The sequence below is a fragment of the Asterias rubens genome, chromosome 19 (assembly GCF_902459465.1).
Source record: "Asterias rubens chromosome 19, eAstRub1.3, whole genome shotgun sequence".
Taxonomy (NCBI): domain Eukaryota; kingdom Metazoa; phylum Echinodermata; class Asteroidea; order Forcipulatida; family Asteriidae; genus Asterias; species Asterias rubens.
This window is the reverse complement of record NC_047080.1, coordinates 9,937,499-10,059,394: the sequence shown is the minus strand read 5'-3', so window position 1 is coordinate 10,059,394 and position 121,896 is coordinate 9,937,499. Positions and strand designations below refer to the sequence as shown.

Here is a 121,896-nt window from a genome sequence, read left to right as displayed (position 1 = left end):
GCTTACATCCCTACGGAGTGTGAAGCGGGTAACCCTGTTTCTGCCCCAGGAGTATGTGGCTCCTAATGGATGATACCCATGCTTACATCCCTACGGAGTGTGAAGGGGGTAACCCTGTTTCAGCCCCAGGAGTAGATGGCTCCTAGTGGATGATACCCATGCTTACATCCCTACGGAGTGTGAAGGGGGTAACCCTGTTTCAGCCCCAGGAGTATGTGGCTCCTAGTGGATGATACCCATGCTTACATCCCTACGGAGTGTGAAGCGGGTAACCCTGTTTCAGCCCCAGGAGTATGTGGCTCCTAATGGATGATACCCATGCTTACATCCCTACGGAGTGTGAAGGGGGTAACCCTGTTTCAGCCCCAGGAGTAGATGGCTCCTAGTGGATGATACCCATGCTTACATCCCTACGGAGTATGAAGCGGGTAACCCTGTTTCAGCCCTAGGAGTATGTGGCTCCTAGTGGATGATACCCATGCTTACATCCCTACGGAGTGTGAAGCGGGTAACCCTGTTTCAGCCCCAGGAGTATGTGGCTCCTAATGGATGATACCCATGCTTACATCCCTACGGAGTGTGAAGGGGGTAACCCTGTTTCAGCCCCAGGAGTAGATGGCTCCTAGTGGATGATACCCATGCTTACATCCCTACGTAGTATGAAGCGGGTAACCCTGTTTCAGCCCTAGGAGTAGGTGGCTCCTAGTGGATGATACCCTTGCCTGCATCCTTATGGACTGTGAAGGGGGTAACCCTGTTTCAGCCCCAGGAGTAGGTGGCTTCTAGTGGATGATACCCATGCTTACATCCCTACGGAGTATGAAGCGGGTAACCCTGTTTCAGCCCTAGGAGTAGGTGGCTCCTAGTGGTTGATACCCATGCTTACATCCCTACGGAGTATGAAGCGGGTAACCCTGTTTCAGCCCCAGGAGTAGGTGGCTCCTAGTGGATGGTACCCTTGCCTGCATCCTTACAGACTGTGAAGGGGGTAACCCTGGTTCAGCCCCAAGGAGTAGGTGCTCCTAGTGGCAGTTACTTTGGTGCGACAGCCCATAGCGATCAAGTGTAGCCCTAACCTAAAAATTGCTGTCCGATTTGTTATATTTTTTTTTTAAGGTACTCCAGAATGGCAGATCTCCAGCTGTACTAATTAAATGCAATGTCAATGAAGAGGCTCTATTTAATAAACAATTATTATGTTTCAGTAGTTTTGGACAAAAGAACGGCAAAACATGCATACATTTTAAAAGCTGGTACATCAATCACTTAGTCTGATACCAGTCTGTTAACAGCTATGGCAGCTCAATCAATTACATTGGCTTGACATGACTTTTTGTTTTTTCATTGACGAGCAAATTATGTAAATTTGTACCCAAATAAGTATCTTGTTCTAAAAAACAGGATTGGTTTTAATTACAGTTAAAATCGCGTGTTTTCCACTTTTCTTAAAACCAACAGTGTCGTAAAACTTTCATCGAGGCAAAAAATATAAACGTAATACAATTTTTTTTTATAAAGCATTAATTTTGACCTCCCAGTGAACTTTAAAGTCTTTGAATGAGTAAAATAATAAATATTCTACTGTGAAAAACTTAAATAATGCCCGGAGAACTTAAAAAAAGGAGTTTAGAATGGTTAAGATCAATTCTCAATTATCATTGATTAAGCCATTGATAAACCCAAGTCTCCCCCCAAAAAATGTTTAAGTTATAATTTAAATATCTTTTCAACATGTTTTTGCAACAATACCTAATATCAACCAATAACTGTTATTGTATGAGCAATAAAAAAAACCTAAACTAATCATCTTTTAAATATTGGATTAACTCGGCCTGTTAATTGTGTATGCACAAATGGACTTCATATGAGCGCAACGTTTATCAACAATAAGTACAACTTTGACCAAATTTCAACAACGAAATTATCGATCAAATATGTTTAAAATATTGGGAAAAATAACAATATCGCGCTATTTTTCTCACTGAATGGTCTAGAATTTTTAAGTTCTAACAATGAAAAAGCAAAGGCTTCTGCATTTTCGTTTAGCTATCAAGTCAAACTTACATCTTCAGTTTGCCCCCATCCTTCAGTACTGCAGAACAAAATCTTGGCGTGATTTTTAAAAAAACAAAATTTTTTTTTACATTATTTTTTTTTTGTCATCAGTTGCAGTTACATATAATTGTAGAAGTATTTAATGAACATGATGCGTGTCAACGGACGTCATTTCGGCTCCTTTGGAGCCAGCAGACAAAACTTGGAAAAAATCCACATGCTCAGAATTTCCCAAATAATGGCGTCACGCTAAGGTGCACAGCCACAATCATGAGTAGTACACTTTTTGTTACAGACACCAAATAAACAACAGATAAATATTGAGTAACTCTTTGACGATCTTGTATTCGTTAAACTCAAGCACTTTTCAATCATCATTGACACAGCACTTTTTAAAGGATTTGGGTACTTTTTCAAAATTTCCACAGATTTACACTAAACTTACACGGTTTGAAGATAATGATAGTGGAAAGCTTCCCTTCAAATATTACTTACTGAGGTTCTGTACTTTTCGAGAAATGAGAAACTGTCGTCTTAGTGAGACGATAATTATTTTAGCAGATAATCCAATTAACCAGTTATGATATTATACCATAATCATAGCATAACTGGTTAATACGTTTTTACATGCTAAAAATGAGACAAAAAATTATTTGTTTTACTAATTTCTCAAAAACTACAGCACCTTAAGTAAGTCAAATTTCAAGGGAAACTTTCTACTATCATAATCTTCAAACTGTTAAAGTTTAATGTAAATCTGTGGACATTGTGTTTTGTGTTAGGAAAAAGTACATAGACCCTTTAATTGATGTATAATTAACATTGAGATAACTGCTACGTCAGTGGTTTTCAAACTGTTGTTCATAAAATGGACGCGAACAAATTGTGTACTCACGATTGTAGCTGTGCACAAAGGCATTAGGCCTTATCTGAATTGGTGGCCACAGCTACGGCTCTGGCTGTTGCAAAGGGTGTTCCCAATGCATGATGACGCAGAAATCTAGTCGTAGCCCCGGCTGTAGCCGCCAAATCGCAGACCCGTCCTAAGCTCCTCTTCATGGCTGACGTGTTTACAAATGGCGGACGTTCAGTTTAACGAAATCGTATCTAGAAACGATATCCCAGATACGATCATCATCTTACGAGGTCTAGCGCCCTCGTTGTCATGAGTCGAATTCTAGGTACGTTGTTGGCACAAATCCCTCATTATCTCCTTTGCGGACTCGCGTCCAGCCGTCGCCGGTGTCCTCCTCCATGATATCTAGTACATCACCAACCTCCATACTAAGTGAGTTCACATCCCCACCTGTAATAAACAAGAAGTAATAATAACAATAACTAGACATTCATGATATCTAGTACATCACCAACCTCCATACTAAGTGAGTTCACATCCCCACCTGTAATAAACAAGAAGTAATAATAACAATAACTAGACATTCATGATATCTAGTACATCACCAACCTCCATACTAAGTGAGTTCACATCCCCACCTGTAATAAACAAGAAGTAATAATAACAATAACTAGACATTCATGATATCTAGTACATCACCAACCTAAGTTGTCATGAGACCAGGGCCCAATTTTATAGAGCTGCTAAGCCCCAAAAATTGCTTAGCATGAAATTTCTTCCGTGATAAAAACAGGATTACCAACCATATTTCCATTTGTTGCATATTGCTTGTTACTTGTATCCAGCTGTTGTTTGCTTATCCTCCAAATCATGTGGAAATTTGGTTGGTAATCCTGTTTTTATCAAGGAAGAAATGTCATGCTAAGCAGGTTTTGTGCTAAGCATCTCTATAAATTGGGCCCTACTCCTTTTTCATAACAACCATGCAACGGTTTACAAGGTGCTGTGACGCAATACATGTATGCTGCCAATCAAACCAGGAACACCGGAATCGAACCCCCTTCTCTTTTTGATAAGTGCACTGGGTTCTTTTACGTGTGTTACGCTCCACACGGGACCAATGGCTTTACGTCCCATCCAATGGACAAAGCATCATGGTTAAGTGTCACGACTGAGAGTGTCATGGCCGAGTGGTTAAGAGCATCAAATTCAAGTTCTGGTGCTGATTCACCGGAGTGTGGGTTCAAATCCCGGTCGTGACACTTGTGTTCTGGAGCAAGATACTTTACTATAATTGCTTCTCTTCACCCAGGGGTATAAATGGGTACCTGCGAGGGTAGAGGTTGATATTGTGTATGAAAAAGCCACAAGCGCCTTACAGGCAGCTCAGGGCTGTATACTCCCCAGGGAGCTGAGAAACATTACAGAGATGTAATTGGCTCTATGACCAGGGCACTAATGCAAAGCACATTGATACGGTTATTGTGAAATGCGCTATATAAGAACCTGGTATTATTATGACTCGGACTCGAACCCACACTCTGCTGATCAGAGTTTCAGTCCACAAGTCTCTACCTACTTACTTTGAAATGCAAATTTGGCCTTGGCCTGTGGATGGTCCTCGAAATCATCATCGACATCTTCATAGAAACTTTCTTGCCTGGAAGAGACGGGGCTAGGTAAAGAAGAAAAAGAAAAGAATCAGAACTGCTCAGTGTGCTATCGGTGTGTTACACAATGTACATGTACGTTATTATTATATTCTTTATCCCGATGCAAATTTAAAATCTAATAAATCGTTGAGGTACCCACAGCATTCCAACTGCCTCTAGCTACCGGGCAATCTCGGTGGTCTAGTCGGTAAGACACTGCTCTAGCTTTGCAAAGGTCGTGGGTTCGAATCCCAACTCAGGCAAGTGCCGACCAGCACGGTTTGTTATTCAAACAACCATCTGTGTTGGTTCCCGGTATACCAGTTCAGCCATTACACACTAAATAATCAACACAGGAGGGTGACCAGACTAATAAATCAGAAAAAGAAAACCTGAACTATAAGCAAAAAGCAAGAAAGCTTGCCAGCACAAAAGATTCAGAGTTTGAAGCGTGCTGACATACTTTTATCTTTGATTTTGCAAGCCCTACTCTACTGCAATCTGTTTTTTTTTCATTCTTGGGGTAAGGGGTCTGAAAGAAACAGACTTCCAAGTGAAAACGGAGAAATCACACATCCCTGAGTAATGTATAGCACCCTCACCTAGTAATGCTATCACCGCCCGGGGTCAACGCATCCGTATCGTCAAGCTCCGCGTTGTCATTATGGGGCAACGGCGGGACAGGTACCCTGACCGGGCTCGACTGATTGGATCCGTGCAAAGGGTCATCGGAGGCTGCCTCTTGCTTCACGCTGCTGTACCGGTCCGACACTGGTGTGCTGTGCTGTGAACTCGGCTGCGAGCTCGGTGGTGTGCTGACGGGGGTCCCTGTTTTACCTTCGGCTTTGTCTTTATAGTTCTGGTTTGGGTAATGGAGGGAATCCAAAAAAACATTCAAAGTTAATAATTGTTGCCTTTGATGAAATTACGCCTGTGTTTTATACTCCACATGGATGCGAAAACTGTCATAGCATTACGGGCAGAACAAATCATCACATGCATTGCGTCTCAACCTAACTTTCTTGCGTACCTTTCGGATCAAATTCAAAAACAACTTGTTTAGCGACCTGCCTTTTTGAAAACAGGAAGGGGTAAAAATGTGCATTAGAAAAAACAACCATGTAGCATGAGCCGAATCCAAAGCCGAATCCAAAGCCGAAGCCATGGTTTCGCAAAGGGCCAATGAACTCAGGGTAGAGCGTCATTACTAAAACAAAATAATTATAAGAAATTTTGATGCAAATACTGTTGGTGTGTTGAAATGATGGCATTTCCACCTTTTGGTAGCCCCTGGGATGGATTTCACAAAGAGTTAAGACTAGTCTTGTCTCGAGTTAGCACCAGTTACTCGTCCTAACTTAGGACTAGCCATACGTTTTTAATATCTCCAAGGACTAGTCCTAAGTTAGGACCAGTCCTAATAACTATTTGTGAAATCGACCCCTGGAGTTATAGATTCCAAGGATCTTTTTGGAACAGTGCCCACGGCACTAGAGAAGTAGACCAAAGATGCTGCCCTGATGATGCAGTGATCGCGTGAGTGGCGGGTTATTCGTCGATTTGTCGGATGTCGATTTTTCGTATTATTTCGTTATTTTGTAATAATTTAAGCAAAAGTGACGTCATAAGTGTACAGTGCTATTTTCTGTCAACACAACTCAACTCAAGCTTAAACAAATCCACAAACTTCAAATACAAAAAAACTCATGCATATAACAATGCATTATCAAACAATTCACCTACAATCCACGGCGTTACATTGGACAAGTTGCACAAAAAATGGTGTCCAGCCGTCGATTTCACCAAACTCTCCCTAACTTAGGATTCATCTTAGGACTTAGGACGGGTTCAGTTCCGTGTCCAAATACGTAGGACGCATTGAACCCATCCTAAGTTAGGATGGGTTACTCGTCCTAACTTGAGATAGGATTGATTCTAGCGTTTCGTGAAATCGGCTGCAGGTCATATAAGCATAAGGATCAGTTTTAAAGCTTCGTTTTCAGAGTAACGTTAAGAATTAACACCAACAAAAAGTCAGCGGACAAACGTTTTGGGAAAAAATGTTTCAACAAATTAGTCTTGATCTGCAAAAAAGAAATGTTATTTAAAGAATCAACAAAAATGATGAAATGAAACTCCAGAATGTTAGCAAAAAGCAAGAGTTTGGAAAAAAAAGGTAAAAGTGGTTATAAATGATGTCTGCTTGTTGGTGTTATTGGCTCTAAAAGTAAAATGTGGCTCATTCATCAGAGTAGGAATAGGAAGCTTAACCATAATTGCTTCTTTCCACCCAGGAATAGACTGTATTGAATAATCCCTTTTTTGGTATGAAAGCAGCCATCTTGTAGGGCAGGCTGTATACGCGTCTTAATGCTAAATCAATGAAGCACGCAGCACGCACTGCAAAGCATTCCCGGTTGGATTTGTATGGCATACGTACGCACACATACACGGACACACTCACAGACACCATGTTGTAGTGCGGATATTTGAGTGGTGTCGTCATATTCAACATGGTCTATACACATGTAAGTAGAAACCTGCTTCACAACTCTTACAATAAGTAAACTGGAGTCTCAATGCTACATGCACTCATGCACATCACAACATTTTGACTCTTGCATGGTAGAAAAACAAAAACAAATGCTGCATACAAATTAACAAGGAAAGAATATTAAGTATAAAAACTGGCAAAAGAAAAAAAATCAGCAAGTGCAAGGGGAAAAACAAGAACGCTAACGGGTCCAACGGGCACAAACCATACAACACAATTGCTGATGCAATCTCCGCAGATGTTTTCTTGCACAGACTGGAACAAACTCAGTTCCCATGGCAACCATTTCCTCAACAAATACCAGTTCAATTTGGGCAATCATTTTTTAGTATAAATGTTTTTTTAAATATATTTTAATAAACAAATATTAGTGTTTAGAAGTACACCCTTCAGAAAGCAAAATTATGAAAAAGCGATGATGCTCATTACACACGATGTGAATGACAAATGAAAGGTAAGCTGATGCTAGAACCCCCCCCCCCTTCCCCCGACCTGTTTAATTTGCTTAAATTTAAGAAACTATTTGTTTTATATTGTTACTTGTGTTTGAACTAAACAATTAAACAAAAAAGCAAAATTTTAAAAATTATTCAAAAACATATGAAGTTAATTGCTGTGAAAAAAAAATTGTACAATATTGTCAAATGCTTTGAAAATTGTTTTTATTATCTTGGCTTGGTATGTATGAATGGCAGAATATTTATACAAAACCCAGCAAGAATAAGAAGAGCTTTGAAAATGCCATAATCTTGAGAAATAAAGTAGCGTGAGTAATCGTTTATGTAGGTTTACGGATTTATAGATTTTACAAACAGAATAAGGAAGCTTCAGATTCTTTCAAGTCAAATTTTGTTTTCGCAAAAGCAAATGTTGTTAAATAGGAGAGCAGGTCTATTAATGCCAACGGCAGAGTGAATAAAAGGGAATTCTTAAAGATAATATTATACGTTTTTTTTTTGGGGGGGGGGGGTGCGAAAAAAATAAAATAAAAATAAAAAATTAATGAAAATGCTGGTGTGAGATGAGGGGAAAATAGTTGCCATGGAAAACCATGCACTCAAAATGTGTTTTCAGCCAACCGCGGAAAAATAAATACTTACACTATCGGATGATTCAGAGTTATTCGTCTTATTACTATACGCTGAATAGCCCATGTATTTCTGCGTGAAACACAGAACGGAAGAAGAATTGGATGGATTAGCACACGGAGGGATTTGGAGACGTCATGAAGCGTCATGAAGCCGTGGGATGTTGATCTTGTTTTGTCTTAATCCATGAATAGTTGAGTTTTTTTGGTATTCATGGGAACGCTATTTGCTAATTATTTGCTGTGGCAGTGGACACTGTTGGTAATTACTCAAAATAATTGTTAGCATAACAACTTACTTGGTAGTAAGCAATGGAGAGCTGTTGATAGTATAAAACATTGTGAGAATTAGCTCCCTCTGAAGTAATGTAGTTTTCGAGAAAGAAGTTATTTTCCACGAATTCGATTTTGAGGTCCCGAAATCAAGCATCTGAAAGCACACAACTTCTTGTGAAAAGGGTGTTTTTTCTTCCATATCTTGAAGCTTCAACGATCAACTGAGTTCAAATTTTCACAGGTTTGTTATTTTGTGTATTTGTTTAAAGATACACCAAGAGAGAAGACTAGTCTTTGACAATTACCAAACGTGTCCAGTGTCTTTAAGAGGATGTTTTCTGCGATTTTTGCTCAAAAAGCGAAGGCAACTTCAAAACACTACGGTCGGAATTGCTCCAAGGTGACGTAAACCTACAAAACACTTTGATGAGGAAAAGTCAGAGTGGATCAATGTCTTCAGTCGTCATAGAAGCAAAAGAACACATGCTATGATCAAAGGATGATCAATCTTAAAAGATGACATGTCAGACACAGAGACTGTTCAAATCAAATGACAAAGTTAAGGCCCGGTCCCACTGCAGCGATAACGAGAACGATAACAATAACGACGCAAAGAGACACAGTCCATTGGTTGAATGAGCGTGTGCGTATTCTGCGTGGAGCAATTCAACCAGTAGAATGCGTTCTCTCTGCGTCGTGATCACTATCGTTTTCGTTATCGCTGCAGTGTGACTCGGCCTTTACTTGCTTTTAGCAAGTCTACATTCTGAATTCATGCAGTTTTTCCCAAAAGAGTTCATTCATCCAGATTGATAAGCCACACTGTGAAGAAAGACCACAGGGAAACATCCCATGCTCAAACGGCGAGCTTTGTGTTGAAACCAATTACCCGCTGTCAAAACATACGATTCAAACTGCCTCTAGCTACCGGGCAACCTCGGCAGTCTAGTTGGTAAGACACTGCTCTAGAATTGCACGGGTCGTGGGTTCAAATCCCACCCGAGTAACATGCCTGTGATATTTGTTCACAGGACTTGGGAAAGTACCGAGTATACAGTGCTAACACACATCGGTGTATGGGTAAAAACCAAAAATTAATTATTCTTTATCCCCGATGCAAATTTAACATCTCTTATATCGTTGCGGTACCCGCTGTCAAAACATACGATTCAAACTGCCTCTAGCTACCGGGCAACCTCGGCAGTCTAGTTGGTAAGACACTGCTCTCAAATTGCACGGGTCGTGGGTTCAAATCCCACCCGAGTAACATGCCTGTGATATTTGTTCACAGGACTCGGGAAAGTACTGAGTATACAGTGCTAACACACATCGGTGTATGGGTAAAAACCAAAAATTAATTATTCTTTATCCCCGATGCAAATTTAACATCTCTTATATCGTTGCGGTACCCGCTGTCAAAACATAGGATTCAAACTGCCTCTAGCTACCGGGCAACCTCGATAGTCTAGTTGGTAAGACACTGCTCTCAAATTGCAAGGGTCATGGGTTCGAATCCCTACCGAGTAACACTGCCTGTGATATTTTTTCACAGGACTCGGTAAAGTACCGAGTATACAGTGCTAACACACAGCTGTGTATGGGTAAAAACCCAAAATAAATAAAATGTTCAAGTTGAAAAGAACTTGTAGGCCTGGAATAACACATAAGCCACAGAGCCATGGTCTGTTGCCCTGGTCTTGGGTCTTAATGGCCCTTCAAATGTTTCCCACAGACTTTAAGATTTATAATGGGAATGCCCATTCCAAAATGAAAATGCCCTTGCCCTCTCAGGGATTAAATTTCAGGCCTGAACTCGGGCGGAATAAGGCTCAAAGACTGCTCCAAAAATATGTACACTGTTTATAAGCACTCCTAATTTCCCACTCAAGTTCCCACATGACTTCAAGCATGATATTAGGCATCTGAAAGCATACAAATTTGTGCAACAAGGGTTTTTTTTTTTTTCTTTCATTTTTTACTTGCAACTTCATAGACCCATTGAGCCCAAGTTTTCACAGGTTTGTTAAATATATGCATATGTTGGGACACACAGAGTGATAATACTGGTCTTAAAAAAAAAAGCAAAACAACACCGTTAAGTCTTCATGCTAAGCCAAGATGTGACCTGTAGAGAAATGATGACCGGGCGAAACAAAACATACTTAAAGCTGATGATGAAGGACCATAAAAAATCAACTTAGAAAATTAGTGATCCTGGAGTGAATAGTGAATGATTCAAAAATGATATAAAAATGGTGTATTATAGACCCTAAGCACAACGCGCAGTGCACATACACGGGCGTCTCCTGTCCTCCATTTTGTGTGTCTAAACACGCATAAAAGGACGGATTACGTGTTAAAGGGTGTATGTAACTTTTGTAGGACAAAAAACACAATGTCCACAGATTTACACTAAACTTACACAATTTGAAGATAATGATAGTAGAAAGCTTCCCTGAAAATACTATGTGCTGAGGTGCTGTAGTTTGGGGGAAATGAGTAAAACAACGTCATGAAAATAATTTTCGTCTCATGAGACCAAAATTATTTTAGCATGTAAAATCCCCTTAACCAGTTATGATATTATACTAAAACCATAGCATAACTGGTTAATACGTTTTTACATGCTAAAAACCGAGACGAAAATGATTACTTTTACTCATTTCTCAAAAACTACAGCACCTCAGTATATAAGTAAAATTTCAAGGGAAGCTTTCTACTATCATTATCTTCAAACTGTGTAAGTTTAATGTAAATCTGTGGACATTGTGTTTTTTGTTAGGAAAAATACATATACCCTTTAATGCACCTTCGAACAATGTGCGTCTACCATATCTGCCTTTTTGGGGAGTCCATTCCTACGCTTTTGACACACAATAGGGCGGACAGGAGACGCGCATGTATGTGCGCTGTGCCTTGGGTCTATTATGATACTTGAAGAGGGGTAGATGTATTTTTTTATTGGATTGTTCAGGGAGTGCGTGGGGGGGGGGGGTGTCTTACTTGGTATTTTTGCAGCTCTAGTCTCAGGGAATCCACTTTCTTGCCGATGATGGTTAGCTGGCTCTCTACCGACGCTGGATCACCAAGGGTTGGGTTCTTGGTGTAGACTTCTCGCATCTTGATCAACGCTTCCCTGGAGGAATGAGGCAAGGAGAATGGCGAGAATCATTCAATCAATCAATCAATCAATCAATCAATCAATCAATCAATCAGGCAATCAATCAATCAATCAATCAATCAATCAATCAATCAATCAATCAATCAATCAATCAATCAATCAATCAATCAATCAATCAATCAATCAATCAATCAATCAATCAATCAATCACTTGTAAACCAAGTAAGTTTTTATGCTAAAAACTATTTTGAGTACGTGTAATTACCAATAGTGTCCACTGCCTTTAAGTCAACTACTTACTTGGACTTAATTTCTTGGTCAACTTGTAATTGGACCTCATCTATTTTCTTCTGGAGTTCCCTCCGTTGCTGATGGGGTTGCAAATGGCTAAAATCTTCTGCTGGCTCGGGCTGGATACAAAAAAATAACCGAGATGCAACGATTATCATGAGCTGAATCAAATAACAATGGTAGAAGAAAAAACTTAAAAGAGGAAATAGCTTGAGAAGAAGGAAGGAAACATTAAGAAGAAAGAGTTACAAGGTTAAAGGAACGCGCTGCCTTAGATCAGTCAAGTTGGTTTTTGAAAAGCGTTACTAACAGTTTGTTATAAAATGCATATGGTTAGAAAGATGTTTTAAAAGTAGAATACAATGATCCACATTAATTTGCCTCGAAATAGCGTGGTTTTCCTTTTACTTTGCGAACTAACATGGTTGGCCATCAGTCAAAAATTCGACTCCCATAAATGGCTGACCGTGTTAGTCTACGAGGTAAAAGAAAAAAACATGCAATTTCGAGTGATACTTGTGTGGACCATTATATTCTACTTTTAAAATATCTTTCTAATCATATGCATTTTATAACAAACGGTTACAAACGCTTTTCAAAGACCAACTCGACCAAACCAAGGCAACGTGTTCCTTAAAGGGTAACACCGCAAATGGGTTGTCATTAATTAGGTACAAAGGTGACAGTACTACCCACTAATGGGATATGGGTGCACGGTTAAGGTTAACACCACAAATGGGCTATCATTAAATTGGTATGAAGGCGAGGGTAACCCTCATAAATGGGATATATTATGAAATAGGTATCACGATAGTTGGAACTGGAAAGTAGTTCATGGTTGGATATGGTTCATAAAGTGAATTGGAACCGCTAGAAAAACAATGAACCAAGAAAGGAAAGAGAGGGGAAAGTTAAGATTCACCAGAGGAAGAAAGATACTGTGAAAGAAAGAGAATTAGAGACACAAATAAAGAAACAGAATATATCTGGCTAATAAACAAACAGTCAAACTATTGCTCAAGGAAAATGGATTTCTACCCCCTTCCCTTGACAGAAAAATTATGAAAAAATACTGGTAAACATAACAGTTGTGAAGCGCTGTTAGTTGTTGATGTTGTTGCTGATGTTAATAAATAAAAGCGGTTAGCAGGCAAAGCAACCCATGCAATACATTTATGAAAGAGATTTGAAGTAAACGTTGAAACAATACTGGTAAACATAACAGTTGTGAAGCGCTGTTAGTTGTTGATGTTGTTGCTGATGTTAATAAATAAAAGCGGTTAGCAGGCAAAGCAACCCATGCAATACATTTATGAAAGAGATTTGAAGTGAACGTTGAAACAACTTGACAACATGCCAGAATGTCCGATAAGGAAACAAGTCCTCATGTAAAGGCAAAGCGTACATTTGGTTTTGTGAAATTGTGGAATTGTGGAATTGTTTCATTCCTACACAAAACAAAGATATAAACAACAAAACTAACTTGTGACAGTTTCATTTCAAAAGGTGGTTGCATTTTATAGATATTGCCAACATTCTGGAGCGAAGTTATATCCACAAAAGCAGAATAATCCATATTGGAATACACTTTCTGAGAAACGTTTCATGCAGAAGTTTTCTCAGGTTATAATGTTTTTAATCCCTCTCTCTAAAACCACATTTCTCTGAAGGGAATCGTTTCTCAAAATGCTAAACATTATCAACAGCTGCAGTGCTCTAACTAAGTAAGTTTTTATGGTCATTAATTTTTTGAGTAATAACCAAATGTATGAACCCTCCCTTCAACTCATATATAATCTAAACTATGGACTGAAAATGGTTTCATTTCAAAAAGTGCTTTTTATGTTCATGCAATTTATGTGCACTATAAGCAAACTTAGTCACCAAATGATGAAGTTTATGATTAACATGCAAGGTTGTTTTCATGGCACATGCACAATTTTCTCTAAATGGCGCTTTTATTACAGCACTTGGATAAAAAAAAAAACATGGGAAAATCGACTGAGTAAATTTTAAATAATTTGGGTTTGAACAAGGACTACTTCAGCAAGCTACAACTGGCAATAATTTGGTTACATAATGCAGTTGTATGGCCCAGTTTGATGTTGTACACATTTTTATGGTGACCCATCTAACTAAACACACATTAGATCGCACTTGCACAGAATATGAGTGGGCATTTTATGATTGGGTCTTTATTATAGACCATGACAGCAATGAAATAACTTGAGACGGTCTCGAGACCGAGACCAGGTCTTGAGACATAACAACACTGTTGTTATTTATAATGCTTCGCTTGATTGATTCTTGTTTCTGATTTAAAAAAGGACTTCTGCTTTATGCCAGAGTAAAATTTTGAGCAATGCAAACAGGTGCACATTCACACTTTCTTCAAGAGCTCTGGCAAAACAGTAAGAAGGCAGGGTACAATACTGGTTTAAAAAAAAAAGTGCCATTGATTAGGAAACCCCATTTTTAGCCTTCGAGAAATACTCTTCTAGAGTCGTTACATCAAGCCATTAACTATGTCTTGTGGTTATACAATAGGTCTTTGTGGTTTATAAGCAGGTAATTATACATTTTTTCAGTTTAATAACACTTAGTTTATATCCTCATTGGTAATGGTGAATATAAACAGAGAATATCGTCAATGATGAAAAATGATCTGTTTGATTGCTGACACTAAAACATCTCAAATTTGGACGCTAAGAAGTCTTTAATGAGTATCAAATTGCCAACAAACAAATGGTTGGACTGCAGTGCACTTTGATAATCTAACTAAATGAACCTAAGAATAAATTGTGTGAATTGAAAACAAACGTAGCATAAGATTCACACCCCATGTCAACCAATCAGTTGAAAATCACATGCGAAACCATCTCAAACTAAAGCAATGCAGGTCTTGAACTCCAACTTTGAAGAGGCAATGCAATTTGTTGGGCATAGAGTTATATAAAAGAACTAGAGGGCGCACTGGCCTATATACGGTCCCATCGCGTTTGTGCAAGAAGCATCACCAGTGCGCCCTCTAGTTCTTATATATAACTCTATGGGTAGGGGGCACATGAGGAAAATGTAAATTTCTGTTGGGAATTTGAAAAGGGCACCCCAGCAAAAGCAGGCCTGGAATTACACGGAAGCCACGGCTTCCGTTGCCCCAGGTCTTGACTTTGGTGCCCCTCAAAAGAGTTTCCTGTTATCTTTTAACTTTCCAATGGAAGTGCCCTTTGCAGGATGAAAATGGCCTTGCCCTCTCAAAAGATAAGAGTCCACGCCTGCAAAACCAAAGGGCACTGCAGAAATTGCCGTGAGTACTTGAGATAATACAAGACCAGCAATGGATTTAAATAATTTGTAACTTTTACATCAAATCTTCTACAAAACTGTGCATGATCTAAGAATCACATTTCGGAATAACTTTTACCAGTAGTATACCCGCCTTAACAGACACCAAGACACACACAAGATGGAGAGTGAAAAACAAATATCAAATTTATATGAAACTTTTCAAGATACAGCACAGCATTGGTTTCTAGTTCAAAATAGAACACCACGAATAAACTTATCGAATGTCTAAGGGTTTTTTTCCTGATATGCTTTTTTTTTTTTGTCAGGTCAACTTTGAAAAAAAATAAAAGAGTAGACTTTGTGAAGAAGTTCAAAAAAACACCAAGTAAATAGATTTTCACTTTTTTTTTTTTTGTAAGTGACACAAAATGAACCAGCAGAATATTATTAAACGCCTTGAAGTGAACTTTAGTGAAGCAGATATTTTACCCACAAACCACCACCTCTATGGCCCTTTTTCGAATTCACTGCTTCGGCTTTAGGTTCGGCTTCAGGCTCCTATCTTTCGTCTGAAGGCCTGAGGCGTACACCAAGCACATGCAATTGTCAAGATAATCACTTGACAGGGGCCAAGCTAGCCTGAGCCGGGTCTGGAGCTGAAGCTGTGGATTCGAGAAGGGCCTATGATGTCAGACGCTAAAACAGCGCCCTCAACGTGGTTAAAAGGGCAGCTGGTCGTTGAGCACATTTTCAGTTGTCAGCAAAGCGTGAGAGATGATTACCAATGCTGTACCATATCTTTAAAAAGGCCAAAATGCAATGTGCAACAAGAGAAATGCAGGATGATGCAGAGAACGCGGGTAATACCTTTCGTCTAAATGAGGGCGTGTGGGGGATTTTTAATCTGCGTATACTTCCACCCCGTTCGTCGTCCTGGTTGGGGGAAACAAACCGAAGGGGGCAAAATGAGAGCAAAATGAAACCCCGGATGAGGATTTTGTCAAACGGCAAAAACAGAAAGGGAGAGAAGAAAAGAGAGAGAAGAAAACAAAATCATGACTTTCGGGGATGAAAATAAATCAAGAGATTTGGGGATGAGGTGGATGGATGGATAAAAGGAGTCATGGGAAGGAGGTTGATGAAAGGGTTGATGAAGGAATGTAACCATGGAGATGTTTAACAACAACATCTTAATAATGGCGTCATGTTTTCAGTCCTTGAATTTTCCGTTTTTGAAAAGGCACAGCAATTATTTTGCTCTGGTGAAGGGGCACTTCTATGAGGACGACTTTAATTCGGTATTGAAACTTTGCAAAGGGCACCACAGCAAACGCACAGGGCAATTGCTGGTGCTATGGGTTGCTTTGAGGCCTGTGTGTTGAGGCTACTGTGTCTAGGGTGGGTTGAACACGACCCAAGTTTCTTTTTTTTTTTTTGAGGAATTCTGAGAAAAATGAACAAGCTACTGGGAAAATTTGTTTTTTTCCTCTTCACTTTGCAAACACTTTGAGGTACTGCACTTTCAGTTGGTTGAGTCTAGTGTCATATTGGTCAAGAGAAAGAAAGTAGCAAGAAGAAATATTTAATTTTGTTTCTTAGCGAACAACTCTGATAACCTATCATGGCTAGCCCAAACAAAATCACTTCTCATTGTAAAATTCCCCCCCCCCCAAATCCTACCAATGATCCTGATGATCATGTTGGGTTTGGCAAATTTGAATGATTCCATCAAAATCCCTCAAAATTAATCCCAGTTTGTTTGAACCTGTTCGGTGTCAATCACCTTCAACATAAAAGAAATTTGATTAGTGACAGTCAACACCGACATTTAAATAAATATACAAAAAATCAACATTTTTAACATGTTTTTAGTTTGTTTTGGTAAGTCCGTGTTGTTAGTTTAGATCAACAAGAGTAGTTTTTGTTTTTCAAACATGCAACTTCAACACCATGCAAACAACTTTCACAGTCATCACAAACAACAATTAGATTGTTTTGATACATATTGATAGGATAGTTGTATAGTACATGAATCAGTCAATGATATGGTGTTTCATATGTGCTACCTTTATTCAGTTTTATTCGTCCGTCACATTTCATTTAAAAAAACAAATTTCCCCTGGATGCCGCTTCCGAGGTTGTATTGTAAACTTGGGTGTGATCCCTGGCTACAAGGTTGTATGGCTTCTGACTGGAACCCCCCGAATAAAGATATCGACAAAGCAGGGAGACTGTCAAGATAGGGCTAGATAGCTCAATTGCTAGAGCGCCGGCACGTTATCCTGCTCTAGGAAATTTATCTTTGTTCAACCCAAAATTGTGTTTTGTTTCCTGTTTTTTTTTTTTTTTTTTTTTCCTTGCTGCATTTCCTTTTTTTTTTATAAAGGGAAGAGTGAAATCTTCTTACAAATGTTTTTAGTTAAAATGAATAAAAATTCCACAGAAAAGTTCTGGTACAACCCTCGCCTTTTGCCTTTTCCAAAGACCGCGAAACGTCGTCTCCCACAAAAACATCATCCAAACAGTGATGGGATGGTTAATTACCAGGGATCACACTCAAGCCATAGATAGTAAAGTAGAGACATATACACGGTAATACCGCAAACTGAATGTAAAGGGAATAAAAATGTGACAGGGAAAAAAATTAAACATTATCAAAAATATGCGACGAGAAAAAAAATACAAAAAAAAAAGAAAATTGGGGGAAAAAAAACTCAAAAAAAGTGGCACATATAGAACACCATACACATGTACTATGAAGAAGAGGATGCCTTCCATCACAATGCAAGATTGCAAAAAAATGGTTCTTAATTAGAAGTAACAATCTACATGTGTGAAACCTGATTATTAATTGAATCCTGAGCATTGTATGACCATCTTTGCTATGTTGCCAATGGGCTTGATGCCTGGTCATACTTCCTGCGAATGCGAATGCAATATGAATTGAGGCGTCACCAATTCGTAACAAACAATTTCGGAACAGTTGCGCTGTGGGCAACTTTTCCCGAAACATTTGCAGCAAAAACAGAGCTGTGTGTTTATAAAATATGCTTTGCACGAAGCATTTGCAGGAAATATTTCTCACATTGAGCCTGGTTCATAATTTTTGACGTCACAGAGCTTCCTACGCCGGGAATGTTTCGCAGGAGTTCAGCACGAGTCAACAGAGACGTAAATTATTCTTTGTGACGTCAAAATTCAAATCGCATTACAATTCGCAGGAAGTTTGAGCCGGGCTCAAGCCTTTCATCGTGACATATGGAATCAACTACAGACTTGACGCAAATCAAAGCTTCATACATTGTCACAAAACAACGATTTACAAAAGTTGAGCCTGTTTTGGTTTTCAAAATAGCGTCGTGACTGCCCCAAATTCTTTTTGTTAATACAATGCCTTGGATTAAGTTACAAAAAACAATCAACAGACACACTTCATGAAAGTCGTGTCCTTCAAGGTTATCAGAGTTGTTTTTAAAGATGGTCGCCGTGTATGACTTGGTTATTGTTTTACCTTTGTGATGTGAGAAACGCTGGGTGCCCGCTTTTTGAATACGATGGTGGCATGAATGAGTGAATGATATAAATTGGATGGATGGGTTGGTTGGTTGGTTGGTTGGGAATCAACAACGGAAAGGAATATGCAATCAAACAAACAAAAAAGAAAAAACAAATGTGAATTCTTCAGGAAGAAAACACTGGTACTCTGTAAAAGTGTAAATAATTGATTAATTTACAAAAATCATCAGAAAAACGGAAAAAGTTAAAAGAGAAAAGACCTTTTGTTTTTTTTGTTTTTTTTTACAGAATCCCAATACCTTAGTTTTTTTTTTTAAGCAAAGAAAATTAATTAGTTCACTCAATTAATTAAGCGATTGCAAACTTGTGTATTAAAAACAAAGAACAAACAATTCAGAAAACACCATAAAGTAGCTGAATGACAAAGAAATCAAAATGATCTTAACAAAATCAATCGGATTAAAGATTACTTACAACCCGTGCCAGTAAACATATAGCAAAACAAATGCAGATTTTGTTTCCCCCACTAGTGATTTGTGTTTAATCAATGTGGGTTTTATTGTTTTTTACACAAACAATATTTTAAAATTAAGTTGGCAGTCAATTAGAGCGGTGATGCTAACTAAGTAGCTGAATGCTGTACACTTTAAATATGCGTGTTGTTAAAATATAAAAATCAGGGATACTTATATGCATTCCGTGAAAATATAAAAAACAGGGAAATATTTGAGTTTGGCGACAGCAAAAAGTTACTGTTACCTTTGGCCCCTGACCTTCCATAAGCAATGACCCCTGTTTCGGTAAAGTACATGTACATGCATTTTAATGACTTTTAATATAGTTTTTTGAAAGTTTTGAAAAATGGCTAGCAAGTTCTAATGTTTACTCTTATTGGATAGACTTCCAAAGAATCCATACCTTTGCCCAAATTGATCTGAGACCACCCTTTTTGGTTTTTTTGTTCTTTCCTGACACTGTTCCACCGCTGTTGTTGGTCGTTATGCTGTTCCCGGACACCGAGTCCGGTTCTTTCGTCTCGGTAGCGTCTCTGGGTTCGTCGAGATCCAACATCCGGAAGTCGTCTGGTGGAACTAGCCCTGATTTGTACTTTGTTGTTACCTTTTTAGAATCCTGCAAAGAGTGAACAAACACAATGGGAGACTTATGAGTGGCTGGTGGCAGCAGACATAACGAGCCTTTTTGCAGCTGTGCACGGGCGCACATGCTCAGTATTGCGCCTGTAGGTCGGAGCCTGCAAAGAACTGTGCAAAAAGGACCATCCAAAAAGTCTCCAACTGATTGCAATATGGAGGTATTTGTTTGTATTGCGTTTGATCATTTTAGTCATAGTGGCTTCCTGTATAGCGCACATATCCATCACTCATTGACGCTCAAGGCGCTTTAACATTCAGTATTTTCCTGCAAGGTATGTGGGACTACGTTTGAATTATGAGACCTACAAAAAAACAAAAGTAATGACTTTTGAAGCAATATAATCAAGTTGCAATAGATGCCATCTTTTGGCTTACAGGCCATCAAGCGCTCAGTTTACTTACGCAACCACGCGGTTGTTTACTAACCAATCAGGCAACGAGTTTTGTGAAATGTGCACGCGCTGCACGCCATTCTCGCGCAAAACGCATGGCTGTGTGTTCCTAACTGCCCATAAAGATGGCCGATTTACGTCATGTGGTAACTCATCTATTGCGTTACTTACCTCAGCAGGGCTAATTTTCTCCGCTTCCATCGTGATATCATCCAGGCATTTACTGACGATTGGGAGTACGCTGCGGTGACAGTCCGCATACTGCTTGTACAACTCGCTCGTCTTTGTTATCCGCCGTTCGTCCATCTCTTGGATTTTCTGGAACGAAGAGTGAATGTAGAAAACAAAAATAAATGAAAAGGAAATTTCAGATGAGGTGTGGAATTGAGAATCAATGATATTCCAATTATTATAACAAGGGGCAAATTATAATAACTAGTTCTGCGCATTTTACAATAATAATAAAAAATAATAAGCAGTTTTTATATAGCCCTTTTCACACCCGAAGCGCTTCCAACACTATTACCTCTGGTAACTTGGCCATAATTCGTTCCTTAAACCATCTCTACAACATGTGCAACATTAATATGCGCTAGTCGGCTAAATCAATCACAAGAACCATCTCTGCCCACACAGGTACCCATTCACACCCCTCGGTGAAGATCAGCAATCATAGCGAAGCATCTTGCTCAAGGACACAAGTGCCATGACCGGGATTCAAACCCAAACCCCGATGACTAAACCACCAGGACTTGAATCCTCTGCTCTAAGCCACTCGGCCACAACCTCGTCCCCAGGGTATGTCGAGAGGTTACAAGGTTGACCGCTCTCTCACCATGGATCATTTGCATATCAACAATTTGTGGATAGTAAGGCAAATTAAAAAATAGTCTGGCTACTTTTTGAAATTCACATCTTCCACATAATCTTGTAGTACGGTACCAGATTTAATAGCTTGTTTGTACATTGTTGGTTACCGGCGGCTGCCTGTACCTATGAATATGGAACATATTCTAATATTGTAAAGTCACTGTCCAATCAGGGTCCTAGTAAGGAGTTTCCATCCCAGGGTTTACTATTGTGAACATGGTTGGAAATAAAGTAAACCATGGGGACGAGGTTGACTCGGCCATGACACCCTGTCCGACTTATGACTTGCATTAAAGACATCAGGTACGGTGTAACACAATGAATATGGAACATATTCTAATAATTGTAAAGTCGTTGTCCAATCAGGGGCCAAGTCAGGAGTTTCCATCCCAGGGTTTACTATTATAATCATGGTTGGAAATAAAGTAAACCATGGGGACGAGGTTTGACTCTGCCATGACACGCTGTCCGACTTTTGACTTACATTAAAGACATCGGGTAGTATGGTGTAGTAATGTTCATGTTGGTCTTTGTTAGTTTGAGTCAGCTGCAGGATGTACTCATTCTTGCTGTCTTCTCGAGACTGGTCCTTGGATATCATATTCTGTCGACTCTGTCAAATCCAAGCAGAAGAAAATAGAATAGTCACAATAATACTAGGTTCTTATAATAATAGCACTTGATCACATGGCTAGGGGTGTATCAGAGTGCTCAGTATTGTTAAAATAATTATTTTAGCATGTACATGCACAACAAATTCACGCAACACTACCAAAACTGGGCCCAATTTCATGGCTCTGCTTACCGTACGCAAAGAATCGGCGCTTACGGAAGCAGGGAATTCTGTGCTTACGGCAAGCATAATTCACGGGTTAGCAAAGAATTGGGGCTTGTGTGTGTGCGTACTCCACATTACTAGCCATTCTACGCTTACACAGCTAATTCGACGCTTGCACGTAAGCGGAGAATGGTGATCGCAGCACAGAATTTGGCGATAAGCAGAGCCATGAAATTAGGGCCACACAAAATACGTAGTACATGCTAAAATCATTTTTGTGACATTGTTTTATTACTTTCTCAAAAACTACAGCTCCCAAGCAAGTAATATTTTAAAGGAAGCTTTCAACCATCGTTACCGTCAAACTGGGTAAGTTAAATGCTTATCTGCGTGTGTTTTGTGTCTTACAAAAAGTACCATAACCGTACAACGCATTTGAGTGTTTTAAAGTCTGAAGTAAACAAAGGTAGAGGAGTTACCCAAGTGTCAATTTTGTGGACATTGTGTTTTGCGTCCTACACAAAAGTACCTAAGCCCTTTGCATTTAAGTGTTTTAAAGACACTGGACACTATTGATAATTGTCAAAGACCAGTCTTCTCACTTGATGTCTCTCAACATACGCATAAAATAACAAACCTGGGATAATTTGGGCTCAATTGGTCGTGGACTTTGCGAGATAATACTGAAAGCAAAAACACCCATGTTCCACGTAGTTGGGTGCTTTTAGATGCTTGACTTCGTGACCTCAAATTCTAAATCTGAGGTCTTGAAATCAAATTCGTGGAAAATTACTTCTTTCTCGAAAATTGCGTTACTTCAGAGGGAGCCTATTCTCACAATGTTTTATACCATCAACATCTCCCCATTACTCGTCACCAAGAAAGGTATTTTGAGTAATTACCAATAGTGTCCACTGCCATTAAACCTTTAAACCCTGGTTGCATTGTGTGCTTTCAGATGCCCAAGAAAGACTGAAGCACAGGAACGTAGAGGAGTTACCTTTTCAACCTGCGCCCTGCTTTGGGAGAGATCACTGTCTACCTTCTCAAACTGCTGCTTAGCTGAGATGTAATTACCGTGAGCTGCCCTGTAAGTGTCCTTAGTCTGCATTCAACAAAATGACGAAGAGATCACAAACACCATCAGTAAAACAAACTTTCACATCCTGTACAATCATTTTTAAAGGGAAGGTACACGTTTGGTACTTGTCAAAGACCAGTCTTCTCACTTGGTGTGTCCCATCATGTGCATAAAATAACAAGCCCGTGAAAATTTGGGCTCAATCGGTCATCGAAGTTGCGAGAAAATTATGAAAGAAAAAACACCCTTGTTGGATGAATTTGCGTGCTTTCAGATAGGAATAAAAGACTTCTAGCTAGAAGTCTTTTATTTTTTCAGTGAGAAATTACCTCTTTCTCAAAAACTACATTACTTCAGAGGGAGTTGTTTCCCCCCAATGTTTTATACTATTAACAGCTCTCCAATGCTAGTTACCAAGTCAGGTTTTAAGTTAATATTTGTTTCGAGTAATTACCAAACGTGTACCTTCCCTTTAAAGGCAAAGTATAACTTTGGTTTTTGGAACTGTTTGATTGTCGTCATCCAGGCATGCAACTGCCCTTTGAAGAAAAAAAAGGAACATTTTCAAAGGCACAACGCAAGTGCAGAGCGAGGCAGCCAACACGGGACACGAGACCCACAATGGTACTCTAGAAAATGTTGAGGTTTATTACGCTCTGAGGTGCTTTGTTAGCATGTACATAATGTAAATTCTCCAAAAACAAAAGACACAAGAGTTTCATCGCTGACCTGTTCCATCTTCTTGATAGATTTGTCTTTGGCCGCCTCCTTGCTCCGCGCATCTTGGAGGAGCTTCTTCCTCTCTTGTTTCACCTCCGCTATGACCGTCTGCACTTCCTTGGTGACCTTAGTCGCAAGTCCGTCCGCGATGAGGTCATGCTGGTTCGCGATGCCTTGGAGCTCCTTCAAGATGTTCTTGAACGACGTCACCGTGGAAAATCTACAAGAAAGAAGAGAAAATAATCAAGAGTGTTATGAGATAAATGCATCATATCACTTTCATGTTATTTAATTGTAAAATTAAAGGGTAGGCTGGGGTCGATTTCACAAACTAGCAAGTCTTTCTCGAAGGCTAAATGACAACATAACAAACATGAACATTGTTTATTATTGTTAGATATTTCTGGTATTGAAACCAAGGATGCCTCATAACTGAACTTAATCACTGTAGCTCGAAAGCCTGTAAATAAGGAAACCTTTAAACAAGGATGCTTGATGTGTGAACCAGAAACACAAGGGTTATCACCTACTCTTCCATGTTCTACGTTCGTGCACTATCAATCCTGGTACACAGGAGAAACGACTTCCTCTGAAGTGCCATAGTTTTCGAGAAAGAAGTAATTTTCCACGAATTTGATTTCGAGACCTCAAGTTTAGAACTTGAGATCTCGAAATCAACCATCTAAACGCACACAACTTCGTGTGACAAGGGTGTTTTTTCTTTCATTATTATCTCGCAACTACGATGACCGATTGAGCTCAAATTTTCACAGGTTGGTTATTTTATGCATATGTTGAGATACATGTACACCAACTGTGAAGGCTAGTCTTTGACAATTACCAATAGTGTCCACTGCCTTTACGCATTTTGCTCAAGGATACAAGTGTCATGACTGGGACTCGAACCCAAACTCTGCTGATCAAAAACACCAGAGCTTGAGTCCGGTTTCCTTAACTGCTCGGCCGTGGTCCAGTGGTTAGACCGCTGAACTTGTAATCACAAGGTTGTGGGTGTGAATCCTACCAAGCTAACCGCTGATTTCAAAATGACTAGAATAGGTTCTGTCTTCTAGCTACTGAATCACAACTTCTCTCGATTTGTGTAATTCATAATCATAGACGTTAAACCAATGCTTATGGGAGAGATTGGCTGTTGCTTTCTCTGTGTTTATATCCCCTTGTGGGAGTTTGCAGAGTTCCCTTGATGGGAAGATCATCTAAATAAACAAACAAAAACAGACAACCCACACAATGACTAGAATAAATATTGTACTCTAGTTACTCAATCACAATTTCTTGATTTGTGGCAATTTATAATCATAGATGTAAAACCAATATGAGAGAGACTGGCTGTTGCCAGCTTGGTGTTTATATCCCCTTGTGGGGGCTTGCCGAGTTCCCTTGACGGGAAGACCATCTAAACAAACAAACAAACAAACAAACAAACAGATGAAGTAAATATGTATTTAGTTTCTTACGGGACATCGTCATTTTTCTTCTCCTTTGGTTGAGAGCTCTTGATAAGCCTCCTGGAATAAAAAGAACCAAAAACAGAAATGAACATTTAGAGAAATGTGTAAACGGCAGAACAGAAAATATGCCTGCTAAAAAAGAGAAAAAGATACAGGCCTTAAAAGGCACTGGACATTTTTGGGAATTACTCAAAACAATTGTTAGCAGTGACAAGCAATGGAGAGATGTTGATAGTAAACAAATATTGACTGCTTCGAGTGCTACGGTTAAACTACGACTCCCGAGGTGATCCCCAGAGCGTTCTAATTTCGGAGTTTTAACCATAGCACGAGTTAAAGCAGTCAATATTTGTTTTATAACACCCCAACAGACTATTTATCATCTTCGTACACGTAACGTTCGTTGGCCGTTTCAGATACACAGATGCACAACGGATTGGGTTTGAGGTGGGTAAAAAGACGTCTTGGTACTGCACGCAATGTGATAGTCGTCAAACTATCACATGGCAAACGATGCACTATCACACGGCAAATGATGCACTATCACACGGCCGCCGTATACATGTAGTAAAACTAAGACATACATGTATCATGTGATGTGCTCTAAACCAATGAAAAGGCAGAATATTTGTAAGGGTGTAATAATGTAAAACACTGTGAGAAACAGCTTCCTCTGAAGAATTGTAGTTTTTGAGAAAGAAGTAATTTTCCATTAAAACATTTGAATTTGATTTTGAGACCTCAGAATTAGAATTTTAGGTCACGAAATAAAGCATCTGCAAGCACACAACTTCGTGTGACAAGGGTGTTTTTTCTCTCATTATTATCTGGGAACTTCAACGACCAATTGAGTTCAAATTTTCACAGGTTTGTTATTATGTGCATACTATGTATATGTTGAGATACACCAAGTGAGAAGACTGATCTTTGACAATTACCAAAGGTGTCCAGTGTCTTTAAAGTACATGGAAGACGATGCTTTTAAGGAAAGTAACTTTCACTCTTTCTTTCTTTCAACTCTTTCAGTTTTACTTTCTTTTTTGACACAGTAGCCCACTATCAAAACATGTCAGTAATAATTTGCCACAATATAGAATCAGGAAATAACTTCTCACTGCTAAAATAATAACTACATTTTCAGAACAAATATTTAGTATATGCATGCTACATGGAAAAGCTCAGTGGGCAAAACTCAGTCGACATGCTTAGTACATGTAATGTAGGCCTACATGCACAGTGACATGAAAATTTGTTTTCTTATTACATATTTTTATCAATATAAACCACACGGGAAACTGACTGGGTAAATTTTGACTGGCACCCCGAACAAAGATATTGACAAAACAGGGACCACGCCAACATAGGGCTAGATAGCTCAGTTGGTAGAGCGCCGGCACATTAATCCGGAGATCGTTGGTTGGAATCCCACTCTAGTCAATTCTTTGTTCAAATTATATCTTTAAGAGATGTATTCGCCTAACATCATGATGCCGGACGGCCACTTCAAGGTTAGGATTATTCATGTATTCACAAGGTTTGTATTCTGAGTTCAGTTGGGAATCGATTTAAACTGAATGAGAATAGGAATACAAGAGTACAATGTAGTCACTCAGTCTTGTTTGTAAGACAGGCCATTTAAAACCTACAAAAGGCCATAAAGTTATAAGGACCCTCACCTTCGTCTTGGTCCCACAAACCTGCTGGTATTTTAATGGCCAGATAAGACCTTGTCCTCACTCTTTTATTCCCTTTAATGTCTGTTGTACCATAAAGCAAGGATGTACATGTACAAGTACGACACACGTACATGGCTGTACCATTGCTGTACCAACCCATGGAGGAAGATCTGTCATTAGGCCAACTTTAAACAAAAACATGTTTAGTGTCCTGCCTTTTTAAAAAAAAGGAAGGACAGCCCTTTTTTTTTTTGGCTAGTGGCCAGTGTCTTTTTTTTTAAAAGACAACCGCATGTGCTATTTTTCCAAAATCTATTTAATGTGTCTGAGATCGAATAGATGGAAATTTGCATCATGGATAAAGTGTATTAAATTTTGGTTTTTAGCCATGTGTTACACCGATGTGTGTTAGCAATGTCTGAGATTGTTAAAATGTATTTTTTGATTTTTGATTTTTATTTTTGGAAAAAAAAAGGAGGGAGGCGGCCACTAAAAGGGAAGAGGGGAGGGATGCTAAACATGTTTTTTTGTTATTTATGGCCCTAGCCACTGATCTACATGAACATGTTATGGACATTGTACATGCTGCATGTTGAGGCAATTTCTATCATCTTCACGCATGTGGATCCACACTGAGATCATATTCCTAATAACCCACAGCGGGCTGAACTTTGCAGCGGGATCGATTCTTAGCTAATCAAAGAATGATGTGCACTTTACTGAGTCTGGTAAATGAAGGTCTACAGTCTTCATGATACATCGCAGGTTCAAAATTCTGTCCGTCACCTTTCCATTTGTACTGATTCATTGTCAAAGGTTCTGTCACGTACCGACACGAACAAGGATCAAGTTTATCGTTCACAGGATCAAGTTTATCATTCAGGGGAGACTGGGGGTAATTGTGGCCCCCTTTTTCAACATTTCCCCGAGTCTGGTAAATGCAGGACGAGGCCTTCATGTACATTACAGGATCAAAATTTTGTCCGTCATCTTTCCATTTGTACTGATTCATTGTCAAAGGGTCTGTCGCCTACCGACACCGACTTAATGTACAATACCAATCAGCTGTTTCTTTACTAATTGTTAAAGCCATTGGACACTTTCGGTACAGAAAAAATAAATAAAAGTTCACAGATTTACAAACAATTTACAGGGTTTAAAGAAGGTAATGGTGAAAGACTTCTCTTGAAAGTTTATTCCATGAAATGCTTTACTTTTTGAGAAAACATTGAAACAATATCAATTCTCGATAGCGAGAATTACGGATTTATTTATAAAACACATGTCATGACACGGCGAAACGTTCGGAAACCAAGGGTGGGTTTCCCGTTATTTTCTCCCGACTCCGATGACCGGTTGAGCCTAAATTTTCACAGGTTTGTTATTTTATATATAAGTTGTGATCACGAAGTGTGGGACTTGGACAATACTGTTTACCGAAAGTGTCCAATGGCTTTAAAATGGTCAACCAAAACTAACGGCAGTATTTTTTTTTTTTTTACATTGATTTTCATAGTCATAACCAAACGCATACACCCTTAAATCAGCAGGATTTCAACTCAAGGGTTTTATTATTGATCACAAACTATGATTGTATTTTTATAGTAAAGACAACAGCTCCAATCAGATGTGCACGTAATTTCGCTCAGATTAAAACAATACACCAGTGTGTCAGTCAGTGCAATATACTGACCATATGTTACCAGCCAATTTAATTATATGCACAACAGTTTTTCGTGGGAAACAAAAGAGTGCAAACTGTATGACCCAACATGCCCAATGAGGCTTATCGTAATATAGAAATAAAACCAAAGCACTAGGTCCCCGAATTAGAGAAAAAGACTGCACAAATGGAAATCCAAGTACATGTATACTGAAATGATTCATTTATAAATGGAAATCTGATGATGAATAATCCAAGACAATTTAAAGGCAGTGGACACTACTGGTAATTACTCAAAATAATTATTAGCATAAAAACAAACTTGGTAACGAGTAATGGAGACCTGTTGATAGTATAAAACATTGTGAGAAACGGCTCCCTCTGAAGTAACGTAGTTTTCGAGAACGAAGAAAATTTCCACGAATTTGATTTCAAGACCTCAGATTTAGAATTTGAGTTTTCGAAACCAAGCTGCTTGATTTCGAGACCTCAAATTCTAAATCTGAGTTCTTGAAATCAAATTCGTGAAATTGTCTTCTTTCTCGAAAATTACGTGTCTGAAAGCACACAACTTCGTGTGACAAGGGTATTTTTTTTGTTTTCATTATTATCTCACAACCGATTGAGCTCACAATGTTTTATACTATCAACAGCTCTCTCCATTGCTCGTTACCAAGTAAGGTTTTATGCTAAAAATAATTTTGAGTAATTACCAATAGTGTCCAGTGCCTTTAACCACACACTGTAGGTGTAACATAGTAATTGTATGCACATTTTATGTTCATTTGATTGCCCCAAACAGCTGCACTTCCGCTATATCCTGTTACTAAATAAATATGCAAGGGTACCGTGCATTTTTTTATATATGTGTAACTAAGAAGGGATATTATTAGGGTTACCGTTTTATCTTCCACTAACCTAATTAAAGGCTGGTGTAGATTTTCGCTACATTTTGATATGGGTGCGCGCCTCAGACTACCAGATGCAACCTCCGAATCTTAATCCAACATTCCGTTTGTATTTAGGTGAATATTGACTGTGGTTTTGTATGTCATTTAAAAAAAATAGTCTATTTCCTTGTACAGTATTCATGAGAAATGCGACTGTGGATGAATTTCATTTAGGAAATGCATAAAAGAACTAATGTAGTATTATCCAAACATGCATACATTTAATACACATGTAGTGAAACATCAGGGTTCTGCCCGCAGTGGTCGGTGCCAAACATCCGAACAATGCGCGTCTACCATTTCTGCCTTTTTGGGGAGTCCATTCCTTTTGTGCATATTTTGACACGCGTGTATGTGCACTGCGCATTGTGCATAAGGTCTATATCTTGCGTAATACACCCGCGTGGGTGTGTCAGCGACAGTATAAATGAACTACAGCACGAATTCATGAGTTTTGAGCAGGGGGCATGTAGTATACTATCAACACAACCTTTGAAGGACTGTACTGATTTGGCGACAACGACAGCCAAGCAAGAAGTGAGTTCCAGAGCCTTGCGCAGGTTATTGTTAACGCTACTTACTTCAATGATGTTGCATACTGAAGCTCAATCTGCTGTCGTTCTTTCACAAAATGGCAGTACTTATCAAGAAAATCTATTCCCTTTTCAGTGTGTTTTTCCAGCTGACTGTACTGGTCCTAAAAAGAAAAATACAGAAAAAATTTTATCAACAAAATATTTGGACAATCTCATCAACACCACTGGTACATTATCTTGTGCAATGTGTGCAAATTTATGTGCCAGACGTAATTTATGAAAAAAACAAGAGGCCAGGCACTAGACGTAACATGTGTATAATGCATTTAGCATTTCACTGCTGGTGCCCTACATCATAGCGCAAGTCTACCCTTGCTCTTTAGGACAAAATGTAGGCCAAGCTATTCTTTTTTATGTGTATATAAAAAAGTGTACAAATTACAGTAATTTGTTCCTGTAAAATTGCAAATGTTTATTTGCTGGGTAGAGCTGCTAGGGCTAGAATTTTACGGGGAAATTTACCCCTTTGTAGTAAATTTCAGAGAAAAAAGGTAATTTTCACCAGCAAATTTGAGTCTGAGAAAGCTTCAGGCATAAAGGCTTACTCAGACATCTGAAAGCAAAAAATTCTATGCAACAAAGGTGTGTTTTCCTTCATTAGGCCGAGTAAAAAAAGAAACATGTTTAGCGTCCCCGCCCGCTTCCTTTTTAGAGGCCGCCTCCTTTTTTATTTTATTTTGTATTTCATTTTTTTACGCACATTGTTTTTTTTTTTTTTATGATTTTTGTATTTATTATGAAAAAAGGGTTATTTTAAACGATCTAAGCTAAAACAATCTGAATGTCTTGTCTGAATGTCTTGACCAAAATGTTTCATTTATGTATTGTGTGTTTGAGCAGTAGAAAAAACAATGGATATTTGACATTTTAAAAAGAATGGCGGCCATCCTGAAATAAAAAATAAAAAATAAAAAGCCCCTCCTCCTTCCTTTTTTTTTGAGAAACCTGGACGCTAAACATGTTTCTTTTTTAACTCGGCCTTATGTTCTTGCACTTTTGATGACCAATTGAGCCCAAGTTTTCACAGGCTTGTTATGTTATGCATACAGTTTGTTGTGTTACACCAAGTGAGGAAACTGGTCTTTGACAAAAAATTACCAAAGAAATACCGTGCCTTTAAGCATTTTAGACAGCAAGAAATCTGCACAAAATATAGTCAGCTGTAAATTATAATATTCCAATGGCTGCACCAAACATGCAGACAAAATTCTCACGATCAAAGGGTCAAGTAAAATGTCATCGTAAAACTGTCCATAAATAACACTGCGGTGACATTCTTGCACAAATCAGAAAAATTTATGTGGATTTACCAGCACTGCCAGTGATGTGTGATTGGTACACAGATGTCTACTTCTACAAGTTCAAGATAAAGAATTGACAGTGAATGATTAAAGACATCAGCGAAACACTCAACTTCCAATTCTCAGAATCGCACTGGGAATGTTTGTCTTCAAGGAGACGAACCGACTTCCATTATCAATAATTTCATTTCATTTATTAATTCTGGTTGTGAAGCGCAATTAATCACTGTAAATGGACAAACTTCTTTTAGTTCTAGAGTTCTTTGAGTTAAACCCAAGTATGCGGGTTGTAAATAATGTTCACTCAACAGTACACGTTGACAGACGTACATGTGTACTCGAAATATGTCTTGATATCGTTATTCACATTTTTGACATTTACTGTCACACATCAAATGTACTGAACATTGTTTGTACGTGTGGACAGAGACCCATCCAGGCCTGATACTTCAAGGGGGCAACGAAGGCGATTGCCTCCGTGTCCCCTGGTCATTGCCTTGATGCCCCTTGAAATGCTCCAGTACAAATTTGCAATTTCATCATAGGGTGGCCTATACCAAGAAGAAAATGCCTTGGTGCCCTTGCCCTTTCAAAAGCGAAGCATACAGCCCTGCTCATCTAACATGTCTACTGTACAAATGTACGTTTCTGGTTCACATAGCAGGCACCCTTATATGGGTTTCCTCAATCTTGAGAAAGTTGCGAGAAACAGTGATTAAGTTCACTTATGAGACATCTTTCATTTCATCACCAGAAATTACTAATAACAAATAATGACTGATTTTATCTCAAACTACAACAGAATTAATCCAATTTTCCCACTTTTAAAAATTTAATACACAATTTACAGGAAATGATCTTGTCTACAATTTTTGCAAAGCAAAATATTTATATTGAACTTGTTTTGTGCACATTGAATGCTAATATTGGGTATCAAATTTGTGATTTTTGAGAAGCAACTGATAATTTTTGTGCCGGCATTTTTCTACAGAAATCGTTCACCGATTCAATAGATGTTTGTTTACACACAATGGAACCCTTGTATGGCAAAATATTTTTAAATACCGCTGACTGCTACTTGTAACAAAAACCTGTTTATCTACTCGGACTTGAGGAAGGAAATGGGAAAGTGAATAGTACAGCTGCAAATATTAGGGAGGAATTTCTCTTGAAGATCAGCTGCAGAGAGGGGAGCCTCTAGACAAGAACTGTGTTTCTTTCAGGCAATCCTTCGGGCTGCAGCTGTTTCTTTTTCCTTCTGGTATTTAAATTGCTCATTGCTGTATTTTAAAATATTTTTAAAACTTATTAATGTGCATTATTGTACTTTGTATCCACCCGAGAAATGAAATAAATATAAATAACTTAAAAAAATACAGAGCTCCTGCAAATATCAGGGAGGAATTTCTCTCAAGAAGCAACGAGGCAACAGACCAATCGATGGAGTTCGTGACCATGCTCTTTAGCATACTCCAAGTCCCCCTTTCAGGATTGACATTCAGGGGGAGACAGAGGGCAAACAAAAGGGTACATAATGCAGCGGCCCGAGGCCCGAGCCAGTGATCTCAGTGTCGAGGCCAGTAAACTCAAGACAGGACAAGTCTGGTGGTCTTGGGGTTGGGGTTTTTTCCACTTCAACATCTTTGTCTCAAAAGTGAGGATCAAATGTTGAGTTTGAGTCTCACAAATATCGTTCCAGACTGCTGAGTATACATTGTGTAACTCATAACAGAAGAGGAAAAGCTTTTCTTTGTGTTTTGTCCAAATGAAACAGTTTAGACGATAAAACTGTGTTCTCATTTTGATTCTAGTCTCTTCTCATTTTGACTCTGGTCATCTAACTACAATCCTGGTCCAGTAAAGATTCTGAGCTACAAGTCCGACCGTCTTGTGGATTTTCCACCAAAATTTGAGCCGAGGCCTGATAGTTACTTCACGGAGACAACGAAGGCAATTACCTCCGTGACCCCTGCTCAATGCCTTGGTGCCCTTGAAATGCTCCAGTAGAAATTTACAATTTCCTCATAGTCATACCCTTGCCTTTTAAAAAATTGAAGCATACAACCCTGTCATTACATGTATACAAAAAAATGCTACAGTGTAAATTTTCGAACACAGACGACAATACATCTACGGTACATTCATGTACACTGTTGCGAGTCTGAATGAGCTCCATGTACTCCCATGTCTTCATCACTCCGTTACTCCAAAGCATGCATGAAAACAAAGACTGTCCGTAGGGCCTATGGAATGAATCACTAGCAGGCATACATTAGGATGAGCTAGTGTACCATAGAGCTCTAAGGAGTGAACCCACTCAGACCACAGTATTAAATCACACAACATTGTGTGTCAGGAATAATGAACTTGGATTTAACACAATGGCGTAATTTAAAGGAACATGTTGCCTTGGATCGGACGAGTTGGTCTACAAAAAGCGCTGGAAACCGTTTGTTGTGAAATGCATATATGGTTAGAAAGATGTTTTAAAGTAGAATATAATGATCCACACAAGTATCGCTCAAAATTGCATGGTTTATCTTTTACGTCGCAAACTAACACAATCGGCCATTTATGGGAGTAAAAAATTTGACTCCCATAAATGGCCGACCGTGTTAGTTGATGAGGTAAAACCGCATGTTTGTGTGGATCATTGTATTCTACTTATACAACATCTTTCTACCCATATCCATTATATAGCAAACGGTTACAGAACGCTTTTCAAAGACCAACTCGACAGATCCAAGGCAACGTGTTCCTTTAAGAACTCAAAAGAAGACGGAGATTGTTTTTTCTACGTACACTGACGATGTTGGAGGTTTTTGCGAATCAAAATGTTCTCACTTATAATATTATGCCTACATTTATAATGAGGAAAACCTCAGATTTATGACAATTTAAATTATTTGATGTCCACAAATCCCAATTTCAGGTTGAATACAAACACATTCCAGTAAGTTTTAGGGGGATGAAGACACCTTTAAGCAACTGGAGGTTTGGACCCAATTTCATAAAGCTGTTAAGCAGAAAATAGCAAATCTAAGCATAAATGGGGTAGGGCACCAGTTGCAGCAGTGTAAACTTTATGCAATGTTGGCTGGTGAACAGCTTCTCTTATGCAAGATTTCACTGTGCTTACAGACAGTTATGAAATCCGGCCCGTGCAAGAAAATGTCATACATGTATGTATTATGAGGAACAAATGACAAAGAATTTGTTGGCATCATTGACACTTTTTCTTGGCAACAATATTGCTTGTCGGGTAAAAGACTTACTGTTTTGGCATAATTTAACAAGGAACTGGAAGGATAGTACACATTATCACAAATCTTGTTGGCAGAACTGAACATATGCTGTAACATTCAATGCATTGGTATCAATGGTGTGAAGAAAACCACAAGGAAAGTAAATTGAGAACATGATCTGCATTGCACTTGCATATAATGTAAATGTCTTGTTTCTTTCATGAAAACGTGTAGTTACATTTATCTGCCTGTTGAAACTACAGTCCAGTCTCTTTTCTTGCATGCTTGTGACCAGGGCCCAACTTCATGGCTCTGCTTAAGGCAGAATCCTGCGCTTACAGCGCGATCATCACTCTCCGCTTGCACGGCAAGCGCCAAAATTCTGCGCTAGCCTTGTGAGCTTAGAATGCCTCGTAACATGAAATACACACGGGCACACGCCAAAATTCCCTGCTAACCGGTGAAATAGGCTTGACGTAAGCGCAGAATTCCCTGCTTCCGTAAGCGCTGTTTTGGTAAGCGCGGGGCACCAGTCGCGACCTTGTGGAATTTTGGCTGGTGACCTGTTTCTGGTTCATGAACAAGATTTTTCTGTTCTTTTTGCAAGCTTTAGTGGTTACAGGCTTTATGAAGTTGAGTCATGAAATTGTGTGCTGGTTACATGTATGTGAAACTGTTTAAAGGGTCGCTCTGATAGCATATAAAACATAAGCTTGCACGTACAGCATGCACAGACTTCCACTTGTGGAAGTGACCTGAATACAAGAAACATCCACTGAGTGTTGAAAAAGGATATCCTGGTTTTCACCATGAAGTTAACCTAACGCACAGGTATTGTTTAAATACGCATGACCTACAGCACAGGAATTACTCAAAACCTGTACCAACTACCAAGGACATGGCAAATGGTCTGTACACCTTATTTATACAGTACATGTATGCTCACTTTGTGTATACTACAATAAATAATGAATGAATAGGTTGGTTCATATGATGCTATTTAGGTGTTTTGTAGCCTACATACATGGTTGTACATATTGTAAGGCATCAATACATAGCGTCACTAAATCAAGAAAGCAGTGCGCATTAGATTGGGTATACAAACAATTTGATACACTTCTTGAACTTGCATAATACCATTCAGATTCAGATTCTCTGATGGAGATTGTGAGTGTATGCCAGCACTGAATTTTTAAGGCATATCGGACTTGTTGCAGACTTATTGACCCCTTGCACGCGTGTCACACGCGGCGACTGATGCCACGGTCACCATGTTGGTGGGCAGTGAGAGTCACGTGTATTAACGCCGCGCGGCCTAAAACGACCACTTCACTGCATAACGCCCAGCATACTCAATGCATAGAGTTATATATGAAAACGCACAGTGAAATTGCCCACCAGTATGGCGCATTCAAGGCTTTTTCAAATGATGACGTCAGGTGAAATGGGTCCATAGCCCTATGCGCAAGACAGCAATTCAATAGGGGGTCCCTTGCTTGTTTTTTACACAAATTTTCGTCCTTTTTACACGAGGTACATTTTGTAAAATTTTACGACAAATTTAACAAGGGACACTTGCTTAATTGCTCTCGTGTGAAAGGGGCTTAATTTGTAAGGGGCAAAAAAGTACCGTTACGGTACATTGTACTCAGAAGATTAAAGCCATTCTGAATTACATTTATCAATGCATTGCAATTGTTAAGTTTTGTCCCCTACTATTTGTGACCCAGATTTGTTTTTTCCCATAAAGAAAATAATTTGTATGTTTTTTTTCTTTAACCTAAACTGAAACAAAATTTATGTTTATTTCTTTAACCCAACCAGCCAGAATTCAACTTATCTTTATAGTTTTGAATGACTCCCTAAATGAAATGAGTTTTTATATATCATAACGGAACAGAAACTGTGCAATGTAATAGTATGTAAAGTTAGTGGAATACTAAAACCACTTTTGTACTGAATGGAAACGGCATAAAAACTGTAACATCGATCTTTTTACAAAAACGCATACGCACATGTAGTATCTAGCTTTGGTATTGTAGGAAACTGCCCCCTCCCTGAATATAAAAATACGAACAATACGAGATTATTATTGATTAAACATCACATATATCTAATTATTTTCATGAATAAACAACACAGAAATAAAATTGTTAGTGAACAATTTGGACACTCTTTCCGAAAAGTTTGGCTCAAACCTTGCCTCAAGATCTTCCCTACTAGAAACTAGCCCTTGATTAAAAAGCCAAGTACCTTCTTATGTATGAGTTACCGGTACATTATAAATTGTATGTAGCATGACTAGTCTTCAGCCACAAGCTGATACTACGTCAATATTTTGAGGTAGTCCCTCAGTTACGGCATTCCTGTCCGGTAATTGATGGGTGACGCATCGTGTGCGATAATAATGGTCACACTACAAGCACTACGTAGAAACACAGGAAAGTCAGTCTCAGTCGCACCATATGAACCTGTGGGTGATGAGTCGCAGTGCATGATTCTGAGTGGGAGATTAAACATGTACTGCACTGCATGGGAAAAGGCATTTAAGTACTTATTGTTTGCCGTGATACAAATCATAATTTATTAGGTATGAATCCAGATACGGGATTGGTAATGACGATAAAAACAACAGTTTGTTCAGTTTAAAAGCTTACATCTATTTATAAACATTAATATTACATGTAATACATAATTACGTAAAACACTGTGCAGAAAAGTCAGTCGTCGTACCGTATTAACATGTAAGTAATGAGTCGTACCGTACGAACCTGTAATGAGTGTCACTAAACACGTATTGCATTGCATGGCAATATGCCTACATGTTTGCTGCATGTACAAATCATAATTTATTTAAAGGTACAATACAGTATTGGTAATTAAAAAAAATTATAATTGCTCTGTTTCAGTGTGAAAGCTTTTGTTTATAAAGTTAATTTTCCAAGGTGAAGCCGAACTACATGTAAAAAGCCAGACTTTACTAAATGTTTACATAAAATCGAGTGTAGGAATGCAATGTACAAAATATTCAACATTGTTTTATAATAATAATAATAATAATATCGAAGTCTTATATAGCGCACGTATCTACCAAACAAGGTACTCAAGGCGCTGAGTATATACAAACTTTCAGAAAGATAGGTTATTGCAGTGATGAATTCTGAGACCCAATTATTTAGCACCTTATAAGGGTTTACAAGGTGCTACGGCGCATTAAGCAGCCACAACCAGGAACACCGGGGCGAACCCCTTCTCTTTTTGATAAGTGCACTGGGTTCTTTTACATGCGTTACACAACACATGGGACCAATGGCTTTATGTCCCATCCGAAGGACGAAGCAATGGTTAAGTGTCTTGCTCAAGAACACAGTGTCACGGCTGGGGATTCGAACCCACACTCTGCTGATCAGAAACACCAGAGTTTGAATTCGGTGCTCTTAACCGCTCGGCCACGACACTTCCACGTATGTACGTGTGTATAAATGTACTCACACTAGATCCTTGCCATTTGAAATTTTGCCCACAATAAAAATTAGTCTACTGCACACTCTGAAAATTCTATTATCAAAACTTCTGAATAATGTGGACAATATCGCACCAAACTTGTCCCCCGTGACACTATACATTAAAAGTGCGTATTTGTGTACCTTGATTCTTTTTGAAAATTGGCATGCAGGAAACGATAAATTTGGAAACAACGCTACAAAGCGTCCAATAGTTATCCATACTGGACGGGTCTACCCAATGTTCATTTTTAAGAATTGAAAGCAGTCTATACATACATGTACATGGCAAGACAAAGGAGGTCACGTGAGGTGGGTTCCACCAATTATTAGGGATCTGCGTTTTGAAAATTTGTTTGTAGTATCCCTCAAATCAAATCACACTATTTATTGTGATTTGATTGTTTGTGGTGTCTATAGCCATCTTTTTTCCTTTTCCCTATAATGTGGTTGGACAATTTGACCGCAGCAAACAACCGCTGGGTAAAAACCGCCCACCAAACTTCCTTCCTAAAAGCGTGGACAATTTCCCCTTAAAACCAACATAACGACCACATTATTTGCAATCAGTGTAGACAAAGTTAAAATATAGATTACTTTACCATGGGTAGTGCACCGTATCAATACCTCTCGTCACTAACCCATGGTATGGATGTACTGAAAACCAACGCTGCTTGGCTCACTAACAGTGATCGCTCTGTCCGCACTCTTCTTAAAACCTTTCAGGCTTGTGTGCTTCATTTTTAAAAGGGCACCAAGGCATTTTCTCTTTGGTAAAGGGCACTCTATGAGGAAATTGTGAATTTCTACTGGAGCATTTCAAGGGCACCTAGGCAATGACCAGGGGACATGGAGGCAATCGCCTTTGTTGCCTCCGTGCAGAATCAGGGCCCAATTTCATGGCTCTGCTTACCATAAGCACGGAATCGGCGATACCAGAAGCAGGAAATTCTGTGCTTACGGCAAGCGTATTTCACGGGTTAGCAGCGAAATTTTGACTTCTGCGCGTGCGTACTCCACGTTACAAGGCATTCTACGCTTACAAGGCTAGCGCAGAAATTTGGCGCTTGCATGTAAGCGGGGAATCGTGATCGTAAGCACAGAATTCGGCGGTAAGCAGAGCCATGAAATTGGGCCCAGGCCTGACCTTTCAATGCTTGTAGGATGCTCTCCGGGACCGTATACATGTAGCATGCCCCGTGTTCAAATGAATCGCGTTATTGCATGGTAACCCTAAACTGCATTATGTACAGTAAGACCTATCTCTTTCAAGATAAAAAAAAAAATGAGAAGGAACAAATTGGAACAGATTTGATGGGTCTCTTAACAGCATGATCTGCGTAGTCTGTAACACAGAATAGATCAACCACAGGACTAATTAACATATCCAAATATTTATAGATCTTTCAAAGTAACACTTCCAGGGGTTAGGATCGACCAAGGCAGTCTGGGAAAGAACACAAAATGCCGAACAAGCTTATAAACATCTGTAAATGAGGTTGAACTGACATAAACAAACTTTCTCAGATTTTGTTAACCTCAGTTATCCTAGCATAAATTTTATAAACATCCTTGAAAAAAACACAGAGATTCATTGGGAACTTCCGTGTGCTATAATCAATTAAACACTGATATGTGTACGCGTACTTGAAGAACGTTGGTTTCTCTTAACAAGACATGAAACCACAATAAGAGGAAATGACTAATTATTAATTGTCTTTCTTCCTCTAAGATAAGTTTTGTATTCCACATTGAAACTACTGTTTCGCATTGAGTTTCAAACATATCATGAATTTAGTATGTGTGCAGAACATAAAACGGACTGTACAATTGTATAGGTTTTTAGATTGTACAATGTATAGACGATGTGACCTATGTTTGCATTCAAACCGCCCTCTTTTGACAATACACTATTACGTCATGTTTGGCCGGGCACTGAGTTGCGTAGTCATAGTAAGATTGCGTACACTTTCTAGCTGGCTGCAAAAAACAAAAGGTTTTGCCCGGCGGTATGCGCGCGAATCATGTTATGGTTTTCGTGTGACGTCAGAGGTCACATCGTCTATACGTAGAATGTTGTACAACTACCATTGTGTAGAATGCAGAGATGCCACATTCAGAGACCAGCTAGGCGTGAGATTTATCAAAACCTGGGGTCGTAATTAAGTGTATTTTCATGGTAGTCAGCAGGGCTAGTAACCAAGAATTTATAGTAGCCCTGATGAGATTTTGGTAGCCCGAAAGACACATTATGTATGTCTCGTGTCACGGCTCAAACTTCACAATACACCATAGCACAGCTCTTTATTGTTTGTAATGATGATTTTTGCATTATTTTTTTCCACTAGCCCGTCGGGCTATCAAACTGGAAAAACGAGTTAGCCCGGCTGTAAATCTGGTAGTCCCGGGCTAGCGGGCTAGTGGTAATTACGACCCCTGAAAACTCACAACCAACAAGTACAGGTTTACATTAGAGCAATCTTTCACTGTAATTAGGGTAGGGTGTCCAACTTTGCTTTAGTGTAAGTTAAAAAAAACTGAGTGTCCTACTTTTCCACTCACATTACATTTACACTGAAGTAAATGAAAGGTACAACAGGGTGTCCACAAGGCACCCAGACACCCCTCTGGCTAACAATATGGCTTATTGAATGATAGCGAAAATGAAAGTAGGAGATACAAATATCAAAGTGATGGTTCCCTGTATAAAAGTGATGGTTCCTTTGACAAATTTAAAACAAGTTGTAGAGTTTTATTGACATTTTGTTGGGTTTTACTCGATACCACAAACAGAGCATCTTCACCAATCCATGCAGAAACATACCTCAAATTTAAAATCAGTGGTTTCATTTTTGGGCGGTTTCCGCCCGATGGTTATCGGCCGAGGAAGCCTTGGCTTCGGAAGTCTCGGTCTACTAGGAGTTTTCACTGGCGTTTCCACTGGAGTTTCTTCGATAACTTCAGGCGGTGGTGATGGATCAAGTAGGATACTAGGAGTTTTCACTGGAGTTTCTTCGATAACTTCAGGCGGTGGTGATGGATCGTCTTCGGCTCCTTCATCCACGATTGACGTCTCAGGTTTCTCTTCCTGATTCGACATTATCCAACAACGGAAAATCTTATCCGGTAAAGTGGAAACGTCCAAACAAACCTCGAGTATTACTAACTTTTTCCAACTTTCGATACTCTTATCCAGGAAAAGCGAACTTACAGAGTACAGACAAACGTTGAGTTACTAACTTATTACAACTTGGGAGAATCTTTTCCAGGAAAGGCGAACTAACAGACAAGCGTTGAGTTTTACTAACTTTTTCTAACTTTGGAGAACCTTTTCCAGGAAAAGCGAATGTATAGACAAATGCCAAGTGTTCACTTTAGCAACTGTTTAATTGTCCTGTTAATCCAGCGAAACTCTGCTTTATTCCACAAAATCTTACGGCGACAGCGAAGACTTTACAATACTTAAGGTGTAGACTGTGGGACGTCTGACCGGCAAATCACAAGACTCAACACACCCACAATGTAGTCTCTATAGACTGACTAAAAAAAGTGAGGGTTCACCAGTAGACCCTTATGAGGAGCGTTACCATGAAGCGGTGGAAATCGCCAATTAGGAGTCTTCGTGATTAGATAAAAATACACTCCACTGAACTTTCTTTTATAAGTGCATGAATTAGGGACCATTCACAATTATCAACATTTTCACATTCAAAATACATTTTGTTTTGAACACTTTTAGTGTTAGGGGTGAGGGGGTATTGAAAAAATGTACGGTTTATTCGCTTGTGATATTGTAAACGACCCCTTACCAGCCCCTAACACTGTTCACTACAAACAAGATTACTACCTTGTTAATGATAACATACCTTTAACATAGTGTAGATAAGCATGGTGGTTGTTTGTATGGGGGGATGGGAAATTAATTATGCACACAGATAGATATGCCCCGCCCACTTTAATCCCCTATGATTTCTTTTAATACACATGAGGTTTTATTATTCAAATCATAGAGTAAGGACAGCTTACTCTATGTTCAAATGAAAAGCAGAAGATTGCTGGACTTGACCAGTCCTGAGTGAAACACCCAAAAGTTAAAATTACTGCCCTCTGGCTAGACAAATCAGACAGAGTTTAAAGGCACTGGACACTATTGGTAACTACTCAAGCATTAAATAACTACTCAAGCATAACAATTACTTGGTTAAGAGCAGCAGGGAGCTGCTGAAAGTATAAACAAACTTGTGAGAAACGGCTCCCTCTGAAGTAACGTAGTTTTTTAGCAAGAAGTAATTCTTACTTAAATGTTCAATCTTGATGAAAGCATTCAGGCCTGAAGGGTCGGGCATCTGCAAGCAAACACATTTATGTAGCAAGGGTGTTTTTTCTTTTGTTATTTTCTTGCAACTTCTCTGACCAATTGAGCCCAAATTGTCACAGATAATTGTATGCATACAATGTTGGGATGCACCAGGTGAGAATACTGGTCTTCGACAATTACCACAGGTGTCCAGTGTCTTTAAGAGCAAACCAAGTCCGCATTTTCCAGACAGTTAAGACACACCAAACTGATTTCCTCTCCAGAGATTTAAACAACTTCCTCTTATCTTGAGGTAAAAAACACAGAATTAGAAACTTCAGGATGTAAAACATTACTAATATTGATTGACATTGATGTAAATATTGTGGGTGTGGCTTGAGTTATCTATCAGCGTCTTGGAGTCTTCCTTGGGTCAAGGTTCAATCAACATTGCATAGCAACCACAGTTGGGGTGACTCAGTGTCAGATACAGTGGAAAGCATGCATTATGAGGATATAAAGATCAAAAATGATTTATGGATCTACAACTGAAAAATCATGTTTATGACCCTTGACCTACATTAAGTCATGCATTAAATGTATTTCATGTACAGACCAATTTAAAAATGTATACAAAATATCAAAATAAGTTGCTTAGCTCCTAAACACCATGTTCAAGAAGGTGCTCTCTACTCCCAAATATAGCATTTTCATTCTTAAACAAATGTTAAGAAGCGTTATTTGCTATCAAAATCCATTGACAATGCTGATCACTACACTCCATTTTAGTTCCCTTGTTCCGCATCATGGGCATGGGCATGTGTGCAGGAGAGAGTTCCAACGGCGCAATTAAATATTCACTATGTAAAGATTAAAGTACATGTATAGGGATTTCCTCTGAGAGGAATGTAAAAGTCCAAAAAGGAAAGGGAAATAAAGTCCAAAATCCATTAAAAGGTCAAATAAACTTCTTTATGCGGAAATCTTTCCTTTCTTTTGTTTTTACTATAAATTATTTAATACAAAAATACTCAACCATTTAGCTGCTTAGTGTTTTGTTATGTAGCTGTCATTACTTCATTTTATTTTAGAGAACCACTGTTCATGAACAAACTGTGTCTTACCAGATTATTAACTGTAAGTTGTAACCTTATAATTAATTTAGGTTGAAAAAAGGTTAATCATATCATGTCCCTTTCAATCTGTTGTCGATCAGTCATATATTGTCAATGTACTCAAGCCCGGTTCATACTTGCTGCGAATGCGAAGCGAATTTGACGTGAACTTGACATCACACCCTCCTTTCTCGCTGCGATTATTCGCAAGGGAGTAGAGCAGAGTTCAACTGCTGCGAAATGTTCGTTGCGAATTTGTGACATCAAGATTCGCTTCGCATTCGCATTCGCAGGAAGTATGAACCGGGCTTAAGGCCTGTCCTTCTCTTGGATGACACCCCCATTCAGGGCTGTATGCTTCGTTTTTGAAAGGGCAAGGGCACCAAGGCATTTTCTCTTTGGCAAAGGGCACCCTATGAGGAAATTGTAAACTTCTACAGGAGCATTTCAAGGGCACCAAGGCAATGGCAAGGGGCAGTGGAGGCAATCGCCTCCGTTGCCTCCGTGAAGTATCAGGCCTGCCCATTCCTACAGTACATGTATTCAATATTTGACTCAACATAAAACATGTGTATAACTCACTGGATTAGTTACATGTAGTCTATTACTTAGGTTTAGTTTATCACATTGTAAGTTGTATTTTTCTCTGTATTAATAGCGCCATGGAGCATTGTTTTCGATGGATATGGCGCTAGTAATAAATTTTTACTATTATTATTATTTTTGATAGTATATATTATTATTAAAATGTTGTTGTATAAAAGGAAATAAAACAAACAAACTAACAAACAAACAATCAAACAGACTTAACTGACACTGTATTCCTGTTATTTAACTGTAATTTAACTGTAGTTTAAGTTTATAAAAAGTTAACAATGTCGACTGTCGTCGATCCTTCAATCGAATCAATCATAGATTGTCAATAAATGTCATTTTTGTTAGACAGCTCTTCTTACGCAGTCAGATCGACACAGTCACAGCAGTGGGAAGGTAGTCTCACTCTCAGTCTCAGAAGTCTGTCACTCAATTTGAATTTGATGCTAATAAAACAACAACTAGACGTCAAATTTCAAAACATGAAGCTTTCATCAACATAAAATATCTCTAAACTCATAAGAGTAATATGAAATGGGCACACATCCTGCAAATTAAAGACCGGAACTGGTATTGTCCGGATATCGGGCAGTTACTCTAATTAAAATGTCATTTTGCTCTGTGTGTGGTGAAATGGCCGTGGCATGGATCAATTTTATCAGCACGCCCAGTATCCATCCAAAAAACTCACCCATAACTCCTCTCCCCAATTCATTTTTTGTGACGGTCCAAGCTGCAGCTAATATTTCCCGTTCATGTAACTGACAACAGAATAATAGGCGTTACATCGGTGTCCTAAAAATCAGTCTTTTTCACGGCATAAAAATATGTCAACATTACATTTCCAGTTTCTCGTCGAGCATCTTTTCCGCTGGTTGGTATTATTTTACACTCCCATCCGATTTCGTGTGTGGTGGAGCTCATTGGTACTCTGATAGCAAAATGAACACAAAAGCTGACTAGAGTTACCAGCGAAGAATGACTCTAGGCGTATCGTTCCCACATTTAATTTGTGATTGCGTTTTAATGATGCTACAGACACCTGGAAACAAGTGTGAGTTTTCAATTTAATTCATCATCAATGAATGGGCGTGGGATGAAAAGCGAATCATGCGTTTGGAATTTCTGATTTTATTTTCGATAAAAAATGATTTTGAAGGTTTATCCTGGTTGTGAAATATGTAAACGGAAACCTTTCAATATTTAACCAATAGCTAGTTCTGGAGTATATTTCAACTCATGGCCAAGACTCAAAGTTGTCAGTGACAGTGTTACAATTGAAGATTGTATCAAAAAAGGGTGCCTTAGTTTTACCAATCATAATATTATTCAAAGGATTCTGTTATTTGACATGTTTTTAGCCAAAACTGTCATTCCCACCCGCCGTCATCATTTAAGCCCCCCCCCCCGCCCATCCCACCATCCACCCCTCATGATAAAATAATGTAAACTTTTGTTTATCTGTTGAAAAACTTGTTCTTTTGCTTTGGCTAAAATTAGCTTCTCCCGTGTAAGAAAAATGTGAAGAGCGAAACCTTGCTTTAACTCTCAACTATTTTCCCACATAGGCCTCTTCGTGATTAACACACAAAACCCGTAATTTGGAGAGGGAAAACACATCAGATGAAAAGCAAAACAAAATAAATAGGCTAACGGACAAATCTTGCTTTGGCGGGGAAGAGGGTAGACCTGTTTACCAGCCACAATTCTATAAAGTTTACATTTGATGAAAGATTACTCTCGGGCCTGAAAGGTTTGTTAAAACAAATTAATTTGGGAGGGAGGGGAGTGTTTTGGAGCTTCTTTATTTTTTTCTGAAAGACCTGTTTTGTTTTATGGTTCATTTTATTGTATCAACTTACCACAAAGTTTCTTGAGCGTTTTGATATTGCGGAAATTGTTTTTGCCGTGCTGTTCTTGTAAAAGAAGCCCGAAGCGCCCTGCCCACAAACAGAAACGTAACTTATCTTCTTCGGCATGAGCATACACCTAGTCTTGATTCAAGTCCCATTCTCGTGTGAGAGGTCCCTAAGCATAGTACACCCAAACCAACTTACTATAAAACAACACGTAGCATACACAGTACAGTGCGCGCTCGCCGTCAAAATGGGGTCCCGGTTTTGGAATGCAGAGAAATCACAAAACAGTAGTTTCCTGGGGATGGCACGGGATTGGGACTTGAGTCAAGTCTAAAGCATACCCCGCCGTAAACTCACCCACCCGCCTTTGAAGTTTTTGTTTCATTCGATGTTCGATCCCAGAAACAGCGCCCCCACTCACTCAACGACCGCCATGCGCGCCGTGCACTAAACCCTTGTACAATTACTATTATTTTGTCAGTTGTCCCTTCCAATTCGCCCACTAATAACCCAATCAAGCAAACATTGCAAATTAATGTTTATCCCAAAAAAACTCAAAATATTTAGAATTCTGACAGCTTTTTACAGTCAGGGAACATTATCCCTTCAATTTGATTTGGTGAGTCCGCATCCGCATGCATATGCAGGTTGATCTCCCATCGTCTAAAAAAAAGGCTTACCCACAAATACCTAGTGTGTGTATAATTTCCAAACGTTTTGTTTGTTTGGGGGGGGGGTCCTTACACCCAGGCATGGCTCTCAAGCTTATAGTCAGTCGACAGGGCAAACGAAATGTTTACTATAACCATGGAGGAATAACAAAAAAAAATTGATAATAAGGCCGTCTTCCATTAGATAATGTTTCTTTTCTATGATTACTGGTGTGCTCCTTTATGGGTTTGTGTTGTTTTTCTCCCATTTCATGATAAGGTTTCATTTCTCATGTTGCGTAACCAAACTACCAGTCTGCTTATTGATACAATAATAAAAGTCCATTTATTTTATAGTGAATTAATTGTACTATGATAACTAGCGAGACACAGAAGGCATTCCACTTTGGAATAAAAAGCGCTTGGCAACAAAACAAATGGCCACCAGTACAGTGTCATAACGTGTTGTCCCCCCGTCCCCTCATTCGGTATAACCTGGGCCCAATATTATTTCATAAAGTTGTCACGCAGAAAAATTCTGCTTAGCAAATTCATTTGTTAAGACAAAGTAGTGGGGTAGGCCTAACACATTCCCATCGATGGTTTAGCTGGTGCCAACATTTATGTTTGGTCAGCAAGAGTTTTCCGTGTTAAGCAACCTGCAGCATGCTTTGTGCATGAAATATTGGGCCCTACCTAGCCTGGGCTGAAGGTTTGCTGATGGGAGATTCTGTCCCCCGGAGATTTTTGTCCCCAAAATCGGCGCCGAACTGTGTATAAATTTCTTCTGATGGCGCCTTTTTTTGAACAATCCCTCAGCCCATGTTAAAAACCAATATGGGGGACAGAATATCCGGCGGACAGATTTCAATTGCCTTGGACACCTGTCCTGCAAAGTAGCTCTATTCCGGTTCCCTTGGCAGCCTTTTAAAAGTGCGCCCTCTGTTGGTGTATGAAAAACGTTTCCGCCCCCTTTCTCTTATGACGTACATGCTCTATTTATATTGTCCACTCACAGTTCGGTTAACATGAATGGTCGAGCCGATCAAATACTAAAGACTGTTTCTATTGGCCAAACTAAGTATGACGCATAAATTTGCCGGGAAATTATCCCGTGCCATAGGAATCGCATGTGGTGTGATTTTTCAATGCGACGTCGAAATCTCGCGCGGATGCGGTGTTTGAATATGAATGGACGCAGACAGATGTAGTTGTGTGCACGTTGGATACTGCCGACAAAATCTCGGAAGAAAACCACAATCCGTAAGTGAAAGTTTCTTGTCTAAAATATCAACTGATTTCAGAGAGTGTTTGTTATTTTCCTTGTTGATAAGAAGGGATGAATATTGGGCCCGATTATTGTGTATAATGTGTTTTTATACTTATAGGATGTGAAATGCTGTCTTTCGCAAGAGCATGCAAGAGGTACAAAATGACAATGTACATTGTATTTGTACACACATTCAGACACATGTACATGTATGATGTACATACAAATGTACATTATATCGAGGCATACAGTACATGTACAGTAGTTAGTACATGATGTGACAGTAACACACTAACTAGTGTTTGTGCGAGTTGCACTGTTGGTGCTTCTGCTGTCACTGCAGTGTCACTGTCTGTGTGTATGTCATGTGTGTGCCCATCTCAGTTTGTCACAATCATCAATGTTGTTTCCGAGGATCCAAAAAGGACATTGTATCTGCACAGATTATTCTGTTGCATATTCTGTCTGCAAAGTGCAAGAATAAGATCATCAAGACAGCATAATTATCGCAAATAGCAAAATATCAAGAGAGGGCGCTGTTGAACCCACATAAAGATATAGGCCATGCGTGCGCACGTCGTGCATGACAACATACACCACAGTAGCAAATGCCCCATCTGTCTACCCATGCATGATGCATTGGGATAACTTTCCGTATGGCGCCACCACTTTTTCACTCATTTTTACAAAAAGGGATATATCAATCAGGTAAATTAGATACTATTATTATTTTATTTCGAATGAAAAAGTGGTGGCGCCATACGGAAACCTTTCCATGCATTGCGGTTCTGAATTGCGATTTATTAAACATTTTCGATCAGCAGAGCTAGATTCTTATTAATTTTATAAACTTAGACTTTTTTACCTTTGCCACTTTGTGCCTGGACACTTCGTACCTTCGAGACACTTCGTACCGTAATTAAATTGGTCGACCATGGGCAGGGTACGAAGTGACCATCAGCTAAATCACTTTGTACACTCTGCCGCGTCACCTCGTACCTTCGGTAAAATGTGTATTCCTCAATAATTTAATGTTCATTGAGATAAACATTAATAATACATAATGAATTATAATTTTTGTTTGAATATGTGAATGTCATTTTTAATGTGAAATTAATATTTTGTATTTAGTTAATTACCGCCAAGGACAACATCTTCCGCCAAACAGTCAAACAATCACGCAATCGTCAAAATGGCTCCTTGGTCACAACAAAATAGTAACAGTTGTTTAATTTGCTTTTATTTCATAATCATCCGATCACAAAGCATAAAATAATCATAATAATGCAGAAATCCCGAATTAGTACGAAGGTATGAAGTGTCTCGTGAGAAGGTAAGAAGTGTCTCGTGAGAAGGTAAGAAGTGACTCTTGAGAAGGTACGAAGTGTCTTATAAGAAGGTACGAAGTGTCCAAAGTCACTGCGTACCTTGAAAAGGTACGAAGTGTCCAGGGTACGAAGTGGCAAAGGTACGAAGTGTCCTGACACCGTTCAAAACAGAGCATATGTCGTGTTGTTATTCAGCTACTTGCTTGTCAAAGCCTGCTCAGCATAACCATGTATTATAACAAAACAAGGGTTTTTTTCTTTAAAAATTAAAGAAAATTACTGAAATAAAAACTAAAAAGAAGAGGGAGTCAGTGTAGTCCTCTGTTTGAAATGTAGATAGGACTTGTGATGAACAAATGTTTGATCAGGGTATTTCCAGACAAGATCTGAATTGTTAACAAATTTGTAAGTTTTTGAACTGAAGGGTAATTTTCAGTGGAGTAATGACAGAAAAGAGAAAAAAAAGTTTTAATAGATACACAATAAAAAAACACCAGTCATTGACTGTCACTGCGCATTTGTCAGACATTTTCCAAGCAACAACAACTCTCAGTCAGCGTTAGAATGAGAGAATAAACGACCCTGCACTTGCTTACTTGACCTTTTACGATTGTTCGTTTTAATTATTCGACCTTGCCTGGGGGTACGGTCTGCAGTTAGTTTCAGTCATAGACTTAACCCCAGTTTGACCTCATGGTTCACATGCATTAAATATTACAACAAGCACAATGCCATGTCTGGGTACATATCTAGGTGTACATTTTTACTGTGGTGTTGTGGAGACTGTTGAATACAAGACTAGTACTGTAGACGAGACTAAATTAATTTTTTAATACTGTTTGATGAAAACCCTAGAAATCTTCAATCGTCTTGATGTGCAGTTACTGAGTTTAAATTTTGACTCCACAAAATGGCCTACCGTGTTCGTTCGCAAAGTAAAAGGAAAACCACACGATTTCGAGGCATATTTGCGTTGATCGTTATAGTTTTCTCAGGCCTGTATGCTTCGTTTTTTTAAGGGCAAGGGCACCAAGGCATTTTCTCTTTGGCAAAGGGCACCCTATGAGGAAATTGTAAATTTTTACTGAATCATTTTAAGGGCACCAAGGCAATGGCAAGGGTCAACGGTTGCCTCCATTGCCTCCGTGAAGTATCAGGCCTGATTTCCAGTATTTTGTTGCTGTGTGTTTTTGGTGTTTTTAAAGTCTGAATGAGTTAAATGAATAACTAAATAGACCAACTCGCCCAATCCAAGACACTGTGTCCCTTTAAAGGCGGGAACTGGGCCCCCTGCTGCCTGTTGTCCTGTGGAGTTGGCATGGGGTAGCCTGGCAGGACAATGTACGTGTGCTGTGTCACGTAGGATAGCCATGGTAAGCAGTCATGGTCGGTAGCCATGGTCTGCTGGATCAGTACAATGAACTGGGATCTCAACTCGTCCTGTCGAGCAGTGAGTTCACGACCCTCCCGTGGGTTGACCTTTTCTATAAAAGGGTCATGTTGACATAATAGAATTTGCAGTCATGTACACAAACACTTTGATCTGGTCCTAGCAACAGACAAAATACAATCAACACTGTTTTGTCATTGTGTTAAATGCCCTCAGAAATATTTATGAGACATGTTAACCTTGTTTATCTGTTATGTCTGACAGTTTTATTTTGTAAACAATCAAATAAAGCAATTGATTCTTTGTTCAGTTTTAAAAGATAACCAGACTTTAAAAAGGATCTACTTTGGTCTACTTTTGGATTAATAATTACAAAGTTATGTTTTTTGTTTTGACACTTGTTTATATTCTGGAATGTGAGCTGAATTGAAAACAATTTCTTTTGAGGAGGGGAGTAAGCTCAAAGATGGGTTGAATTTCATTGGGACAAATTCAACGCACGAGAAAAAAACTCACCCCAAATCTTGCAGTCTGAGAAAGGGTATACCAGACCACAAGAATGTATAAAGCCTAGCGATTGCAAATGTGATACAAAATCTGATGTCAGTTGACTTCTAAGCTCAACTCCTGCGGAAACATTCACTGGGGTAATGGCCATGTGATGTCAAAAATTGTATCACTTTTGCATTTGCAGGAAGTACGACTCTGGTTAGGCTCGAATCAGCAGAGCATTTCTCTTCAATAGCCTACATGAAAAAGAAAATAACAAAAAGGACAAGCATGATAGAGTGCTGTTACACAGGGTACCACAGCGCTTTTACAAGAAACAGTACAATATGAAAATAAAGAACGGCACTAATAATGGCAATACAGTTGGTCCATAGCAATCAATCATTGAACAGGAAGCTTTTCTTTTGCTTAAAGCCATTGGACACTTTCGGAACTGAAAAGAAATAAAAGTTCACAGATAACTTACAGGGTTTCAGGCCTGTATGCTTCGTTTTTGAAGGGGCAAGGACACCAAGGCATTTTCTCTTTGGCAAAGGGCACCCTATGAGGAAATTGTAAATTTTTACTGGAGCATTTCGAGGGCACCAAGGCAATGGCCAGGGGAAACGGAGGCAATCGCCTCCGTTTCCTCCGTGAAGTATCAGGCCTGGGGTTTACAGAAGGTACTGGTGAAAGACTTCTCTTGAAATAATATTCCATGAAATGCTTTACTTTTTGAGAAAACATTAAAACAATATCAATTCTCGATATATCCAGATTTACGGACTTATTTTAAACACATGTCATGACACGGCGAAACGTGCAGAAACAAGGATGGGTTTTCCCGTTATTTTCTCCCGACTTCGATGACTGATTGAGCCTAAATTTTCACAAGTTTGTTATTTTATTATAAGTTGTGATACACAAAGTGTGGGCCTTGGACAATACTGTTTTCCGAAAGTGTCCAACGGCTTTAATGTTTCTATTCTCATTTCCTTAAAACAAAAAACTTGGCTAGGGTAAAACATGTCAAGCCATTAACAGTCTTTTTTGCTTATATAATAGCTCCTTTGGTTGGTTTTTACAGTTGGCAACAGCTATACATTTTTCTTGTTATTGCAACTTGCCATGCTGTCAGACAGTACATGTAATTTAGGCCTACTTTCTAGTAGTTCCTTGATGTGTGTTGTTTGTCAAGGCTGCAAAAAAGTAAACAGATGATCATAACAAGGGACACCTTTGTTGTATTGTCTGGTTCTAAATAGGTCTAGGGTACTAGACTGTTTACTGATGGGTTTAAAGCAATGTAATGTTACATAACGGCAGCCATTAAGCTATTGGTGTGGAATCTATAGCAGGCTGGAAACAACAGAGGTTTTGGGGCAAAGAGTAGAGGGGATAACCATAGAGAAGGGGGGTAACCAATAACAATAGCCAACAGCATTATTTAGGGTGCTCTCCAGGTTTTTTTTCTTCAAAACTGGGGGTTATCTGGACCCAGAATTTGTTGTATGTTTGGCTGACGCTCGGTGATTTGAAACAAGGTCTTCTTCACAATGTTTTCAACTTGGTGTTTATCTTGGTTTTCAAAGCCTTACAAGGGGGGGGGGGGTGGTATTGGTTTTCTCTCTTGATGTTCGTTGTAGGGGAAAAAATAACTATATTCAAGTAATTTATTGAAACTTTGTGCTTATCAGCGAAAGGGGTATCAGATTTTATCTTCAAGTAGGCGCTAATCCTCCAATCAGATTGCCAGAATGGAGTGGCGATAAAAACCTATATTGCACGGCTAATATCAGTACCATGCGTATTGTGTGTTCTATGTCACGCGACAAGTTTGCTTGAAGATAAATACGTTATCACACGCGCGCTCGTGGAAATACGGAAAATATAGCGCGTCTGCGTCCCATATCCAACCTCGACCTTCAGCCTCGTTGGATATGGGCACAGAAGCGCTATATTTTTCCGTATTCCACTCGCGCTTGTGTGATAACTTGTAGTGTGTATTGGGCCGAGACCCTAGCTTGTGCATGGGGGAGAAACATCGGTTAGCAGGCCTTGAACTTTGATCTTGAAGGGGGCACGGCAATTTTCCTCTGGTTAGGGGCGCCCTGTGAGGAAAAACATAAGTTTGTATTTTGACTTTGCAAAGGGCACCACAGCAATAAGCACAGGGCACCAGGGCAATTGCTCTGGGTGCCGTGGGTTATTTCGAGGCCTGGATTTGGAATCCAGGGGCAGAGGGAACGAACAGGGAGGGTAGGTGACTAGGGCAAGGGGGTTTGATGATAGGCACAGAGACCTTATTGATTTTACAATGTACCGTATGTACGTGATCCTCAAGTTATAACAACCAGCATCTTTGTAATTCAATAAAACAAAATGACGGTCGTTTTAGAAATGTTGGTTGACTAGGGTCGTTTGGAAGTGGGTATTTTGAAATAAACTCATGAAACAGCAAAACCCTTACGGTATGGATGGTCTTTTTGTTTTATGGGTGACATATTGCGACTAGTTTGTTAGCAAATTTCCTATCCTTCTATCCATTTTTTTTCTTTCCGGATAACCATAGAACAAGAAGAAATCAGACGGCTGAGGCCATTTAAATTCTAGCCCTTAGGCCTGCCTAGTTGTATGGGTTTTTAATGAGCGTCAATTGCTGCATAAATTATGTGAACTTTCACATTGTAAATTAAAGGGTGTCGGTACCTTTTGTAGTTCAAGTAATTGGCCATGACATTAATCCCTACTCACTGTGGATGAAGATATGTAAAATAATTTACCTGTAGAAGTTTCAGCTTCATTAGTCTTCAAGGTTTTTGAGAAAAAAAAGAAAGTGACAATCACAGTGCAATGTTTTCGGAAGAGTCACGTAAATCCGTTGACTTGTAATGCTAAAATAATTTCCGTCTCACTATAAAGGCAAAAATTATTTTTGTGGCATTGTTTTACCCATTTCTAAAAAAAAAACTACAGCGCCACAGCAATTAATACACTATACACGTATTTGTTAAGGGAAGCCTTCTACCATCATTATCTTTAAACTGTGTAAGTTAAATGTAAAATTAATTTGTAATGTATCAAAAGACAAAGTACCCAAACCCCTTAATGACATAGCATTGGTGCGTTAATATACAATGTCATCTGCGATGACATTTTACAATGTCGCTAGTACTCAGTGTGCTAGTACTACTATAGTACAACATCCTTGTTCATTGGTGTCCCTGGCCTGTGTGGATACAGCTGCTGGTGTATGGCCACCACTGGTGTAGTCCGTAATGATATAAACCGGGAACGGCGAATCGGTCAAGACCATCGAGGAGCGGACAATCTTCTCTGGAGATTAGACATGTTGTTATCACCATTGTTGAGGAATTCATTTCCTAAAGGAGTTTTTTATTATCGGAGGTCACTGGGTAGATTAGGAAACGGAATGTAATTTATGTGAGTGAGTGTACCATTGTATTAAAAATAGTAATAATAATACGAGACATTTCAGTTGGGCCCTGTTCTAAATCACATGAGCCTATTTATTGCTTATACTAAATGTTTGTAATTAAATCTGTGTTTTTAAAATGTAATGTTTTTGTTTTTCTATAAGTATCAAATTTGAATCTTTTTAGTGCACACAGGGAATTTTTTTTTCACTTTTTACTTGTAATCTGTGATGAAATAAATAAATTGAATTGAACTGAATTGAATTGAATGTATTCTGCCATACAAGAAATATGTATATATGAACAATTCTACACAGGACAGGGCTGACACTTCATTGGGGCAACGAAGGTGATTGCCTCCATGCCCTTGAAATGCTTTATGTAGAAATGTACACTCTCCTCATAGGGTGCCCTTTACCAAGGAGAAAATGCCTTGGTGCCCCAAGTGTCTTTTCAAAAACAAAGCATGCAGGGCTGCCTTGTAAGGTTACAACAAAAATAAAACATTATAGCAGTATTTTGATGAGTTAAATTTTGGGATTTTTTTCTCGTTAACAGATCTTCAGCTCAGAATGGAACATAGTTAACCTTCACTCAAGTCACTGCTGTCTCTCAGCACCAACGGATTCCATCTCAACAACTCCAGAACGCCTTCATCATCATCATCATCCGAAACTTCTTGATACAGTTGTCTCAAGGCTCAGGTCTTAAACCCTACACCTTAATCATGTTGTCTGGACATAACAACTTCCACAGTAAGTACTTTTCAAATTCATGTTTGTATTGTTACAGTGGCTTGAGAGGATTTTTGTGTCAATTTCAGTTTGGTTATTACAGTGCTTGACAGGAGTCTAGAAGCTACTCTGGCATGTATGCTTCGCTCTTGAAAGGACAGGGGCACCAACGCATTTCTCCTTGGTAAAGGGCACCTACCTTAAGAGGAAATTTCTATGGTAGCGTTGCAATGGCACCATGGCAATTACCAGGGGGCATGGAGGCAATTGCATCCATAGCCTCAGTGGAGTATGATCAGGCCTGGCTACTAGAACTAAAAGTGTCTATAGCCGTCTAATTATGAATGCAGACTTTGTGGAAGCAGAATTCTGAATACTCCTTTAATTGGCAGCCATCTTTGTTAGTTTTACAGCAGTTAGAAGATCCAAATTGTGATCAGCTGTTGTCCTGATGGCATGGGCGACGTCTTGTAGTCTGTCTCTCTCTTTCAAAAGAGATGAACTTGCTGAGACGTTGGACTGAAGCTGATCCTCTGAACATTATGCCCTCCTCTCCGGAAAACCTGACCCCCCCTCTCCCATAAATGTTCATTAGTCAAGAATATTTCTGGTCCAGTGAAAGTTCTGTGCTATAGTATAGGTTTTGCCTTGCATTACAAATGAGCATCCACGGAGCAATGCTGTGTGCATGGGTGCATCATGTTTGTCATAAACATGACATTAGAGTGCAGTTATTTCCGATGTGACATGTCTTCTTCCATCACTCAAGACTCATATGAGGAGAGCTTGGATTTAGTGATTTTGTAATTTGGCCTGGGACATGGATGTACACTATGCATGGCCAGTGCACTGTGTGATGGCTGTCTCGTCGTGCACTTGGACATATTAAAATGTGTACATGCGTTATATGCGTGTGTGTAGGATGCTGTTCACATGCTAATCACATGTCCATAATGTACAATAGGATCGTATGGAGGTGTTGGAATAATTTGATCATGGCGGGTGTCCTTATACAGTGTACATGCTCAGACGTTTTTGCTTCGTTTTTGAAAGAGCAAGGGCACCAAGGCATTTTTCTCCTTGGTAAAGGGCACCCTATGAGGAAAGTGTAAGTTTCTACTGGAACATTACAAGGGCACCAAGGCAGGGCATGCAGGCAATTGCTTTTGTTGCCTCTGTGAAGTATCATGCCTGCTTGCTTCGTTTTTGAAATAGCAAGGGCACCAAGGCATTTTCTCCTTGGTAAAGGGCACCCTATGTGAGGAAATTGTAAGTTTCTACTGGAGCAGTTCAAGGGCACCAGGGCAGGGCATGCAGGCAATCGCTTTCGTTGCCTCTGTGAAGTATCATGCCTGCTTGCTTCGTTTTTGAAATAGCAAGGGCACCAAGGCATTTTCTCCTTGGTAAAGGGCGCCCTGGATGAGGAAATTGTAAATTTCTACTGGAACATTTCTAGGGCACCAACGCAATGACCAGGGGCATGGGGCCTCCGTGAAGTATCATGCCTGCTTGCTTCGTTTTTGAAAGGGCAAGGGCACCAAGGCATTTTCTCCTGAGGAAATGTTAAATGTCTACTGCAGCATGACGAGGGGGCATTGAGGCAATCGCCTTCATTGCCTTAGTGAAGTACCAGGCCTGCACATACAATGTCAGGGCTGTATGCTTCGTTTTTGAAAGGGCAAGGGCACCAAGGCATTTTCTTCTTGGTAAAGGGCACCCTATGATGAAATTGAAAATTTGTACTGGAGCATTTCAAGGGCACCAAGGCAATGACCAGGGGACACGGAGGCAATCGGCTTCGTTGCCTCCGTGAAGTATCAGGCCTGCAATGTACGTAGTATGTTAGTACAATGTACGATGGAAACTACAGGGCCTATACCAGATGTAGGTCGGCCCTTGCACCTAATAAAATATCCTACTTTTTTTCAAAAGACCAAATACCATGCCTGGGGTTAGTTGTTAACAATCGATGAGATTTTAACTAGGAATATGGAATAAATGCGCCTTTAGTGCATTTGTTTTTCATACTGCATTGTGCATTAAAATGAAAGTGTGTAGTGCAGCAAGCAATAAGCTTATTTTTTCTGTTATCGTCATAACACACTCAACTGAAAAGGCACGAAAACAATTCCAGAAATCTTTTTGTGGCAATAACATATTCAACAGAGGAAATGTGGACCAGTGGTTTTAATTTAAATAAATGATTTGGAAATCCGATTCGGTTGGAAAAGGGAATGCCCCCAGCGTCAGTCGTATTTATTTCGAAATTTCCTTAATCAGATGAAAAGTCCCATCATTGCAAATATAAAGCTCCTTTGATTTCCTATGCGCTACAATTCAATAACATTTGGATGAAAAAAAAACCTAGAAATAACTTTATATTAATCCTATAACATATTAAAGGCAGTGGACACTATTGGTAATCACTCAAAATAATTATTAGCGTAAATCTTTCTTAGTGACCAGTAATGGGGAGAGGTTGATGGTATAAAACATTGTGAGAAACGGCTCCCTCTGAAGTGCCATAGTTTTCGAGAGAGAAGTAATTTTCCACGAATTTGATTTCAAGACCTCAAGTTTAGAACTTGAGGTCTCGAAATCAACTATCTAAACGCACACAACTTCGTGTTGCAAGGGTTATTTTTCTTTCATTATTATCTCGAAAGTTCGATGACCGATTGAGCTAAAATTTTCACAGGTTTGTTATTTTATGCATATGTTAAGATACAACAAGTGAGAAGACTGGTCTTTGACAATTACCAATAGTGTCCACTGCCTTTAAAATAACAAACTTTCCGTGTGTAAAGGTTTCAAAGTGAATGTTTGTTATTCAAGTTTTATAATGATTGAAAGGTTGTTGTCGTTGTAAGTTTTTGTAGGGGTTTCCTTCTACATGCAATTAAAATCTGAGGTAGACTCCAGTAAAAAGGTATCCGAACAAGAAAGAAATGGGTTTTTTTAATAGCTGTTGTGCAGTGGTGTGTACAAATCGGGATTTGAGCAAATCTGATGTATTTTTCAATCGTTATCATTTCCATAATGTCTGTTGTACTTGAGGGTAGTTTGTCGTGAATTATCTGACAGTTTGTCCTTGGTTAATTATTTTCTAGAAGGTATTTTTGCAGTCCCTGGTTTTTCCGCATGGTTACTTCTGGATCTCCCCTAGGTGATATAATCAATAATGGCTTTGTTAGGTGGATGAAAAGCAATATCCATCATGGCTGCCTGGTGCTTTAATCCTCTGTTGTGTTGTTAATCTGTTCTGAAAAGAGAAAGTGTCCTGTCAAGTGACCATTTGGGATCCTGTTGACCACTGGGAAGACAATTGTTTGTTAGGGGCAGGAGGGCAGGGTTTGCCCTAGACTGGTCCCCTGTCTTTATCTGCCAATATAAAGAAAGGTACTTGTCTTTACCAGCCAAATGGTTTCATGGGATACAAAAGCTTCATTGGATACAATGATTTCAATGGATAACCATGCAGTGATGTAAGCTTTCCATGTTTTGATTGGTCCGAGGTCGTCACTTTCGGTCTTCTGCATGCAGCCTGTTCATTTTGTTGTGTACATCATGTGTTGTTGTTTCTCCGAGTAAAATAAATATGAGGTCAAAGGTCATTTGGCAACATCCGAACAGGCTGGCATCTGGCGTTGTTCATGAGCCTGGAAGTGTTACGTCAGATGTTCAGGCTAGGTTTGCCCTGTCCTTTTTTAGCTTTTCATTTCACATGTCAACCACAGTTTCCAAATTTTTATTCAGCAGCCTGATCAATGTTATAAAAACTTTTAACTTTTTTACTGGGTGTCAAGCATGTTCACTTACATTCCAATACACATGTTATGCAAGCCTGTATGCTTCATTTTAGAGCAGGGCGCCAAGGCACTTTCTCCTTGGTTAAGGGCACCATGTTGTAAATTTCTACTATAGAGCATTTCAAGGGCACACCAAGGTAGTGACCAGGGGGCATGGAGGCAATCACCTTCGTTGCCTCAAACCATGAAGTATAAGACTTGTAAATGACAGATAGAACAGGGTGTCCATTACAAAAAGACACACTGACACCCCTCAGGCTGTATTGTAGACGTGTTTAGTGCTATTCACACGACAGCAATTTGACTGGGGTCCCTTGCTTAATTTAAGCATGGGTGTAGAATGTAGCTATATGTTTGACAAGATTTTGCAAGAGAAGTTGTGGTCAGTAGAAATTTGTTTTGTCCTGTCGCATGAGGTACATTTGTCCTTTCACATGAGGTACATTTTGTACAATTTTACAACCATGCTACAAATTTAGCAAGGGACCATTGCTATAATTGTTCTGTGTGAAAAGCCCTAACCCTAAAGTCAGCCCTTCTACTGCGCTGGACACATTGTCCAACTCCTTTTCGAGGGCCGTGTAGCTTGCCCTATTATTGCATCAGCCTGGCTCAATAAGTCTGCAATAGGTATTAACAAAAAACAAAGACAAAAGATATACCTCTGCAGGAGACCAAATCGACCATTGAAAGGAGACAATGTACTCTCCTCACCTGATCAGGTATTGATCGTAAACTTTGATCCTGCTTTTGTTGGTTGATAACCGGGCCACCAAAACACCCTTTGTAACCTGGGCTGGGTATAGATGCACTTGAAATTACTCCGGTTTTTTTTTGGGGGGGGGGGGGGCTGTTAGCGGCACAGTGGGTTGCTTGAAAACAGTTTGATTTTTTTGATTTTTTTTTCTTATGGGCTGACAACAGTTTTAGGGAAACGTGGGGGGGGGGCAGATTCGTTGAAGACAACTTGTTACAATTCTTTCGAATTGGTTAATGTTAATGTTTAACAGTGTAGAGAGTGTTTCTCTCTTTGACTCGGGTCTAGTAAAAAGAATTTCTGGTACATGCAAAATGTTGAGCTACAATTGTACAGTAGTACAAAGTACTTGTAAGCCCTGCGATCTTGTGAATTTTCTCCCCAAATTCAAGCCCCGAGTATGAGGCCTCATATTGATAATGTCAATGTATTTTAGGCATTCAATTGAATAATATATTTAGGTTATGATGAGGATTTTTTTGTTTAAAAAGGGAAAACAAAAGGGTCAAATGTTTTTGTCTTCAATTTGAAACACAATCCAAGAAATCTATACTACTACTAGAGAGAAATAAAGTTGAGTGTGCTCCGAGATGAAATTTGAGTATTTGCCAACCCCTTAGTTTGATACAGTCTTTGGGAAACACAAAAGCCTTTGATAGTTACTATCATGATCCAGCTAGCGATGTAATACAAGCGCCGCTGCGTGACGTCTGGACTGATATAATCAGCCAGACAGATCCAGCTGCGGCTTAGCGTGATGTTACCTCACCATCTCTCTCTATCTGACGTAAACGACAGAAGAGATGTAAATTCCGAGAGGGAAGTACACCTTTGGTTTTTGGAACTGTTCGATAAGTTTAGTCCTACTTTGTGTGTATGTAAATGTAGATTACTCAATAAAAACTAAGCTGTGAAAATTTCATTTAGAAAGGTGGCCGCTCTTTTGAGATCTGGAGCGTTTTTGTCCAAACAAGAATAATCTCAAATTGGAATACAGAATCTGAGAAGTGTCTCAGATTCAAATTTTTGGGGGATAAAAACTTGTGAACAATTCATATCTTTCAAAAGGTAGGCGCATTTTTAAGATATCGCCAAAAAATGAGGAGCAGTATAAGGAAAAAAAAAAAATTCCGCTTCCTTTTTTGGGGCCGCATTCTTTTTTTAAACTATTTTTTTTGTCTTTCCTATTTTGTGTATGCTTTGTTTTTGAAAGGGCATGGGCACCAAGGCATTTTCTCCTTGGTAAAGGGCACCCTATGCGGAAATTGTAAATTTCTATTGTGAGCATTTAAAGGGCACCAAGGCAATGACCAGGGGGCATGGAGGCAATCGCAGGCCTTTAGCTTTGTTTTTTGAAAGGGCAAGGGCACCAAGGCATTTTCTCCTTGGTAAAGGGCACCCTATGCGGAAATTGTAAATTTCTATTGTGAACATTTAAAGGGCACCAAGGCAATGACCAGGGGGCATGGAGGCAATCGCCTTTAATGCCTCATTGAAGTTTCAGGCCTGCAGGTGTTCACATTCAGTAGACTAAAATATTGTTCGCCAAAAAAACTTGAACAAGGCTCCCGCACCCAGACAAAAATGTCAGACAGAGTTTGTAACCTTTGCGCTGACACAGTCTCTGTTGGCAACGCTTTGTATAAATGCCTAAACAATGGTGTGTCCACACTGTAGCCAAATACTTGTACAAGGGTGTGGGGTTTCAGTGTTGTTAGTCCATAGCTCCATAGGCCTAAAAGGTATTATAACACCCCTTACAAATATTCTGCCTTTTCATTGGTTTAGAGCGCGTCACATGATATGTCTTAGTTTTACTAGACGGCGGCCGTGTGCGTCGTTTGCCGTGTGATAGTGAATCATTTGCCGTGTGATAGTCCGATGACTATCACACGGCGTGCAGTACCTAGACGTCTTTTTACCGACCTCAAACCCAATCAGTTGTGTAGTTGCAACGCGCGTACGAACGTTACGTGTACGGAAATGATAAATAGTCTGTTGGGGGTGTTATAAAACAAATATTGACTGCTTTAACTCGTGCTATGGTTAAAACTACGACTCCCTCGGTGATCGCCGGACAGTTCCATTTTCCCGGGGATCACCTCGGGAGTCGTAGTTTTAACCATAGCACTCGAAGCAGTCAATATTTGTATATTCTTACACTTAATTACTCCATATAGTTAGGATATGAATTTAAAGGCACTGGACAGTGGACACTATTGTTAATTACTCAAAATAGTTGTTAGCATCAATTAAGCTTAGCATCAATACTTATTTGGTACTGAGCAATGGAGAGCTGTTGGCAGTATACAACATTGTTAACAATGGCTCCCTCTGAAGTATTACAATATTTTTTGAGAAAGAGACAATTTCTCACTCAAATATTCAAAGAAGCCTGAAGCCTTTTATTAGGCATATATAAAAGCGCACAAATTTCAGCAACAAGGGGTGTTTTTTCTTTCATTATTCTCTTGCAACTTCGATGACCAATTGAGTCTAAGTTTTCACAGGTTTGTTATTTTGTGCAATATGTTGGGATACAGCAAGTGAGAATACTGGTCTTTGACAATTACCGAAGGTGTCCAGTGTCTTTAAGTTCCAGGGAGCTTCCTATGGACACGCGAGCATTCGTTATTATTAATATTAATTGGGAATTTTATTTTCATCTATACTGATCAAAAAGACACTGGCAGTAAAAATACTGAATAAGATGGTCTCTAAATGTACAATATGGCCGATAAAAAGCAGTAATCGACAAAATGCACGTACGAAACAAACCCCAAAAGATAAAATGGGAAATGACCCAGAATTACACAAAAGGACAATCATATCTCTACAAAGATCAGTAAACTATTATTGCACAGAGATAAACATATAAAACTAGTTATAGCCAGGTCCCAGAGGAACACCAGGCAATTCATGACAGCAAACAAAACAAGGGCATCAATGACAGAAGCTATTGTTTGTTTAAAAGCGTAACCACAGATCGAATCGTGCTGGTCTTGAAATGGTTAGTACAACATTTTATAAATTGTGTGTCAATTTGGACAAACTGCAGGCGACATGCAAACAACTTTTTTTTTTAAAGTTTGACCTGAGATCAAGTTCACAAAAAGCATCAAGATTAAACTGGTGCACAATTGGGATCTTAAAACCAAGATAAGCAGTAAGTACAACACTTGCATAGGACCTAAATGCAGTTCATCATAGTTCCCAACCAGTCAGTCCCCCCCCCCTCTAGTTTTGAGAGGAAAAAAAAACCCCAGGGAGAACAAGTTCAGCAGAAACATATTCTTAATATCTGAACCAAAATATTAGACAACTTTGAAGAATTTTTGTACCTGTTTCTTACCTAATTATCCTTAAAGTTTTAAAGGAAGTTAACTCTCCTCCCCTTGAAAAATTGAAGATAAAATTAGATCTAAGAAAATGTTGAGAAAACCATACTATACTTAATTAGTGTCCCAAGAATGTTCTAAAAATATCCTGAGAATAGTTAGATAACATCTTGAGAAGTCTTAGAATGTCCATAGAATATCCATTGAATCATGTAATACCTGAAGATTAGTCTTAGAATATCCATCATAAATTATCCTTGGAATATTTAAAGGCAGTGGACACTATTGGTAATTACTCAAAATAATTATTAGCATAAAACCTTTATACTTGGTAATGAGTAATGGGGAGCTGTTGATAGTATAAAACACAGTGAGAAACGGCTCCCTCTGAAGTAACATAGTTGTTGAGAAAGAAGTAATTTTCCACGAATTTGATTGCGAGACCTCAGAATTAGATTTTGAGGTCTCGAATGAGGTAGCGCCATGGTCCTTTTAGTCGGTAAACAGTTTGCAACAGCTTATTCTATTTTCCCTAAAAGCTACTTATAAATTTGAAATGTTGATTGAACAGAATTTAAATATTTCGTAATAAGCTTTGAAATCCTTCGCTTGAATTATTGCCTAATTTTTTCCTCCTTAAGTGATGGACTTTGGACAATTGATTTAGACAACAGTCAGACTCAACGCATACCAATTTTTATCGCAGTGAACCATAATAAATTTGTAGGGAATTTTTCTCTGTTTGTTTTTTGTGATTTTTGGTAAACACATTTAGAGGCCCTTGAACTTGCTTAGACTACAACCAGATAAACTTTATCAGCTCAAATCATTTTGAAATAACTCGTACATTCCTTGACATTTATCCACATTCAAATACAAATGTATTGCAAAATGATTAATTTTGTTGTTTATTATATTTGGACAAAGTTCCATTGTTCAAAAATGTCATTGTTCTGTAGTTTTGGAAGAGCAGTAATCAATGTATGCGTTCATAATGCATTAATAATGCCTTCTTATTATTGCAAGATAGCCAATGTTAATTTAATTTTGGATTTTCTAGGTTGCTCTTGTGTCCTGGTTTTTGCATCAATGTTGTCCAAACAGTGTTTAATGTTTAGACTGGAATGGAAGCTTACAAAGTGTGGGTAGAAAACTATTTTGATTTTGCTACAAATGTTTTTGAAAGAACTGCTGGTTTACCAGAAACAAATCATTTACATGTTTTTTTAAGCCTAAGAGTAAGAACCCCTAAAACATCTTAAAATACTTTTCAGATTTGACAGGGCAGCCGTTCCTAAAACATCTCCAAATACTTTTCAGATTTGACAAGGGCAGTCGATCCTGCCTTGCTACTAAAACTCAAAACTGTCATCAGTTCTAAAGCACATGTTTATATTACATAAAGAAAATCAATGGACAACCACCCACCCCCCCCCCCCCCCCCCACCCCTGCACCTTTCTGGTCGGTAACCCATCCTCGGGCACCAACCATTAAATTAAACCCAATGCTATGTAATGGGAAAACAATCTCATCATCATTGGCCTCGAGTGCGGTTTAAACAAAATCCATCACCCTGGGGGTTAAGACAAAAACACAAGTATGTCTCAAGCGCTGATTTTCACGATAGAAATCCAGAGTAGACGGGGCAAATGCGCAAGTTGTGTGTTTGTCGGATATTGTTTTTAGGCTTGATTTGTAGTCCCCAATTTCAAGGTGCTGCTTAAAGTCACCTGGAAGTGGTATTTTTTCAAAATAAAGCTTTTGTCACTAATATATGTGTTTTGATGGGTGGAATGTGAATAAACAGTTAACTAAGGTTTTAAAAAATCAGTTCTTACATGTATGCTATTTACAAATTTAAGAGTAGACCCCGACCCGAGAGACGCTGTTCGTGACGTCAATCGAGGCAGACTTTGCCTGTAATGCGTAGAGTAAACACAATTGCAAAGTACATGTACGGACCAAGTCGTGAGTTTGTACGTTTCAAAAATGCCGACCAGGTGTATTGCTGCTGAATGCAGAAAAACACTTTTTGAAATGTACCAACTCACGACTTGGACGTACATGTACTTTGCACGTGTGTTTACTATACGCATTGCAGGCAAAGTCTGCCTCGATTGACGTCACAAAAGGGGTAGGCGGAGTCAGCCCCCCAAACAACTTTATATATTTTTTAAACATATTAATCGTGACAAACAATTACTAAAAAAATTGTTTTATTGTTCGTAAACATATACTCCTATGTTTGAAAGAAAAAACAAATCTATTTCCAGGTGACTTTAAGCACAAAATAAAACAGCTAAGCACAACAAAAAATATGCTTACCAGAATAAGGTTACCAGCCAAACTATAATGTTACATGTACAATTAGTGACTCGTGTCCTGCTCATTTTTGCTTAGCAGAAAGGTTTTCTTAAAGCCGTATTTGCTGCTTTAAAGCAGCTCTATGAAACTGAGCCCTGGGGACAAAACACAAAACACAAGTACGTCTCCAGCACAGATTTCACGATGAGAGATCTAGCGGGGGGAAAATGCGCACGACTGTTTGCGTTGTCAAATTTTGTTGTGGGGCTTGTTTTGTCGTCCTAGCTATAGTAAAGAAGACGGAGAACAATTTTGATGTGCGATTAGCTTGCTACTGATTGTACTGTATACATTATGTTGTCAGCCGATGGGAATTTTTTGTACGCATCCGACTGTAAGCCCTTTGTGTGTGTGGATCGGGGCAAGTGTTTGACATGCAACATTAGCGTTGCGCCACAACGCGTTCTGTTCGTGTTTGTTTCCCTACAGCACAACATTCCCATTAAGTGGCTGCCATAAATCATGGCTGAAATAAAATGCCTTGACAATGAAGAAAGGGTCAGAGGTTATTTGTGGTGTGGCTGGCCTGAATGTTGCTTTTAAGCAGAGGTTGCATTTGATTTGTGCTATGTACATGTATCAGAATGAAGATTGGGCCGTAGGTTTTTATACACACTTACAGGGCATGTATGCTTCGTTTTTTGAAAGGGCAAGGGCACCAAGGTATTTTCTCCTTGCTAAAGGGCACCCTATCAGGAAATTATAAATTTCTGCAAGAAATAGTTCTGTGTTACTTCGATCTTCGGTTACATCTATACTACATGCATTGAGGGTTCCGTAGATTTCATTCATTTCCTAAACATTGCCATTTTTTACGGCAAGCCACATTTTTAAATATCTTTTACTCGGACACCCTTTCCTCCTTTGTAAACGAATAGAGTTGTGTTTTAACGCATTACATCCATATCACTCTGATAAACACTGCATCTTTTGCATTCTACATGTATTAGGGTTCCATTATAGACATCTTTACCTTTTTTTACTCAAACACTTTCTCTCCCTTGGTAAACTAACAGCATTTTGTTTAATAACGAATTACATGCGTCTCACTTCGTAAATAGGCGTCATATAAAAAGCTTTTCATAATTTTCAATTACACCATATTAAATTTGTTCATTTATTCACAGGAAGATTAGTATGATAAGTTTCCATGGCAACTCCTTGGTTGTTTTTGTCATCCCGAGTGCTTGAAATGCGTAGATGAGCAATTATTCTCTCATGCAAAAAAAATTGGTATATTCTGTGCAAATGTGTGTCTAACTTATAATGTTTTCTTTTAATGCTGCATGATTGTCGAATAAAAAAATTTTGTTCACATTTTCCTTTCTCGGTGTGTTCTCTCTTTTCTCAGGGATGGAGAATTTCGGAAACGCAGAAGGCAACGATTCACTACGAACTAACAATGGCGGCACTCATGCAGAATCCAAGCGCAGACAGGGTGTGTGTTTTTCTAGGAGTTTATACCATCTTTGGTCTTAGGTGGTGTTTTTTTTATTTATTTTTATTTCAAGATTAGATATCTAAGAAGGAGGAGTCCCTCTTTTTGATGTCTGGCTGGTTTCTTGAAATAGCTGCCGGGTGCTTCAGAGTTTCTCTCTAGTTGCCTCTTTTTGTTCCTTTTTTTCCTGCTTTTTAAAATCATTTTCATACTCTAACCTTTTTAGTGTTTACATTGTTTTACCGCAGGCATGATATTCTTCCGTCTGTTTTAAGATTTGTTGTACTTGGGAAAAAATCTGAATACCGAGATAGTTGAAGGGAAGGTACACGTTTGATAATTGTCAAAGACCAGTCTTCTCACTTGGTGTTTCCCATCATAACCATAAAATAACAAAGCCTGTGAAAATTTGGGCTCAATCGGTCATCGAAGTTGTGAGAAAATGATGAAAGAAAAAACACCCTTGTTGGACGAATTTGTGTGCTTTCAGATAGGAATAAAAGACTTCTAGCTTCTAGACTTCTAGTGAGAAATTACCTCTTTCTCAAAAATTAACATTAATTCAGAGGGAGTTGTTTCCTACAATGTTTTATACTATCAACAGCTCTCCAATGCTTGTTAATGTTACCAAGTCAGTTTTTAAGTTAATATTTGTTTTGAGTAACTACCAAATGTGTACTTTCCCTTTAATAAAGGCATACAGAGTCTATCCGAGCCTACACAATGCACACATGTAGGCTGGCCCTTGAACTTGATAAAATGTTCCTACATTTTTTTGAAGGACCAAATATCATGCCTGTATTTACCGCTATCTTAATTCATATTGGCTCAAAGATTAGATTGTTTTCAGACTCGGTAAGTCATGTTTGAGTGGTCAAGGTCATGTTTTCCATTTTGCAAAGGGCATTTTCATTTGAAACAAATCATAGGAGTGTAGGGTATTTTTTAAAAGGGAACAGAGTCTGAGACTTCCCAGTCTAACAGCAAGAGTGTGAAGTTCCAGAGCTGGACCATTTTGATAGAGATGCTTAGCAGGAGGGTCATGCTGAGTAAGTTTAAGCACCGATTTGCAGGGAACCAGTCACAATGTACATTGCATGGTATATTAGATGGTAACCTTTTCCCCCGCTTAGCAGGGTTTTTTGCTATTGGTGACTTTATGATTGAAAAGCGCTGTGAGGTTGTATCTGATTGGGTGCTGTGGCTGTTGATAAGGGGCAGCTTATTTGCTTAAATGCAGCAGGGTTTTCTCCTTGCTCAAAAATTTTTGGGGCATATCGGCCGAAGTTTGCACTAAAAGACACGCAAGTATGAACCCAATATGAATGAATTGAATGCTGTGATGGGAAATTTCGGCCAAAATAGCAAAACATTATTTTTTTTTTTTTCAATAAAAATAAATTGATGCTCCAGATTGCACAGTAAACACCAAGTACTATATATTCCGAAGACCTATGTTTCAATTCTGGGTGCTTCGGCCAAACTTCAAAGAGTTATGAAAAAAAAAAAAAAAACAAACGTGGGAGAACTCTTTTATGGTTGCTATCAGAAAAAGCCTGATATCATGTAAAGCTTTTAAACTGGAAATATGAAACTTCTATGCCCCACCGACGAAGCCGAAATGGCTTTAAGTGTTTGCTTTGTCATTTATAAAAAGAAATAATCATATGGAGATTTGATCTTAGACAACGAGGCATAACCAAATACAAAAGAGTTGAAAACGTCCCAAGTCTATGATTGTCTCATTATTTGACATTAGCAATTATACATTATTCAGGGCTCGACTCTAACACTTGATTTCCAAGGCCATTTTGTTTTAGCATCGGGTCGGTAAACTCAAGTTCGATGGTCTTGTGTTGATCAGTTGAGCCAGAAGCAATGCATAATTGTATTTGGCTGGTAGCCTGTTCGTATTGTTAAGCATTTTTTGTACATGGTTAGTGGCTGCTACTTGCAATCCTCACAAGGGGCCCAAATTTCAAAGAGCTGCTTAGAGCGGAAAATAACCTTTAACAATTGTCTGCTAAGCAGAAATGAGCAGGATACCAATCACAAGTTGTTTATGAGACATAGTAGTTTGGCTGGTAACCTTCTGGTAAGCATACTTTTGTAAATGCTTAGCTACTCGAGCAGAAACAATTTTTCTGCTAATCAAACACTAGCAGCCTACCAGTCACAGTTTATATATATTTGGTTTGCGGTAACACCATGTGTGTATCTACTTGCCAGGTAGAGTTGTTCTTAGAGAACTGTCTTGCTTTATTCTACTGCCGCGGAGTAGATAATCGGAGGGTCGGGAGACTTCTCAGTTCTGAAAAGAACTGTCCTGTTTATTAACTATTACCAGGGCGGATGGTATAGAAATTAGACTGGACTACTACTTTCGACTAGCTTGCTCTAGTCAGGAGACTGAAGAGGTAAGAGAAGAGTGGGCTTATTTGTAGGGGTTCAGTGGATCCACTGCAGGTCAATCAATGCTCTGATTGGTTGTGTGGTTGGCGGGCTCAGGGCTATTGTTAGGGTTGGTTGTGTGGTTAGGGGGCTCATGGCTATTGTTAGGGTTGGCCATTGTGTGAGAAACCTCTCGTGTGTAGTGAGGCGTGGCAGATTTTAGAACTGACTCCGCGGCAGTACAGTTAATTACGATCCTATAAGCTAAAGTAGTAGTCCAGTCTAATTTCTATACCATCCGCCCTGGTAATAGTTAATAAACAGGGCAGTTCTTTTCGGAACTGAGAAGTCTCCCGACCTTCCGATTATCTACTCCGCGGCAGTAGAATTTAGCAAGACAGTTCTCTAAGAACAAACTCTACCTGGCAAGTAGATACACACATGGTGTTACCGCAAACCAAATATACATTGATACCTCACCAGGCAATGCCTCAAATCCTATATACAGTCACAGTTTGTATATATGTGATAGTACTTTGGCTAGTAACCTTATTCTGGTAAGCATGAATTTGATGTGCTTAGCTACTTTGGCTATTCCAGTAAGCATGTTTTAGCATGCTCTGTCACTTTTTGTGCTTCACTAGCTAGCTCTGTGAAATTGGGCCCAAATCGAAGCTTAATCTCGGAAGTAATAAATTTACTTGGATCTCTATTTCCAATTTAATTGGTCGTCTCGTATTAATTTCAGGCATGTGGAAATTAAATCTCACCAGGAAACTTGAGGTCCATTCCTCCACACTTCCTCTTTCAATCAAAAGGAAATTTCTTTCTTACTCATGAATGTCGGAACTGGTTGAACCGTTTCCTCAAAAAGGAACGCACAAATATGCAGAGTTTAAAGGGTACATGTAGGTAGATCGGTGGTGCCAATGTCATGCTGATTTATAGGCAGAAACATGTGACTTTATCAAGAAATGTATGGTAAAAGTCGCATGAAAGTTTCAGCAGAACATTCCGGTATTTTCATAAGAACTTAAAAATCCATCCATATTTAGAAAGGTGGCAGCGAGTTCTAATGATTGAAATATTTTTAAGGGAAAGAATTACCATTAACCATTTTACTTTGAAGGAAATCTTTTCCCTATTAGATACTACATGTATCAACAGCTTCAGTGCAGTTAGTTTTTATTCATGGCAGTTAATATTTTGGAGCAGGCCTGGATTTTCATCTTTGAACACGTTGAAAGGGCAAGGCCATTTTGATTTTGCAACGGGCACTTCCATAGGAAAAATCTTGAAGTGGATGGGCAAATTTTGAAGGGCACCATGAGGCCAATACCAGGGGCAACGAAGATTGGGGCAACGAAGATTGGTCTCTGTGCCCTGCGTATAACTCCAGGCATGTGGGAATATTCCCCAATCTATGGCCCTACCTTTAAAATGCTATTACCAGTAGACTACTCCATGAGTTAAACACTCTACCAATATAGAGTAAAGCCTTACCATAAATTATTACTGTTCCCCAATGAGCTAAAAGCTATTAGCAATTTGCCAATTTGCACACGTTTCCCAGGTGCCCACATGTATTACCAATTAAGTCTGACTATAAAGTACAGACACGTCTCATTAACATTGTGAAATTCCTGTCTGAAAAAATATTGAGTAAAAGATTGAACAATTTTGTTCCAGTGAACAATACCAAACGATTAAAGTTTTGTATTTTTTGTTTCCATAAAATTTAATATGGCCGACAAAGAACTATTGTAAAGTACAAACATGTCTTATTTAAATTATGGAATTCCTATCTGAAAAATGAAGAAGGTTGTTGTGGCCCTTAAAGACACTGGACACTACTGGTAATTGTCAAGGACCAGTCTTCTCACTTGGTGTTTCTCAACAAATGCATAAAATAACAAGCCTGTGAAAATTTGAGCTCAATTGGTCATCACAGTTGCGATATAATATTGAAAGAAAAAAAACACCCTTGTCACACCAAGTTGTGAGTTTTCAGATGCTTGATTTCGAGACCTCAAATTCCAAATCTGAGGTCTCAAGTTCAAATTTGTGGAAATTTACTTATTTCTCAAAAACTATGTTACTTCAGAGGGAGCCGTTTCTCACACTGTTTTATACTATCAACAGCTCCCCATTACTCGTAATTATTTTGAGTAATTACCAATTATTAAGTGTTACTACAATCATCCATGTGTTGTCTATCAGACTAGTCTTTTATTATCATCTGAACAACGTTCATTCAAAGACTAGACATTTGCATTAATTATCCGAACCAAAATATGAAAATGCGACCAGCCAGTTTAATATTTTGTGCTTCCATCAATTTTTATTATGGCCGACTGTTTGCAAAAAGTTTTGAGGATAGTTTTATGTTGGAAAACATACTGATTGAAGTTGACTACAGATCAGAAATAGATTTGAATTTGTGCAGGGGTAATAACTTATACAGAAAAATATTGATGGTACGTCTGTTAAACCAAACTCCACAATTATTCAATGGCATTTTATATACAGAGGTTTTTATTCTTTTGACATTTAGATAATTTTGAAGGGACTTTGTCGTAGTTATTTGTATTGCAGGCGGAAGATGATCTGCTTTGGCTTAAGATTTTCCCCAGCTGTTTATCTTTCTGTTTTTTTTTTTAAAGGGCAGATGCAACCGAACAAATATTTTACTGTTTGAAAATTCATTTCGACTTGTATGGAAAGTGCATGTAACTACCGTTTATAATAATTTATGTTGTTTGGCTAGGTTTAAAGGACTATTTACTATTTGTTTGCAGCAGGCCTCGAATTAACCCTCGGCACCCTGAGCAACTGCCTTGGTGCCCTGTGCTTTTGCTGTTGTGCCCTTGGCAAAATTCCAATACAAATTTACCTTTTTTCGTCATAGAAGTTGCCCTTACCAGAGAGAAATTGCTGTGCCACCTTCAAGAGCGAGGTTTGAGGCCTGTTGCAGTGCACCAAAATAACTCATTAACAATAATATTTAATTGAGTTTAGATTATTATTTAAGTTTGCTGAAGGTCTGGCGTGAGTGACATTTAATCTAAAAATGGCGGCCATCTTTGCTTTTGTCATCCATCTTTGTGAAAGCTTTGCCTGACGATTTTCCTCATACTAGAGAGAATAATTTCTGCGGATGTTTTATCACTTTTCTCTCTACCGAGATAGTTAAGGGGTCGTTCACAATCACATGTATCAACATTGTCACAAGCGTATGAACCGTACACTTGTACAATAACCTAGAAGTGTTCAAAGAAAAATGTTTTTTCTTTTTTCTTTCTTCCTTCACTCTGTTCTACATAGAGATACTTGAATGTAAATTACATGCAAACCCTGTTTATTACGAGCGCAGAAATATAGAAAAACACATCGAAAACAGGTGTATTATACCGTAATTTCCAGCGTACCAGACACAGCTAATGTGACTTTCAAAAGTTCACATAAACAAAACAAAAAAACACTGCGTCTTATCTTACCGTGTAAAAAATCTCCAAGAAGCTACACGTATATTTTATAGTTCGACATTTTTCCTGAAAAGGAAAGCGTACGGCGGGCATTAACCCCCCTCCCTCCCAGCGTCTGGTTCGTACGCTTGTGAAAATGTTGATATTTGTGATTGACCCCTGACCGAAGCAGAAAATATCGTAGACAAGTTGTAGCCGTGCTGCTGTAGCCGATTGCATCGTCCTGCCCAAACGGATCTTTATCTGCTTCAGCCATCTTTGTTGTGTTCCCCGTGTGCAATCACAATTATGAATATTAATTACTGATCAGCACCAGACTATTTTTTACCTTCCAGCCTCTGTTTGAATTACAGTGATTGGGGAAAACAATTTAAGATGGTCGTAGATTTAGTAGATGTAGCACCTTAACTTCTTTTACTACAGTTTTGAAAACCAGAACCTGGAGTAGATTCCCGGACTAACTTTTTCTGGATGAAACCTTTGAAGAACAACTTGGATCTTCTTTTGAGAAGGTTTTTGTAGAATTCGTTTAGGAGCAGGATTTGAGATCGTTAAGTAGTTCTTAACACAACCCCCATCCTTGCTTCTCACCAAAACAGAAGATCGGAAATTTGTGGTATCGGACCAGCCCTTATTCTACGAGGACGAGACTGGTCCCGGCGCCGTCATGGCGTATCTTAACGAGCTCCGAAAGCAGCAGCAGTTTGCCGACGTTCATTTGTCGATCGAGAACCACATCGTCCCCGCTCATCGAGCCGTCCTTGCCTGTTGCAGTCCCTACCTCTTTGACTTCTACAAGGAGATGGAGAATAACAGTATCCCGTTGAAACACCGTCTAGAGAATGTGAACCCCGCCGCCATCGAGTTGCTGGTCAACTTTGCGTACACTGGAAGGTTGGTGTCACACTTTGAACGTTTTATCTTGGGGTTTAACAAAGAACAAATTATTAGAGCAGGATTTGAGCCAACGCTTGCCGGTGCTCTTTCAACTTGGCTATCTACTAGCCCTGTGTTGTCGGTCTCCCTCGACCCTTCCATGACAAAATAGCCTAATTCAACAAATTACAATTTGTGAAAAGCAAGTACGAGATTATCCGTTATGCGATAAAAACTTGAAGAGAGTCGAAAAAGAGGCAGAGATGGGACATGTTATGTTGTCATCCATACATAGTATGCCTTTGAGTCTTTAAAACAGGAAAAACGCCCTAAATTTACACAGTAACGATCTTATAATTTAAGAAACCAAAACTTTTGTTCGGCGGTGCCAGTCAAAAATCAGACAGCTAGTGTTCAATCCCAAAATCATTTAAAATTTACCCAGTCGGTTTTCCTTCTGGTTAACTATTTGATACTTTCTCTATTTTCAAAACTAAGACTTTGAGTTGAGTTATGACTCTTGCTGAAAATACTGCAAAAAAGTAACGTTATCATTCCAACACCTGCGAAAACTGAAATAACTTTTTGTAAAAGTGTTGGCTGCCAAGTTTGCAGAGGTATTTTCTAAGGGCAAACAGTTATCTACGTAAATAAATTCCAAAGAAAGCTGTTGCAGTCATTATAATACATCATAATGGTCTAGTCTGGCTTGGACATTATCCATAAACACTGCTTAAAGGGTTTGGGCACTTTTTGTACGACACAAAACACAAACATCCACAGATTTACATTTAACTTGCACGGTTTAAAGACACTGGACACTATTGGTAATTGTCGAACACCAGTCTTCTCACTAGGTGTGTCTCAACAGATATATGCATTAAATAACAAACCTGTGAAATTTTGAGCTCAATTGGTTGTCGAAGTTGCGAGATAATAATGAAAGAAAAAACACCCTTGTCACACGAAGTTGTGCGCTTTCAGATGCTTGATTTCAAGACCTCAAAATCTAATTCCGAGGTCTCGAAATCAAATTCTTGGAAAATTACTTCCTTATCGAAAACTACGTCACTTTAGAGGGATCCGTTTCTCACAATGTTTTATACTATCAACAGCTCCTCATTGCTTGTTACCAAGTAAGGTTTTATGCTAATAATTATTTTTAGGAACTACCAATAGTGTCCACTGCCTTTAAGGATCATGATGGTAGAAAGCTTCTCTAAAAATATTACTTGCTGAGGTGCTGTAGTTTTTTTTAGCATAGTGAAAACAATTTCCCGGTGAGACGTTTCTCACAATGTTTTACACTATCAACAGCTCTCCATTGCTTGTTATTTTCACAGGTTTTATTATATGTTGGATCACACCAAGTGTGGATTCTTGTCTTTGTCAATTACCGAAGTGACACATGTGCTTTAAAGCTGAAAATTAACAATTATAATGCAAGAAGCACAGAGGACAGATGTGGCTCAAATATTAAACGCTGAAAAAAAAGACGAGTTACTCTACCTCTATTAGATATTCTAAAACAATTATATCATACTTTCAACTTCAGCCTTAAAGCCATTGGACCTTTTCGGTACAGAAACAACATAATAAAAGTTCACAGATTTACAAATAACTTACAGGGTTTACAGAAGGTAGTGGTGAAAGACTTCTCTTGAAATATTCTTCCATGACATGCTTTACTTTCAGAGAAAACAGTAAAACAATATCAATTCTCGATATCGAGAATTACGGATTTATTTTAAACACATGTCATGACACGGCGAAACGTGCCGATGCAAGGGTGGGTTTTCCCGTTATTTTCTCCTGACTCCGATGACCGATTAAGCCCAAATTTTCACAGGTTTGTTATTTGATATAGAAGTTGTGATACACGAAGTGTGGGCCTTGGACAATACTGTTTACCGAAAGGGTCCAATGGCTTTAAAGGATTTGGATACCTTTTGTAGATCAAGTACTTGGCCATGACATGAACCCCTACTCACTGTGAATGAAGATGCATGTAATATAGTTACCTGTAGAAGTTTCAACTTAATTAATCTTCATGTTTTTGAGAAAATAAAGTGAAAATGTTTGCAGGAGAGTCGCTTAGATCCTTTGTACTTGCTAAAATAGTGTTTGTCCTTCTGAGACAAATTATTTTTGTGAAATTGTTTTAGTTATTTCACAAAAAACTACAGCACCTCAGCAAGTAACATTTTCCGGGAAGGTTTCTACCATTACTACCTCAATCCATGTAAGTTTAAATAAATCTGTGGATTTTTGTGTCGTACAAAAAGTACCCAAACCCTGTAAAGCAGGGATGAGATTTTCAAGAGTTGTATCTGAGTTCACACTTTTTATGTGAAGAAAATCAGACAATATTTTTGGCACAAAAAAGAAATCCTGCTCTTTGGTCTACTTCTCTAGTGCTGCAGACTTCGTTCCCAAAAGCTCCTTGGCATCTGTAACTCCAGGGGTTATCAAAAGCTGCAAATGCAATAATTTCAAATGCCATCCTTTGAGTATGTATCAAAGTTTCAGGCTTTTTTGCTAGTAATAACTCTCACCCCTGTTCAACGTGGAGTGTAGATGGCTAAGTAAAAGTGCCTCAATTCTTTTTACATGGTGTTTTGTTGTTGTTTTGACAGGCTGGATGTACTCTATTGCCAAGTGGAGTCTGTCTACCAAGCAGCCAAACAATGGCAGATGGGAAGAGTTAAGAATGCGTGTGCCCGTCACCTTGTACAGCAACTCAACCCAAAGAACTGTCTTGGTGAGTTTCTCTCCATTCAACCTCTGGAACCCACTCCCACTGTATCCCCCCAACTCACCCCTCCACAACTTACATAGGACCCTAACTGCCCTCCACCCAACTTCTCCTCCCCCCCCCCACTCCCCCCCAAACTAACTCCTACCATAGTCAGCAAGGTTTGCTCTTAATATTTATTCCACTAGTCCATTATTTGAAATGAACTAGGAATGCTCTTTAAACTAAGCTAGTCAGTCGAACTACTAGGAGTGAATTTAGTTTTTTAACTGGCATTTGGCTAGGGGACCACTGTTAAGTAAGAACGCTGCACTCGGGGCAGTCAGGTTGGCTCAGTGGTTTCTGTCCCCCCCCTTTCACGTCGGTGGACCCTGGTTCGAGCCTGGACTGGAGCCTTGCATGGAGGTTTGGTTTTTCAGCCCCTACCTGGTTGCATGGGTTTTCCCTATTGACCCCTTGCACGCGCGTCACACGCGGCGACATGTTGGTGGGCAGTTAGGTTTACGTGTATTAACGCCGCGTTGCCTAAAATGCACACTTCACTGCATAACGCACGGCATAGAGTTATATATGAAAACGCACAGTGAAATTGTCCACCAGTATGGCGCATTCAAGATTTTTCTGATGATGACGCCAGGTGAAATGGGTCAATAGGGTTTTTCTTCCCACATCTAATACTGAAATTTCTTCATTGTCTTCTCGACAAAAAGTTGGTGTGATGTTTGCATTAGGATGCTTTGCCGACGTTCTAATTTAGATTCAGATACCCTGACTCACTCTTCATTATCATCATTTAGCGGTCGCAACCGAGATTCCATGCACAACGTCACGCCAGAGGTGTTCATCCCTCATCATGATTAGAAGGTCCAAACTCACTCCTCTCGACCAATACCTACTTAAGTACAACTCCTTTGGTTTTATGCAACTCCTTTGGTTGTATAAAGAAAGCAAACAATACTAATTATCTTTGCAGACCTTCGTTCGTTTGCCAGCGCTGAAGAAGATGATGAGCTTGTCAGTATCGTTGATGACTTCCTCAAGAAAAATATCGACAGTGTAGCCTTGACGAATGAATTCCAGGAGTTGCCACGGTTACAGGTGACTACATATTTTCTCTTCACAAAGTAAAGTATCCACGTATGGATTTTTTTGATATGATTGAAGTTTATCTAAGACGGGGGCCATTCAATAAAGTCAATTTAAAAAAATCAAAATTGCTTGGGGATCAATTAGACAGCTGTTGTTTATAAATTTAAATGAGAACTTGGAAGAACATTAATTTCCAAATTGCGTTTGGCCTACAGATTAAAGGGAAGGTACTTGTTTGGTAATTATTCCAAACAAATATTAACTTAACAACTGACTTGGTAACAAGCATTGGAGAGCTGTTGATAGTATAAAACATTGTGGGAAACGACTCCCTCTGAAGTAACGTAGTTTTTGAGAAAGAGATAATTTCTCACTAAAAATAATAAAAGACTTCTTAAACTAGAAGTCTTTTATTCCTATCTGAAAGCACACAAATTCGTCCAAGAAGGGTGTTTTTTCTTTCATCATTTTCTCGCAACTTCGATGACCGATTGAGCCAGAATGTTCACAGCTTTGTTATTTTATGCTTATGATGGAATGCACCCAGTGAGAACACTGGTCTTGGACAATTACCAAACGTGTACAGTGCCTTTAATAATACATTTTGGAATGGGGCAAGTGCACTTATCAGCAAAACATATTTTTGTTTTTGTGTTAAACCTCCAAACATCCTGATACCTAATTTAGACAGGCTTCATGGCCTTACAGTCATTGTTTATAAACACTCTGACTGTGAGTTTTTTATCCTCCACCGTCCGACCCAAGGCCATATCTATTCTCAGATGCACCTGCAGTTTCTAGGTTTCATTTATCTCCTGCGTCATTGCAAATAATTAAAGCCTCGTTCGTCGTTATCCCACGCTTCAAAGAACAACACCTCAACAGATCATCTGCTCTGATATTAGATTCTTTGTCTAGTCAAGCCATACAAGAGCATTCCGTCGTTAAGTATCCCGGTGAAAGGGACCGCTGGGAGGGGGGGTGAAGGTTGTAATTGAAAAACAACATAAGTGGTAGTGTCGACAATCAATTTGTATAAGGGCTGTGATGTGTTAACTACGTATAGGATTGGAACTGTTTAGTATTTGAGATTTTAGACCTAATTGCATTTTTAATACTTCAGGATTTCTTTTGATTGAGTTTGTTGTTGAATGTTTTTAAGAATGTTTACTCCCGTTGTTACATAATTCCGTATTTTCTTATGTTTTAGTTTGTCTATTTTTCCATGTTCAGCGCCCTAAAGCATGTTTACACATGATTAGGGCGCTATACAAGTTTTGGTTTTATTATTATTATTATTATTAACTGCCTCTAGCCATCGGCTAGCTCGGTGGTCTAGCGTAATAAAGGTTGTGGGTTCGAGCCGAACCTGATCAGCAGAGTTTAGGTTCGACTCCCTATCTTGACCCTCACAAGACACTTAAAGCATTATTGCTTCCTCCAAATTGTAAAGTCCCGAAAATTGTGGACCGTGTTAGTTCACAAAGTAAAAGGAAACCAAACAATTTCAAGGCATATTAGTGTGGATCATTGTATTCTATTCTAATAACATCTTTTCAACCATGTCATTTTATAAAATGCTTTTTATAGCCCAAAATGGGTAATCCATGGCAATGTAGCCCTGTAAGAAAAACAAAATCTACTTGCTCCATTCCTATATTCCCTTTATTGACCCCTTGCACGCGCGACACATTGCACGACTGATGCCACGCTCACCATGTTGGTGGTCAATAGGCTTACGTGTACACGCTGCGTCACCTAAAAATGCGCACTTCACTTAATAACACACGCTGACATTGACCACCAAAATGGCGCATCCAAGATTATTCTGATGATGACGTCAGGTGAAATGGGTCAATAGCTGTTTAGTTTTATTTATTCTTGATATTTAGATGACATGTTTCTGCTTGAACGCTTTTGTTGATAGATTGAGGTGGTGGCTACGAAGTCGTCGTCTAGAATGAGCGACAGACAGTTGTTTGAGACGGCTTTAGATTGGATCCGTAGAACAGTGAAATGTGGCACCAAACTGGAAACTTTACAACAAGAGGTTGGTGTTGACTTACCTTTGTTTGCAAACATGTCCGCCCCTTGTTCTAACCTTATTTCCTTGCTTCTACAGGTTTGTCAGTTTATGTATATATGGTGGATTACATAAAGTGCTTACACTGCCAGCAACTGTTTTGTTAGCAAAGGCCAATTCTGTAATGTTCCTTTAAATTTAACACTTTCCAACAGCCTCAAACTCTTCTGCTCTCTGAGAACAACACCTTGAAAGACGTCGAAGAGTTCGGCGAGATCGAACCGGATCTAATCAAAGACTACAAACTGGACGCCAAGAAGTACACTCTGATCTCTCCCGCTAAGATCAGCAATGGTGTTAGTAACGGGAGTAACGCAAGTAACGGGACTCCTGCTAGTAACGGGAGTAACAGTGTACAGGAAAGAAACAAGGAAGCTCCGTCTGCAAGGAAACTAATCCTCTCCCCGGAGGATCTGAATAAAGCTCGGTCACGGATTGAAAAATGGAAGATTGTCGCGTCAACGGAAATGTCAGGTAAAACATTAACCTTTTTAGAGACTTTTCAATTTTGTACAATTATCACAAAAATGCCAAGACATTGCTAATAGTATTCATTTCTTTAACCATTTCATGCACCATTTATTTTAGTGATAAACTGTTCATATAGACGCTTTAATTTTGTGCTCGATTTTGCAAATGGCGACCCCCCAAAACAGGTCACAATAGCAACCTGAAGAGTCCTCTTTCACGTTCTGATTTTTTTTTAGCGGTGCGATCTTTATTTGTTGTCTTACAACTATTTTTTTTAAGGGATTTGCAACTGGTCGGCGCATGAAAAGAGTTCATCAATTTTGTCAAAAAAATGTCAACAGAAATAAAACAGAAATTTGGATACTTTGTTAACATACTTTGTTCAACCCCAAACTAGATTAAATAAAAGTCAAAAAAAGATCTAAGAAATTAAATTAATTCTTTTTTTTTATTACAGAAAACCGATACATTGCCATAGCAACTCTCAATGGTCTGCTGTATGTCATCATGCTGTACGAAAAACCAAGCAGTCCACAAATAAGCCGTCCAAGCTCCAAGAGATCTTTCTCCATCGAGAGTGAAGGCAGCCACCCCTCTTTTGCCACATTGGAACAGTCCAGATGTGCTGTGGGAGTTGCTCAGCTGGATGGTAAACTCGTTGCTGCGGGTAAGGTCAAATAGCATAGGGATGTTTTCCTGTAAAATGCACTTTCTCATATCACGTATCACCAACTTGTTTAGAGGCAAAGTATACACCTTAGGCTTTTGGAACCGTTTGATTGTTTTAAAGGCAGTGGACACTATTGGTAATTGTCAAAGACTAGCATTCACAGTTGGTGTATCTCAACACATGCATAAAATAACAAACCTGTAAAAATTTGAGCTCAATCGATCATCGAAGTTGCGAGATAATAATGAAAGAAAAAACACCCTTGTCACACGAAGTTGTGTGCATTTAGATGGTTGATTTCGAGACCTCAAGTTCTAAATCTGAGGTCTTGAAATCAAATTTGTGGTAAATTACTTTTTTCTTGAAAACTACATTACTTCAGAGGGAGCCGTTTCTCACAATGTTTTATATACCATCGGCCTCTCACCATTACTCGTCACCAAGTGAGGTTTTATGCCAATAATTATTTTGAGTAATTACCAATAGTGTCCACTGCCTTTAATCCTATATAATTGTAGATGTATGCAGCAAATCTAACCTTTGAAAATTTTATTTCAAAAGGTGGTAGCATTTTTTAGGTGTCGCAAAAAATCCGGAGCGAATATGTCCTTACGGGAAGAATAATTCCTAATACACTCTCAGATTCAAATGTTTGGGCTGAACTGATATCTTTTTTCACAACCAGGTTACTTTGAAATGAAATGTTTCTCAAAATGCTTATACTATAGACGATGTGACCTGTAACAAAAGAGCCACAGAGACTGGACTTCCTGCAGGCACGATTTGTACACAGCCTAATGGAAGAAAACATAAAATCGTATATTTTATGGAGATTGCACTGTCTAATTCTTATGATGAAAGGGGGCACACCTCAAAACTTGACCAGCTTTTACTTTCATAACACTTGGTTGTATGTGGAAATTATGACACAAAATGTCAACTTTCCCATAGGACCAGTGTAGTATCTTGCCTGCCAGAATACTGAAAGAATGTACAAGGTCACACTGATTGTAAACAAGGTTCACATGGTCTATTGAAAAGCTGCTGTAGTTTGCTTACCAAAAGTTTTTATTGTAATTAATTTCAAGAGTGATTACCAAATGTATACTTTCTCTTCAATTAAACAGAAGGTACAATGGATGTTTCTGGATTGATGTTATCATTTTGACTTTTTGAGTTTATAAACTGTCACCTTGAAGGTTGTGTTAATGTGTATTTATCAAAATTTTGTTTTTGTTCCTGTTCAGTTGATCATAGCAACACGTTGTCCTTGTTTGTTCAGATGAATTGCACAAATCAAGAAATGTTGATTCAGTAACTAGAGGACAATACCTTTTCTAGTTGCTGTGAAATCAGCGGTGATTTTTGAGGAATCGAAACCCACAACCTTGTTGTTGCAAGTCCTGCAGTCTAACCACTCCTTGTTTGTCGTACATGAACAGGTGGCTTCAACAGAGACGAGTGCCACCAGACAGTGGAGGTTTATAACCCCGTCACCAACACACTGGACAAGATGGCCCCCATGACGACGCCCAGGGCTAGGTTTGAGTTTGGGGTCATCAACGGTAAGCTGTACGCAGCTGGAGGGTCTGACGGCCACATGGATCTGAGGACTTGCGAGGTGTACGACCCCAAGAAGAACGATTGGGCCTGGGTTGCGGATATGCCGCAGGAAAGACCTAGCTCAGGTGAGTAGATATAGGGTCAGGTTGGGGTAAGTGGGGTGGAAGGGTGGGAAGGGATTAGTGAGGAACATAGGTGGGCAAGGACCCCAAGAAGAACGATTGGGCCTGGGTTGCAGATATGCCGCAGGAAAGACCTAGCTGAGGTGAGTGGTATGGGGGTTGGGTGGGGGTTTATGGGGTGAGAGGGTGGGCGATAAGAAAGATCTTGCTGAATTAAGTTGAATGGGGAAAAGGTCAAGGTTGGGGAAGATCTAGCTTTGGTGGGTACTGTACTGACTTCCTGGGTAAAACTTCTTTACAATGCAAACAAAATTTTGACTACACTGGTTTGAGAAGCTGAGACGACGTTTAAATATACTTCAACCCTGGACTCTCTCATGTATGCAACGGAGGAGTCCAACCTGGACTAGGGAAGGTCCATCTCTAGTAAGCTCAGTCGTAAAGAAGTCTTATGGGTACGAGAAAAGGTATATGGCAGGGATTGTGCCCAGCGGCTGAGTTATAGTTGATGCAAATGATCTAATATTATCATCTATAACATGTATATTGCAGGTGCTACAGTGTTGGATGGCAGACTGTATGTCATTGGTGGATCCAGTGGCAACGTCGGACTCAGAACGTGTGACGTCTACGACCCAGAAACAAATGAATGGACAATTATCAGCAAGATGCATCACAGTAAGCAGGAATTGACCTTTCCCCTTAGTCCCAGTCACAATCTATCACTGTCAAAGTGTCCACCAGACTAATTGACACACAAGGTGTAATTGCAGGGAGTTGCTGTCATTGTTGTCCTTTTGTTGTCATTGATGTCTATATCTTTGTTGCTGGTCCTAAAAATACAACTTTGATCAAATAGCTCCTGTTCACCATACTTTGTTGTGTCAAGAACAAGTTCTGATAGAGCATTCTCAGTATATGGACCCAAACTCTGGAATAAACTTCCGAATCACATCAGGGACACAACATCCTTCAATGCATTCAAGTCACAATAGATGTTAAATTTGCATTGGGGATAGAGAATACTGTATGGGTTTTACCCATAGAGTTATATATAAGAACTAGAGGGCGTACTGGTGATGCTTCTTGCACAAACGCGACGGAACCGCAAGGAGACACGCGCGCGCCACTCTGTACGCGCGTTGAATATGAAGTACACGTTGGAGTTTGTGTTAATTGAACGCTACGCGATGCTGTTTTGTCAACTTACAAAATGGCCGTACAAACACACGCTGTGCGGTATCTGTTTTGTCAACTTAGAAAATGGCCGCCTGCGCGCATGCCAGGTCGCGTATATAGGCCAGTGCGCCCTCTAGTTCCTTTAATATAACTATATGGTTTACCCCTACACCGATGTGGTGTGTAAGCACTGTATTCAGTACTTTCAAGTCACGTTCAAGTCACTTCTGAAAGCCTACTTGTTTCAAGAGGCCTACCATCAATGAAGGATTTATTTCTTCTGTGCCTCAGCGCCTTTGAGAAAACATTTGATTTAGGCGCTTTATACATACTGTATGATTGATTTATTGATTGATTGTAGTCGAGTGTCAAATGTTACAAATGTTTTTGAGCCAAGGTTCTAATAATAATTATATCAAAGTCTTATATAGCGCACGTGTCTACCAAACAAGGTACTCAAGGCGCTGAGTATATACAAACTTTCAGAAAGATAGATTATTGAAGTGATGAATTATGAGACCCAATTCAGTAGCACCTTATAAGGGTTTACAAGGTGCTACGGCGCATACAGCAGCCACAGCCAGGAACACCGGGGCGAACCCGTTCTCTTTTCGTTAAGTGCACTGGGTTCTTTTACATGCGTTACACAACACATGGGACCAATGGCTTTACGTCCCATTCGAAGGTTCTGATATTCTTTCTCTCTCCATGATTGTAATCTAGGGAGAACGCAAGTCGGTGTGTGTTCGTTGAACGGTAAGATCTACGCTGTAGGCGGATCCAATAACTGGAACTGCCATAACACCGTGGAGGTTTACGATCCAAAGAATGACGTGTGGAATTTCACTGCTCCGATGAACTGCTGCAGACGAGGTGCTGCTGTGTGCAGCTACAATGGTACGTACAGATTTCTGAAGTTCACCCACAGCTTAACCCTTAATGGTAGTGGACACTATTGGTAATTGTCAAAAGACCAGTCTTCTCACTTGGCGTATCTCAACATAATATGCACATAATAAACCCTTGGTGCATAGAATTGTCTGCTTTCAGATGCTTGAGAAAACCTTCATGCCCTGCCTAAAATAGTGATTTAGTTTGCTTAGATAGATTCTGAAACACTTCAACAAATTGTTGTCACAGAGGTCAATTGCCTCTTCTACAGACTCTGTGAATAACCCACGAACTCCCTTTCTCTGAACTCTAGGTAAGATTTTCGCCATGGGTGGAAGCGACGGCCAGTCTTCACTAAACACAGTCGAATGCTTCGACCCAGACACCGAGGAATGGACCAACGTACCGTGCATGTCCGTGGCTCGTGTGAACGCCGGAGCCACAGTCATCGAGGGTCGTCTGTACGTCGTCGGAGGTTTCAACGGCAAGCTGTTCTTAAACACAATGGAATGTTTCAGCGCCGACGCGACCCAGTGGAACACATTTGCGGTGCATATGCTGAGAGATCGCAATCAAGATTCGCCGACGTTTGGAACAGAGGTGACAACGGAAAATGAAGTGAATGCAGAGAACGGAACTTCGGAAAAAGTCTTTTCGGAGTAGTTCCACATATCGTATTTCAACAAAGCTAAGTTGTTGTAATTTTCAGTTTCCATGGCACAATTGTTTCCTCAAAATAACACTTAAGAGATGTAAGCGTTTGTAGATAATATGCTCGCAGGTTTTTATTTGTGGGCAAAGCGTTTACTCCCTTTTGGTGCTTCTACGGTGATAACAGCACATTCAAAATAAATGTTTGGTAAGCACTAAATATTTAATTGTCAAAAAATCTGTGTTTTCTTTCCTTGCACGTATGAATATTAAAAGTCAGTGTAATAACGGAGGATTTTTTATGAAGCATTGTGTACTAGTTGTCTCCCGACCTTGCTACCATGGAATCCACGTGTGTATCGCGATGGTATATCGTAATTTGTCAGAGACGTTCTTATGCAAAAAAAAAGCTTTAGCGTCGTTGTGTGACTAAGTTTTGCAATTTGATAAACATGATTACCAAAGTATCGGCCCCACAAAAAATTACCATATGTGGGTTTTCTGAAGAGTGAAGAAATGTTACTAATGGCGTATTGATTGTGATTTCTATTGCCTTGTGAGACTTGCCTGGACATCGAAAGGCAATGTGCACAATGGGAAGTTGTAATATTTTGAGCGCTCAGTACTCCAAATTTGTGCGTGTGTTTAGAGTCATTGTGTAAATCACTGATGTAGTTTAAACTTTAATTTTATTTGCATGTATAAGTGCACTTGAAAAGCTTTCAAAAACATACCAAGGACATATTTTGCCAGTGAATTTTGTGTTTCTATTTAATGAAAAATGTTAAGGAATGTTCAATGGCAATTAGCGTTTCCTGTTGGATATTTAAATTCAAGAAAATAAAAAGGTATATTTTTCAAAAAGTTGGTTAATTATCATGTTACTAAAAAATAATGATTCGAAATAATGTTAAAGTACCTTGAAGAAATTTAAACATTGGTTAATGAACTGTTACCATAAAAAGCTATTGGTGAAAAAAAAAAATCTGAATAAAATTTAATTTTTGGTATAAGAGAAAGTTGCACTTTCCAAAAAAGCAGCGAACCTGCATTCAAATTGTTGGCATTTTGAAGCAACAGTCTAAACAATATTTTTGGCAATTTGTACAAGTATCGGCGTTATTAATAGCCTATAAACTGTTGGTTACATAACTTAAAAATAACAAATAAAAACCAGTTGTCTTTGAAAGTAAATTTAGTTTTTTTTTTTAGCTCTCCTTATCTCAGTATTTAAACCTCCTTTATTTTCCCACTGTTGGCTTGGAGGCATTGGTATGTTTTCCATATTTTTTTGTAAATTTATTTATTTGTTATTCTATGTTATTAAATGATCTTAAGGGATGTGGTTACTTTTTGTAACACAAAACACAATGTCCACAGATTTACATTAAACTTACACCGTTTGAAGATAATGATAGTAGAAAGCGTACCTTAAAATATTAGTTGCTGAGGTGCTGTAGATTTTTTGAGAAATGAGTAAAACAATGTCATGAAAACACGTTTTTACATGCTAAAATAATTTTCGTCTCATAATCACTGAGACGAAAATTATTTTCATGTTATCGTTTACTCATTTCTCAAAAACTACAGCATCTAAGCAAGTAATATTTTCAGGGATGCTTTCTACCGTCATTATCTTCAAGCGGTGTTTTTTGTCCTACAAAAAAGTACATAGACCCTTTAAAGGGGTGTGTCTTCATGATTAAAGCAGGCCTGTGGCTGTACATGGAATTAAAAAACTCTCGCCCATTTACTCACCGCATGCTTTAGACTGGTCCCCTGTCTTTACTCTCAAGGATACCATTTTTCATACCATTTTGTTTGAATTCCTCAAGGATAAAGACACAGGCTCTTTATTCACGTGTCATGAGCCTCAAAGTGTGATGTCAGACGTCAGATGTTCAGGCTTGGCTAGCCCATGCAGTACTGCGCCCAATTTCATAGAGCTGCTAAGCACAACAAATTTGCTTAGCATGAAATTTCTTCCTCGATACAACCAGGATTACTAACAAAATTGCCATGTGACTTTCAGGATAAGCAAACAACAGCTGAATACTAGTAACAAGCAATATGCAACAAATGGAAATGTGGTTGGTATGCCGTTTTTATCAAGGAAGAAATTTCATGCTAGGCAAATTTTTGTGCTTGGCAGCTCTATGAAATTGGGCCCTGATGTTCGGGCTTGGCGTGCCCATACAGTACTGGTGGAGAGTTCATAATTCCTTGTACAGCTACACAGCTTTGATCATGATGACAGTGCCCCGTTAATACATGCCAGAGTGTCTATGTTTTTGGGGACACTGTATATACATGTACAGTGAGTGGAAAAGAATTTGTTTTGTGTGCTTCCTTTGATGGGGCGGGGCAAGAAAAGGCTTGGGTGGCAGACAGGGCGAGGCAAGAGAAAGTTTGGGTGTTGGCTGGGGCGGGGCAAAGAAAAAATCTATTTAGACATGAGGCCATGTAAATAAATTGTGTCGTGAGTGTCTTTTTTTTTCTTCATAGACCCGACCAACTTCATTTATTTTCACAAATTGGTCTAGGATTGAAAAAGGAATTTAAAATATCCTTCCAGACTTAATATTTGTTATTATTATTATTATTGTTATTATTTTTAAGTATTGTTGCCAATACTGGCCCTAAACATTGCTCTAACTTAAAGAATTGTTGAAAGTGAACTATTTCAACTAAAAATAACACAACATACAATCACCTTGTCAAAAAAAAAGTATTTAAATTGAAAACTGAAATTTATGATTGCTGTTGATTTATTTTTGTCATAAATTAAGGAATCCCCATTAAGGAAGGGAAAAACCTTCAAACAGTGAAACATTTCACATGGTTGACTGAAAATATAAAAAAAAAAATTAAAACTGTAAATATTTATATATTTTGAATGACTTTATGAAGAAAAAAATTACATGTACAGCTACAGAGAAACTTAAAAAAATTACTTTTTTTTCCAGACAAATCTCCTTTTCTGTAAGTCTCTTTTTGGTGAAATTTTGTGGTAGGTTTCCATTCGTCATATTTGCTGGTGGAAACTGTTACTAACTGTAAACTGATGTCGTAAAAACCCCAAGTCACTTGTATTTAGAAAGAAGTCATGTTCCCCCAAATTGACAGTTTTCCCAATAGATTTATTTTGCTAAAAACAAATTTTGTGAACTATTTTTAGTGAACGTTGTATCAAGTTTAATTGACTTGTATTGAAACAAAAGATATACCCTATTCAGACCTGATACTTGGTTCTTGGAAAAAAAAGTAGGAACATTTTATCGAGTAGACAGGCCGACCATGGAGCTATACAAAAGATGGCTTACCTAATCTTGTAGGCTTTAATCATAGAGTTGTATATAAGATCTAGAGGGCGCTCTGGTGATGCTTCTTGCACAAGCACGACGGGACCGCAAGGAGACACGTGCGTCTTTCTGTATGCACGTTGAATAGGAAGTACATGTTGGAGTTTGTGTTTATTGAACGCTATGCGATGCTGTTTCGTCAACTTACAAAATGGCCGCACAAACACACGCTGTGCGATGCTGTTTTGTCAATTTACAAAATGGCCGCACAAACACACGCTGTGCGATGCTGTTTTGTCAACTTAGAAAATGGCCGCATGCCAGGCGCATATGTAGGCCAGTGCGCCCTCTAGTTCTTATATATAACTCTATGGCTTTAATAAACTTTTCAGGCTTTTTAATCACAATTTACAAGTCAGAAATGAAATAAAAATAGAAGATGTTAATTTTTGCACCAGAGATAAAGAACATTGTTTTTTACCCTTGCACTGGAATGTGCATTGAGCACTGTACTCGGTGCTTTCCCGAGTTCTGTGGAATTTTTTTTTTTCAGGCAAAGCACTGGACGGAAGTAGGAAAAATATCATGCCTGTTTATTGCGAGGATGTTCTGGAATGTTAAACTTGGGTTGTTTGCGTGCACATAATGGTGTACAGCTTTGCAGTGTGTTAATGTATAATGAAATAAAAAAGAGTTCAGTATACATTTTACGTGTTGTCTTTTGTTTCAAAACAAGACAATTTTTTTACAGAATCTAGAAAGATGTGAATATCATATTGTAAAGAAGTAAACAAAATCATTTCCGCCTGGTTTGTGTCTATGAGTAGGTATACACATTCAAACCGGGGACCTATAACAAAAGTGGACAATAGAGTCCACGGTCCGGGAAAGGTCCACAGTTGGAAAACGTGTACAAAACCAATGGGAGCTGTTGCAAAAGAGGGACAATAAGAGGTCTACAGTTGGAGGCGTTGACAAGTTTTGTGTGTGTGTGCAGTTTGGGTTATACTATAGCATACTGGCTAGAGTTGAGGGTGCGCTACTGTTGCAATAGCTTGCAGAATGAAACCTGTAGACTGCAGAAGGCCGATATAGTACTATGAGTGTCTGCAGAATGAAAAGCTATAGATCCTAGAATGAAACCTGTAGACTGCAGATGACTGATATACATGTAGTACTAGTATTGTCTGCAGAATGAAAAGTTAAACATGTATTTGCCTGTATCAATGTTGGGCCAACTCTATAGACCGTATTGAATATGACGTCACCATTCAAATACCTGCCCACAGCATGGCGACTGTAAGCATGTGCAAGTATGTGTGCGTGCGTGTGCCATAAAAATCACACCAGGAACGCTGCATGCTTCATTGATGTATACGGCCTGCAATATGACCACTTTCATAACAACACAGGTTTTTTTTCTTCTTTTCGATACGGTCTATAGTACGGTGGCCATTGCAAACCCTCCCCAACTTAAGTAGACAGAATGTTTAATTGCTGTTTACCAACCTCTAAACTTATCCAATTTTATCACATTATTATGCAGTCTGTTTTCCTCGCATATCAATCTCCATTTTTAATGTTTTATACGTTAGCAACCAGTATAAGTTCCAATAATTATTTGTTATTAAAAAGTAATAATAACCCAAAAGATTGTAATATCGGTCTTGTTAGATCTCAATTATAGCTGGATGGTAACTGTACTACTAGCTGTGTAATATCAGTATTATTTATGTGAAACAATTAACGGGCCAGTCTATTACGAATAATTGTTGCTTATAGGCCCCTTGCAATGGCCACCATTTTTTATGAACTGTGCAAGCGTGTAAGACTATCATCGGCTGAGAGTCATGCACAGCGCGTGCACAGCATACACGCGTGCACTTTTCCATTGTTTAACATCAAAGATGGTGGTCAATGACGTCGTAGGTAGTCCATCTATTGGCTCTGGCTATGATGCTGGCAAAACTCCATTAGCCATTGTAAGCAATCAGCAAATGGCTTTAGAGTGGCTTATGAAGACAGAGCCAGAGGGGCTTATGAAGACAAAGCCAGACCTGAAGTGAGATCAGACCCCTTGCAGTAAGCCCGGTTCATACTTCATGCAGATGCAAATGCGAAGCGAATTTGACGTAAATTTGATGTCATAACCCTCCTTTCGCAGCGATATTCGCAAGTGAGTTGAGCAAAGTTGAACTGCTGCGAATTATTCGTTGTGAATTTGTGACGTCAACATTCGCTTCGCATTCGCATTCGCAGGAAGTATGAACCGTGCTTTATGGCGTCACAAAAAGAGCTGTTTGTTGAGAGAGTTGAGACATAGAGGGGCCAGTTTTCTCTGGTCGCGTGGTTACTGGATGCCATTTTCGATCAAAATGCAGCATAACTCAAAGTGCAGTCTAGACTGACTTACACCCTGTGTGGCCACACATGAAGGTTCTGTTCGGACCAAAAATGGCCTCTAATGGGAGACTTTGGAACGCTAGGTGGCAGCAGACTTACCAGGTAAATTTCTATTGTTTATGTAGTTCTGAACATGCGCACATTCCCGAGAACAATGGATTTTACCTGGTAAGTCTGCTGCCACCAAAAGTCCCAAAAGTCTCCCATTACAAGCTGCTGCAACTCTCTCAAAATGTGGCACTGGTTACATCCTGAGTCGTATATTGGGTTTACTACAACTTGCGATTAAAAGCCATTTTGTTCCCCAAGAAACGCATGGGCGAACACGGTGTGCCAGATTAGTCTGCCCATTGCGTTGTGCTGCATTTGGAGACAACATGGCATCTAGCAACCACGTGACCTAAGAAAACTGGTCCCTCCATGTCACAACTCTCTCAATACACAGCTCTGGTCACATGCCAAAAACAGCGCCCTCACTGAGGTCAATGGAGAAATATCATTGGCTGAGAGTTGTGTGCGATGCGTACACCTGTGTGCATTTTTATTGTTTTGCATCGGCGATTGTGGCCAATGCAATGGGTTTATAGTACATACTCTGAAAGATAAAGGAATCATGATGGAAGATGCAAGATTGTCTGATGTTGATGCTAATTAATTATTTATGTATGATTGATTTTAAAGTCTGGGCTGAATAAGGAAAATCTGCTGAAATAGAGACTTGTTTTTTGCAGTCGTTCTCAATCAAATGTTTCGATTTGTTGTCATTCCTTGCCCAAAACTGGGCAAACAAATAGTAACCCAAACTGTTTATCTGAAGATTTAGTTTGTATTGTTCGACAGTAAAAACAAACGTGTGTTTACTTGTTTTGTTTCTAAAAAGAATTCAGGGGTCGATTTGACAAAGAACTTCGGACTAGTCATAGGAGATATTAAAAACTTCAGGCTAGTTTTAAGTAAGGACTAGTAAACTTGTCCTAACTTGAGATAAGACCAGTCTTAACTCTTTGTGAAATCCACCGCAGGAATTACAGATATGTTTACATGAATTCTTTTTGCAATTGCAGTGTATTGTAAAATGTATAATTTCAAAATGCAGTGGTTTTTACATTTGAAGTACTGTTGTGCTTGGTCTTGATTCAAGTCATTTTTCATTCGCATTTTTGGCCATTAAAGAAAATGCCGTTGTATAATAGCTTTGAACTTGGACTATTCTGCTTAGTCTTGATTTTGATCTTTTGACATCAGCGCTCGTATGAAACTGCACTTGTTTGTCATATTTCCAATAAAAATAGCCTAGTATCAGCCTTGGGTCAAGACTAGTGTTTTGTCAAATTGTCATTAGATGCAGTTTAAAAGACATTCTCTTTTAAATATCAACCTAACCAGAAGTTTCTCAAGGTTTTTCTAGGTCTCAAAGAAAAAATATATATAAATTTATTTAAGCGTAGATAGTTTATTTGCCGTGCTAAATAAATTGATCCTTCTTCTGTTGTTAAATTATATTTCAAAGATTTTTCTTGAAAATTGTTGCCGTTCCTAGCATTTTTTTGCGCTTACAATTTTTGATTACGGTAAGCAGTCCAAGAAATTAGGCCTTGCTATCAGCAATGGTATACATGAGTCCATGTCATTTTTATTTGCTTCATTGAACGTTGCTTGTAATGAGCTATTTCCCGAACTTTGTTATATTTAAATGTGTTTGTATATTGTTTTGAAGGCATTTTTTCGTTAACGTTTTTGTTATATTTTGGAAGTGGTTTAAAATGCAGCTGATGAAGGGTAGGGCAGATGAAGGTGGGCAAAGGGTTGTGTTAACTTTAGATTTACTGAAAAGAAATAAATGGAAATAAAAGATTAAAAAAACAACTTTGGAATCTGTGCGTCTTTATTTCTCTCTCACATGGAAGTGCGTGAACAAAGAGTATAAACAAATATAACTTTTAATAAAGTAAGTTACTTGCAAAATGGAAAGCTTTTTCTTATAAATGCTTTAAAAGATATCCACTTGGAAAACTTCCATCCCATTTTCCCTAAAAGCAAAATCGTATAATTATTTTTAAATAATTTGGGATTTGCAAAAAAGGAAAAATTAACTACAGCAGGATTTGAACAAAAGACCTGGCACTCTACCAACTGAGCGATCTCCCTTTTTGTGTCAATATCTTCGTTCGGGGGCGCCAGTCACTCGGAAGTCGTACAACAGGTAGCCAGGTGTCGGTACCCAGGTTTATGATACAACCAGGGAACATGAGCTAACCCAAACAAAGACATTCATCAAATAGGTACACCACCTACATAGCGCTTGACAGCTTAGTTGGTAGATCACCGGCACGTTAAACCGGTGGTTGTTAGTTCAAATCTTGCTCCAGTAAATTTTTCTTTGTTCAAACCCCAAACCTTAAATACAGGGTGTGATCGATTAACTCCCCTGGGTCGACCCCAAGTGCTCACTCGGGTAAGCCCCTGACAAGAGCTAAACAAACGATCACTCACCCTTTCGTGGTGACGTCATGCACCTGGGGCCAGCCCCCAAGTGACCCAATTCACAAGCAGGGCATTTGGGGCTGACCTGAGTGAGCCCCTGGAATGACGTAAAAGCTATTCGAACGTACCGGGGGCAGACCGGGGTCGACCTAGGGAAGCTGATCGAACACACCCACAGTCATAACACACCTGGCATCAGGCTATGCACACCATAAGGTTTAGTACAGAGCTTTCATAAATGTGTGCTAAAACATAAACTAGTTGTTGTTGTTGTTGTTGTTGTTGTTGTGTCTCTCTACATAATGAGACGTTCCTGAAGGAACTCTTCCACAGTATCCGTGTTCCATTTCTCGATGCTAAGCGTCTCTTGTACCTGTCCTTGGTTGTTCAGGAACTTCAGGGCTGGGTCGGCCCCACGCTTGTACTGTGAGAAAATGAACATTTTTAAAGACAAATTATCACACCGACATTTTCTTGTTGCAAATCAATTTTGATACGTGGGATTCGAGGTATTTTATAGTGAGGCATCAATGCAGGTCTGATACTTCATAGAGGCAACGAAGGCGATTGCCTCCCTGGTCATTGTCTTGGTGCCCTTGAAACGCTCCAAGTAGAAATTTACAATTTCCTCATAGGGTGCCCTTTACCAAGGAGAAAATGCTTCGGTGCCCTAGCCCTTTCAAAAACGAAGCACACAGGCCTGTCAATGTATATTTGGTTTGCGGTAAAACCATGTTTTAATGGATCTACTTGCTGGGTTGATTTTGTTCTTTTGAGAACTTGTCTTGCTATGTATTATAATTTTATTAATTTTGGTTTTTACCCATACACCGATGTGTGTTAGCACTGTATACTCAGTACTTTCCCCGAGTCCTGTGAAAAAATATCACAGGCATGTTACTCGGGTGGGATTCGAACCCACGACCCTTGCAATTCTAGAGCAGTGTCTTACCAACTAGACTACCGAGGTTGCCCGGCAGCTAGAGGCAGTTCGAATCCTATGTTTTGGCAGCGGGTACCGCAACGATATAATAGATGTTAAATTTGCATCGGGGATAAAGAATATTAATTTTGGTTTTTACCCAAATTATTGTAATTTTGTTGTTAACAACATTAGCTTGAAGATTTTGTTTACCTTGATTTCAAGATTTGGAAACTGCTTTGGGCGCTCACTCTTGATGAATGCTGAAAAGGAAAACCCAAAAGACAAGTTCAGTCATAAATGAACGCACACAAGTGGAAACTCAGGGTTGTAGCTGAGTGGTTTAGTGCATCGAACTCCAGTTCTGGTTGCTGAGTCATCAGGTCGTGGGTTCGAATCCCGGTCATGACACTAGTCTCCTTGAGCAAGACACTTCACTATGATTGCGTCTCTTTGACAAGGGGTATAAATGGGTACCTGTGAGAGCAGAGATGGTTCTTGGACTCCGGTTTGAATCCCACCAAAGCACTATGTGGATTGGGTTTTCAGTCCCTGTAGACCTGGGCTTAATTTCATAGAGCTGCTTTAAAGCACAAAATTTTGCTTAAGCAAAAAGATCCTTGCTTAGTAAAATCAGATTACCGGCCCAAACTCCACTCAATTGTTATGCTCTGTAAACAACAGCTAAATACCAGTCACAAGCGATGTATATGGCATGAAATATTGGCCAGTAACATGTGTAAAATAAGCGAGCTATTTTCGTGCTTGAGCAGTTTTTTTTGCTTAAGCAGCTCTATGAAATTGGCCCCCTGACTGCATGGGTTTTCCCTGGAATAATTCTTTAGGGGGTTTCCTCACACATCTAAAACTGAAACTTTGTTGTCTTCTCTCCATTTGGTTCCTGCCTAGTACAAAGATTAAGTTTGATTGTTGGATAGTCCTTGGCTTCACAATCAGCATTGATAAATGAAATAAAATGGAAACTGACGAGTGGAAGAGATAACTTACCTTGGATCTGTGGAAACCGTCCCAATTTTCAGCTACACACCTCTAGCAATGCCTTGGGGTAAAGCTGTGGGTAACATACAAACACTTGAAATTATAAAGAAATTTATAATGAAATTTATGCTAAACAATGGCGAGAAGCTGCTTAAGCAGAACATATTGCATAACAATTGCACAAAAAGTAGCTAAGCACAACAAAACTATGCTTACCAGTCAATTTGTGACTGGTGTGGTATCCTGCTAATTTCTGCTCAGCAGAAAATTGTTAAGCATCACTTTCTGCTTTTCAAAAGCAGCTCTATGAAAACGTCAGGACGCATTGAACCCGTCCTAAAAACAGGACTAGTTTTACTTCTCCTATCTGAGATGGATTAATCCTAGCGGTTTTCATGAAATCGGCTGCTGGTCTATCACCGCAGCTAGAAGAAACCACATTTACTAACCTTTTGTACCACTTCATCATTATCTTGTTGACAGCACGCTTGACAATCCCCCATTAACACGTCCAGGCCATGGCTTGGAAGATCACTGCACGAGCTACATAGAAGACTCGATGATAAACCTCTTGCGGAACAGTCTTGTCTGACGGGTAGGGTCTCAAACTGGCCTGTTGACCGGACCACCTGCAACATGAAGGATAAAATATAAACCGATAAAAAAATGTTGAGGCTATCAAACTATATCACTAAAGAATTTTAAGAACAACGCTGGTTCCAGGATGAATCGGAACATACACAGAGGACAGAATGATACATGCGTCAATTCAGAATTTCAGGTTTATAAATCGTTATTAAAATAGATTTTCTGGCAAAAGTAATTGACACCACACGCAGCTACTGTCTGCACAGTCTGTCATTTTGAGAGTCAAAATGCAAGGACAGATGGAAAAGTTTCCGTATGGCGCCACCACTTTTTCATTCAAAATAAAATAATATAGTATCTAATTTACCTGATTGATATATCCCTTTTTGTAAAAATGAGTGAAAAAGTGGTGGCGCCATACGGAAAGTTATCCGGACAGATCTATATATAGAGGGTTTCGAATCCCACCAAGTGGGCTGTGGATTTTGTTCACAAACTCAGGAAAGTGCTGCGTGAAAGAGCGAAACTATCAATATTACTGTATACACCAAATTTTTAACTACCCATTCAATAAGGAATAATGTAAGCGTCAGACTAGATCATCAGATCATGAGATGTCTTTTCCCATGTTTATGCCCAAACTTGTCGGTTCTTCTTGAATCTTTAAATTTCGAGATGTCCGACTCTTTAAAGTCACAGCGCCCTCTTTGAGGCTTAATAATTTTTTATGGAAATATTGTGGTTCAGTGGAAAATTCTTCATCCACGTCACGTTAACTTTCACTGAGATTTTCTCCATCAAAAACAAGACTGATATTCCAGACCGTATTGACAGTCCCTAAAGGGAATCTGGTCGATTATTCCCGCGTTAGTAACACCCACAAATAACCCAAAATGAAGTAAAACACATACCTGAATCAGACACAAAAATAACGCAAATACCCCTAGAGGGTCTGCCATCTTGGAAATATTGAGGGCGCCCTTTCAGATGACCGTGATTTGTTTTAGAAAAGGAAAAGGAAAGGTCAATCTGAAACCCTGCTCATCGTTGGCTCATATACAGAGACTGTTATGAAAACAACAGCTACCAGACTATTGCTAGTCTTTTTCCAGCCAATCTTTATTCAGCTTTTCTTAAGGTTGTCATAGGTGGAAGTTATTTGTCTCAAATTACCACAATAAAGAGCAAAATAAATATCCATTCCTGACCTAGTTTCATACTACCGTGGCTTATTTTTATGGTTTTTTTTAAAATAGCTTGTCCTTGAGGTCAGAAAGAAGCAATGTTGCAGAGCAAGCGACATGCTTAGCGCTTTGAATGGTTAAAGAAAACGCCTTGTGTCAAGTCTATAAAAATCTCCTGCATGTTAAATTTCACGGACAACTTCCGCCACACAGCAAATTTCACTTGTCAACATCGGTTGTTGATGTAAGCACACTAAATTCACTGGTTATTCGTCTGAAAATTGAAGTTATATCTGTCATTGTACCAACAGAGGAAGAAACCAGCTGTTAAACGAACACTTGCTTAACAGAGATAACAGCTTGGGCAATGCCGTCCTTGGAATGGTGAAATTGTGGCAGTAACTTTTCCCCCGGACCGGACACACGGTGGCATTTTCGTTGGCAGATTTCCTGGCCCGGGAAAGTGACCGGATACAGGCAGCAGGAATAGCACACTGGAGCTAGCTCACGTGTGGGCACGTCGGCTCTGTTGAATTGTTTTTCTTCTTGTTAGAAACAACGGAGAGTTCATATCAAAGTAACCTTTGGTGAGTTGTCATTTTCATTGACAGATATTTATTAAATTGTGTATTTATTTTATCATATTTTGGTGAATTTTGGTCTCTATTTCATTTGCCATGTGTAGGTTTTTCAGTCATTGGACATTGTCAGTTGGCCAAATGCAACTTGCATTTTTCAAGTGTTTTTGCCAAAAAGGGGTGTAACTTGTCTCTTGATTAAACTAGGTGCTAACTTTAGCAAACATGAATATAGTACAATACTTATTGTTATTGATTGGTAGTGAAAATGTTGTCTTGACTTCCTAATCGCCAAATGGGAATCGGACCATTTTGTGAATTGGCAAATGACATTCTTTTCTTCCTTTTGAGTGCAGACTTCAAAAGACTTGTTGATACACTTTCTTTGAAGATGATAGGCCTAAACAATATAGAACCGGCTTTGCAGTGCATTGGTGGCCTGGTGGCGACCATGGCCGAGGTCAAACAATGGAAACATGCCTGCGCTTATGCGCCGCGCACAACTCTCGCCCAATGATAGATCTTCATGGACCTCAGTGAGGGCGCTGTTTTGGTCTTGTAAGGTCATTTGTTAAAATGATACATCACATTTTAGTTTGTTTTAAAAGATATAAAAGATTTTAGGCCCAGCACATTTTTTTTTTGGGGGGGGGGGGTACAAGTAGCATCGTGTCCAAAAAATTATTCATGCTCAGACCTGGATTTTTTATCTTCCAGAGGGAAAGGCCATTCTGTTGTGCGATTGGCACTTCTATTGCAAAACATTCAAGTTTATGTGAAGCTTTTGAAATTGAAGTGGTCAAGTCAAGACCAACTAAGAGTGATTACTAAACGCCATGATACATTCCCTTTACAAAATATGTATTCAAGTACTTGAACTGCCATTAAAAATATATTCCTCTGATTTTTTTCATACTTATCTTTTACATCTTGTTTACTATTACTAAATGTCATTCAATTTTATTAATTTTGTATTAAAAGATCCAATTAAAAAAAAAGTATTAAATTCAGTGACTGGTTCAAGTGGCACACTAGACTAGCAGTAGTGAAATAATAATAATAAAATAATAAAAAAATAATAATAAAATAATAATGAAATCCTACATATAGTCCCCTCACATTTTACTCCCAGCCAGCCACCCCCCCCCATACCCGCCCTCATCCCCAATCCCGCCTCTGCAAAGGATTATTTGGATCTTTCTAACAGAAGTGCACTTTGTGTCAAATTAATGTGATCTTTCTGCTTCAGTGCTGAAATTCAAGGCCAATATATTTGTAATTTACAGGTAGCTGACGATATCACTTTGCACACACTTTGCTACCCATTTTTAATGTAAACTGTGCATAGCATTACTATGCCATTCATCAGCTACCGTTGCTAAGTGATGTATCTTTTTTCACTATCTGACAATGACTTGTGAGGGTTTTACCAAACAAAAGCATTTAAATGACATTGAATCATCAGTCAATGGAAGGGTTGATCGTACACTGTCAGAACGCATTCACTATGTGATAAAAAAACACTTACCAGCCTGCAATATGATACTTGTGATATTTCAGCTCTATACCACGTGTTTTAAAAGGATCTATCAATAGATGTTTTAAACTATTATCAATGTACATTGAATACATAGTGTTAGCCGGAGGGGTGGCTGTGTGTCTTTTGGACACCCTGTTCTATATTTGAACACCATGTATCTGTCATTTACATACTATGTACATGTACTGTAGGCCTATACTACTGTAAGTGTAAGTAAACAATTTGGACACCCAGTTTAAATTTCCAGCAAAATTGACCAGTCCCACCCTTCCCCCAAATCCTGGCTAAAACCTTGATTGAATATATGCAGCAATAGTTCTCACCTTCTATTTTATAGGCCTATCTTTTCTTTAAATATACATTTTAAAAAGACTCCTGATATAAAAACTGATCATAATATCAATTTTGAAAGGACTTCTTGTAAAAAGACTGATGAATAATGCTCAAAAGACCCAAATTGACCAATTCATCATAACTGGACCAGGACAGGGGGTAGAAATAGACACCTGTCATAATGGGCCTATTTTTAGCCCACTGGCCCTGTATTAAAAACATGGGGCCCATAAGCCATCCCCTTGGTCCCATGGGCCCAGCATGAACATTATTACCCTGGTTACTAGGCCATAAACCATCTCAGCTCACTGAGGAGTAGCAGCCTGGACTGCTAAGTAATGAAGCGCACCTTGGGGGAAGCTGTAAATCAATCAAAATAACCATCTCTGCCCTTACATGTACCCATTTAACCCTGGTAGAGAAGAGAAAGTATGATTAGTCTATAGTGTCTTGCTCAAGGACACAAGTTTTATGACTTGGATTGGATTCGAACCCACACCCCAAAGACTTCTAAAGCTGCAAAGTCCCAAGTTCCCATACATGTACATGTAGAGCTGCTTTTAAAGCCATTGGACACTTTTGGTAAACAGTATTGTCCAAAGGCCCACACTTCGTGTATCACAACTTGTATAGAAAATAACAAAGTTTGTTTGACAAACCTGTGAAAATTTAGGCTCAATCGGTCATCGGAGTCGGAAGAAAATAACGGGAAAAGCCACCCTTGTTTAAAGCTAAGCAAAAAATAATCATTTAATACAAGTTTCAGATGGTACACGTACTTTGGCTGGTAGCCTTGTATTCTGGTAAGCATAATTTTGTGTGCTCAGCTACTTTTTGTGCCTTAGAAGCAGCTCTATGAAATAAAGCCCAGGACTTGATTCAAGTGCACTAAACAGCTCCACCACAATGCTCTGTACTTCAATTGGCAGTAAGTTGTATCTAGACAAGTTCTCTTTCTAATTTATTTCCACAGATCGTCATGGTTCATATATTGTACCTTCTCTGTTGACCACAACCAATAACAAACAAACAGACCTTGAAGTCCACTTTATAAACAAGCACCAGCCTCAAGACATTTCCTCCCTCACTACATTCTCTCTTCACTAACGGAGGAGAGGACCTCCCAGCAAGTTCATGCAGTGACTGTCTTTGACTTCGCCAAATGGCAAAATTCTCTATGATTCCACACCGAGCCATGTTACAAAATAGACTTTCAGTGGTGTTGGTGGTCGTCGTGGTAGTGGCTGTACTATTTCTAGAGAGACAGATCCACCAGTTAAACTACTCGTTACGTAGAATTGGTAAGTTGACATTTCCTTATTTCCTTCCTTTCTAGTGTACATCCTTAATGATTGAAGAAAGTCGCACTGGCAGACACACTGGGGCCAACCCCTCCTCTTTACGATAAGTGTGTACTGGTTTGTTTTATGTGCTTTGATAGTTTTTATAACAACACACAGGGCCTACCATCTTTACGCCCCATCTGAAGGACGAAGCAATAGTTAGGTGTCTTGCTTGATGACACAAGTGTCATGACCGGGATTCGAACGCACACTCTGCTGATCAGATACAGCAGAGCTCGAGGTCGGTGCTCTTGACTGCTCAGGCACGATACTTCCCCTTGTTATCAGTATGAAGATAGTATTTTATTTTAACACTTAGAGTAAGAAAGTCTTGAGTACGGATTGAAGAGACCGTAACCAGTTTTCCTTCTAGCCTTGGTTTGGTTTGGTTTGGTTTTATTTGATTTGAATGGAGAAAAACTAAATGTCTGCATTATGAGTTGAAAGGCCTCAAAGTATTTTCCTCAGTTCCAAACATTTCTCCCCAATTGAGTCGAAGAATGAAGACAAATATTAGACCAAGTCCAAAATCCTTTGAAAAATAGGTTTTATTTTAAAGAATTTTAAGAATTGAAAATTGTTCTTTTTCTTTTTCAAATAATTTTTGGTGTGTATTAGCCCCTTGTTGTGGAAATAAATTTGAGGTTTATTCTTCTATACTAAATATTTTGTTAAAGGGTCTCAGTTCTACAGAAATGTATACCTTGACAAACTCTTCAGTTACCTTGACTCACAAAAAAGACCAACAAAGTTAGATTTATTTTCTTTACTTCAAAGAAAATTCAGGCAAATACATCAAACTTCCTTGTCGTTCAGTCATGATTCAGTTCAGTCCAAAACTACACAGATTCGTTACACGTCAATTCAAAAGGGAAAAAAAACACCCAGGTGTTTTTGAGACGTGCTTCTCAATTTACACATTCCCAAGTTTTTGTACTACAGGTGGCACAAATAAGCTTCTTTCAATTCAATCTCAAGTCCAAGTCTGTAAGAGAAAACCTTTTTAATAAAAAGTAATGGTTGCCCGGGATTACATTCAATCTCGAAGAACATTTTCTGACGACTCTCTTTCAAAGACAGCGAGATGGGTAAACAGTTGAGCACATAGAACGATGCATTATGCTCATTTAGCCCGCATAAAGGCGTCTCGAGTGGCTGCCAAGATCTCCCAACCGTCCTGGGGGAACCGGGTCTTACCTCACGAGGGACAATGGAAACATGAGCCAAGACGTGCGTGCGGCTAAATTAGGTTTCGCACTTGTGAGCCGCCACAAGGAAGAAAAACCCTGACTCATGAACGCTCTACTCACACACTTTCTCTCCCCTCTCCCCAGCTGACGGTTTTATCACCCGTGTGTGTGTTAATTTTAAGCTCGGTGGCCTACGACAAACATGAGCTGTATGGTGCGCTATGAAGTGTTGGCGATGCTGGAAGCAATATCATGACATTGCCTTCACACCCCGCGAATTGGTCTCTCCGAGAAGAGAATTGGCGGGATCAAAGATAATTGTCTCTCGGTGTTGGATGACCTATCTAAACATTAATGATGTTAACTCTTTTGAAACTTGTCCCCTCCCTAAATATTATCCGAGTTTGGCAAAACACACTCGAGAAAAGTCACTTTTTTAGTTTGTTGGTCAACATGTAGTGAAATGAGCACACGCTTCTTGTTAGGTTGACATACGTTGGTGCATCTGCATACATTGACTTGGGTTCAGTTACACAGTTAAGTCCACAGTTGAATTGCACAGGGCCAATTTCATGGCGCTGCTTAACCACATATTTCTGAGCTTAAAGCGTGTGATTCTAATTACAAAACCTGTGATATCAAAAGAGCCTTCCTTCAGGCAAAATTTTGTTCACGGGTCAAGGGAAAAAACCCGTTAAATCTCCTATTTCATGGAGATCACATCACGTTGATCACATCAACTTTTCAATATGAAGAAAGTATGCACATCACAAAACTGTTACCAAGTTTGTGTATTTAACTCTAAGTACACTCAGGTGGAAATAAACGCAGAAAATGTCAAACTTCTCCTTAATATGACCAGCGTAGTATCTTGCCTGCCAGGAAATGCCATGGCATGTACAAGAGTGCCCTTTTGTAAACAAGGGTCACATGGCATTGCATATAAGGCTGAACATGTGCAGAATTATTCAGAAAACAGAGTTAGAAATTGTGCACAGTACAGATTCCACACAGTGTCTTCAATGCACTTTAAATTGAACCAAGACCCATCACATCCATATTTAAGAGTATAATACAGAAATAACACAAGGCTGGTTGAAGGCACTGTAATGGCTCGGCAATTTCTCAGCATACAGAGTAGACAATCTGTCAGAATACAGAACACATTCACCTGGTTTTACTGAGATTTGACAATGTACTGGAAGGTGGTTGTGAATACAGTGCCTTCATAACAGAATCAGGAAGCCTGTCACCCTGACATCCATTAGTTCTGTATGTCTTCATTTGTCATTTTTTTGAGTGTACAGAAGAACTGCGGTTAGGTTTGGACTACTTCCTGATTCTAATTCTAGTGAAAGTCTTGCCCCTGTGAACTTCTTTCCTGGATATATGTAAACATTGGACTTTTGTTTTGATGGATATAGATCCACCAACATTCTCAAATTAGTTATAGCTAAGTTGAAACTAGCAATTCAGTTCTGTTACAGTGATTATATGGTACATTTTATACAACAGGTACTCACTCTTAAAATTGTTTTAGCAGCTTTCGTAAATACATGTAAAGCAAGGGAATAAAGGCTCTGTATATTTGTGTAAGATTTCACAGACTGAGCAGTGTTAACTGGTCTTTCCTTTCTGAATTTAAAGTGCATGTCATAAAAGTACAAACAGGATAACATGCAGATCAGTGGTTCTAAAGATTGTGTTGAATTTCTCTTAAATTCTAGAAGCACATGTACATGTAGCTAGCAAAAGGCAAGCAAGCTTACCATGTTTGCTTGTAAAATTAAGTTCAAATAAATGTGCGTGAGGTTCTTTTCAAAACTCTTTGATCGTAGAGATTTTTTCCCAGCACTTTTGGTTTCGTTAAACTGGAACCCAATCCTTAGCTCCTTAATAAAACGTTGTTGGGCGGTTCAGCTGGACCCCTAGTCCTTTGTTCTGGTCCGACGCTGAACAAGTATCAGTTACACCCACGTTCATGTCCACACGGGCATCCCAAGCATTAATGGACCAACTCACTTGCGCTTCCACCCCTCTAATCCCTGGTTACAGCTCGACTGGGCGTGGGGGATAAATCAATGTACCAGCTTTAGCCCAATCCTGCCCTCCAGCCCTAGCGCGTTGGGGTTTTAAGTTCCCCGTTGTCATCTCATCGTGCCTTTGTCCTTATATACCCGGGCAATTTGGGAGCCAAGTGGATAGAGTGATAATCTGTGGCCGGCATAATTTCCATTCAAGTGTTGAATTTTTGTAGGATCGCATGCAAATGGAGGCAATTTGCAGAAGAACCTGAGGGTATGCTGTAGTAATCACAAGAGAGGAGGCGTTTAACATTTTCTTTAGTACGGTGTCCACACTGACTAATGTACTGCAATAAGCATTGTATTGTAGTAAATCGTAAGTGCTGAACTTCGCACAGGCAATTAAGCAACGTACGTTGGATAATTGCATTGAAAATCCGAAAGCCAACCCATTTCTTTTCACCTTCTTTGTAATACGAATTATCGAAATATCTTCAGCAAAGGAAAATTTGTTTGTCTCAAAACGCCAACAAAATAACTACTTTGCTCCTCCAGTTTCATAAATTCGCGATCCAAAATCATCAGAGATTCCTTGTAAACCTTTCTTTAAGAAAGTGGCCAATGTTGTGCTAAATTTGCATTCCAGATTTGAGTGTAAAGAATGCCCTCAATGTTCTGAACACAAACAAAGGATGAGACAATTAGTGTATTCAGATCTTCAAACCAAGTTCTTAACATTGTAATTTATTTGATTCATCACTCCCAATTCTGAAATTTTTAAATTGTATGCTGTGAATTAGAAACTATTATGGGTTACATACCTTCTGAAAGGGAAGGGTATATCCTTTGGTAATTATTTTAAAAACTAATGACCACAAATTCTTACTTAGTAAGAAGCACTGCATCTGTTTATAGTATAAAATATTTTGAGAAACGGTTCTCTTCTAAGGAATATTGTTTTAGAGAAAGGGATTGAGAAACATTTGAATCTAAGAAAGTGTTTGCTGTTTCTAAGATGTTTATTCCAATTACGGATCATTCTTACTGTGCGTGGTCATATAACTACTCCTTTTTTTTTATCTCAAAAATTGTACCACCTTTTGAAGTGAAATTTTCACAGGTATACTTTACCTTTAATTCTGTTTAGGTGCACTGTAGTGAGCCATCTAGTAAGTCAAGAAGATAATTGATGTGTCAATATTTCTTCATGATCTATGACTACAAAAATAGCATCATAAGGTAGTTTCCACTTGGCCTGGTGCCAGAGGGCCATAAGGCACGCTTGCTTTCTCCTGTAGGTTCAGACGGAATTCCTCCATGGTTAAATAATCGTATGTAGGTGTTTCCTCAGAGAGAGCAATTTTCTGGGGCTGTCTGGGGGTTATGGGATGTAGGTGTGAAATCGTTGACTGACATGTCTTGGGATTGTATTTTGAGAAGGTCTGTGGGCACTTTGGCATCCTCTGGGTATACTCGAATGTTGTCGTCGGATGTTTTGAATGGAACATCATGGCAGGCAGCAATTATCATATTCAGACATTTTTATATTTCAGATGGCACTGCCTTGGGCAGGGCTCATTACCATGAAGTGTTGCTCAGCACCAAGTCACATGACGAGGTCTTTGTCTTTGTTGCCCCATTCTTGGTATTTTTTCCCCACTTGGAAATTTTCTTTTGTAGAAGTCAGAAGTTGAACAGACTTTTAATTGTCTAGATAAGGAAAGTGTCCTTTTGCACAATTTAATTTGTTATGCTTATAAAAAATAATTCAAAAAGCCAAATTCCATGCTTCCTAAATCTAATGGGTATCAATATAAAAGATGCCTGTTCAGGGATGAGTTATTTCAGACTTCACACATTTTGAAGTCCACGTGGTTAACAAAAAAATGCTGTATTTTGCTCCAAATAAAATGCGATGGGCTCTTTAAAGATTCTTCTCTGGCACTGATGATACTGTTCCCAAAAGCTCCTCCAATCTATAACTCCAGGGGTTATCAAAGGTGGAAATGCCATCATTTCGAAGTACCTTCTTAAAGACACTGGACACTATTGGTAATTGTCAAAAACAATTCTTCTCACTTGGTGTATCTCAACATATGCATGCATAACAAACCTGTGAAAATTTGAGCTCAATTGGTCATCGAAGTTGCGAAATAATAATGAAAGAAAAAACACCCTGGTCACACGAAGTTGTGTGCTTTCAGATACTTGATTTTGAGACCTCAAATTCTAAACTTGAGGTCTCGAAATCAAATTCGTGGAAAATTACTTCTTTCTCAAAAACTATTCTACTTCAGAGGGAGCCGTTTCTCACAATGTTTTATACGACCAACCTCTCCCCATTACTCATGTTACTTGTTACCAAGTAAAGTTTTATGCTAATAACTATTTTGAGTAATTACCATTACTTAGTGTCCACTGCTTTTAAGTCTGCCTGTTAAAAAAAAGAAGCTGTATTTTGCTCCAAATTAAATGGGATCGCCGATGGGCTCTTTAAAGATTCTTTTCTAGCACCGAGGATAGCCTACTGTTCCCAAAAGCTCCCCCAGGCTATAACTCCAGGGGTTATCAAAGGTTGAAATGCCATCATTTCAAAGTACCTTCTCATTCACCCCTGCATGTTGTACATTGAGAGAGTCATTAGAGAAGTGAGAATGTTACAGTAAATTCTCCAGACATACAACTTGTGAGTCACCAAACATCTTCACCGAATTTAATGTAGACAAATCTGCTTAGACAAGACGTCGATACCCTCATTCAAGACGGACTCGAAAAGGAACTTTTATTTTTCTTAATTATATTAAGGCTCCATTTCCTTAACACAGGCGATACAATAATTGGCTAAACATGCTTGGCTTTTCACTTCCCATGGCATTCTGTAAAGTGAGAAGAGTGCATTGCTTTTAGAGGTTGCCATCATCAACAAAGAAGTATAGGTGTCACGTTGGCGCCCATCCATCCCAAAAGCCGTCAGGCCTGTCAGAGTTGTGAAAGCTAGGGGTAGACACAAAATTGACTTCGGCCAGACATTTGGATGAAGTAACCACTTGTAGATGTCACTCAGAACACGTGTGGTGCGAGTCTGGGCATCAGTCACCGTGTTTTTGCTCCAATTGAAGCACTAGTAGTGATTCATATGCACATTGCGTTGGATTGTGGGCGGTTGAAATGCGCGTACTTTTCGGAAAGTTATCAGGTTACTTTTAGAATCTGACCTGGATTTGAAAGTCTTGCATCTATTTTTTCAGTATTAAAATTAGTAAGCTCTCTTATGTAGTCTTGAGAACAAAAATTGAAAACAAAAATCTCATTTGTTTTCACTGTTAGTGTTTTCAAACATTGAATTTTGGATTTTCAAGGTCAAAACTAATTGTTTTTGGCCTACTCATTTTCCAAAAACTATTGCGTTTCAGGCAAAAAGATTTCATATGTTTTAATTATTTTCAAACATTGAGTTTTGGTCTTGCTTGATCAAAACTATTTGTTTCACTAAATTTTCAAAAACCATTGCATTTAAAGCCAAAGTATTTCAAAGGGAAATTTCCGACCATGACTAACTTTATATATGGCTAGCATGTGAGTTGTGTGCAAATCTGTGAACAAGTTTGTGTTTTTACTCTTACCAATGTCAGGGAACGATTTCGTCCATCAATTTCGCATAGCAAAATATTTAGACTAGCAAGTTTTGTGGAAGTACAATGCTAATATGGTAGTAGCAACTGATGATTTTTGTGTATCAACTGAGACATTTTGTGGAGCATTTTGCTCTACTTTACAAGGGAAATAATCGTCACTGATTTGTTACGCACACCTTGGCAGACAAAACAAAACTACTAGATGTGTAGCAGTAGAATCAGGTCAATTGAGTTTTATTGTGAATCTCCAATTCAGAGTTTTTATGAATGGAGTTTTTTTTTATGGCACTAAGTAATTGATCGTCACACCTAGTGAAGTTGAAATGTCCTAATGCAGTCCCAGTAGTAACTTACTCCTCTGCACCTGGTCTTAATTGTATGTACTCTACGAAACCCCTCACGTCCCAAAACCCTATCCCTCATCGTTTACCTAGGACTCTTCTTAAAACCTGAAAGCATGCATTTAGGGGTATTACGTAGCCCAGGCCACGAGCGGCCTATTTGCCGAGCGGGTTTCGGGTTTCACGCAAAAACAGACCTCTGTAATATCCGGGGAGGACAGTATTAATTGGCGGGGTGGTAGTCTGGAGCTATTGTGCGCTATGTACACAGTGCATTGTGGTGTGCTGTAGGATGGTGTTACATTTACCTTGGGATTGTGTGTCCAGGCGGGTTACACCTTTCTGATGATGGTTGTCCACCTTACGGAATCCTTCGTTCCCGAACATGGTCGAGTCTTCTGACCCATTTACAGAGGGCCATCTCTTGAGAGCGTCCATGCTTGGCCTAGATTAGCAAAACCCTCTCAACTCCGGTAGGAATCGCAGGAAATAGTTAAGCTACCCGTTTATTCCTTCACAAGATGATTTTTTTTCTTCGTGAGTTTTTCGGTAAATTGATCGTCAGGTGAACGCACGGAGTACCCTTTTAAGCAATCTGAAACCATCGAACCATGAGATTTTGTCTAAATCAACTTGACTAAACGTAATTATATTTAAAGTGTTTGGCCGAGTTACCTCATTTTTTCTGGTTTTCAGATGGCAAGGTTCAGTGGGTTTTCTTTGCTTTGAATGTCTTCGGGGGATAAACCATGTAGATCTTATGATTGCATTTGTATTGATGTGTGTAAATTTACGATGAATGAGTGAATGACAGAAAATGACAAACTGACTAAAATTGATGAATGGATTTGGGGTCGTGTGATTTTCTGGTTTTTTCTTTTATTCTCAAAAGAATTGTAGGAAACTAGTTTTTGGGGGATTACAGCTTTTTCAGCTTGTTCTTTCAATACAAAAGAATGAATGAAAAAATGAATAAGTTGATTTCTTTAGAGATAAGTGTGGATACCTTTTTCTGTTTTTTTCTTTCTCATTTTAATTTCAAACTATTTCCAGGTGAACTTCTGCAATATTTAACAAAGCATTGTTTTGCTTTTGGTATAAAATCTTACAGAGTGCCAATTGGAAAGTGATAAATTAAAATTAAGCAAGAACAAAGGACACAAACAGGAAATAATTGTCTTATTATGGGTTGAAAAAAACTCACACTAAAAACAAAAAAGAACAACCTGTCTAATTGCTCACCATTTAATTACATCGTTGTATTGTAATGACCTTGAATATTTACACACACAAAAATTACTTTCACACATGTAGACATTTCCACTAGGAAACAACTTATTTTCTCCAAGTAATTATTTTTTGCAACTGAAATTAAATATTTATGTCAAGTGTCAAGACTCGTTTCGCTATCCACAAAATCCATCCAGTCTTTTTTTTATCAATGAATTCTCCCAACAGCAAATAGCCTCACTACATTTAGGAGCATTAATGCACGGCACTTAGTTTAGATTGTGAATATTCATAAGATTATGAATATTGATTAGATGATAAATATTCATAAGGAGGGAAGATAGGAGTAATTTCCATCCCCATGAATAGTTGATGAGATAATCTTTCTTGTCAGACTGAATCACCACTTGCTTCATCTCGTCTAAAGGTATAGGTGTATTAGTAATGATACACTTTAGATTGTGAATATTCATATGATTATGAATATTGATTAGATCATAAATATTCATAAGGATGAAGATAGTGGTAATTTCCATCCCCATGAATAGTTGATGAGATAATCTTCCTTGTCAAACTGAATCACCACTTGCTTCGTCTCGTCAAAGGGCTAGGTGTGTTTAGAGTAATGAGACAATCACACAGTGGGCAGGGCAGGTGCATAAAATTATTTATCCATTAACTGTAAATTGAGATTGTTCAATTAATTGCCAGGTTATAAACACACCTTGATAAACACACCTTGATAATTATAACTGAAGTTTTTTTAGTTTCTTTAAAGGGAGGGTATACTTTTGGTAATTACTCCATAAGTATTTCATACATTAAATTATGCAGCCATTAACTGTAAATTGAAATTGTTCAATAATTGTTGTGTTATAAACACACACCTTACATTGATGATAGATGTTTTGTCAATTTATTTAAATGATAATTTAGCTTTGGTAATTACTCCAAGAATCAATGACCATAAAAACTAAGAAGAACTTAAGTTGTTGATAATGTAGAACATGTTGAGAAACAATTCACTTGAAAGTCATTCAAAAATATTTCAATCTGAAAATTGTTTCTGCATGAAACGTTTTTGTGTTCGACATTATTTTTTGATTTTCGGCAGTATCTCAAAAACCCTACCACATTTTGAAACTAAATTTTCACTTGTAGTTTCCTGTAGTGATAAAAACAATCGAGTGGTTGAATGTTCCAAAAACCAATGGTATTCCTTTAAACCTTCTTATAGCTGAAGGATCTTCCAAAATGTACAAGGCCTGTGATATTTTATTGTTAGAAGCATCTTTGAGGCCGTTTCCTGGTTCCAATTTCGCAAAAGCTGTTGAGCACGAAGGTTTGATTACCACAGAAAATATTCGCTAAGCAGAAACAGGTTACCAGCCACAATACCATGCTCAGTGTGTACTCACTGGTTCCCTACTAGTTCCTTCTTTGCTTAGTTTGTAAATTTTCTGTTGAGCAGCTTCATTTCCTGAGTCCTGAAGACAGATTGTCTTGTTGAAGAAATCTGAAACCTGTGTTTATACCGAAATGGATCATTTTGCCATCCATCTATATCCACCCAGTTTGATACTTGAACCTTCGGTGTACTTTGTTTCGGAATAAGGAAACGTACATTAAGTAATTTTTTTCAGATTGAGGGTTAAAGGCAGTGGACACTATTGGTAACTACTTAAAATATTTATAAGCATAAAACCTCACTTGGTAACGAGTAATGGGGAGAGGTTGAGAGTATAAAACATTGTGAGAAACGGTTCCTTCTGAAGTGACACAGGTTTTGAGAAAGAAGTAATTCTCCACGAATTTGATTTCGAGACCTCAGATTTAGAAATTGAGGTCTCGAAATCAAGCATCTGAAAGCACACAACTTTGTGTGATGACAAGGGTGTTTTTTCTTTCATTATTATCTCGCAACTTCGACTAACGACTGAGCTCAAATTTTTACAGGTTTGTTATTTTATGCATTGTTGAGATACACCAACTGTGAAGACTACTCTTTGACAATTACCATTAGTGTCCAGTGTCTGTAAGCAGCACTAGAGTGGGTTGCATAATTTGAACCATAGACTGTCGGATTATTGTACTGACGCTCTACCAACTGAGCAATGTTTGTTGTCTCCCTATTTTGGGTGTGCCACTCAGAAGCAATACAACCGTTAACTGCTGTGTTGCCAGGAAACACACCCAAGTTTACGATACAACCTGGGAAGGGGGGCAGCCAGGGGATCACCTTAACGGATGTGCCTTTTTTAATTTTAAACATCAAGTAATAAAGCATTTAAGGGACCTTAGACCTAATAGCCTGCTTTTTAAAAAGAAAGTTCTATAATAAACTGAGGACACTCAGCAAGTGTGTAACAAAGATTGATGCTAAAGTTTGACATAAGAAGTATTTATTAGAAATGGACTAAAGGGTTTTAGGTCTTACTACTCACATTGATTCCGAACCTGAATGCGCTTGTAAACATCCCCAAGTTGTTTTGACATATGAATCCTGTTTGTGATAGGATTTCCTGTTGTGGCGTCACAGTATAGCGCATCAATTTTGCAATCAATAGCAACTTGTGGGCTCTCACACAATTACAAAACTATTCGCTCCAATTGCACTTCGGTCTTGAGTGTTTTTTAATTGGTGTTTGTCTGTGCAATCTGGAGCATTTTGAATTGGTTTTTATCTTGATTTTTTTGGGGTGGAATATTGTTTGTGTTTTTATATTTTTTTCTCTGTTTTGGCTGATTTTCTCCAATATCTGCACGTAATTTTATGCATATCAGCTTGATATGCTACCTTGTGCATTGGGAATAACCCTGGTATGAAACTAGACTTTTCGCAAATACCATTGCGCAGGCGCAGACTGTTGAATGAGGTGCATTGCGGGATAGATATGGATCAAATTTGATCACCAGCTAGACAGCAATGCACATAATTCCAAGCTTTACGCGCACCCCAGTATTTGCGAAAAGGTCTATTCAACTTTGTTGAAAGATATAAACATGTATACATACATATCCACTTACACCATGTACCATGTACGTAGAATGTCATTTGAAGTCAATGTGTACACTAAGCTCTCAGTGTATACACTTCTTCACTACACAAGCATAACATAAAGATGTTGACTGATGAAAAAATAGCTTGAAGATCTTCCCCAAATCCCCCACTCTCCATCTCCCGCTACCCTTCCAACTTGCCAATAAAAGACTTGATCTATAGACCCCTGTCGTACGGGCGATCGGACGGCCAGTGTACCGGACATAAAAAGTAGCTGATAGCTGATTGGTCATCTCCAGGCTCATTTAGTTGCCGGCGTTCTGCTTCATTTATCATCCTTTTATCTTCTTAATCATGGTAGCGTCATCCTCATTCTTGATGGGGGGGGGGGGGGGGGGGGAGAAAGAGGAAGGAGAGAGAAAGTGCAACGCAACTGGTTTCATACAGGAGGTTGCCCTTGGAAACCACTTAACGTAAATGTATTATATCAAACAACACGTGTTACAGAGTTGCCAACTCTTCCTGATTTTGCAGAAAACTCCCTGAAAATAAACCAATCTTTCTACAATGTATGTTTTGATGAACACATTTGACAGTCTCCCTGATCATGGAGACTTCGTCCCTATAATGTTGTATGTACATGTAATTCTGAATATCTCTGTGTTTGTTGTACAAAATCTCCCTGATTGCAAGATGTGAAAGATCGAAAGTCAGGAATCTGAGTAGCTGTATATCAATTTAGAGTTGATATAAATTTAGTGTCTAATGTAGAATCGTCAATCTTGTTAGTTTATGAATATAGAGCTTGATGCACATTGTATTATAATGAATGAACACACGGTAGAAAGTCGGAAATCTGACTCGCTGTATATCAATTTAGAATTGACATAAATTTAGTGTCTCATGCAGAACCCTCAATCTTATTAGTTTTATTAATGTTGAGCCTGATGTATGCAGAGCCCATGTTTCAAGATTTAATGAATGGATCACTTTCATTGCAAAAAAAACCCTACCCTATTATGTTAATTTGTGATCTTTTCGAAACCACGGCTTCGGCTTTGAATTCGGCTTCAGGCTCCGTTCTCTCGTCTGAAACCCTGATGAGCATGTAAGGTAAGCAAGCACAAACTTTTTAGCAGTAGCGGGGCCAAGCTAGCCGGAGCCAAATCTGGAGCCATGGTTTCGAAAAGGGCCTTTGATACTCTCTTTGGTAATATATGACCATGCCCATGGTGTCAGTTGTAACGCTGCGGTTTTCACAAACAAGATATTCTTATGTGATATCTGATGACAGGTTAATATACGCCCATGCTACGTTTCAAAGAATCATTGTTTCTGTTTACTTTTGAAACGATAGATGAAGTTTTCCTGAAAAATTCTTCAAAATTCTCTGAAATACTTCCTCGTTGTTGTTACTATGTAATTCACAACTATTCCATTAAGGAAACGCTAATTGAAGTTTCACAAAAAATGCTTCAAAATTCTGTAAAATATTTATAAAAACTTCCGTTACACTAATGTCCAATACCGAACTGCCTTGGTGGACATAGAGGGCGTTGTAGGCATGGTTTGGCCTAATTGGTCCTAAATGTTCGGGAGCTTGTATTTGAACAGTTCCAAAAACTGAAAACCTTTCAGGCAACATTCCGCCTTCCCCAAAATAGGCAAGGCTCTCCATTTTATCTTTCTGTGCTAAAATATGCAACCTGAACGGTTTGAACCTGATACAGGTAATAGCTTGTACATGGAGATATGAATCTTTCTCCAGTTCTGTTTCTCAACTGTGGGATCAGTTTGAATCAATTCTAATAATCATCAGAGATTTTCTCGGACTTTGCCGGGGAAATGACATCCGATACTCTACAAATATATTCTTCATTTGCCTTTGCAAATGAAGAAGTGAATCCGATACACACAGGATGATGGGGACTACGTGTGGACGATAAAATGTTAATGTGGTGTTGTTTCTTGAACGGTACGAGGTTCCCTGGTCGTGTTTGTGGTGCTCTCCTCATAGGGTTGCGAATCAGCTTAGTGTTTGTTGACTTGTTCGGAAAGGGTTTCGTTGTTGTGAGGTGGCTTGTCTCTAACAGGGTTACAAATTGGGTGATAAATCCACGAGAATGCATGGCTTCTAACTCCGCCTTTTTTTTGCTGGACCAGAATTTATTTTACAAGTTTGAATAGGATCATACTGAGAGCAAGACCATTAACTTCTTTTATAACGAACAATACTAATACAAAATTGGGGTGTCACCCCATGTACACGTAGTTAGATCTCGTTTGAGTGTTTGGTGGTTCTGGTTCTGAGAACCAACAGTATACTCCAGACCTCAATTCCTACCTCCAACTAACCCACAGGGCCCACATCGATTGCCAGGGTGCCCTGTGCTTTTGTTGTGGTGCCCTGGTGGTTCTGAGAGCCAACAGTATACTCCAGACCTCAATTCCTACCTCCAACTAACCCACAGGGCCCACAGCAATTGCCAGGGTGCCCTGTGTTTTTGTTGTTATTGATGGTTTATTAAAATTGAACTTGTAGCCAATGGCTAGATTGCGTCAATATACATGTTATACAGTAAAATATTTATAAAAAAAACATTAAGCAATGCACAATCGATGAATTGCAACATGCGTCATCGGCCGCCATCCTTGATGAATGTGTACGCGTGAAGAGCCATCACTGGCCAATGGTCATGTTGTGGTGCCCTTTTTACTCTTGGGAGATTTTACGATATTATCGAATATCGCGATATTAATTTGGAAACGATTTCGATATCAGATGGATTTGGTTTCAATCGAAATATCAAAATATCGCGATAATCGCGATATATCGCGATGTATTTGCTAGCTGAGACATCTTGCACCCCATAGGTTTGGAGTAAAACCAGAAGAATAGGTCATTAGAACACCTCTCTTATGCTATGACTGTCTCTTCTACAACTTTCACTTGGAGTTTGAAGACTGATGATGTCAAATTTAAATAATCGCGATTATATCGAATATCGCGATATATTGTCGGCGATATATCGCGATTATATCGAATATCGCGATATATTGTCGGCGATATATCGTGAATAAAATAAATCGATATCGCCCAAGCTTAGCCCTTTGCCAAGTTCCCATGCAAATTAATTTTTTCATCATGTGCCTTTTACTAGAGGAAAAATTGCTGTGCCCCTTCAAAAATGAAGTTCTGGGCCTGCTATTAACAATTTTTATAATGAACATCATTATAAAAACATCAGAAGTTTCCGATGACATAGTTAAATCTCTTTTGAGTGATTGGTAGTTCTGAGAAGGACCGATTCGGACAGTCATATCCTAGTCCGTCGTCAGGAGACTGCTGGATTCCAACTGGGCTTATGGCCTGTAATGGAGAGTGTTGGGTATAAGCCATAAGCCCAATTGGATTCTAGCAGTCTCCAGACGACGGACAGAGTATACCATCGACGTTGAGTCCATCGGTTCTCCCCAGAACCTACAGTGGTGTGAAAAAAAGCTAAACTTGAATTGGAGATTTTTTTTACATATTCACACTCCTGAACATCTACTCTGCAGTAGTAGAATAAAGACAGTTCTCTAAGAACAAACTCTACCTGGCAAGTAGATACACACATGGTGTTACCGCAAACCAAATATACATTAATACCTCACCATGCAATGCCTCAAATCCTATTATAAGATAAAATGTTTGCAATCGTCTGACAGGGTTTGCTCTTAATGAGTTTTAGTGACTGGCCAGAAGGACCAGTTAGCTAGTCCATCAGCTGTTTCACTAGTCAATATTTCAAATGAAATAGGGATGCTTTTCAACACTGAACTAGCCAGCTGGGCACTTAGGGTGAAATTTGACTGGTCATCGGGTGTTAACGCTAGCATTGGCCAGGGGACCACTGCCGAGGGAGAATGGTGCGTCACAAGTTGACAGTTTTTATTTTCCTAAACCAATCCATAGATTTTATAAGAACAAACCAGTACTTCAGTCATTACAGATTCATCATTTCCTCGTTTGTAAATCTCAAGAAACTAGAATGAGTCATTGTCAAAAGCTGTGAAGAGTTTTAAGCCCACAATCCTCAAGTCTGTTGTGCCTCATCATTTACCTAGAGACCGAAAAGCGTAATCACTTTGGTAGATCTAAACATACTCCCGGCTCTTAATGGGCCTCGTACGAGAGACAAAAACCATTACCAGCGCCACGGTTCGTTAGACAAAAGAACACCAAGATGCCCTGATCTTTTATTCATGATGACTGAGCCGTTTGACGGACGTGTAATCCGAACCCAAAACAACTGTCGTCGTATCTCCAAGGAGATATTGCTTGGGAATTATAACCATCTCAAAAAAAAACCACGCTCGGCAATTCCCCCAGCTTAGTTTATTCTTACTGGCCGTTTTCTAATTATTTTTGGCGTCCCTTCGGTTGGATGGATGATGAGTTCTAAAAAGCTTGTTTGATTATTTTTGTTTTTTCAGAGTGGGTTTGGTCTTTTTTATTTTTTTATCAGTTAGTCACGTACCCGGAGTAGACAATCAGTCTGTATAAACACTGTAGTTGGAGCCACTGGTAGGATTTTTGTTTATGGAAAGCGCAGGTCCTTGCAAAAATCCATTCATTTCGTGATTGGTCTTTGTTTAAAATCCAAATGTTTTTGTCTTCAATTTCGTGGGAAAAAAGTCACATGGATCCGCCCTAGAAGAGTTTTGGGAAAATAAATGGAAAATGTCAAATTAGAGTGATGGATATGTCCTGTTAATTCTGATAGTTGGGTTTCAAATCCCAATTCAGACATTTACTCACTTTTGGTTTTACATCTACATTGATGTCCCATGTTATATTTCTAAGACTTACATAAAGTGACCTCTCTGTCGCCTTAATCGGTCAAATTTGTTTACGGTGAGTTCCTTCTGATCTGCAACATTTCCACAGTTCTAATACAGTATCACACTCACACAAATCAATGTAACTCTAGGAAACAATCTATAAAAGATTCTCCCCTTTAGCACAAGCTTAACCTCAGACGGTGACAAAAAATAATAATCCATTCAACAGCATAAAAGCATCCATTGTGCCGCAAATGAGAAGCTATGAAATCACAAAACCCCCCATTTAACAGTTTTTTAGCTCCTATTGAAATGCAGAAAGTGCCCCCTTTGGCAATTTCTTGGCCGTTAAGAATGGTTGAACTACTCAATTATTGTCACTGAGTGGGTTTGCTGTGAAGGTAAAGTCTCGCACCTGCATCCTTTCACTGTATACAGTCTTTGTGTAATCCTTAGAACTTACGGTAGGGAAAGACTCTTTCAGAACCTGGAAATCATTTCAATTAAATGTTATGAAAAAAAGGATAGACTGCTTATCCTGCCACAATCATGTATGTCTGGTGAAGTCTGTGGGCTCCTGTTTTGAAGAAAACTCAAATTTCTGGTGTTATATTTTTTTCTGATTTCGTATTTCTTTTTAACCCCAAAGAAAATCGGCAAAATCTTTATGGCCAAAAAAACTTGAATAGATGTATATATCCTCTTTCATTCTTTAAAAAGACACGTGGGCTCATGTTGAAAAAATACCTCAAAACTCAGGCATGATATGTTTTCCTACTTGAATCTGATTTCGGATTTCTATTTTGTTTTCCCTCAGAAAAATTGTTATGGTCAGAAATTCAGACATGTGCATGAGTACTATCTGTCAGCCCTTAAAAAGATATGTTGCATTCGGTCAGGCGGTCTCAGCTATATAAACTGTTTTATGAATAGGGATCAAAAGATGTTTTAAAAGAAGAATATATTAATGAATCAACCCTCTCGAAAATGGGTGGTTTTCCTCTTAATTTACAAGCTTAACCGGTCCGTCATTTTGTGGCCCAACAATTTGTTAGTTGAGGAAAAGGATTCCACACAACTTCTAGGGATATTTTTGTGAATCATCTTTATTTTTTATATCCTTCTTTTCTCATATTTCAAGGAATTTTCTTTGTTTTAAAAACTCGCCCACGTTTTGGCATTGAAGGTACATGTAGAAAAGTGCAACTGTACTTTACGTGACAAAATTGATTGATGTTTGAATATATCAGAATCTGTCATGATCGTTACTTAAATAATTAAAAGTGCTTTTATTTTTGTCTCATGGCCATCCATTTGCCTGAAGGTTAACCATTATCCTACTATTCATATGACCTTGTAGTGAGATACATAAATAAACAAGTGTTTCCTCTGAAGTGTAGGAGTTCTTACAACCGTTGTCTTGTTTACCGGCTACAATATGAACAATTAATCTTGTCAGATCACAATGGACTTAGAATGTGTTTTGTCTTTCCACCTTTAGTAATTATTAGTCCCATGGGAGAGCACAGATGGCTGCGCCAAATAGATAAAACAAATGTTTATTTACTTTGATATTTTATTGTGTGCCTTTTTTGGGCTGTTCGTACAATTCCCAGTTCCCCATCATATGAGCCTAATGTGAATAATAGATAATGATAGGGTATACTTGGAGTAATTACTCCAAAAATTAAAGGCCATAAACACTTTCTTGATTAGCGACAGTGGACTACAGCTGTTGATTTGTAACATTTTGAGAAAAACAGTTTCCTTCAAATGAATGTGGTTTTATAGAAAAGGATTCACATTTTACATATCAATCTGAGAAACGTTTCTGCATGAAAATGTCTCTCTTATCAATTATTATCCCTATGTTTTGACATAACCTCTCCATTTTTGTTGGCGATATCTCATAAACGCAACCACCTTTTGAAATAAATGTTTCACAGGTTAGTTTTATTGTATACCTTTACATTTCTATAGGGTTTAAACTATCAACTGAATCCAAATACCAAAGGTAAAGTCAAAATGATGGACACACTCAAAACTAACTGATAATCAATTTCTTGAAGTACTTTCACCTCTATTGGTCTTGCTACTTGATGACAAGTCCAATAGGATACCCCTACATATAAGGTATACCATCTTACTAGCTAAAAGATTTCTTTAAGATTTTGGCGGCAGATTTTGAGGCAATCAGTCATCACATGTAGTTGTTAGGTTGGCAACGAAGGTGTTGGGCGAACGAACGGAAGAGGGCACCCGGAAGAGGGCACCCGGTTGGCAGGTGTCAGAATTGATCACCCACTTCGGTCTTGATGAGTTACGAGGGTGGACTTTCTTAACTGACCCCCTCATCGTATAATAGACTCTTCCTGTACAATCACTGTGTCTTATTATGTTCAATGTCATTAACTTAAACATTTGTAATTAGCACCTTTTTTAACTTCGGTAATTGGATCAAATAGCTTACTTGGCGGCCAAGTTGATACAATCTTACCCTTCCTTCAAGATTTGGATATAGAGATAATGATGACTAATTTCTTCAGATCTGGTCTGTTTCTCGTCTTTCAAGAAAGTTCCTCTTTGTAGTTACCACTTTTTAAACTTAAAAAAACTTACTTGGATCAAAAACCTTACTTGGCGGGCCAAACTGATACAATCTTGCCCTTCCTTTGAGATGCATTTGGATTTCAAGATAACGATGACTAATTTCTTCAGTTTCGGTCTGTTTCATGTCTTTCAAGAAAGTTTTTCTTTGTAGTTATCACCTTTTTAAACTTCAAAAATTGGATCAAAAAGCTTACTTTGCGGCCAAGTTTATACAATCTTGCCCTTCCTTCGAGATGCATTTGGATTTTGAGATAACGCTGACTAATTTCTCCATATTCGGTCGGTTTCACATCTCTCAAGAAAGTTTCTCTTCTCTTCAGGATTGCTGGAGATTGTCAGCAAAGACTTCTTTAAGAAAACCAAAGTAATTTATTAAGCGTAAACATTTCATTGGCTGACTGAACAAGTTGCACATGCACATCAAGTAATTCTTGAGACAACACCGTCTTGAGACAACACCGTCTTTTTACAGTTCTTTCCCATCATCTGAACAGTGAATGTTACTTCTCCAGTGCACTTAACACACAAGTTTAGCCTTGGAAACGTCCAGATTTTTAAAAATCCTATTTGAACTAAGATGTATACAATAAAAGTAACCTGCGTAAATAATTTTATTTCAAAAGGTGGTGGAGTTTTTGAAATATCAACGTAAATCTGGAGCAGTTATATCCATGCAGGAAAATTAATCCTTAATTGGAATACACAATTTGAGAAAGAGTCAAATTTTTAGTGATAAATACTTATATATTTTTCTGAACCACATTACTTCAAAAGTGAAATGATTCTCAAAATGCTTTACACTATCGAAAGCTGCTGTACTTCAAAAACCAAGTAAGTTTCTATTGCCGTTAATTTTAAGAAGTGATTACCAAACATAGGCCCTGTACTTTCCCTTTTAACACTTAACTCTCATGAAATGCCCTTAAATACTCTCTAGAGTGACACAAAGCCGCGGAGCCAATGAACTCCATTTTCCCTGGTCAAGTCGCCACCTCTGGACATCCAAATTCTAAATGGACTTGTCCTTTTGTCAGTCAAATAGACCATTAGACCCTGCTACGTTTAGGCCCTGCAGGATCTTCAGTGCAATGGTCATCTGTGATATAGAGAAACCTGTGCATTAAGGCCACAGATAGTTTTGATCGTATCTCCGTCCTTACTCTATGGTATCTCACAGTAGATCAAAGATGTGGTATTACCCAGTTACATCTGATTAAAGGCACTGGACACATTCGATAATTGTCAAAGACCAGTCTTCTCACTTGGTGTATCCCAACATATGCACTAAATAACAAACCTATTGAAATTTGGGCTCAATTGGTCATTGAAGTTGAAGAGAATAATGAAATTAAAAACCCTTGTTGCTAACACTTGCATGCTTTCAGACGCCTGAGAAAGGCTTCAGGCTTAAAGGCAGTGGACACTATTGGTAATTACTCAAAATAATTGTTACCATAAAACCTTTCTTGGGGACGAGTAATGGGGAGAGGTTGATGGTATAAAACATTGTGAGAAACGGCTCCCTCAGAAGTGCCATAATTTTCGAGAAAGAAGTAATTTTCCACGAATTTGATTTTGAGACCTCAAGTTTAGAATTAGAGGTCTCGAAATCAAGCATCTGAAAGCACACAACTTCGTGTGACAAGGGTGTTTTTTTGTTTCATAGTTATCTCGCAACTCTGACGACCAATTGAGCTCAAATTTTCACAGATTGTTATTTTATACATACATGTATGTTGAGATACACTAACTGTGAAGACTTGCCTTTGACAAGTACCAATAGTGTCCACTGCCTTTAAAGTCTTTCTCATAGATCCACATATTTGTGTGAGAAATTACCTCTTTCTCAGAAAATACGTTATTTCAGAGGGAGCCGTTTCTCACAATGTTTACTATCAACAGCTCTCCATTGCTTGTTACCAAGTTTTTTTTTATGCTAACAATTATTTTGAGTAATTACCAATAGTGTCCAGTGCCTTTAAGTTCAGGCCTGCAGGATCTCTACTGCAATGATCATCTGTGATGTAGAAAAACCTGTACATTAAGGCCGAAGATAGTTATCATAAAGTTTGATAGTATCTCACTGTTTCTCACAGTAGAATGAAGAAGTGGTATCAATCAGTTAGACATCTGATTAAGATCACCAGCAACCAACTGACCATGGGTCTA

General features: G+C 38.8%; 3 protein-coding genes, 1 long non-coding RNA gene and 1 other non-coding gene across 11 annotated transcripts; 3 read left to right on the top strand and 2 right to left on the bottom strand.

Moving 5' to 3' along the window:
- Nucleotides 1–2,788: 2,788 nt before the first annotated feature.
- LOC117303233 (formin-binding protein 1-like) lies at nt 2,789–45,006 on the bottom strand. 6 transcript variants are annotated; one of them, XM_033787377.1, is made up of 16 exons: nt 44,795–45,005; nt 30,034–30,149; nt 25,170–25,220; nt 23,701–23,911; nt 22,891–22,995; nt 21,597–21,725; nt 20,414–20,560; nt 19,615–19,827; nt 18,692–18,721; nt 16,048–16,113; nt 11,902–12,011; nt 11,484–11,616; nt 8,218–8,277; nt 5,166–5,422; nt 4,495–4,586; nt 2,789–3,361 (listed from the first exon to the last, which is right to left on the bottom strand). In XM_033787377.1, exons 1-16 carry the CDS (start codon nt 44,816–44,818, stop codon nt 3,219–3,221), a joined length of 1,887 nt encoding a protein of 628 aa, XP_033643268.1. In that variant the 5' UTR covers nt 44,819–45,005; the 3' UTR covers nt 2,789–3,218. The 6 variants fall into 6 exon arrangements, with proteins under 6 accessions (XP_033643268.1, XP_033643271.1, XP_033643272.1 ...); XM_033787382.1 differs by lacking the exon at nt 2,789–3,361 and adding an exon at nt 3,384–3,549 and having other exon boundaries at nt 44,795–45,006; XM_033787380.1 differs by lacking the exon at nt 8,218–8,277.
- Trnan-auu lies at nt 26,528–26,600 on the top strand. Its single transcript has one exon. It is a non-coding gene; the product is annotated as a tRNA-Asn (tRNA).
- Nucleotides 45,007–47,758: 2,752 nt separating the features above from the next.
- Nucleotides 47,759–86,334, top strand: LOC117303054 (influenza virus NS1A-binding protein-like). 2 transcript variants are annotated; one of them, XM_033787107.1, is made up of 13 exons: nt 47,759–47,875; nt 55,085–55,281; nt 66,881–66,967; nt 73,443–73,737; nt 76,356–76,480; nt 77,448–77,572; nt 79,491–79,613; nt 79,802–80,120; nt 80,575–80,784; nt 82,230–82,475; nt 83,025–83,150; nt 84,375–84,548; nt 84,856–86,334. In XM_033787107.1, the coding sequence occupies exons 2-13, from the start codon at nt 55,254–55,256 to the stop codon at nt 85,203–85,205; spliced, it is 2,208 nt and encodes a 735-aa protein (XP_033642998.1). In that variant the 5' UTR covers nt 47,759–47,875; nt 55,085–55,253; the 3' UTR covers nt 85,206–86,334. The 2 variants fall into 2 exon arrangements, with proteins under 2 accessions (XP_033642998.1, XP_033642999.1); XM_033787108.1 differs by lacking the exon at nt 66,881–66,967.
- A 6,418-nt stretch (nt 86,335–92,752) lies between these two features.
- LOC117303252 (selenoprotein F-like) lies at nt 92,753–96,889 on the bottom strand. Its single transcript, XM_033787407.1, has 5 exons — nt 96,803–96,889; nt 95,753–95,932; nt 95,313–95,376; nt 94,518–94,567; nt 92,753–93,806 (listed from the first exon to the last, which is right to left on the bottom strand). The coding sequence occupies exons 1-5, from the start codon at nt 96,848–96,850 to the stop codon at nt 93,678–93,680; spliced, it is 471 nt and encodes a 156-aa protein (XP_033643298.1). The 5' UTR covers nt 96,851–96,889; the 3' UTR covers nt 92,753–93,677.
- A 382-nt stretch (nt 96,890–97,271) lies between these two features.
- Nucleotides 97,272–103,855, top strand: LOC117303238. The gene is made up of 3 exons (XR_004520494.1): nt 97,272–97,662; nt 100,500–100,827; nt 102,204–103,855. It is a non-coding gene; the product is annotated as an uncharacterized LOC117303238 (long non-coding RNA).
- Nucleotides 103,856–121,896: the final 18,041 nt, after the last annotated feature.

Excerpts from the sequence above, each read along its gene's own strand:
- LOC117303054 (XM_033787107.1), top strand. The coding sequence starts at position 55,254 with ATGTTGTCTGGACATAACAACTTCCACA. Across the intron at positions 73,738-76,355 it reads AACTTTGCGTACACTGGAAG|GCTGGATGTACTCTATTGCC; the intron begins GTTGGTGTCACA and ends TTGTTTTGACAG. Across the intron at positions 79,614-79,801 it reads TGGAAACTTTACAACAAGAG|CCTCAAACTCTTCTGCTCTC; the intron begins GTTGGTGTTGAC and ends ACTTTCCAACAG.
- LOC117303233 (XM_033787377.1), bottom strand. The coding sequence starts at position 44,818 with ATGAATTGGGGAGAGGAGTTATGG. Across the intron at positions 23,912-25,169 it reads AAGAAAAATGACGATGTCCC|ATTTTCCACGGTGACGTCGT; the intron begins GTAAGAAACTAA and ends TCTTTCTTGTAG. Across the intron at positions 8,278-11,483 it reads TAGAGCTGCAAAAATACCAA|AAATACATGGGCTATTCAGC; the intron begins GTAAGACACCCC and ends TGTTTCACGCAG.